The following is a 144,179-nucleotide window of genomic DNA, read 5'->3' as shown; positions in this document are numbered from 1 at the left end:
AAATATATTTTAAGTATACTACGCTATCAAAAATTAAATTTTTATATCCAAACAATGCGATCAAAACTATAGGAAACGTAGCTTAAAACATGTCCCTAGACTATAATTGAAAACTACGTGAAAAAGGAATGTGAACTAATTGAGGAATACACTTCATGAAAAGTTCCAGGTCCATTTAAAAGGACAACACAATTTGGAGACCGCCATATCACGCGGATAATGTTTTTGTGACAGCTGGATGACTGAAACGGGGATCTGAAGAGTGATACACCTAGAATCACCCTAAAAACCATTATAAATCTTATTCTGAAACCGAGTTGCACCCTCAGACACTGTGATGATGATGATAATAATAATCATCATCGTATGGCCCCTGCTTCAGTGAGTGGGCCAATTAGGCTATCTGCGTGTCAATTTGACGTTCCATTTTACTCTACCAGACGAAAAAAACAGATCCCTGTTGGAAGATCAATGGCTGAGTTTTCAATTTATTTTTGTCGGGGAAATACTTGTTACCTGAAGTCTCCGTCTTGCCGACTTTGTGCGACATGTAGTGCCGAATGGGCTTTTTCAAGTCTTCAAGAATCCGCCCTTCTCTGCCAGGTTTGAATAAGTGACAGTGAGATCTGGGGACCTACATTCTACCATTGAACCACAGTGAGAGCTACAAGGTAACAGATGTGATATGATTCATGTCATATTGTACACTAGCGTGCTGAGAATCTGACCCAATCCGAAGATCGAAACGCTGGCTTTTTCTTTCGTAATTTTTCCGAATTTACCTAAGCGTCACATGACTCCACCTAGCCATTACTGCCTTTCTCTGACTGTGTTAAAGTAAATCGGGAGAAACAAATACGAACTAATTAACAATGTTTCATTCGATATGAAATCAAGAATGGGTCAGAAATAGCCTACCGTAAATAAATTTAGTATGATTGGAAAAAGTAACAAAGTGAAATGCTAATTATTTTGAGGGAGGTAAGTAGCTTGCCAGGAGCCTCCGTGGCTCAGGCGGCAGCGTGTCGGCCTCTCACCGCTGGATACTGTGGTTTAAATACCGGTCACTCCGGTGCTGGACAAGCGGAGGCGGGGCAGGTTTTACTCCGGGTACTCCGGATTTCTCTGTCACCTTTCATTCCAGCAACACTCTCCGTTAACATTTCATCTGTCAGTCATTTATCAACGCCCCAGAGGAGTGCGACAGGCTTCGTCAGCCAGCACATTTCCTATCCTCGCCGGTAGAGAGGGGCTTCATTTATTCCATTCCTGACCCGGTCGAATGACTGGAAACATGCTGTGGATGAACATTTTCAAGTAGTTTGTCAATCATGCTGCTAGAAACTTCAAGCTGCAGCTCTCGCCTGATTCTGAGAAAATGGAATATGAATACTTCGAGAGTGCTTCACTAGACCAGCACGTGGCAGATTCCCACAACTAACGCGAATAGCCACGAACAACTTATCTGCTTGTGTGAGCTCGTGGTCAAAGGATCGAGTCCAGCCTTCGTACTCTTTTTGTTTGTTTCTATTTCTCATATGTCTGCTTTTGTATTGACGATTTCAAAACTGCTAGCCGATACAGAAGCACATTTCTCAGTGTGCTAGACGGAATATAAATGACTAACTCTCTTGATTTTATGATAAGTACCATCCTGTCCGGATGGATATCTCAGGCAGTAGAAGCGCTTGGCTTCTGAGCACACAAGTTGGCAGGTTCGATCCGGCTCAGATCGATGGTATTTGAAGGTGAGTCTTGTGTCGCTTGACTTGCTGACAAGTTAAAAAATTCCTGCGGGACAAAATTCCGGCACCTCGGCGTCTCCGAAAACCGCAAAAGTAGTTACTGGGATATGAAAATAATAATAATAATAATAATAATAATAATAATAATAATAATAATAATAATAATAATAATAATAATAATAATAATAATATCAGTACTATCCTGTTTCAAGCAGTAATCTCTAGTCGCAACTCAACACTTACAACGATGTACACCATACTTCAAGTATTAGGCAACAAAATATTGGCAAAGAAGTGCGAAAAGGATTTTGTGAAAGTTTTTGTTACCATCGTTTATCAAATGTAACACACCAAATGTAACACAAGAACGGATACGCTCGTACCATTGTGGCACTCATAATAATCAGTTATAAGTGTGCCTACGTAGTTCTTGGCACGGCCAACGTTTGAATCAAGGTACTCATATTTTGAATATGTAACATCCGATTCTCCACGGAGAAACGCACATTTGTGTACCAGTATTTAAAATACATGTTACTGCACATGTCTTCAATCTGGTTGTAATGCAAGTAACACACAAATTGAACGTTAAAACAAATCCATGAATACGCTATCGAGGCAAGATATGATCACACACTTGTGAAGCGGAGCGCTTGTTGGATTCCTTGTGCGTTTATTGTGATCATTTGTCACGTGAAGGTTTTGTGAAGAACATCCGAAATATTCAAATTCTATTTTCTCAGATTAGGATGGTAGTAGCGCCTTACAATTTGGGCCAGTAGTAGTAGTCGTCGCCATTTTCTGGACTTGTATAAGATGAAATCTGTGCCGACACATTGGTAAGATTAGTAAGTATTAGAAATAATTCATGAACCAACTTCGTGACAAGTATTGTAGCTGTTGCCGTTATAGTTTGGGTCATCAGTCTATAGACTGGTTTGATGCATACCGCCTATTTTATTAATGTTGTTTGGATTCATTCATTTTCATAAGGCACTTCTTCTCCACGATTGTGTCCATAACATCCATCGGTATTTCCAGATCTTATGCAGTATCAGAAAAAATAACAATATCATTGGAAAATCTCCCAGTTTTGATTTTCTTTCCTTGGATTGTGTTTCTCTTTCCAAATCCCTTTTCGATTTATGAATATTAAAAAGGAGAGGGGACAAACTGCAGCCTTGCCTGGTTCCTACCTTGTTTGATACTTCTTTTTAATAGCTCTCGATTCTTATCACTGTGGACTGATTTTTGTACATATTTCAAATAAAAATCATTTCTCGGTATCTGATTACCCTCCCCGTTTCATAGTTTCAAATAGCTTTGTCGAATTAACATTAAAAATTCTTGTTTTTGTGATGTACGAATTATATGCACATCGGCTTGTCCTTCTGAACCCTTTCTAGCCCGGGCCGATGACCTTAGATGTTAGGCCCCTTAAAACACCAAGCATCATCATCATCAACCTTTCTAGTCCAAGCATTGAAGAACATTTTCTGGATAACTTATTACTGTATTCTTAACAAGCATTGCCTAACTAAGTTAAGTTAACTAAGTTAACTAACTAACATTTCAAAATTTGAGGTTGAACCCACATTGCTTTTCCGGGTATGGAACTTAAAAGTCCCGTCCGACATCTAGAAGCAGGTTTTCGCGTGTGAACATAGTTAAAATAATCATCTTGCATTGGACAAATTTGCAGCAAGTTACGCTTTTAATGCCAACGGCCGTAGCCGTGTTGAAACACCGGACCCCGTGAGATCTCCGAAGTTAAGCAACATTGGGCATGGTCAGGAGTCGGATGGGTTGCCACGCGCTGTTGGTGGGGGGTAAGGGAATGGAGGAGCGGAAAGGAACTGGCCACCCTACCGCACGTAAACTCCGGCTCAGGAATACCTCTGCGGAGGTTCGGACCTGCCTTCGGGCGGAATAACCCTTACCTACTATTTTAATAAAAGGACACAGGAGTACAATTAAATCAACAGTTTGTACAACTAAACGTAATGACACACAGATCATATGGTTTATGGGAGAAAAACATATTTTATATGAACATTTTCACTGTCCTTTTATCTGATCTCAGACTAGCATATCGTGGTATGCCACGAAGCAATTCTTCTCACTGAGAAACAGGAATACAATACAATGTGAACGTTTGGAATGGGATCTCCATTCAAATGTTTGGGAGCTGCAAACTTCACATCGCCCCCTACCAGGCAAACATTTTCGGTAGTGGATGTCTGTGTTGCCCGTGTGGAAAAATGAAATGAAATGTCGTATGGCTTTTAGTGCCGGGAGTGCCCAAGGACAAGTTCGGCTCGCCAGATGCAGGTCTTTTGATTTGACTCCCGTAGGCGACCCGCACGTCGTGATGAGGATGAAATGATGATGAAGACGACACATACACCCAGCCCCAGTGCCAGCGGAATTAGCCAATTAAGTTTAAATTCCAGACCCTATCAGATATCGAACCCAGGACTCCTGTGGCCAGAGGCTAGCACGCTAACCATGTAGCCATGGAGACGGTCGCCCGTGTGGACATCGCGTATAACCGGGAAAGCTGTTTACCATCGTTTTATATCTGACTAGCTGATGTATCCATGCTTCGTTACAGAATTCATTTTATACAGAATTGCAGGTCTGTTTCTTTTTTCTTTTCCTTTTCTTTTTTGCTATTGGCTTTACGTCACACTGACACAGACAGCTCTTATGGCAACTATGGGACAGGAAAGGGCTAGGACTAGGAATGGTGTGAACATGGGAAACCACGGAAAACCATCTTTAGTGCTGTCGACAGTGGGGTTCGAACCCACTATCTCCCGAATACTGGATACTGGCCGCACTTAAGCGACTACAGCTATCGAGCTCGGTGAAGGTCTGGTAGTGCGCACATTGTGAGGAAGATTGTATTAAGTTGCACAGCTCTTAAGGTTACCCCAGAAACGCGATGGGAAAGTCAACATAGGCCTACATATTTTCTCATGTGAAGACTAGGTTGAATTTTCATCGTGATTATGGCCCTCTTGTAGTTTTCATTATAATGGGAGGCACTCACTCTCCACTTGTCTTTTGTACATCCTCATAAAGACTGTCTTTGCGGGTTTCAAAATTGAAATCAACATAGGTCATTACAATGACGTCAGTAGGAATGTTGCGATTAAACGCAATGACATCATATGAAATACTCGATCAAATTAAAGACCGCACATTTCCTCACTTTTAACGAACAGTACTACACTGCCGATCTAACTGTCCAAAGTTCCAGAGCTGGAATGACCAGGCCGTAGACAGCCGTGAGCCATCCTATGCCATTATTTCATTAAGTTTGCACACTGCTCATTCCAATCAGTGGCCCAGAGTAGTGATCGAACAGGTGAAATACTATGATGAACCCGTGTGTTACGTACCAACAGTATCAGAAAATGTATAAACCATAAGAATGGCACGCTAAAGAAGAAAGTTTTCTAACTCCCCAGCTATTTCACGCCAATATTCAAGCAGGTTGTTATACTCGGTACGCAGCAGTAACCCCATATATGGGAGATGAATAAAATTGTAGCATAAGATAAAAAGAACATTACAACAAACAATGGTCAATGTAATGTTATTGTTGATCAGTTTTATGAGATTCCTATATTGTAGGCCTTCACATTTACAGTACTTTTCTTCCGACCCTGAAATACCACTCTTATCATAGTCGGTACGGTAAAACTGAATAGATCAGAAATGATCGGAAATTGTATTCTCTATAACTTTTGTTCTGTAGTCATTTTTTGTAGGACCAATAAGATAGATATTTAAAATAAAATTTTTGGCACTTTCCCCTGAACTACCATTTCATTCAAGGCGAATAAACTTATTTATAACCTAGACTGCAATTTCTTATTCCCTGACTCTACATACCAAAATTCATTAAATTCTGCGTACCCATTTTCTCGTGGCTCACCGCTGATATGGACTTAGCAACAGAAATACAATTTAAATGAATATATCTGTTATCATAGCCGATACGATAAAAATGTGTAAGACATAAATGATTGGAAAAGTAATTATATACAACTTAGTTATGTAGTATTTATCGATAGGGCCATAAATAACATAAAGATTTGAGAATTAAATTTGCGGACTTCTCCTAATCTACCATTTCAGTCAGCGTGATGAAAATGATTTATAGCGTAGATTGTAGTGGCTCATTCGCCGACTTTACATACCGGTTTTCATTTAATTCTCTTCAGCCGTTTTCTCGTGATACGTGTACATACATACAGACAGACAGAAATTACAGAAAAGTAAAAAGCGCATTTCCTTGTTACTGTGGACATGACCGATACATATAAATCATCATTTTCAAATTCTGAGCAATGTACAGACAAAACTCGTCCTGTCTGCCTGCCTGTCCAGAATTTCTTTTCTGTCCACGTGATACACCCTTCATTGTCATCATCCCTTGCGCAGTCCGGCTCCATGGGTAAATCTTTAGCGTGCTGGCCTTTGGTCACAGGGGTCCCGGGTTCGATTCCCGGCGGGGTCTGGAAATTCAACCATCATTGGTTAATTTCGCTGGCACGGAGGCTGGGTATATGTGTCGTCTTCATCATCATTTCATCCTCATCACGATGCGCAGGTCGCCTACGGGAGTCAAACATAAAAGACCTGCATCTGACGAGCCGAACTTGTCCTCGGACACTCCCGGCACTAAAAGCCATACCCCATTTCATTTCATCCATTGCGCAACAGAGCTTCTGAAATCTAGCATGGCTAATTTCGTCAATGAGGTCATTATGCAACACGTAGGCAATGACAAATGTAATATCCTGTGCCACAATTCCCTAGACTTGCAGTCCACAGGATAGAAGACACGAGGACTCTCTGCGAGGTCATCACCTCCCATGAACTGGTTATAGTCCAACACTGTCTCTGGACTAGTGTTATGCAAAACACGCCCTTTGCTCGGTTCACATTTGTCGAGTTTGTTCATGACCGAATGTACTTCTCTGAGGCGAAGCGACCTCTGTTCGTTCGCTTGCCCCGTGATGCTCACTCCTTCACTCCCTGTCTTAGTCACAGGTAGACGTGCTCGCGATACCGAGCTCGATAGCTGCAGTCGCTTAAGTGCGGTCAGTATCCAGTATTCGGGAGATAGTAGGTTCGAACCCCACTGTCGGCAGCCCTGAAAATGGTTTTCCGTGGTTTCCCATTTTCACACCAGGCAAATGCTGGGGCTGTACCTTAATTAAGGCCACGGCTGATTCCTTCCCACTCCTAGCCCTTTCCTGTCCCATCGTCGCCATAAGACCTATCTGTGTCGGTGCGACGTAAAGCAACTAGCAAAAAAAAAAAAGAAGTGCTCGCCTCTCTACGTACTTGTTTAGCCATATTCAGTTAGGTTTATCCCGCGTACTCTTATCTCCCGAAACATTACACTTTTGGCACAATGATGGATTCTTGACTGAGCATGAAACTGTATCAGGGAAGCAATGAAAATAGTAATAGTACTGGAGTAGTAGTAGATGAGTTAACCATTAATTTTGACCTGAAGTTCAGCATGCCTTGCGAATCGACGGACAGCGTTGTGGCCAAAATTCAAAGCAGTGAATATAAACTAATCAATAGAGATGGGCTCAGTTCCACCACCAGCTACTACTAATACTACTACTATCATTTTAATTCCGCCGTCTCTCAGGCCAGAAGATTTGTTACGGTAAAGGAGATGTGCGGAGAAGGTGGAGAGGTTTGTTTGACGTGGCATATACTAGAAACTGTTCCGGCATTCGCTTTAGTGCAGGAGAATGTGAAACCACGGAGAACCATTCTCAGGAAAGCCGACGGTGGAGACCAGCCCCTCTACTACTACCTATTTCTACCACGTACTTGCTCCTTCACGCCGAGACCCACTCTACATCTGCCAACTCACAACTCAGCCTCACTCAGCATCACCCTTTTATAACCTTTTATACCTAGGAATCCCGGGACTTTGCTGTGAAAACAAGAGCTTACTCATCTCTGGATGAACCACATTGCTTTCAACGCCAGTAAAGCAAGCAAGGTCATCGTCCCTAGTTAGCAAACTTTGCTTCGAACATGCCTTGTCGAAGGAATTGGAGCAAACTCGGATATTTTAGCGTACAGGCTCCACTCATGCGTGATAGTGGTTGCATATGCAGAAAGGCATATGTTGCTCCGCATTGGTTACCCGTCTCATGTTCGATCAATGCACGACACTACTCTTTCAAACTACGGTTGTTTTCAGCCATCGATCATTGTTTTTTGTACATTGGTGGTTTCAGTTCCATGATAATTCGAGATGAGATGGACAGCTGTATTATCTTTTCTCTTATAAAGTCATATACCCGAATCTGAGAAGCGATAATCACAATCCCCACGAGTCATCTTGTTATCCACCAATTTGTCTGGGAAGCCATGTCTAGTATGGCGAATCGTCCCACAGGCCAAAGTTTCTCCTGATTTCAGTTTTTCTATTAACCTTACGGTCGAGAAAAAAATTGTCGAAAAATACAATCCTTCCCTGTCCCCAAAATTGTCTTGCCAACTGCAGAACAACACGTTCTCCCAAACTGTATTCAGCAAATTCTGCATGTTGTTCCCCCTTGACTTGTTAAACTATGAATGAATATATCCCCTTTGGTCAGCTACAGTCCACAGCTTGTAACCGCGGCGTTTCAATGGTTTCATAGGATTGTACTGTTTTAGCGAGCTTCTGCCTTTGAATAGTATAATAGATTCATCGACACTTAGTTCATGCGTACCATTGTAAACCTCCTTATATCTGACATTTAGGCTGTTGAGCGTTGATTTTAGTTTGTATAGTTTACCCCATTGTTTTGTGGAACTTCATGTGCAAAAAGAGCAAAATATCTTCAAATCTTTTTCTAGGCGTAGTCTCAGCTACCACTGTTACACCCAAACCTGCAGTTTGTAGCCCAATAATGCTTCTTTGACGGTAAACTGTTGTAATCCATCAGAAAGTTTATTCCAATAAAAGAAAGTAATTCATCTTCTTGTAGGTTTAGAATCTTGCCATTCTGAGTAGCATAAAGGTTTTATTGCTATGTTATATCTTTGAATATAGGTTTTACCCATGTCAGAAAGTTATCCGGTGGTGTCGGCCAATCTGAGTGTAAATCATGCACAGCATCTGCAAAAGCAGAAATGCAGTAAATCATTACCAACTCTAATTTACAATCACGGACGGATATGCAACACATTACAGGGTAGTGATGCTAAACAATCATGATTTCTTACTTTCTGGTTGTTTGCTCGGTCGCAATATTTTTGTAGCATTCCTTTTCTTCCAGCGGTGATCAGGTTCCGAATGTCTCTTTGCGGCATTTCTCTCAGCACCTTCTGCAGACAAACTGGGTACAGAACTGGCATCGTTTTCCCTTATATTGTTATCAGGAAATTGATTCTCAGCATTTATAAAACCGTTAATAATGACCACTTCATTTGAACCATCATTTATAAGAGCAAATGTAAATACACAATGTGTGTTATTTTGTGAAGCATTACTAGAATTCAAAACAGTCAATAAAAATTTTTTATCATCATTTTCGCTGTCAATATCAGGGTTTTGAAGGTTATATGGTAAGTCTTCGAGTAATAAGTCAGTTATATCAGTGTTACTTGGCCACAGAATGTACTCTTGATGCCCGACGGGCTTTTCAGTCCAAAGTAGATTTCTACAGTTCAATCACGTTACATTCAAACAACAACAATATATCTGAATTGCTAAATACACACTTCAAAATATTATTACACCAATAGCCACTTCCAGGACGCCTCACTTGTTTCACTCACAACATAAACATAAAACGTCATATTTCACACAACATAAAAGAAAGGCTCATGCCGATTCGAACTGCTCTCTAGCGATAAATGTTTACATTACTGATTCACCAGTTCTTGTGTATATACTGCACGGGGCAAGAGATTCCCGGTAGGCATATAGGGTTCAAAAATACCTACCATACATTTTATATAGCGAAAAATAGAATCGGGACTTAAAAGTCCCGCTAGGCAAAATAGGGTAAGAAATCAGACTTTTAGTCCGAATTGCTTCACGTGTTCCTATATTTCTCCCCAAGCCTAACTGAGCTTCTGCCATCTCAGCTTCCACATTTTTTCCCATTCTTGTGTAAATAATCCAAACCAAACGCCATGGCCCTACAGCTCTGATGGGCCTTGGCCTACCAAGCGACCGCTGCTTAGCCCGAGAGCCTGAAAATTCGAGGTGACGCATGATCAGTGCGGCGAGTCCTCTCGGCCGTTATTGTTGGCTTTCTCGACCGGGGTCGCCATCTCACCGTCATATAGCTCCTCAGTTTTAATCACGTAGGTTGAGCAGACCTCGAACAAACTGTCAGGTCCATTTAAATATTCCTGACCTGGCCCGCAGGCACGCTACCCCCAGACGGCGGGGCCACCTGTTGTAAATAATATCAATCAATCAGCACTGGTCTGCATTTAGGGCAGTCGCCCTGATGGCAGATACCCTATCTAATGTTTACCTAGACTTTTTCTAAATAGTTACAAATATTTCGGAAATGTACTAAACATCTTCCTTGGTAAATTATTCCAATCCCTGACTCCTCTTCCTGTAAACGACTATTTGCCAAAATTTGCCTTCTTGAAGTCCGGCTTCATGGCTAAATGGTTAGCGTGCTGGCCTTTGGTCACAGGGGTTCCGGGTTTGATTCCCTGCAGGTTCGGGATGGCTGGGTTTCTGTGTCGTCGTCTTCATCATCTGTCATCCTCATCACGACACGCAGGTCGCCTACGGGAGTCAAATCAAAACACCTGCATCTGGCGAGCCGAACATGTCCTCGGATACTCCCGGCACTATAACTAAATCCAAATTATCTCCATATTTTGATCCTTCATTCTTTTAGAAAACACCACTCAAATTTATTCATCTTATAATGTCGTTCCACGACATCGCCATCTCTCCCCTGTCAGCTCAGAAGATACCGCTTAGTCGAGAAGCTCGTCTCCTTTCTTCTAAGTCTTCACAGCCCGTGCTTTGCAACATTTTCGTAACGCATCTCTTTTCTCGGAAATCGAACTGATTTTATTCGGAATTTTTCCAGTTCTCGAATCAGCTAATCTTGGTGAGGGTCCCATACATTGGACCCATGCTTAAATTGAGGTCTTCACAGAGCCTTATATGTCCTGTTCATTACATCCTTACTACAATATCCAAATACCTTCAAAACCGCGTGAAGAGGCCTGTAACCTTTATTTACAATCTCAGTAATGTGATTAGCTCCATGAAGATCTATCCTCATATTAACACCTAGAGAATCCCCAGAAAGAACCTTCATCCCATCAACGCAGTAATAAAAACTCATAGGACTTTACCTATTAGTGAAACTCACCACCTGGCTTTTAACCCCGTTTATCAGCATACCATTGCCTGCTGTCCATTTCACAACAAGGTTGATGTATTTTTGCCGTTGCTTACAATAGTGTAAATTATTTATGACTCTATACAGCATAACATCATGCACAAAAATCTTTATCTTTGATTCCAGTTCTTCATTCATATACTTTATATCTATACGAAAATATAAAGTTCCAATAATACTGCCTTGAGGATTTTCCCTCTTAATGATCACAGGATCAGATAATCCTTCACCTACTCCAATTCTCTGAGCTACATTTTCTAAAAGTTTAATCTTTCATTCAAGCACTATTTTTCCTAGACCAATTGCTGTCAAATTTTGCCTCTAGTCTCCCATGATCGACCCTGTCAAACGCCTTAGATACGTCAATCGCGATTTAGTACATTTGACTTTCTGAATCTAATATCTCTCTATATCTTCCTGGAATCCTTCAAGTTCAGCGTTAGAGGTATAACCTTTCCTGTTAACATATTTCAAGCAATTATGCGTTTTTTTCACACTTGTAAATACCTGCTTTCTTTCGAGCATGTATAACAATAGTCGGTCTAATTCGAACAGCAATTCTCCAGTATCATACATCTTACAAAATCAATGAAATAACTTAGCCCTGTCGGTTTCTCCTAAGTTAGTCAGTAATTCTGACGGCATGTTATCAATTATTGCAGCTGCCTTCTTCCTATTTAGGTGTGTCAAAGCTTTCTTTCTTTTTTTTTTTTGCTTTACGTCGCACCGACACAGATAGGTCTTATGGCGACGATGGGACAGGGAAGGGCTAGGAGTGGGAAGGAAGCGGCCGTGGCCTTAATTAAGGTACAGCCTCAGCATTTTCCTGGTGTGAAATTGGGAAACCACGGAAAACCATTTTCAGGGCTGCCGACAGTGGGGTTCGAACCTACTATCTCCCGAATGCTGGATACTGGCCGCACTGTCAAAGCTTTGTCTATTTTCATCTACCTTTCCTCCAAACATACAACCTTCAACATCCTCGCACTTCTCATTCAGCTATTCTTCCTTAGCTATCCTACACTTTCTGTCTACTCTATTCTTTAATCGCCTGTATTCTATCCTGACCTACAAACATTTTGAATTCTCGTATTCTCGCAGTTCGTCAATCAGGTCTTGTATTTCGTAAGTTATCATCTGATTCTTACTTGATCTTACCTCTGAGTTGTGGTCCGAGTCTACTCTCTCTAGTCTAGTATATCCTACTTGATCTTGCCACCGAGTTGTGGTTAGAGTGTACTATCTGTAGTCTAGTATATCCTGAGTTATCCTCTGATTCCTACTGGATCTTGCCTCCGAGTTGTGGTCAGAGTCTGTTTCTGCTCCTGGAATGTCTTGCAAACAAATATGTGGTTTCTGAATATCTGCCTTGTCATAATGAAGTCTCTTGATACCGTCCAGTGTTTCCAGGTCTTACGTATTCAGCTGTCGTTTGTGGTATTTGAACCAAGCATTAGCAAGTACGAAATTATGATTGGTGTAATATTCTACTAGCCGACTTCCTCTTCCATTCCTTTATTACAGCTAGAATTCCTTCTCTTCCTTGGCCTACCGCTGAATTACAGTCTTGCATCACATTTAGATATTCATCTTTTCACATATTGAATCTCTTCGTGAATGTTATTACGATTCCATCATCCGCTTAACTAGTATGGCATAGAGACATGCACTATTGGGATGGGCATTGGCTTGGTGTCTATCCTGACAATGATCCGTTCAAATTGTGGGTAGTTGTAGCTTACCAACTGCCTTGTTTTTTATTTTTTATTAAACCAACTCCTGAATTTTCTCCTGTTTGATTTTGTCCTGATAATTCTATAGTCGCCTGACCAAAAATTATCCTCTTCCTGCCAACGTACTTCACATATACTAACAATTAATACACCGATGTAATCATGAAAATCTTTAATTGTTTCGTGCGATTAAACTGTACAAATGCATATATTTTTCATTCATTTTTAACATTCCAACACCTCTTATATATTCATCAATAAGCTAATTTATTTTTCAATTTGAAATCAGATTGTTTGGAATCTGTTTATGGCATCCAATTGTAATTTCCATTCTCCAACAGTCACACTGAGGCTAAGGACCATATAGGCCTATATATAAACTAGCAGACGAAGATGTTTTAGATGAAAATCCTATCCTACAGACTGGGATATGAAACTCGAACATCACAACGGCAAGCCATCGCCTAAAACGTTTCTGTGATAAGCTACCGTTACCTTCGAATATACTCCGTCTAGTCATTACTTCACTTTCCAGTTGTGTCACTGATTACATTTTTTGACACATTTACGCTAATTCCCTCCAGAGCACTACAAGGTTTCATTAGCTCCTGTAAGTTGGAATACAAATTGAAGAGTCACATTTAACGCATCTCATTTGTTACATGATAATTGGTAAAACAAACTCTCAGGATTGTGCGTTACAGCAGGATAAGAAGTGTAATAATGACAGATATAATAAATGAAGTGACTTAGGTGCCGTTTAGAAGCCTTCAGTGAATGACATTGAAGACCTCCAGTTACGATGTTCAGCTTTCACATGTCATTGAATTAGTGGTCCTTAGTAAGTGCGTTCATGAACATATTATGTTTGTGTGTTCCTGGACATATACTTTTTTTCGGCAGTCAATCCACTCCTTTTGTAGATGCCAAAACCTGTAGATGTTTAGATTCATAAATTCCCTACATTTCCTCACAGGTAATTCATTAACCCATCTGTGACTATAGTTTGAATAACTTAATGTGCCTGTTGTTAGGATGGTGGCGAAGTTCTTGTAATACAGGCCATACGATGAATTTCGCTGACATCTAATATATGTGTTAGTTTTATTATGACGACGATGGGATAAGAAAGGGCTAGGAGTGGGAAAGAAGCGATCGTGGCTTTAATTACGCTACAGCCCCAGCATTTGCCTGGCGTGAAAATGTGGAAACATGGGAAACTATATTCAGGATTGTAGACAGTGTGGTTCGAACCCAATATCTCTAGAATTCAAACTAACAGCTCCGCGACCCTAAAAGCACGGCCAACTCGCTCGGTCTGTGTCTTAGTGTGGTAAAGGGTAGTGTTATTTGTCGTCTGTGACTTGGAGAAATATTGGGAACGGAACGAACATCCAATCCACGAGCCAGAGTAATTACAGTAACTGTTTAAATCCTCGAACCGGCCAGGAATCGAAACCAAGGCCGCGGAGAGAAGACGCTGACCACTCAGCCATTGAAATGCACGATTGCGACTGTAACTTCATTGCTTAATACAAACTGGTTTACGCGTTATGTGTGAAATCTCTTTGAGTTATTTGTGGGCATGTTCTTCCTATTACACCAATTCTACACAAGTGCACTGCTAAAAATTTGTTTAATTTATTATATCAGTCTCAGATACTCAGCATAGAGTAGACAGTTAAGTCAAGAGTTTAAGTTCAATTCTTTAATTAAATCAATGATGTAAACATTGAATAAGGTACAATTTTACACAGATCCTTGAGTCAGATCGGTTTGCAGAATGTGGCACTTAGAATAATAATCCCCAAACCGAATTCCAAACTGATCGTCAATTATTGAAAAGTTCAACCCATTGGAGTAAGTTGTAACAAACGTCAGTTCTCAAAAGTTTTAATATTTTCCTTCCCGACTGAGCAATAAGCCAATCCGAAGTCTACAAATGTGGCAGTCGGTACATGTTTGATATCCAGAGCATTATTAATAATCTCGCTGAGTTTAAAAATGTCTTGACTTGTAGACTTAAGGATTCTAAAACCTGATTGCTCATTTGATATGATCTTGTCAGTTTCAGGTAGCTAGTTAATTTTTCTATTATCCTTTCCATTGTCTTTGAAACTATTCTTGTAAAGGATATCGTTCTGTAGCTACTGGTACCTATATCTTTGCCCTTATCCTTCTCACAGTACGAATTGTTGACTTTCACTGAAATGATGGCAGTGTTCTATTTGCCTTAATGTTTGGAACGATCTTCTGATTGTTGTTCTTATTTCAGTATCCATGTGTTTCAGACATTTCATTAATTTTGTATGCTCCAGGAAACGTTTATTTTCTTAATTGCCAGCTGAAGTTCTGAATAACTGATTGGTGCAGCATATAGTTGTCCATATGATCTGTCGCTTGCATTATCCTCCCCTCGTTTTAAAGCTTTGCCCTTCCTTTTAAATTCCCTTAATCTGTTTCTGGAAAATGTAATCTGCTTTTATTTTTGTTCTAGTACATATGACAGCCTAAAATTGCATAGCACTGTTGTGAATCAGTGAAATATGCATTTTTGATGAAGTGAGAAAGTAATAATTCTGTCTGACTCAAAAGCTGCAATACAGTCTGTAGGTCTGAGTGATAGAACATCAGTAGAACCCTGGGAATGTCAACTCGAAACAGAGGGTATTCCAGTTACTGTAAAGTTGTTGATACCAGGACACTGATGCGCTCGTCTAGAGAGGTACTAAAATTCAGGAATTATGAATAATGAAATATTTTATCAATCATTCAAACTAACCGTCAAAATGTTATTTAAATAATATAAAAATCAAGCTCTAGAAACGAGAACATCTCGAATGGCATTGAAAAACAGAAGCTCCAGCTGCTGTAGAGTTTCGTCTGTAGCCCAACACTTCGAACCACATAGAATGGCTGGACGGACAACCATTTTGTAGATTTTGCCCTTAGGTGAAGAGGAACCTTCCTGCTACACAAAACACCGACAGCTGCCCGCCACTTCAACCAGCTACTGTTGACCTGGTCGGTAATATCTCTGTCGATATCTTCATTATCCTGTATCAATGATCCAAGATATTTGAAGGTATTGGTTTCTGCTACCCCTTCCTTCCCAATTTTAAACATCCTGGTCATCAAGATCAGTCATGCAGAGATTAGAGTGGAGATACTCTGTTTTAGTCCGGCTTATCTTGAACCCATTTCTTGCTAACGTATCCTGTCAAGTGTATGGCCTCTGATGTAGCGTTCCTAAGCTTTCTTCCACAATCAGTACACCATCTGCAAACAGCAGACTCCACGGGGCAATATCCTGAATGTAATTTGGTAGTTCGTCCATGACGATGACAGAAAGGTATGGGTGGCTGAGAGCTGATCCCTGATGAAGGTTCAACAATGCAAATTCTTCTGTAGTTCTACATGAATTTCTTACAGTCATCCGGCTTCTTTGGTATTAAATCAACTTCATATACTGATAAGTGATACACGACTATCGATAGAATAAAACTAAACTAATTAACAACATTTCTCTAAGAGAAGTTTTTAATCTTCCAGAAATTACACACGACCACAAGGATGGAGACAACTACAGTAAGTTTATAAATTAATATCCTACAGCAGTTTAGAATGAAGGAAGTTAAACACACGTCATGTGCAACAGAAAGATATAGCAGCACATAGAGTGTGTTAACATGAGGATGCATGGAGGTGCTGTCTCAGTATCCTGACCTATCCCTTTAATGCTCTGAGGGGAACATTGTGGATTATCGTGGATTCTGTGTCTGCTTCAGTAGTCGACGAAGAATGACGTAAACGTGTCCCTTGCTCTTACAACTTCAAGGACATATTTATGAAGATCGCAAGTTGAATCCTATATATAAATTTTACCCTTGTCGACTTCTACTGGCAGTCTCACATCAGTCTTGAGTCTGATGGTTGGGTCTTTTATTCACTCGTTTTAGGCTTTTTCTTCGAAGATGGTGATGTTTGTTCGACGAATGCTGCCAGTAGTGGAGATGTCGTGAACCCCTTCATGGGACCGTGCCAAAATATTTCAAGTGTTTGGCCGGGAGGAAACGGATTCTGTGGTGTCTTGTCATTAATCATATTTTCGTTGTGCACGCCGTGACCTAAGTCCTGAGAGCACCGCTTCGATCTCGTCGTGACAGTGTCGACAGGGGTTGCCGTCGCAGGTCCTGCCTTGAATAACTCGAACTACTGCTACGTTGCCTTCCATCTCAAGGCCACCACACCATTCGCTGCTAGTGAGTCGTTGGTGGTTTTGAACCCAATTTTTGGCTGGTTGTATTGCTTGAAAAGAACCTCTTTACCATTCTGGAGTAGACGGCACTAGTTTTCATACGGTGTATCTCTCAGAGCATTAAGTACTTTTCTACAGTCCAGAAATACCGGGCAAGTTGGCCTTGCAGTTACGGGCAAACAGCTGTGTACTTGCATCCGGGAGATAGTGGGTTCGAACCCCACTGTCGGCAGCCCTGAAGATGGTTTTCTGTGGTTTCCAATTTTCACACCAGTCAAATGCTGGGGCCGCACCTTAATTAAGGCAACAGCCGCTTCCTTCCTACTCCTAGGCCTTTCCTATCCCATCGTCGCCATAAGACCAATCTGTGTCGGTGCGACGTAAAGCAAATAGCAAAAAAAGGAAAGAGTCGAGAAAGACGTGAGTGCATCTAACAGGTTTCCGCCCCGTTTAGGGAATCAAACTGATCCGCCTCCTCATCAGTCCACAACGAACAATAATTATGGCAATGAAATGTACAGCCTTCTGTATGTTTAATTGCCATTTCCCTAGCAGGCAGGTTCGAATCTGGTATAGAGGATGAGGTTTAACTATTGGATTTCTCGTCCTCTACATTATTAAAATGTTAAGAATTGTACACACTGGTTTGGGTCACTTAGCCATCAGCTTGCATTTGGGAGATAGTGGTTTCTAACCCACTGTCAGCAGCTCTGAAGATTGAATTCCATTGTTTTCCACTTTGAAATCAGAAAAATTCTGGGGCTGTACCTTAATTAAGGTCACGGTCACTTCCTTTCCACTCCTAGCCCTTTCCTGTCCCATCATCTCCGTAAGACTTATCTATGTTGGTACGCCGTAGAGCAAATTATTAAAAAGCAGAGAAGAATTATTTTTCATATACAATCATACAAGTCATAAAAGTGACGTGTGATAACTGATACCGAGTGTATAGAGATTTCCATTGTGTTGTATTTTCAGTTCCTTGAAGCTATGGATTCTTCCTCGTGAAGTCGTCTTGTGTTGGTGATGTAAGGTTTGTTGGCTGTTTGAAAACATTTAGGTGAATTTATTTGTTGTAAGAAGGCTTCCCTTGTAGTTCTGAAAAAAGTATACCTCAAATATAAGTCTTCATCTGTAATATTATAAACACAAATCATTTAAATTAGTGTTTGGTATTTGTATCTTCATTTTTATCCTTGAATGTTATGGCATCTAAGAATGTATGTTTCTCATTACAGGTAAGTTCAAGACAGGGCTAATGAAGGAGCTGACGGATCCTATTGAACTTAGCGGTAAGTCAATGCACTACACTTAGACATTACTAGAGTTGCGACGATGTATAAAACCAGTTAGGTATATTTGGTACAATACGACAAGTTTGGTATTAAACCGTTTAAAAACATGTACAATTGGAGTAATTTGTTGGATTAAGAATTTCAATGCGCGTAAAGACAAATAACATCTAAATACTGCTACAATTCATGTTTTATTTCTTAAGTACTACATCCTCCATAGTACAAATTATAGAAATATTTTTCGATATGAACTCAAAATTCTGTATAAACTTACTTGAATATTAGGAACAGATATTTCATTATAATAAAACATTTTAAAATGTTTACCTCATATAGTCTACCGTATGGAATAGGATAGCAAAGTATAAAGAAATAATTTTCATTTAAAAAGCACAAAAACAAAGATATTATCAATTAATCTCCGGAACAAAGAAAAAGTAACTTCTAGTACTCTATAATCATAATATTAGTCAGATTCGTTTTCACAGGATAACTGGAATGTTCTATTACCTTTGTGTCACTGATGTACCTGAGGTTCCACTGTGTACAAACCAGTTTTCCAGTTGTACCTGGAGACAGTCTGTTTCGTAGTAGAGTGTGAATTCGTCCATGAGCTGACCAATTAGACTCACTTGCTCCTGTGGAAGGTGGTACATTCAAACAATTGATCATTGGGGTTGTTTAGTACATTAGCCTTTCCCCCGTACAGAAGGACATACAAGTATTGCTGCAATCCATAAATCACTCTGTTGGAAAAGTCTTCGACAGCCCAAATTGAGGCTAAATTTCCCAATAATAACACCACTGTCATACCCCAATACTTTACTCATTGTAGCGATGAATTCTAGAGCCTGTGTTTCCTTCTGCTGGCTGGGGGTTTCCCTAAAAAAATGGGGATTCAACGTATTTGCCGCAAATTAATAGATTTAGATGCAAACTTGTGCCTCAGGTTCAAGGCATCTGAAGTGGAATATTTGTCTACTGGAGAAATTGTATGACATTATAAGAGTACAGCGTCTACTTCCCTCGAAATGCTATCACAGAATTCATGTACATCTGAAAGTACACCATTATCGGCTTCAACCTTGCGTATGGCTTCTGACATTGGTCCCTTATCAAATTGCTGCCATGTTTCAGCTGCTGACTCAGAAGTTTTAAGTGTTCTGTCGCACTGCACAGTTGGTCATACAATAGTTTCTAATGCAGCCTCTTTATTCTTAAGTAAACCGTCGAAACAAATCGCAGTATCTGTCCAACGAGTTTATGATGGAAGCTTTAGTGTCACAGAAGTATGACCATATTGCTCTTTCCTCTTGGTTTTCAGTAAAGTATGGGGTACATGGCGATCTTTAAAGAATTTCCCTATATTCTTCGCTGGATGAAAGCACTCTTGCAGCGTTCTCAGTGACATTACGTCCCTTATTAGTATATTAAATATATAATCCTGCACATTCTGTGAGTATATTGCTCCACTATTATTTTCCACGCGAGCATGGATATATTGCGTGTTGTCTGTGAGCACTACTTAGAACCTCTCCGCACCTAGTTCACTATTAACTCCAATTAGATTAGAAGCAATATACTGTGCAGTTTCTCATTCCTCACCAGGTATCATTTAATCGAATGTCGCTTGAGATGTTGTCCGATAAACTTCATGACATTATTCCCTGATACATCAGTCCATCCATCCGAAATCAATGCAAGAGCAGTTGAACAATCCAACTTCCTCGTGACAAATGCCTTCACATGATGATATTTGGCAGACAGCAAATAAGATGTAAAAAGCAGGTGGTGACTAGGAGGCTCATAGCCAGGTCGTATTTTCTGAAATATCCGGCTCGTTGGCTGAATGGTCAGCTTACTGGCCTTCGGTTCAGAGGGTCACGGGTTCGATTCCCGGCTGGTTCGGAGATTTTAACCTTCATTGGTTAATTCCAATGGCTCGGGGACTGGATGTTTGTGCTGACCCCAACATCCCTGCAACTCACACACCACACATAACACTATCCTCCACCACAACAACACGCAGTTACCTACAAATGGCAGATGCCGCCCACCCTCATCGGAGGGTCTGCCTTACAAGGGCTGCACCTGGCTAGAAATAGCCACATTACATTATTATTTTCTGAAATGCTTCCCGCCAATATTTCGAATTCGGCATAGATAGTGTAGCAGCTCAAGGATATATAGCCCTAACAAAAGCGTCGTCAATGTCACTATCTGTTGGTTCAAGTCACTATCAGTTATTATGCCTGTACGAAGAGGGTTGTGGTTGAATCTGTCGGAAGTTGTTCACTGAGAGAAGAACCAGAAGGCATGGATGATGGCATAGGTGAAGACGCTGTCCTTGATACTTCAATCTTCTGCAGGCCATTATTTTCTATTTTTTTCTTTTTACTTGCAGTGCACCATCCGAAGCTACACGTTTAACAGACTGAGGGCAACAATAGTATCTGATAATATGTTCTTTAAATCGTGACACCAGGGCGTTGTGATATTTAGTTTTACAATATTGACATGTTGCCTCTGTCTTACCACAAACTTGTCCTGAATGGATTTCACACCTTTGATCGAGAACGCATTCCACTAAGTAAAGTATGCGGCTTGATTGCGTAAGATAGCTCAACCTCAGCGTAACGTAAACTGAGGTGTGTCAGCACATTACATTATTATTTTCTGAAATGCTTCCCGCCAATATTTCGAATTTCTATATTTATATAGACCAGTGACCTTGTTTGAAGATGTTTCTGGATTCATTCCGTTCATTCTAGTTTTATAGTCCAGATGTTTTTGCAGTACATGCTTCTGTATGGTATAGAAGATTGCGTGAAAACAGGGAAGAAAAAACTCATTCCTACCATTTTTACAGGATTTAAAATGGTTTAAAAGAATACGTTTATCAATCCAACAATATTAAGCCGTGTTCTTAAATCTCTAGTCATTAGTAGTAATTCTTCCCTACCCATAATAATACCCCTATCATCTTTTAATTACTGGTTTATTCTGATCTTTACTGCAGATTAGAACCCTTTAAATGTGATGCATTTAGTACGAATTTTGTTCACAAAGTTTACAAATAGTTCATAGGTTGCCGAATGTCATGTGATCAATTCAGTGAAGACATTGGTTTTGGAAGTTGGAGTATAACAATAGACCCAGGGCTGATGAATTTTGATATTTGCTTCTCTAACATAATTGCAGTATATTCCAAGTGCTAGAATTGATGAGGGTGAACCCAAGAACTATAATTAGTAATGTATTTATCTAAGCAATTGACCATATTTATTTTATAGTATTAAAAACCCTGAGGAGTAATACATCAAACGTGCGAAATACTTGTGCATTATATTTTGACAGTCTGCTCGAATATTCCCATTTCGGGAGACAGTGTGTTCCAACCCCACTGCAGGCAGTCCTGAAGATGGTTTCCCGTGGTTTCCCATTTCCGCAGCATGATAATGCTGGGGCTGTACCATAATTGAGGTCAATGTCGCTTCCCTCCCATTCCTGGCGCTTTCCTGTACTATTATTTAAAGATATACAAGCAGATAGATAATCAGGCACACAGATAGATGTAAGGTGGGCTTAATTTTCAAGCCAAGTGAAATATTATGTGTCCTCTGATTTTCTCCTGTTGTGGATCATTCATAGAACTGTAGGTCTACGAGAGTGTCCGTCACTGGCTGCAGATAATGAAGCCCGTAGGAAATAGTAATTTTCTCCGTCATTTGAAGAGTAAGTGAAATTATGTAATTTCTTTTAAAATTTAAAATGAAGGGACATTTCACACATAGTCTACAGATCCTACAACCAATAGCGCAAGAGAAAATTGAAAAAGAAATGTTCTTGTCTTTATATAAACTTCCATTCTATTATCACCATCATCATCATCATCATAGGTTGTTCTGACAACCGACAGGTCCAATCATGGCTGTGACCTCCATATATCTCGATCTTGTGCCCTTTTCTTCACTTCTGCATAACCTTCCTTTCATTTTTAAATGTTGTATAATAACTGATATCGTCTCCTATCCCTTACTCGTTTTCCTTTTATCATCCCTTCCATTGCTATTCGTAGAAAAGTATTATGTCTTAGCTAATGACCTGTCCAAATTTTCTTCCCTTTTTGGATTACGGTCAGCATGCTGCTCACTTCTCCCACTCTCTGCAGAACTTCCTCATTTGATATTCTACCTTCCAAGCTCCTTCAATTCTTCTCCAAATTCTCATCTCAAATACCTCTATTCTTCTCTGTTCTTCCTTTCTTAATGTCCATGTTTCAGCGCCATACAGAGCTATACTCCATACGTAACACCTTGCAAGTCTCTTCCTCAAATCTGTCTCTAGCGGGCCACAAAGCAGTTTTTTCTTCTTGATGAAGCTTTCCTTGGCTAAGGCAATTGGAGCTTTTATGTGTGTTATAGTTTGAAGTTCTTCAGTCACAACACTATTCAGCGATTTTTAAATGACATGCGCTTCAAAACCTGCTACTGGATGAGTAGACTCTAAATATGAAGTTTGATGGGTAGATAATCAATAGTGTAAGAGAAAAAATGAACCTCTGTTTTTCCTATAAACCCCTCAGTCTGTTCAGTGATTTTTAAATTATATACATATCAAAACCTGCTCCTTGATAAGTAGACTTTGAATGTGAAGTTTGATCCAGGTATAATCACTAGTGTAAAAGGCAATTGAAGAAAACTCTTCCGGTCCTTCTATAAAGCCTCAATCTTTTCAGCAATTATTAAATGATATGCATATCGAAACATGTCGCTGGATGAGTAGACTCTAAATATGAAATCTGGTCGAGATATAATCAATGTTGTTGTTCGAGTCATCAGTCCGTAGACTGGTTTGATGCAGCCCTCCACGCCATCCTATCCTGTGCTAACCTTTTCATTTCTACGTAACTACTGCATCCTACATCTGCTGTAATCTGCTTGTCATATTCATACCTTCGTCTACCCCTACCGTTCTTACCACCTACACTTCCTTCAAAAACCAACTGCACAAGTCCTGGGTGTCTTAAGATGTGTCCTATCATTCTATCACTTCTTCTTGTCAAATTTAGCCAAATCGATCTCCTGTCACCTATTCGATTCAGTATCTCTTCATTCGTGATTCGATCTATCCATCTCACCTTCATACAATGGAAGTTAAACACGGACGATAACTAGCTCAGAAAGAAAGAGAATAGAAGCTTTTGAAATGTGGTGTTACAGAAGAATGCTGAAGGCCATGATTGGACCTGGTTCTTCGTTCTCGGTATCTGATCCCAATCACCTTCAGAATCGTAAATAGCTTGGTCCAATCAACATTACCTAATGCCTTTTCTAGATCTACGAATGCCATGTACGTGGGCTTGTACTTCTTGATTCGATCCTCTAAGATCAGACGTAAAGTCAGGATTGCTTCACGTGTTCCTACATTTCTTCTGAAGCCAAATTGATCTTCTCCCAACTCAGCTTCAACTTGTTTTTCCATTCTTCTGTAAATAATACGTGTTAAAATTTTACAGGCATGAGATAATAAACTAATGGTGCGGTAGCACCGGCTTTCTTGGGAATAGGTATAACAACATTCTGCCGAAAATCGGATGGGACTTCTCCTTTCTCATACATCTTACACATTAAATGGAATAACCTTGCCATGCTGCTTTCTCGTAAGGCAGTCAGTAATTCAGAGGGAATATCATCAATTCCAGGCGCCTTGTTCTTATTTGGGTCTCTCAGAGCTCTGTCAAACTCTGACCTCAAAACTGGGTCTCCCATTTCATCAGCATCAACAGCCTCTTCTTGTTCCAGAACCAAATTATCTACATCTTTACCTTGATACAACTGTTGGATATGTTCTTGCCATCTTTCTGCCTTTTCTCCTTTCCCTACAAGGGGCTTTCCATCTGAGCTCTTGATATTCATACACCTAGATTTCCTTTCTCGAAAGGTTTCCTTGATTTTCCTGTATGCAGCATCTACCTTTCCCAGGACCATACAACCTTCGACATCCTTGCACTTCTCCTTCAGCCATTCTCCTTAGCTACCTTGCACTTTCTATCCACTTGATTTTTTAATCGCCTGTATTCTTTTCTGCCCTCTTCATTTCTAGCATTCTTGTATTTTCGTCGTTCATCAATCAGGTCTAGTATCTCCTGAGTTATCCACTGATTCTTAGTTGATCTTTTCTTCCTTCTATCACATCTCTTCAGCAGCCATACTGACTTCGTTTTTCATGACTATCCACTCTTCCTCTATTGTGTTTCCTTCAGCCTTTTCATTTAGCCCTTGTGAAACATGTTCCTTGAAACAATCCATCACACTCTTTTCTTTCATCTTGTCTACATCCCATCTTTTTGCATTCTTTCCTTTCTTTAATTTATTCAACTTCAGATGGAATTTCATGACCAACAAGTTGTGGTCAGAGTCCACGTCTGCTCCTGGGAAAGTTTAGGAGTCCAACACCTGGTTTCTGAATCTCTGCCTAATCATAATGAAGTCTATTTGATACCTTCCAGTGTCTCTAGGTCTCGTCCACGTATACAGCCGTCGTTTGTAGTGTTTGAACCAAGTATTGGCAAGGACTAAATTATGATCAGTGCAGAATTCAACCAGCCGAGTTCCTCTTTCGTTCCTTTGTCCCAATCCAAATTCTCCTACTGCATTACCTTCTCTTCCTTGGCCTACCACTGCATTCCAGTCTCCCATCACAATTAGATTCTCGTCACCTTTTACATATTGTATTACATTTTCTGTCTCTTCATTTATATTTCCTCTTCATCCGCTGAACTAGTAGGCATATAGACCTGCACTATTGAGGTGGGCATTGGTTTGGTGTCTATCTTGACGACAATAATTCTTTCACTATGCTGGTCGTAGTAGCTTACCCGCTGCCCTATTTGCTTATTCATAATTCGGTAGTCGCCTGACCAAAAATCCTGTTCTTCCTGCCAACGTAGTTCACTTATACCAACTACATCTAACTTTAGTCTATCCATCACCCTTTTCAGATTCTCTAACCTACCACAACGATTCAAACTTCTAACATTCCACGCTCCGACTCGCAGAATGTCAGTATCCATCTTCCTAATGATCGCCCCCTCTCGTGTAGTCCCCACCCGGAGATCCGAATGGGGGACTAGTTTACCTCCGGAATATTTTACCCGGAAGGAAGCCATCATCAGTACATCATTCATACAGAAAGAGCTGCATGTCCTCGGGGGTTAGTTACGGCCGTAGTTTCCCGTTTCCCGTGTAGCAGTATCAACACAGCTAAGCCATGTTGAGTATTATTACAAGGCCATATCAGTCAATCATCCAGACTGCCGCCCTTGCAACTTCCGAAATGCTGCTACCCCACTTTCGATGAACCATTCGTTAGTATGGTCTCTCAACAGATACCCATCCGATATGGTTGCACCTGCGGCTCGGCTATCTGCTTCATTGGAACACGCAAGCCTCCCCATCGCGGCAAGGTCACATGGTTCGCAGGGGAGGATATAATCAATAGTGTAATAAAAAATGAAAATCCATTTTTTGTCTTCGTACAAACCTCAGACTATTAAGTTATTTTTAAATGGCATGCATACCGAAACCAGCTCCTTAATGAGCAAACTTTTATAAATATGAAGTTTGGTCGAGATCTACTGAGCCGTTTACCCGTGATGGTGGAACAAACAAACAACAACTACTGATACGAATAAAAGAGATATATATTTATGCGGAACAAAGAGGAGAGATGCGGGGTACAGTAGGAGAGCGGTTACAGCCTCACAAGGTCGGCCGCTATTGGAATGGTGAGAAAGCTGCACAGTCATCTGGTAGAGATGGTTGGGGGCGTCTTACGGGCCCCACGGATAGGGCCGGTCGTGTCATCATGGGGGGGCGGTCTTTTTCTCACCAGGGATGATGACATGGCCGGACAATCAGTCGTTTATTATTATTTTTTTTTACTTTTTATGCAGCGGGGTCGATGGGCGTGGCATGTAGGGACTGAGGATGACTACTGTGTTGATCCTCCCTAGGGAGTGTCACGTTTCCGGAGTATCGGATGGACCTCATGTCATGCCCTGAGAGTCGCATGTTTTTTTTTGTTCCTTTTTCCTTTTTCCTGATTTTTTAAATTTTTTTTTAATTGTAACATGTATTTGGGGCTGAACGCCGGTAATGTTCAAGAATAAATACAATATAATACAACTACTGATACCATCTTGAACTAACATAAAACGGATAAATATCTAAACATATGGAGAAATAAATGAAAATACAGACAACAGACCCCGTACAATTTTATTTAGGAGGCGATTGGCAACCACGATCATACTTATATGCCGGGCAGAATAGCTCAGAACGGTAGAAGCGCTGCCTTTCTGTGCCCAAATTTGCGAGTTCGAACAGTCCGGTGGTTTTTGAATGTGCTCAAATACGCTTGCCTCGTGTCGCCATCGTTATATTTTCTTCTCATGTGAGACCAAATTCCGGCAAATCAGCATCTCCGAAAGCCGAAACATTAGCTTATGGGGCGTAAAACCAATTGTATTATTATTATTATTATTATTATTATTATTATTATTATTATTATTATTATTATTATTATTATTATATACATGACTAGGGTTAAATGCTACAATATTTTAACTCCATTTTACAGAAGGATTAAGTATATATTCATATGTTGTACATATTGGTAAAATAGGTTTGTAGGCCATAGAGTGAATTCTGACATAGAAAATTTTCTACTTTGTCTTAGAGAAATGAAAACCTAGCAGTACTATGTATATTCAGCCCTTGCCCCGTTTCTCTACGGAGTCGAATATGAAGTGACATGAAACTTCATAGCGACATTTTTCGAACGGATACCCTTCCTGTCATCAACCTCATTAGACGAGTTGATAGTAGGTAGGAAGAGGGTGAAAACCGGTAAGGGCACACTACTTTTAACAGTATACCGTACATTTTTCCATATTTGGAATGGCCTTTACAAAAATGGTTCAACCGAGTGGAAATCTTTCTTACCACCCTAATAATTTTTCAGTGTGAAGCCACGTGAAAATATAACACGGTACCACAGCTAATTAGCCAATAATTTGTCAATATATTAAGTAACTGATGTTTCAACTGCGTGACATTTTAGGTACATTTTATCTCATTAATGATGTATCTCAGGTAATCTCACACTCAGCGACACGCAAGCAAACTGAGCACACATCACACAAAGGTACTAATGCTGCGTCCTCTATACTACTACATGCATCTGGATACATACATCAGAATAGTTATGAGACTTTACGTCACACTGACAATTCATTACCCATTATCAGATAATTTACTCTCTAGTTAGGGAATAATAATAATAATAATAATAATAATAATAATAATAATAATAATAATAATAAGAATAAGAATAATAATATGCTTGGCGGCTAGCTGAAATCATTGATACAAAATGTTTGAGGCGATGCTACCTAACAGCCGTTGATGGATGGCCATGACCGAGAGAGGTGGTGGTGATTATTGTTTTAAGAGGTATTAAATCTAGGCATCCATCGTCTATATAACCCTAATCATAAAAAATGGAAGGGATTCGACACTTCGAAAAATTAAGATATCGGCCAATGAAGGACAAGGGCCGCGAAGGGCGTGAAAATGAGACCCCCTAGGCCTCGAATGCTCTAATACCGTCTAGGTCGGAAATGAATACGAGTTGAACACGGGATATCGGACAAGATAAGTTTAAGTGATCAGCTTGACTCAAGGAACTGGAAGCACTGCCAGAACTCAGCTAAGGATCCCGTGGTCACCAACCAACGCTCCCAAGTTAAGAGTCCCTGTGACCCCTTTTAGTCGCCTCTTACGACAGGCAGGGAATACCGTGGGTGTTATTCTACCGCCTCGACCCACATGGGGTGACCGGGAGACATATAAAACGTATTTTTGTTTGGCTTTCAAATAGGGAAACATACATTTTTATGTTAAGTTTGGTGGGAATATGCTATCCGTAGAATTTCACCTCCTCCCCGCCCCCCCCCCCTCTCCCCCACCCCTAGGTTTAGTCTCAACAACCAACTTATGTTTTTATAATTTGTTCTCTTTTACAATTTGCCTTACGTCGCACAGATTGGTCGTATGGCGATGATCGGTAGGTAATTGCTATCAGTGAGAAAGAGGCGACCGTAGCCTTAAGCAAAGTACAGTTTGGTCTGAAAGTGGAAAACCATATGCTGGGCTACCGACAGTGGGGTTCGAACCTTAATAATAATAATAATAATAATAATAATAATAATAATAATAATAATAATAATAATAATAATATAGTTTGAATTCGAATGACCTTTTAACCCGGTTTACTTCTACTGAATACACCTTTTTCACTGTCTGAGAAAATTTAAATTTCTTAATAAATCAGTTCTGAAACACACAGAATGAGATTAAAAATGTATTGCTTGCTACGTTTCTGAGCCATTTATAATGTTGTCGTCAGTGTTATCTTTATACATAGAATAAATACTAGTAACTTAAATGCCAGTTCCAGCTTAGTAAACGAAAGTGTGTATGTAAGTATATGGCTACCTCTTTCTGATAGGGGTCGGATTTAAGGTGAGCTGAAATTATATGGCATATTTTCACAGAATTTAAGAGCTAATGCAGATTATAGTGAATGGAATTTGGTAAGGAAGGGGAAGAAATCAGCTGTGGCCAATGAAGAGAACCTATCCCGGCATTTCCCTGGAAGTGAAAATGGGAAAAGGGAAGCAGCCGACGGTGGGGTCCGAACCCACTCATCTCCCGATTGTAGAGTTTGGGTCGCTAGCCGTAGCGCGTTAACACATGCAGTGACTTCGCACGGACAAAAGAATAGTGTTACGAATATCTTGCAAACTTTGGACTAGGAAGACTTGAGAGTAAAGAGACGAACAGTTCGCTTATGCTGTATGCACCGAGATGTCGACGGAGATATGTCGTGTAGTGAATGACATAAGCTCATTAGCGCTATAGGTTGCCATATGGCAACGACTTTCGCACCTTTTTCTTCTAGTACTGTTGGCGAAAAGAAAGAATCTGGAAGGCTGTGGTGTTTGAGAAAGGTTTGTAGAATCGAGCAATCACATTTATTTAATTTTAAAATCTGTTGTTGTGACACAAAGTGTGGTGGACTGTTGGTTATTTTCAGATTCCCCGCGAAATGGCTGTAGGCTTTGCGTGAGTGGGATATAAAACTCATAAATGAAGTTGTTTCATTAGATTTTGTTTACAATAGTATTGTGCACACTTCATTACACATGTTGTAAGAATTTGAAATAATATAGGAACACAATGCCGCAGTAGTGCTTGTTGAACCTTTAGTGTTGCCATATGGCAACTCTAGGCGTTTATAGTCAGTAAGGTTGCCGCAGCTTTCAGGTCATATTATTTTATCCGAATTAATACATCATCTTTGTAAGATGGGTTTTTCCCTATCAGAAATACCGGATATGCAACTGAAAATCTCAATGGTGATATTTTTGTGCAAACGCCCGTTCTAAGTGTACTCACTGACGAGAACTGTGATGAAAATGATGGCGAGCTTATTGACAATCTCAGCTCTCGACAGTTATGTGACAGCTTGTAAATAGTGAAAAAATAGGAGTATGTTACCAGAGGAGAAAAAGAATTGACAGTACAATTGATATTTGGACAATTTGTCCAAGTGGTGCAGCACTGTTCTCATATCTGAGCTTTCTTGGATATTCTCCAATGGGACTATGAGGGAAAATAGCAGAGGCGTACGTTCAACATATTCATTACCCCAGCTGCAAAAACGTTTTGGAAATATAAACAATCGTAGCCCCACTACACTCTCTAAAGTCAACATTACCATTTTATAAGGCTGCGTCCTTCTTGGAAAAGTCTACCTGAGAATGACCTTTCAAGAATATTTTCAACCACACACTCGCACATGCTTCCAAACTGATATCCACGGCAGTGACAGCACCATCATAACTTAATCTATAGCAGATTTTAAACAATGTTCTTACAGTTTCACCTGCTGACGCTTCGTGATAGTACAGTCATAGTTTTCACAAAAATACACCGGGACAAACTATTTGCTTTTTATTTTTTATTTATTTTTTACTTAAAAAACTTAATCTAAACTAATCAGCAAAATTTAACTGGTATTTTACCGTCGCCGAAGTTTTATAGTCTCACTCGCATAATGAGTGTACGTGCATCTACGACAAACGAGGGAAGATATTTGTCACTACGTATAACACACGTTATATTCGTGACGATAGCCACAGAACTCGCCAAACCTTCACCTATAATCCAAGAGGAACACTAAAAAGTTCACTATCTACCACCATCACAGACAACCAAATACAAAATTATTTTACTTCGTGCTTAAAACTTTGTTCATGCTGGGCAACCTAAATATTTTTCTGCGGATATCAGAACTCATACTCTACACGGCAATCAATGAATTGCTCGAAAAAACTCTATACCGACCGAAATCGAAGACTAAGATATATTCTTCCATAATACAATTGATTCCATATACTGGCTGTATTTTCATTAGCAAGACCATGTGCAAGTGGCTATACTGTTAAAATGTTGATATTTTTCTTGCAGTCTCTAGTGTGTGGCGCTGAATACTTCGAGTGTCAAGTATTAAAACTAACATTACCTTACCTAATCCAGCTGGCCTGTCGCTGTAAATTGCTTTCGGGGTGCGCTTACAGCTCCGCACCACTCCCAGGATAAGGAATTTTCAAGTGCATACGTCACACAAGCGACCTTAAATTTCGCTGGCAAGGAAACCCAGCTCGGTGGAGAAGCTGAACTGCGGTATTGCGAGCGGTTTGTCGAGACAGCTGTACTTGGCTTGGATGTTCGCAGTTTTTTAAACATTATAAAAAGCGTTCTAATTAATAAATAGAAAATGGTAATACAAAATTCTATGCGCCAGCTGCACTGGGGTAGATGGGGTTCAGTGCACGCCACTGGAGAATAGAATTCCTGAGGAATTCCCAATTTGGACTAGTTTGAATAAAATTGAATACCGATCAAAACTGTAGTGTATAATTACAAGCTACATCATTTTTTGAATCACAAGATGTTTGCCATTATATTATTATTTTATTTTATTTAATCCGTTAACACACTAGGATTGGTTTTCCCCAGACTCACCGAGATATCCCATGTCTACCGCCTCAGAGCAGTGTCCTGGAAAGTGAGACATTGTGTCTGGGATACAACTGGGGAGGAGGACAATCAGTAACTCGAGCAGGCAGCCTCACCTGCTATGCTGAACAGCGACCTTGTTGATAATGAGATTATTGAAAGGGATAGGCGAGGAAAAGAGAAGGAAGCGGCCGTGGCCTTAAGTTAGGTACTACCCCGACAGTAGCCTGCAGAAGCGGGAAACTACAAGAAATCACATCGAGGGTGGCTTACGTGGAAGCTGAACCCTCCCTACTCAGTCCCAAGTGGGCCCTGTTCCAGTCCTCGTACCAATTTTCAAATTTTGTGACGGAGCCTGAAATCGAACCCCGGCCTCCAGGGGTGGCAGCTAATCACACTAACCACTACACCACTGAAGTGGACATAGTAATAATAATAATAAGAAGAAGAATCATAATAATGAAAATCCACAGCCTGTTTCCAGTCATTTGACGGTGTCAGGAATGGAATGAAGGAAGCCCCATCTAGCGGCGAGGATAGGAACTGCGCCGGCTGCCGAAGCCTGTCGCACTCCTACGGGGCAATGATTAATGAAAGAAAGATGAAATGAAATGATACTGGAGAATGTTACTGGAATGAAAGATAACAGGGAAAACCGGAGTATCCGGAGAAAATCCTGCCCCGCTTTCGCTTTGTCCAGCATAAATTTTGAACAACGGAACCCAGAGGCCGGTGCGCGGCCACTTGAGCCACGGAGGCTACAAGAATAACAATTTTTTGATTTGATTTGATTTGATTTGATTTGATTTGATTTGATTTGATTTGATTTGATTTGATTTGATTTGATTTGATTTGATTTGATTTGATTTGATTTGATTTGATTTGATTTGATTTGATTTGATTTGATTTGATTTGATTTGATTTGATTTGATTTGATTTGATTTGATTTGATTTGATTTGATTTGATTTGATTTGATTTGATTTGATTTGATTTGATTTGATTTGATTTGATTTGATTTGATTTGATTTGATTTGATTTGATTTGATTTGATTTGATTTGATTTGATTTGATTTGATTTGATTTGATTTGATTTGATTTGATTTGATTTGATTTGATTTGATTTGATTTGATTTGATTTGATTTGATTTGATTTGATTTGATTTGATTTGATTTGATTTGATTTGATTTGATTTGATTTGATTTGATTTGATTTGATTTGATTTGATTTGATTTGATTTGATTTGATTTGATTTGATTTGATTTGATTTGATTTGATTTGATTTGATTTGATTTGATCACTTATCTGCGATACATTTGAAAGCGTTCAGCAAGGTATTATAATACTAATCTCTGCAATTGTTTACCCCTGCAAAGCACTCACATGCTTACTATCTGCGTCTCACGAGTAGTCGCGGCAGCTTGTAGTAACGGACACTATATTAAGCTACTAATATTAGTCGTGATAAACAGTGCGAGCTCTCTGAAAGAGATGCGAGTTCATTATTAAACTGTTCATTGTGCAGTACTTACAGTAAATGTGTAACTGAAGCGCAAATGCACTACCAATTTGAAACTTCAGAGCAGGATCTTTGTTCACAAGAATCACCGCGGAACGGAAACGATGTTTATTGTCAGGCCCTGAGACTTGAGTCTGGCGCTTGCGCAGCAGCCATGCTTACCCTCCGCACCCCTTACCCCACATGCACCCGACTTCTCGTCAGACGACCATAATACTTGCCGGAGAAGTTGTTGCATATAGTTAGTACATTGTTGCAATTGTTATACATTGTCGCAAATCTTCCTGTTTAAAACATTAGGATTTTAGCATAATAACATTTCTTGAGAAGAACACACTAACACCCGACTGTATGGATTCAAAATGAGCGCCGAGCGCGCAGGCATCATGGGGGACAGCATGCAAGCAGGCGCTGCTACAGAGTGCCAGCCTAGGCCAAGCGACGTCACACCGAAAGTTCTATCACGAACGGAAGGTTAAATCGTAATTTCGAGAACGTCACTTTATAGGCCTGGACAACAAATGCTACTACCCAAAATTTCATTAAAATCGGCGGAAGGATGGCCCAGACATGAATTTTTTTAGAAGCTCATATTTCCAGTCTCGCCGTCCAACCTTGAGCAATAGAAGAGCTTCGCCAGCCTCGAGGAGATCAGAGTGTGTCAGTGTGTCACAGTGTATGTCACAGTACTTCGTTATGAACCAGTCGTCTCGCTGATGTGATACAGTTCGTTACTCTGTCCGGCTAAGGACCGGGGTTTGAAAGTACGTAATACGAGTGTTGAAAGCCTTCTCAGTGGACTCCGCGTGTAATCGAAAGCTTATTCAATGATAATATTGGTCTGTCGAGCCGAGTAACGTTATCTCGTTTTGTGAATTGTGTAATTGTGTAATTGAAGAGACTGTACAGTAATCACTTGATATTTCTAAACTGTGCTTAAAGGACTTAGGGCATAAAGACTGTGCTTCAGTCGTTTCCTCTACAAGAGACCGTGTTAGGCTATTTCATAAAATTGTGCCTTAGTGAAAGTACAATTCTTTTTATGGACAGTGTCAATTTGTTTCATAAAGGACAGTGCAAACCTTCCTTTTAATGAGTGTGTCAATTCACCCCGTGGAAATCAGTGTTGACATTTTCTTTCATAAGACTGTGCCAGCCTTCATTTAAAAAAAAAATTATGTCAATCCATTTCACAGAACTGTGCTAACATTTACTTTCATAAAACTGTGCCGATATTTCCTTTCAAGGACTGTGCTGATTCGTGAAATACGGTACGTTTATTTCTTTTCAAGGGACTATATTAATTCCCCTCATAAAGGACTGTGTCTACATTTATCGCCGAAAGGTTGTATGAAATTACGTGCAAAAATGTGCCTCAGTAGGAAATTTATCTCTGAGAAATTACGTGATTTTTGTTAAGACTGAGTCGCAACAGAACTTGGTTGTTTTTTACGAGACTGTGTCATAAACTAATTCTTTTCTGTCTTCGCAGAAACTTTAGTTTATTTCTACGTGTGTGTGTGCTAGAACATTGCGTGTACTCATTACAAATAGTACAGAGACTGTGTCCGAAGGACTTAATTTATTTTCTTTTGCACTGAGATTAAGTGAGTGGTAAACCATCGTATCTCAGAAAGTTCCAGATTATTTCCATTGCCTATCACTTCAAGTACGATAGTGACTATTGCACGAACAATATTAATCATTCTCACAGAACTGTGATTTTGAATTCATCCCTTTCTTCAAATGTGCGTCCAACACCATTTAGAGTGGAACTTATTCGGTCAGTAAACAGTGTCTCGCCATAATTTGCAGTGCAGTGCGGTAGAGAATTGTCGTATCAGATTCTATTGACATTCTGTGCGAAAGTTTTACATTTCTCTGCTCCTTTCATGGGACTTAGTGGAATACAAAATTCAACAACTATTCCACGCTGCACTATCATCAGACGACCGCAGAACGACGCCTTCTCAACATCTTCTAGGACATTCAAACCATTCGTCTGTAAAAGTTGATATAATTTCCATGCATTTTTCTGAATAACCTGCAAGTTCCACTTTAAATATGAACTCACTTCACTACCCTTCTCTCGTACTCTCTAAAGCAGGCTCGGCCAACTGGCAGGCGTGTGATGTAAGCGAGACCGTGTGACGTCGGAGAGACCACGTGACGTAAGAGCGCATAAGGTGGGGAGCCGCTGTCGTAGACTGGAGACGAAGAGACAGCCTCACTTTGTAGTAAACACGTGAAGTTCCATACATGCTGTTGGCTACGGCTTTTATAGACACTTTTCACAACAAGCCACACAAATCAAAAATGTATCTCTTAGTTCTCTATCACACTGTAAATCTAATAACTCTAACTGTAAGTCTAGATCAACGTTATCTACAACTGAAAATGGCGTGGTTAAAAGTTTGTATCACGCTGCAGATTATGATCAGTATCAAGGCGAGGAAAGGGTACGTGTAATTACAGAACTAAAAGGTAAAATAAATAACCATGTCGAGCATTCGATCAGTGAGTCAGCAGTTCGAATGAGTTATAAAATTTCATATTTAATTACAAAGAAACTTAAACCGTTCAGTGGTGGTGAATTCGTAAAGGAATGTTTAATTCTAGCAGGTGAGGAGTTTTGTCTAAATATCATTCAAGAGTTCGAAGCTACCAGCTTGTCCGTGCACACAGTATCGACAAAAATTCAAGACCTATCTGATGATGTCCACCTACAATTATCAGAACTGACAAATAGTTTCCGGGCATACTCCTTAGCAATTGACGAGGGCACAGATATTTCTGACACGGCCCAGCTAGCCGTTTTCATACGAGGGGTTGACAAAAACTTAACAATTTGGGAGGAAATACTGGATTTAATGCCTATGAAGAATACCACGAAAGGCATCGACATTCTCAACTGCATTGTAAGTATTGTTGAAAATGCTTCTTTGCCATGGAACAAACTAGTTTCAATAGCAACAGAACCTTCTATGGTAGGGCGCAATTCTGCAGTAGTTGGGCTCATAATATTAAAAAGAAAGGTTTCCCCTATTGCATAGGTTTGCAGCGGGAATGTTGAGTATATTAGGTTCCACGTATGCCTGTGAACGAATCTTTTCTATTTTAAATCAACAAAACCAAAATTTTGAAGCCAGTTGTCAGATCACGATTTGAAGAGTGCTCTTAAACTTAGTGTTTCCTCAAACATTAACTCCAAATATTGCAAAACTAATAAACAAAACAAGACTACAAAAATCAAAGAAACCCACGAGTGGCAACTGAGTATCGATATCATGAGATAAAACGTATGTTTCGAGTTTACAGATTACTCTCTGTACTATTTTTGTTGTAAAACTGTGCTGTTTGTTACTATTAGCACTATTTTTTACAGTGGGTGATATTGTAAAACACAGCAATTTTGTGTTTAATATCAGTTCCGAAGATTCACCGGAAAAAGTTAGTTTAGTTTGTATATGTAGAAATAAAGTTGCTTTATAACTTTTATATTAATTCATAACAAAGTTACGTTACAATAAATTATGTGGAGAGAAATATGTACTACACATACCGCATTGTACTACCTGCAGCCCTCGGGCCTCCCTCTACGAATGAAGTTGCATTTCCCCTCGCCCCTCTAGCCTTCACTTCTCAGTTACAGTACTAAGTACTTCGCTTCGCTGCCCGAGCAGAGTGTGTGACGTGTTACCTGACATCACACGTACTCGCAGTTGGCTGACCCTGCTCTAAAGCATGAACCGTACACGCCTTGGCGTTATCTATGTTCTCCAGAAAACTGAAGTACGGGCGTTCCTGTTTCAATATGTTATATTTATAATCATATCTGTACTTGGTAGACTTACAAGTAAGGCGTAGTAGACTGTGTAGGTGACATATTATTCAGTGGATGGCAAATAAATAGATATTTTTCAACCACATGATGAGGTTGTTTTGAGACATACAAGCGGTGGAAGATATAGAATCGGTATAATTCAATCCTGAGGGTAGTCAACGTGTAGAAACTCAAGAATTTCTATGAAATTATTTCTTAAATTTAAGTTGAAATCTGCTCCTTATCTCATATAAACATAACTTAGAGGTACAAGCCATTCTGTAGCGAGTATACCTTCTCGGCTAAGTAAATATCATCTAGTGTGGGTTTTCAGATTTGACACGACGTCATACTACGAAACTAGTGCTCTAGATAAGCTCTTACTTACCATTCTTATTCAAATTAAAATTAAAAACAGAATTATGAATGCGGCTTCGAAAATCAGTGGTATATTTTAACTTCAAACATCTCTTAATGGCTTGAATACCAACAGTTTACTGGTAAGACAGAATATTGATTCTCGTTTTCATTGTGTACACTTATGGTCAGGCTCCTTGTCCGAATGTTAAGCTTAGTGGTATTTGGTTTATAGGGTCCCGGGATCGATTCATAGTGACTTTATCCGTACTTATTTTATTTGTTCTGGCTCAGAGACAGGGTATTTCAACAAAGAAATTATATATACAACTCCGATACACGGAATATTAAATTCATCACTCCAAAAAAGTTTGGCATCAAGAAGTGCATCCAGCCGTAAAACATGATGAAGTCCACGTGTGTGGCACAGTTCACACTCTTAACACCACTAGGGCCTGGATAAAGGGACCGAAAATGATTTTGTGGTCTTATGTATCGTAAGATGCAGATCCATTATGCATTGTCATTGTAGGAAATCTCGTGGATTTTACGTAGTAAGAATGGGCATTAATGAATCCATGATACCCTTATACTTCGGTGACAAACATATCAGCCTCTATCTTACTTAGATACCCTCTGCTCTTCATGCTTGAAATTGCTTGAAATTGTTTAGGAATGTTTTACGGGTTCACGAGAGAATGTTAGTATATTGTATGACAATGAAGTATAATAGAAGTATTTATTTTAATACAGACAAAAATATTGTAGCACTATACAGCACGTATTTTACTAATTTCATGATCATAGGTACATACTCATTAAACACTCTGTGCAAATTTGACAGATTTATAATATCAAATTTAATATATTTACAAAATATTATAGGCTGCATTAATATATAAATGCTACTGAAACTGACATCTTTATTTTCTAAATAAGTAGTATTTCATACTCCTTGGGTAACAAATAATGCACAAATTTGCAATAAATAATTTAATGATACATTGCTTGTTACCAAATGAGGGCCACTTAGACTGCATATAAAATTTGTTTAGTGCAAAACATGAGAAATGCATTCCGTTTGTCTTGAAGGAAAGATATACTTCACACGCAAAAAAATTCTTCAAATGTTTTTAGGTCGTTGAACCCTGTATAATTGTACTGATACGTGAATCACTAAATGCACTGTCTTCTGAAAAGCTGAGGGCAGGTTTTCATTCCCGTGCCAGTAAATTTAGCAATACTTAACTATCACATTCAGGCAAAATTAAAACACACGTAATATACTGATATGATTCAAGGCTAATGACCAGTATATTAGTTGAGCTTCTAAGGTTGGCGATAATAAATGCTAAAAGCGATGCATGTTTTTATAAAATAATGTCCAATGAAAACAAAAGGTTTGATTTCATTTTGATATCTACCCTGATATTCAGAACATAATTTTTCTAAAAATAATTTTTCGAAAATTATTGCCTGTACAGAGGAGTACAATAATAACTTCATTCTCAGTCTCATATAATATGTTGAAAAATTATTTTATTGGCAGGAATATATTAGTGATTCACCACAAACCTACCCGCCTTGGGGTTGAGCGTGAGGCTGCCTCCACCAACTCGTTGTCGGACTGTGGGAATAATAATCTGATGCGCTTCGACTTGGTATTTCATCCGGGTAGAAGTCCGGGTTGTAAAAACTATGATCGTATTTTCCTGTCTTGGGATCAAAGTCACCGTAGCCGCTCTCTGCATTAGGAGAAACTCGCACATTAGGTTTTACACTTACTGAACCAGCAGATACTCGGCTGTCGCCATATGGGTTCCAGGCCACACTTCGTTGAGTTGCTCCCTCTGAGTTACTGTAGTTAGGCTTCCCTCCGTGTTTGTTATATCCAGTGTCGGTCCCTGAGTTGTAGGGAGGTTTGTTATAGTTATAACCAGGCGTGCTGTAATATTCATTCTCGTAGGAAGGCCTATAACCAGGTGTCACAGTGTTGGTGTCATCATCTCCCCCAAAACGATCAGCATAATCCGGAGCCCACTGTTTCTTTATCATGTCGGAAACTCTCTCTCCAATCATAATTGCAGGGGCATTAGTATTTCCCGATACGACAACTGGAATGACAGATGCATCAGCAACTCGTACACCTCTGACACCGCGGACTCTCAGCTGAGGATCCACCACAGCATCAGCATCATCTTCACGTCCCATACGACAGCTTCCAGCCTGATGATTTTCTGGTGAGGTTTCATAACGGATAGCACATTCCCAGTACTGATCAGTGCCGAAGGTTAAATTTTCACATCCTTTAACAGGTGTTCGGTCGAGTTCTAGCCCATAGCGTTCACGCAGAGCTTTAGCATCAGCAAGTCTTAGAGCAATCTTTACTGCAGACACTAACGTCGCTATATCAGAAGGATCATCCAAATAATTGGCGTAAATTAGAGGATATTCCAATGGATTTGAAGAGCGTAGAGTTAAATTGCCTCTTGATTTTGGATGCAGAACCACAGGAACCATGTAGATGTTTCGTTTATTCTCTGGTGCACTCTCGTCCATCAACTGTCTCACTTCTCCTGTCTTCGCACAATTCGCCAGGTATCCAGCAAAGAAGAACTGTAGATCTGGGTGATTTCCAGAAGGATCAGCGTAAGGAGAGTTGAGAATAGCGGTCATTTGTGAGAGCCCTGTGCTAGATAATGGTCCTGTCCTTCTCAGCATGTATTCCGTCGCTGCAGCCCAGTCAAGATCAAAAGTGGCATTCTCCTTGTTAACTGAAAAGGTAAGGGTATAGGCCACATGATTGTGCAAGTTCCTGCCAACACCTTGAAGGTCATGGACTAAAGGTACTCCGACACGAGCCAGTTCTTCCTTGGGTCCTATTCCAGAAAGAAGTAGCAGCTGGGGAGAATTGATAGCACCTCCTGAAACCACAACTTCTTTACCAACTCGGACCGTCTTCTTACGACCCTCATGGAAGAACTCCACCCCTCTCACTTGCTTCGTGTTTGTATCCATCAGTATCTTAGTAGCAGTGGCATTCAGCAGAATATGTAGGTTTTCCCTGTTGGCAGCAGGACGGAGAAACGCTTTGGCGCTGCTTACCCTGCTACCATTCCTGAAACCAAAATAAGAGAATAATTATTATTCATAATAATTTAAAAAAAGAACAAAACACAAAAATAAATCAGCTCAAGAAACAAGCAGGAAAGGCAAGCTTCCAGATCTCCTTCGAGGGAACGGAGTTTACAACGAATATCAAGCCAGCGCTAAAAGCCTAGTGTTGACACAAGGAAAAATCAACCAAGCAGGAACGTGTATAGGTTCCAACGTCTCCGAGAAAGAAGCCTTCTCGTCACGCATAAACAAGATGAAAAAATCGTACCAACCAACTGTGTCTACAATAAAAATTCATTATCCTCTAATGGGAAGCTGAGGCACTACTGAAGAGTCAACTGACCAGAGGTACATAACACGCTGCAGAATGTCTCACGGTGATTGAAAAGGAGGCCAAACAAATAAAATATTTTTGGCCCTGTCAAGGAAAATGGTAAATACAGAAGACGGCACAACCACGAACTATACACCCATATTGAACAAATAACTGACACCATCCGAAAAATAAGGATCAACTTTCATGGGAACGTGACGTAAATGAACCTACCAAGGTTGGCCAATTGGATCATTAACTACTTTCAGGATTATATATAGTAAAATATCATCCTCAAATAGCCTTACTTTTGATTTCAGTTCTTTACTCGTGTCATTTACGTACGCAAGTCAATAAGAATCTGCAATTTGGCTCTATACCATTGTGTGCTCACAATGGTACCGTTGTCTACGTCTGTGGTAGGTTTCAGCGTTATCAGATCAGTACAGCTTGCGCTGCTGCGACGTAAGGATGGCCGCGCCACTCTCTGCTTGCACCAAGGAAGAGCAGCGTTCCGTAATCTTTTTTTTTTCGTTTTTTTTTTTTTTTTTTTTTTTTTTGGTCTGAGGATGTACCAGGAGCGAAAATTCAGAGAAGACTTTCAGCACAGTATGGGGATAATGTATTGTCACAGCGAAGTGTTTACCAGTGGATTAAGCAGTTCAAAAGGGGTCGCACGAGCGTGAAGGATGAGGAAGGATCCAGGCGTCCATCTTCTGCCGTAACTGTTGCCAATATTTAACAAATGCGTGATATAATCCTGAATGAGAGACGAGTGACCTACCACAGATGTAGACAACAGTACCATCTAGCGGCTGGTGAGTACACTACGCCATAGAGCCAACCTAAAAACAATTTGAGCAACATTGCAGATACTTATTGAATTGCCATCGTATATTCATAAGAAAATATAATTTCCTATAATACTGCCTTGAGGACCCTTGAGGATCAGATAAAGCTCCATCCATTCTTGCTCTCTGAGCTCCGTTTTCCAGAAATTCAACCATCCTCTGAATTACTCATTTATCTCGTTCAGTAGCCTCACCTATTATCGGCACACTTTATCTTGGTGCATTTACACCCTAGTGCTGAATCGGTCGACCTCGGCAATTTTCGGGATTCGTACTGGCAACCTTTGAAACACAAACTATGAATCGCTTAAGCATCGTTGTGCGACATCTGGTGTACACTTTACGTACTAGTACTGTTGTTGTTTACACAGCAAAGCCAAACTATAGAATTCATGCTAGGAACAAGATTCGCATCGAGAAATGTTATATAATGTTATATAATGTGTATGCGACATAGTTGTTGGCGTAAGATAATAACGGTTTAGAAACTTCATATCGATCGATCATATTCTCGATTCAATTCAGATTTCATTTTCAATCAGTTGGCAGCACTATCGGAACCGAGACAGCTCCCTCCTTACTCCACACCCCCGTACACCAATGCACCAAGATAAAGTGTGCCGATAATATATCAGTAGTACCCCCCGCCCCCCTCCCCCCCACGTTATCTACCCTATCACGGCCCTGGGTAGATCAATAGCTATACAGCTTGATACAATTGATCCTTGAAAGCAAGATATAATTCAAACAAGGGCGTCGAACATCCAGTTGGCTCGACATCCACGACACGGCAGTGTTAATAGGAGAAGTCCAAAATAGGGAAGTCACTCGATTACGATCTTCGACCTTCTGTAAGGATACAACACCAGCAGCAGCAGCAGCAGCAGCAGCAGCAGAAGAAGAAGAAGAAGAAGAAGAAGATGATGATGATGATGATGATGAGGAGGAGGAGGAGGAGGAATAAGAAAGAAGCAGGAATACATCCATACAGGTTACCAGACAGGCTAAATCCGCCAACAAGAGCTTTCAAATTTGGTACGAGCGGCAGTGAACACAGTTGGCGATGCAATGCAATGTAAGCTTGCATTCGGGAGATAGTGGGTTCGAACAACTTTGGCGACAACCCTGGAAATGGTTTTCCGTGGTTTACCATTTTCACACCAGGTGAGTGCTCTGGATGTATCTTAATTAAGGCGGCGGCCCCTTCCTTCCCACTCCTAGCCCTTTCTTATCCCACCGTCGCCATAAAACCTATGTGTGTCGGTCCGACGTAATGCAGCTCGTAAAAAATGTCTCAGCCAACTCCAGTTCGTTTCTAACACTAATGTGACGTTATAGTGTTTACAGTTCCTAAGAAGTATTTGATTTAATGACTATGATCCTTTCCTTTATTTTGTTGATATCTTCAATTTTTGAAAGGTCGAACCTCTACCTCATACTGATATGTTTAGAGTTATAATAATAATAATAATAATAATAATAATAATAATAATAATAATAATGCTTTTCCCTTCCTCTAACTAATGTTACGGCTTTCGGAGACTCTGGGTTGACAGAATTTCGTGACGCATAAATGCCGTTACGTGCTGGTAAATCCACTGACATGAAGCTGGCGCACTTTAAGCACCTCCTGATAACATCGGACTGAACTGAGATCGAACCCACTAATTTAGGCTCTGAAAGCGAACGCTCTACCGCCTGATCCACTCAGTCCATATATTTATTATCTTGTTGCATTTTACCACCACAGAATGCGCACGTGAAAAGTTGGCTACTCGACGCCATCGGCCATGATATTCAAAGCCCAGTACAAAAAAAATCACAAGTTGCTTTACATCGCACCAACACACAAGTTTTATGGAGGCGGTGGGATAAGAAGGGGCTAGGAGTGGGAAGGAAGTGGCCGTGTCCTTAATTAAGATACATCACTTGGTATCATCCTGAAGACGCACAGTTATTCCACTGTATGGCCCTCGAGTACAAGATGTTTTGCGCCCTTATATATATCCCAAAACATAGACATATACAGCTTACTACATTACGTCATGCTCTTCCGTTAGCATACTTCGTAACGCAGTCTTACAATTATATTATTTATAGTCAGAAGCACAGCAAGATGGACCAACAGTTGCTGAGTCTTGTATGATCGTAAATAATTTTTAATATATAAATACATTTTCAAAGCGATGACGGCATTGGAATATGACTAAAATTGTTTAATGAAGTTCGTTTAAAACTGATAATGATGGAATATTATTTTCTTCCTTGTGGAATACACTTTTAAAATGGATGCGTGCTGTTCTAAATGCTTCTTCAATATCTGGTGGGTGAATATGTTGAAATTTGTCGGCTGATTTGTGAATCAGTTTATCTGAGTTTTGACCGAAATAAGAATCTCGCGGAAAACTCCTTGTAAACAGATATACTCATCGCAACATGAAACTTTCCTCATTCGTATCGTGAAATATCCCTTTCAGAATGGATGCAAAACTTGCTTTAAGGGGATAGTCTGGAGATAAGCAGATATACATATCTACGGTACATAATGTATGGATTTTAGTGAATTTTTCGGAGAATGTCTTCCAAATACTTGGAGAGTTATTCCAAAACCTATTGAAGATGTATTGTTAATTGATCTGTGAAAAGAATGAGTTCAATTGAAACTTTCATTTCTTTTTTCCTTAAGTTGCATTGCAAATTGAATGAAATTTTGGAATAAAATGCACAATATAAATGCATCTCACCATACTCCGACCCAGCATCAAGAAACTGGTTTATTGGGTAGAAGTATAAGCCAAAATCATACAGTGTATTTTTCTGTAGTAATATAACAAGAGCTCTAGAATTTATGAAGAAAGAATCTGAAACGTCAATTGTATTTAATTTGAGTATCTAGCGAAGAACTACAAAATGGAATAAGGAAAGATAATAACCGGGTATAAATGCAAAATAAATCAAATACATAGGTATGCATTATCTATAACAAAACAAAAGTTTCAGTACCGAAATATACCATTTTACTTTTCATGTAAACTGCTTGGCCCAATATTTCTGCTGTCGGCTTCTCCAGAATAAAACAGTTACGTCGGATTGATTGTGTTGTCTGTGCACAAATGTAATATTGAGTATGTTCCCGTGAAGAATTTATATACAAGCAAGTGCACGTAGATGGAATAGAACGAAAGTGATAACACGAAAACGATAACATTTTGGCGATGGACAGCTGTTGATCTCAGAAGTTCCTGATATTCTTATACAGTATACTATTGGTTACTGCAGCCGCGAGTTAAATAGAAACATAACGTAACTCCTGAAGGGAAGAATTCCGGCACCTAGGCTCCTCGAAGAATTATAAAAATGCAATAGGTGGGACTTAAAACCAATAACATGAGCTAAATAGTCTGTATAATAATTTGAATTCATTTGCATTTGATGGTTATCAGCAGCTCTCTTTTCGAGTTTGCTCTCTGCAATATCTGTTCATTGGAGATATGCTCTATCCAGGAAACTTTTAGCATTTTAGTATGAAACCAAATTTCCAGAGCTTCCAGCCCTTTAATGGCAGTTGATTTTAAAGTCCATTCTTCTACTCCATAAAGCTAAATTGACCAAACATAACATTTAAACGCAGTATTACAGATGAAATATAAAATTCGAAATGGAAAAGTGGAAATTTGGGAAAACGCATGACAAATTTAAATGTAGTTTTCTGTGCTAAATCACTAGCTAAAATTTTCCAAAACCATTTATTTCCGGTGAATTCATCCAAATACACACTTTTAACTCCATACTGTTCCCTTAAAAGCATTATGGACACAGTTAATTGATTGCTGTCCCCATGAATTTGCTGCTCTGGTCCCAGGCCCCTTTGGTCCTTACTTCAATACATCCCTCGTTATAGATCATCCAACCATAGCAAGATCTTAGTCGTTATGCCCTCTTATTTTACGTAAACTTCTGTGGAATCACGCAAACTGTCACGTCTAATACTCTTAGTAATGTCCTATCGTTCTGGTGAAGAATCATCTTCAGACATTGGGCACTTAATGCCGGTTACATATTATTTTCTTTTCTGAAAATAAAGGAGGCAATCTGCGAAGATAGACTGTGCACAGTGGCTAAGTTCGGGACGAGAAATTAGAAGCGTGAGAAGAAGATACGGAGAGAGGGCGAAAGTTAAATTAATAGTCAGTCCTTCCCCCTCCCGAATCTTCCAACGGAAGGAACTTGACACAATGGATTCTAAGGAAGTCATTAGTTAAACTGGGGCATAAAGCAGCAGATAGAGTGGAACAGTGTTCTAAGGCTTTGTGAATAGCTTATGAAATGTGTTTCTTTGAAGCACGCAGAACAGAATTCTTGTGTTTCAGAAGATTTTACAATGTTGTCTGGCAGCAATTTTAGAGTCGAAATGGTGAGGAAATAACGGAGGGATTGTATTCAACTTGTTGTGATGTTTTCGTTGTTGTTACTTCAGGAAAGGAGCTTATAAAATCTTAGTCAGTGGCTAAGAAGTTAATTCATGTGACTTTGGGGACGTGTATTCGTTGTCTGTAATATTCTTGCAGTATACACACCATACAATACACATCCCTGCACTGCAATGACACATAGTTTCCGTACCACGATAGATGCCGTTCATCCCCATCGGAGGGCATGTCTTACAGGGACCACACCCGGCCGTAATTGTCACACTATACTACATCACATGGTCTACTACCACAGAAACAGGCCGTGGTTAAATACGTTCTTCATGCATAAGTGGCTTCAGCATCGAGCATCAGGAAGAGCATCCCTGATTATCGGTATGTTCCACCTACCTCCGAGGAGATGGGTGGTTTGTGTCGTACCGATACCGGTGCGCCATTCCGCGCTCCTCTGTCGGTCTGTTATGAGTGCACATCGGTTGCGTGTTATTATGTGTGTTTAAACTAGTTTAGTTTTAAAACAGTTAATGTGCGGGTGGGTGGTCACCCATCCAGGAGCTGACCACGTTACGAAGTTTGCATGGGTTTTAACCGACGTCGTAATGTAGTGACTAATACTTAGTGAACTGAATGTTGACTTTTAGTGTAAGTGTGCAATGTTTATAATATGTACGTAGCATCGTTTATGGGCAGCATATAGCATGTGCACCGCCTCGTCTCCGAGAACCAGTGCTTCATCCTATAGGTGTTAAGCATTTTTAACCCTGACAGTAACACTTCTATAAAGGTTGCTTTACTTACACCACACGTCTCGAAGACGTGCCACTCAAAGCCTATTATTTAAAGTTACCAGACGGAATGAACAAGAAATAGTGGTGGTGGAGGGGATAAATCTCCCCGCCCTTTGAGCACTAGATGGCGTTCAATCGCACGACACGTCAAAAAGTCGTATGGTCTAATTGTCAGGGTTAAGAAGGCAGTATGCAGTTAAGGAAGTGAGAACTTGGAACTAGGTTGGTCTTGATTTCTTGGTGGGGGTTGATGGGGCTGGGGTGGGGTTCCGGTTGTTACTTTGCGCCAAATCCTTAGATGCGAGCAGTGGCGAAAAGTGGGAATTCCCTTTAGGAAAGTTGAACGAAACATATCCTTTCACGAAACAATAAAACAAAATTAAATAATCATAAAAAACGAAACGGCAATATAATAATAATAATAATAATAATAATAATAATAATAATAATAATAATAATAATAATAATAATAATAATAATAATAATAATAATAATAATAGTCAGGTTATTTGGATGAATGGTCAGCGCTAAGAAATTCGGTTCAGAGGGAACCGGATTCGATTCATGGCCTGGTCGAAGTTTTTAACCACATTTGGTTAATTCCCCTTACTCGGGGACTGGGTCTTCGTATATTTGTCCCTACATTCGCCAGTTTACATATACACAATACACCACACTGTCAACCATAAGAGTGACACGCAGTAGGGAGTAATGGCATCAGAAAGGGCATCCGGCAGAAAAACATGGCCAAGTACACGTGTACGACACAGTTCGCAGCCGCGATCCCACCTTAAGGGGGAAAATAATAATAATAATAATAATAATAATAATAATAATAATAATAATAATAATAATAATAATAATAATAATAATAATAATAATAATAATAATAATAATAATCTATTTGTTTTACGTCGGTTCAACGCAGACATGTCTTATGGTCACGATCGGATAAGACAGGGCTAGGAATGGAAAGGAAGTCACCGTGGTTTTATTTAATGTAAAAAGCAAAACCAAAGTCACCTCCGTACAGGCCACGAAGGCCCTTGGAGGAGTGGAAGGTAAAGGCTTCCACCATTGTTAACCTCGGCACGTGATGGGGTAGAGTGGTTAGCTCTACGTCCGGCCGCCTTTGCCCCCAGGAATTAACCTGGTACACATTTTTGGTGTAGGCTGGGTGAACCTCAGGGCCATATGCACCTCCGAAAGTGGAAATGTCGTTTCTTAAATTTTACGACTGACTGACGGAGACTGACGTCCTTCCGGGCAAACCGAGCACGCCTTTACCGCCTCGGCCAGGCATCCCCTTTTATTTAATGTGCAGCGCCAGAATTTGCCTGATGTGAAAATGGCAAATTTTCAAGTCTGCCGACTGTGAGGTTCGAACCCACTATCTCCAGAATTAAAGCTTACAGCCTCGTGACCCAAACCACGTAGCTATCTCCCTGGCTTATACAACCAGATAAATAGGCCAATTTGCAAAAAAAATGTTTGAAAATATTAATATAAAATAATATCCCATGTATATATAAACGTATTGTATCTGTGTTATCGGGAGGCTGTCTACCTAAGGCGATAAAGACGTACTCGGTTCACCCAGAACGATGCAGGTTCGATTCCTCGTCGGAATTCGTCAGCATTGCACTAAGGTTCACTCAGCGTACACCAAAAACGAGTACCAGTTTAATTCCTGGTAGGAAAGGCTACCAAAGAAAGAAGGAATGAAAAATTAATTACCGTATCATACAGCTCGTTTTTCCTCATCATCATCATCTGTTTACCCTCCAGGTTCGGTTTTTCCCTCGGACTTAGCGAGGGATATCACCTCTACCGCCTCAAGGGCAGTGTCCTGGAGCTTCATACTCTTGGTCCGGGGATACAACTGAGGAGTATGACCAGTACCTCGCCCAGGTGGCCTCACCTGCTATGCTGAACAGGGGTCTTGTGGAGGGATGGGAAGATTGGAAGGGATAGGCAAGGAAGAGGGAAGGAAGCGGCCGTGGCCTTAAGTTAGGTACCATCCCGGCATTCGCCTGGAGGAGAAGTGGGAAACCACGGAAAACCACTTCCAGGATGGCTGAGGTGGGAATCGAACCCACCTCTACTCAGTTGACCTCCCGAGGCTGAGTGGACCCCGTTCCAGCCCTCGTACCACTTTTCAAATTTCGTGGCAGAGCCGGGAATCGAACCCGGGCCTCCGGGGGTAGCAGCTAATCACGCTTCGTTTTTCTTTCCTGGTATTTTTCCTAGTTATCTAGGGTGGGCACTAATGTTAAGCCTTGTTTTACAGCCGCATGCCTTTTCTGATGCCTACCATTCACTATCGCGTATTTCTGTGTTAATGGGAAGTGTGACGTGTTGTATATAAATGAATATGTATTAATACGATCAAAAACACCTAGTCCCCAAGCTGTAGGAATAAACTAAACTCAGTTAGAGAAACCGACCCAGCCGGGAATCGAAGGCGGAGGTCCATGAACAGAAGTCCATTGTGCAGATCATCCAGCCAAGGAGCCACACTACTATCATAATAATTGTATGTAAGCTCAGTTACATTACTTTTTTCAGTATTATTACTCTATCAAAAAGCATAGTGACATTATGCTTCATGGCTTCCCACCTAATTCGATCTTCTGAAACATGGATGACATCGCGCATTCTATGCACAATGAGCGACTTTACCATGTATGTCCAAAGATCTGAATACCCTCCGCTTGGACGTTTACCTGTAGCTATTGGTATTTCATTGCATGATTATTTTTCACTGCCTCTTCTGCAAAAGTTAAAACTTTCGTGGAAATAAAACCTACATATCATTGTACAGGCATTTTTCGATAGAAGTTTTAAAATAGATGTATTAGTTCAGTGCTGTATCAACAGTATTCTTAGCACTCACCGAACGAATCCCCATGGCGCCACAGCCCTCACGGGCCCCGGTCATCGGGCGACCGCTGGTCAGCCCGAAGGCCTGCAATACTACGAGGACACGCATGGTCAGTGCCCCGAATTCTCCCGACCGCCACTCTCGGTTTTCCGGACTGGGGTCGCCATCTCAATTGTTATCACGTAGGCTGAGCGGACATCGAGCCAACTATCATGCCAGGGTAAATATCCCTGACCTGGTCGGGAATCGAACGTGGTGCCTTTGAGTCAATTATTAGTCACTACTGATCTGCATTTAGGGCAGTCGCTCAGTTGGCAGATTCCCTATCTGTTGTTTCCCTACTCATTTCTTGAATGATTTCAAAGAAATTGGAAATTTACTGAAAATCTCCCTTGGTAAGTTATCTGAGAAGTCTGAGAAGACTACCGAAGACCACGGGGCCGGCTTAGCCTTCACCTATACCTACATCCATACTTGAAGAATATGATGTGATGTGATGTGATGTGATGTGATGTGATGTGATGTGATGTGATGTGATGTGATGTGATGTGATGTGATGTGATGTGATGTGATGTGATGTGATGTGATGTGATGTGATGTGATGTGATGTGATGTGATGTGATGTGATGTGATGTGATGTGATGTGATGTGATGTGATGTGATGTGATGTGATGTGATGTGATGTGATGTGATGTGATGTGATGTGATGTGATGTGATGTGATGTGATGTGATGTGATGTGATGTGATGTGATGTGATGTGATGTGATGTGATGTGATGTGATGTGATGTGATGTGATGTGATGTCCATAGGTCAGGTTTTTCAGATAAACATGACATTGATAAATATCAGTGGTTTTATTAATTCTGACTTAAATTTGTTGGATTGTATCGGAATCTCTCCACATTCCAGTTAACCTAGTTATTGTTCTATATGGTCCCTTGTTGTCTCTGAATTCCTTATTAATGAACCAAAACCAAAGCAAAAACGTAAGGCGTGACACAACACTTTAAGGGCTTTGGCCAGCTAAAACGACTGTTGCCCACACAGAAGACTAACATATATTTGAATCAGCGTATTGCTTGGCTTTCGTGACTGGGTATCCGTCTTCCGTATCAGACAGTTCCTCAGTTTAGACTCAAAAGGCTGAGTGAACCCCCTTCCTGTCCTCAGTCCAAAATAAAAATCTTTACACAGAACGGGATTCGAACCGAGGTCTCGTGTAAAAGGCATGCATGCTGCCCCTACTCCACGGACTGACTTATTTGTGACCCAAGTTTCATTCTCCAAGACTGGAACCTCTTTGGGCGGAAGCTCAGCTGATTATCATTATAAACTATAATTATTAGCAACACAATTAGAGTTTGTCTTTTTATGGTACGTATGAGTGAAGTCTTACTTTCTCCTTCAATGAAAGATATGCGTAGCGTTAAGGCGATGGATAAATTAAAAATTAAATGCTCAAAATATAGCCATGAGAAGGTGTCAGTTGACCCTGAAGAGGATGACGAGATTACATGCAAAGTGGGAAGAACCCCAAGGACGCCTGCCTCTCCGGCAAACATCAAAAATAAAAATGAATAATGTCAACTGCACGTGAAGATAACTTCGTCTTGCTGTTGGTTATCGCAGAATTGGTCTCTGGTTACTTCAATTTTCTAACCAACGAAAGCACTCGCACAGTTGAAATACTGACAGTCGACAAGAAGGTATGATCAGACTTAATCATTGATCTCACAGTTCGATTAGAAACTCATAAAGGTCAAGCACTGCCTGTTTATCAAGAAAAGAAAAACATTGACGAGCCCACGGTGAAGTAGTTCAAAATTGTGTAATCGTGGTGTAAAGTCAGATTGTAAGTTCCACCAAGTTTCACCAAGCGGTAAAGGCTTCTCACTTTTAATTACTGAGTTGATGGAGTGAAAATTCCTCATCGGGGTCACAGATGTAAGTACCTAAGTAAAGGTAAAGGCCTGCTCGGTTCGCCCAGAAGGACGTGGGTTTGAATCCCCGTCAGGAAGTCGTAAAAATTTAAGAAACGAGATTTCCACTTCCGGAGGTGCATGTGGCCCTGAGATTCACTCAGCCTACACCAAAAATGAGTACCAGGTTAATTCCTGGGAGCAAAGGCGGGCGGGCGTAGAGCTAACCACTCTACCCCACCATGTGCTGAGGCTAACAATGGTGGAGCCCTTTACCTTCCACTCCTCCAAGGGTCTTCATGGCCTCTACAGAGTTGACTTTGCTTTGCTTTGCTTTGCTTTGCTTTGCTTTGCTTTGATTCAGACCCATAGACTGAATCTGTAAGGTAAATCATTTAATATAAATTACAGCTATTATTTATAATTCGTGCTGTACTAATATACAGTTTAACATACAGCTTAAGAAGTTACCAATACTGTATTGCAGGGGTAGCGTATCAGCCTCTTACTCTGAGGCACGGGTTCGATCCAAAGCGCTTACAGGGATATTAAACCTAGACTTATGACTGGAAAGAGGTTCCCTCAGCCTCGTGAGACCAACTCAGAAGCGGTTTCGTATGAGAGCAATGGACTGGTTAAGAAATTAAAGTACTCGTAATATAACTGTGTATGTCATCACACAGACACCCAAACACCAATCTCTACCAACCATCTGGTTTGGCAGCAATTCCTTTCGCAGACTAAGGCCCTTAAGTTACGCTGTGGTTTTCTAATGACAAGTGATGGTGGTACTCTTGGGGATCCAACCAAACTTTGAGCTATGGTCAACCTGCAAAATACTGTTTCTTTTCGGAGCAATGCTATTTTTATCGCAGATTGTTCTTCAGTTTTGGAACGCTCTGCTTATGGTAGAGGTCGCGGTAACCTCATTTAGCTGCAAGGTGAGGCTGATGGTATCAAGTCAGATATAAGCAGAAATGTCATCTGAATCATAAAATAACATGTTGTGTGTCTACAAACAGGATGAGTCAGGACCACATTACCTCAGCATCTGCCCTTGACAGACACGGTATTGGGACTAGCCTATGTGTTAACTCGGATCTGCCTGATTCTTGGACAGAATATTTTTTAATATTAATATTTTGTTAATAATGGATTAATTAACATGGAATGAGAGTTTTTTCTTAAAAACATATAATAATAATAATAATACTAATAATAATAATAATAATAATAATACTGTTATTTGTTTTACGTCCCACTAACTACTCTTTTACAGTTTTCGGAGACGCCGAGGTGCCGGAATTTAGTCCCGCAGGAGTTCTTTTACGTGCCAGTAAATCTACCGACACGAGGCTGACGTATTTGAGCACCTTCAAATACCACCGGACTGAACCAGGATCGAACCTGCCAAGTTGGGGCCAGAAGGCCAGCGCCATAACCGTCTGAGCCACTCTGCCCGGCTTTAAAACATCTATTTTCCTTCTAGGGTGTCGTATCGTACGGAGCCGCTAGGCAGATATGAGTGCAAATTTCTTTAATTTCTAATATGCTTATTTTAGAACTTAATACAAAAATGTACAATTAAAAATGAAACATTCAACTAATATATTTATTACTCCGCCTCTGTGGTGTAGTGGTTAGCGTGATTAGCTTCCACCCTCGGAGGTCCGGGTTCGATTCCCGACTCTGCCACGAAATTTGAAAAGTGGTACGAGGGCTGGAACGGGGTCCACTCAGCCCCGGGAGGTCAACTGAGTAGAGGTGGGTTCGATTCCCACGTCAGCCATCCTGGAAGTGGTTTTGCGTGGATTCCCACTTCTCCTCCAGGCAAATGCCGGGATGGTTCCTAACTTAAGGCCACGGCCGCTTCCTCCCCCCTTCCTTGCCTGTCCCATCCAATCTTCCCATCCCTCCACAAGGCCCCTGTTCAGCATAGCAGGTGAGGCCGCGTGGGCGAGGTACTGGTCATTCTCCCCAGTTGTATCCCCGACCCAAAGTCTGAATCTCCAGGACACTGCCCTTGCGGCGGTAGAGGTGGGATTCCTCGCTGAGTCCGAGGGGAAAACCGAACCTGGAGGGTAACCAGATTAAGAAGAAGAAGAAGATATTAATTACTTTGTACCTTAGTGGCAACACGGTGCAGTACAGTTCCTCACGATTTGTTTTACGTCGCACGGACACAGATATGTTTTATGGCGACGATGGGATAGTAAAGGCCTAGGAGTGGGAAGGAAACGGACCTAGCCTTAATTAAGTTACAGCCCCAGCATTTGCCTGGTAGGAAAATAGTAAACCACAGAAAACCATCTTCAGTGCTGCCGACAGGGGGGTTCGAACCTACTATCTCCTGGATGCAAGAAATTGCTTCTATCATTCTTATAAAAATGCCTGAAGAAAACAAAACCTTTGTCTTTGACATTTAGGCCTACGAACATTTTCTGATTTTGTGTGGAAGCCTGCAAAACAATCGACAAGAGCCCCCAGCTGCCAGTTAAGGGATCGATTTTTACTTTCGTACTATTGACAGTGGAATTCCTCGCCAATTATTGATTGAAATAGTCATGAAATTCTCCGATTTAACTGTGCAAATGACAAAGTGGTCGTTTGGTGCCATCAGAAATATAAATTCAACCAAGTGCACAGTAGTGAGTATACACCTGTAGACGTAAGCAGGCAGCAAATAGTTGTAAAACAGCAGAAAGATAAACAGTGTCATACTCTACAGTATGATATAGGAAACAGGGCTTCCATTTGTGGTAGGAATTTGTTATTCCAACTTGTTATGTTTTGTGGTTGTGGTAATCGTGCCTCAACATTATATTATATCACTCGTGTATATACTATTATAACTTGAAACAGATACCTGTGCACAGTGCAGAAACCAAAAATCATACTCCCACACGAGCAACAAACACAACAGAATTCCCAGTAAACATGTTTTAACCGAACGAGTTGGCAATGTGGTTAGGATCGCGCAAATGTGAGCTTACATTTGGGAGATAGTGGGTTTGAAGCCAACTGTCGACAGCCCTGATGATGGTTGTCCATGGTTTCCCGTTTTCACACCAGGAAAATGCTGGGGCTGTGCCTTAATTAAGGCCATGGCCACTACCTTTCCAATCCTATCCCTTTCGTATCCCGCCGTCGATGAACACTTTGGGTATGTTAGCGCAACGTTAAGCAAGTAGCAAAAAAAAAAAAAAAAAAAAAAAAAGAAGTGTCTTACATGCAAGGTAGGCGGATGTACAGTAGAATCGGCTTCAGTCGTAACGGTGCTGGACCGTGACTCGACAACTCTGCACTGCATTCCGACCGAGCAGAATACGCTTCGGCTTACCAGTGTACACTGCTCTGTGGTGGCTCTACGGCTCTACATTCGGGAAACGGTGCGGAGTTGGTCCCCACCATTGGCTGTTCTGAGAATGGTTTTCCCTGGTTTTCAGTTATCCTACATTAAGGCGACCGAGTTCGATAGCTGCAGTCGCTTAAGTGCGGCCAGTATCCAGTATTCGGGAGATAGTAGGTTCGAACCCCACTATCGACAGCCCTGATAATGTTTTTTTGTGGTTTCCCATTTTCACACCAGGCAAATGCTGGGGCTGTACCTTAATTAAGGTCACGGCCACTTCCTTCCCACTCCTAGCCCTTTCCTGTCCCATCGTCGCCGTAAGATCTATCTGTGTCGGTGCGACGTAAAACAACTAGCAAAGAAAAAACATTAAGGCGAGTTAGTATTGGCCACGGCCGCCAACCCCCTTATATTCTCTAAATACCACCTGCACCACTCCTGATCTCCTTGGCCTGGGAGAAGGCATCAGCTTCTAAGAAGCCCGCACTACCCCTTCATGGTACAGAATGGAAACCTTTTGTAGTAGTCATTGTTGTTGTAATATTTCATTCTCATGCTGCCAGCTGCTCTCCTTGAAGCAATGAGTTTGAGCTCGATCGAGGGCTGACACATCTGACAACCGTGCCAGACAAGGAAGGAATAAAAATGACAAACGAAACTGCAGCAGCGTGAAACATCATTGCCAAATCTCTGCTCATGATCATAACAAGTTTACTCTAACACTGTTCGTAAATTACGCTAACGCTGCGAAGGTCTGCATTATGCTTCAACGACGTGGCAATCTTTTGTCTAGCACCTCCCCTGTTCAGGGAAATATTCACGCATTCAGCTTCGTCATAAACAAAGAATCTCAAATCTCCACTCTCCAGTCGTACGATTTGAATGTTGCGGGCGAGACAGTAGGAATGCTTGTAGGAACCGAAGTAGGAGCGAGTGTGTAATTCCCCTCTCGCGTACAGTGTGACACACTTATTTGGCGTGAGTTCTAGTAATAAGTGTAAATACACAAAATTAAATGATTGAAATATGTATTTTCCTGAGATATTTAGAGTTGTTTTCCACTTTAACACATCACCACATAAATTCAATACAGGGAATAGCTAGAATATTACGTCTGATTTAAGGTAAAGCATTTCAAGTTTTCCAATACTTTATCTTAGAACGATGATATTTAAGGGTTCTTAAATCAGATAGCCCTTCCCAATAGATTTGGGAGCATATGATACAATCATGGTGCAACACCTAAGTGTCCCTTAAACGCTTAACTATATAAATGTGGTCTGTATGATTGTGGATGAAAAATGATTTCCTCAAATATAGCTCTTAGAGAGTTATAACATCTCCATGGCTTAATCAGATCTGTCACCGATCTCCATCTTTCTGCCGTTTATTTTAATGTGGCCGTGTTAATAAACAGCATTCTTGGTTTGCAGCTGGTGACATAGTGTGCCCGATCCTATACTACCTGTATCAGATGATCGAACTCTCGCAATGTTACTCTAGATTTTATAGCACAAATGGAAGAAAAGATAGAAGAAAAGATATCAGCTCTTTTAAATCTTGTAATCTGAGCTCGTCTGTTTGTAAAATTTACAAGTAGAGTCTTCCACATTTGACCTCATGTGTGATAGAGTGTCAAGTTGCGAACATATCAAGGATTTTATGAAATTTCTTACAGACCTTAACAACTATAGAGAGATCTCTCTCCTATCAATGACTTACAAAATCTTCTCCAAAGCATTGCTTAAAAAAAGTGGAGGCACAATTAGACTCCTGCATAGCAGAGTACCAAGCTAGATTTAGGGAGTCAAGGTCATGCAGCGAGCAGATTCTGAACCTCAAAACTGCCTTTACCTATAAAAACCTCAGCGCCTCACACTAGGTAGCAACTTTCGTTGACTTCCAGAAGACCTACGACTCGGTACACAGGCAGTCCCTCTTTGAGACGTTAACTGAACTGGGACTGGATAAGAAGACATTGAATCTTGTGAAGGCTGCTCTAACGAACACCATGTCCAAAGTCAAATTCAGTCGAGTATTATGAAAAATCTTCGAGATCAAAACAGGAGTTAGACAAGGAGATGGTTTCTCCCCATCCTTTTTAACTGTCTGCTGGAGAAGGTCATTCGGGAATGGAAGAATTCACTACTTGACAACTCTGTATTAAAAATCCGCTACAAAAATACAAGTTAACAGTCACTTGCTTAGACTTCGCAGATGGCCGCACACTCTTAAATTCAAGTATGGAAGAAGCTACGTACCGGCTATCTTCTCTCGAACGCATAGCAGCTAAAGTAGGGCTGAAGAACGCTGTCAACAAAACAGAATTTCTGGCCAACTTCAGAGAAGCACCCAACGTCATTTCTCTGGGGGTCAAAATAATACGAAAGGCCAACTAATTCATATATCTTGGAGAACGGATAACCCCAAATATTAATGAGGACCTTGGAATGAAGATTAGATGCACTAAATTAGAAAGAACATATCATATTTGTAATAACATATACAAGTATAAATCCCTCTCCTTGAATCTTAAACTTAGACATTACAACACCGTAGTAAGACCATCTGTACTGTACGCCTCAGAATGCCTACACATGATCCGGAAAGGGCCACTCAGGAAACTGGAACTGAAAGAGCGAATGATCCCCAGAAGAATTATGGGTCCCATTAAAGGACGAGATGGGCACAGAATCAGGCAAAACAAGGAATTATACAGTAAAATAGAGAGCATTACAACAGTTATGAGGAAGAGAAGACTAATGTTCTATGGTCACATAGGATGGACAGCCAGAGACTCACTTCAAGGATCTTCAACACTGTATCTAGAGGGAAAGCAACAAATGCCAAATGGGCGAATTTAGTTCGTAAAGACCTGCAATACCTCCATACTTGATCACACTGACATTTACAACCGAGATAAGTTCAGAAAGTTAATCAAGACATCTGACTCTGTCCAATCACTAACAGCTAAATCACTGCGTCCAGCAGTAGGAGTGAAATGGACTCAAGAATGAAAAGACATCCATAACGCTAGATGAAGGAATACTGGACTAAGAAGAAGAAAAAAGCGCACCAGTGTTAAGAACCACGTGGTCCATCGTACGCCTAAACGAAGAAGAAGAAAATACGGAAAGATTTAAACGTATGAAGGACGGAAGAAAATATAAAAGTCTAATCTAAAATAATTTACTTTAAAATCTCACAGATTCATGCAACTTTTAGTGTTTAAAGCATATGGTTTTATTTCTGTAGCCACATTGTTTTGTTTGCGCTTCTTCTCACCCGACATTTTCCCTTGATAATATAACACAGCAATCAAGTGGAAAACTTTCCTACTGAACGGTTCATTTATCAATGGCAAGTCCAAACTACGGAAAGTTTAAGTGAAAGAAATTAGTGCAGGTACGGCAAGCCATTCATTCTTAACAAAAAATGGAAAAGAATAAAGTGAGTGATGAGTATCTAACGAGAGTTTCCCCATCTACAAAAGCTGCTACCTGAGGACAGGAAGAAATTATACCGTGCGAGTCACTTGTGGCAAGGAACGTTATATATTAGAGTATGTTCAAAAAATTACTGCCCGTAGTGATACTGCTGGACCAGTGTAAGTACAGAAATAAATTAATCGGCCAGAAAATTAATTTAATGATTTATCCGCTTCTGCAGATTTTGGGTTGCCAAGTGTTCACTTTTCAGGACTCTACTGTAATATGATATTTGATAGTTTGTTCTAAACATGTTTTATATTATGCAAGGAGTCTATAATGACATTTAAGACGCGAGTATGCTTTTGTTCGACCATACTTAAATGTCCAGGTTTTGAGTTTTTACAATAATTATATAATACTGTGTGATTTTATTGAAATATATCTGTGTGTACCTTTTCTTCATGCAGAAACCTGAAGGGATTCAGAGGCTACTTGGAGAGTAACGCCCTCTGTCTGGCCAGAAGAAGTGTGGTCATTTGTGGTTCAGTGAAAGACAAAGGAGAAGTGATAGGCCGCGGCACTTTCACTTGCCTGGAAGTGAGAATGGGAAACCACGGAAAGCAATTTCCAGGACAGCCGTCGATGTGGATCGACCCTCCCAAACGCAGAACTGGATTGTTTTGGTTTGCTATTTGTTTAATGACACACTAACACATCGAAGGATGGGAAAGGGCCAGGATTGGGAAGCTAGCCACCGTGGCCTTAATTAAGGTATATTTTCCCGGTGTGAAAATGGGAAAACGCGAAAAATCATCTTCAGGGCTGCCGACGGTGGGATACGATTCTATCACCCGAATGCTAGCTCAAATCTGCAGGGCCAACTCATTCGGTGCGCAGAACTGCTAAAACGTAGCCACTGCGCTCGGTCGTACTTCATTGCTGCTGCTACTACTACAATTACCACTAAACCGTTTTCATTCCATTCCCTGTGGGGTACGGCGTGCCACCTAACGGGTGACGCGTTCTCAGGCAAGATGTGTTGCGGTGATTTGAGATGCAGAGGTGAGAGGGTAGCGGCCATGGCCTATAAAAAGAACTATTCGCCTTAGTGAGGAAGATGGAAAACCATGGAAAACCCATTCTCAGGACAGCTGACGGTAGGGCGCCGGAATATAGAGCCGTCAATTTACGGTAAATCTCTGGCTTATCCTGCTCGAAGTACTTTATATTCTTAAGTTTTTATCCCGTTCCTCACGGGACTGTATTTTATATTGTATCATTATTATTTTTATTCCATTCTGCCTTATGGAAGTGGGTCATCAGCTCAAATTGGAGCTCTTATGACTGAGATACAGAAATTATTTTCTTATTGTACAGTTTTTGGGATGGTGTGCTGTGTCACACGTTTTATGGTTTTTTTACAAACGAAAAATAACTTTTGTACAAGCTTAGTTTCTTATACTTTAAACTAGAATATTTATCATTCTGATATATTAATTTGCCGTTAATACGCTACATAATAAGGAATAAACATTATTCCTAAGAATATACTGTATAACAACATTTCTTCCAGTTAAAATATTTCCAAATCATGTCCGTGTTCATAGCCAGGTTGTTGTAGTTCTTTGATGGTGATTCACCTTCTAATGTTTTAATTTTTCTACAGACGGTGGTGGTATCACTTTATACCTCCACAAAATGTGTAGCTATCACTATTAATGAATTTTACTTTATCGATAATGATAATCCTAAAGTGCAAGACCATGTGTATACGATCTACGAGTAATTTGATAAAATCTTAAAACAAGCAATATTTACAAGAAATACTATGTAATAAAGTGTACATCACTGAATTGAAAGTATTGATATTCAAGAAACACCTTTAACAGTTTAATCACTAATAACTAAATGGTCCAGCACAGTGGAATATAGTTTGAAAAATACCCGGCCTCTACTACTATACAGTATGTAGTTGCCATGAGTGTTCCCCATTGTTCCAAAACATGGCTTGCGCAAAGCACGGCTGTGATAAGGACATTTTAACCTCATAGCAAGACCCATGAATACACAGGATTAATACATGGGAAGATCGGGCCCAGTAATAGCAAGAAATAAAATAGACACGAGTATGTATTTTTTATTAATGAATACGGATGGCAGATGCTTAGATCTTAATTTTCACTACTTGGTAATAGATGTGATAGCCATAGGCGGCATGTGGGATTGCTGATTTCAAAGCTTGAGTACTTTTCCACATACGATATTAATCAATATCGGATGCGATTAATTTTTTAATGAATAGTTGGAATAACAACAGTATTTTAATGAGTGGAAGTACTCTTATGTATGATTATAATACAGTCACGTCACTCGTAACTTGCGAAATACAGTGTGATCGAACAAACAGTAAAAACTGGTTTTGGCTCCTCTTGTTATCCTTTAACGTTAAGCGATCACTGAGACCGGGCGTCCACATTCGTGCTACAAATAAAGTCGCTAGATGCAGAGTGGGTCTCAGCCCTAAGTGGCTGGTCCGTGGTACAACAGCTCTGCACTCTGGCTGGCCCACCGAGCAGAGGAGGGGTGGCTACGACTCTACCGTGGCTCTACGCCTCTGCCTTCGGGAAACGGGACAGGGCTGGACCTCGCGGCTGCCCCCAACCGTCGGCTGTCCTGAGAATGGTTCTCCTGCACTAAGGCGAATGCCGAGCGCACGGCCGCCAACCCTCTTAACCTTCTCCGAGCATCTCATTCACCGTAACAAATCTCCCGGCCTGAGAGACGGCGTCACCGTCTAAGAGGCCCTCCTCCTCCTTCAGGGAACGAATGAAAACATTTTAGTAGTTGTAGCAGTAGTTGTACAAATAATTGTGTACATTTTTTTTTTTTGCTAGGGGCTTTACGTCGCACCGACACAGATAGGTCTTATGGCGACGATGGGATGGGAAAGACCTGGGAGTTGGAAGGAAGCGGCCGTGGCCTTAATTAAGGTACAGCCCCAGCATTTGCCTGGTGTGAAAATGGGAAACCACGGAAAACCATCTTCAGGGCTGCCGATAGTGGGATTCGAACCTACTATCTCCCGGATGCAAGCTCACAGCCGCGCGCCTCTACGCGCACGGCCAACTCGCCCGGTGATTGTGTACATTGTTAAGGGTTAATATTGTAGGCAGGTAATGGGAATACACATCTTTGTCTATTACAGCGAAATCCTAGAAACGTTTTGGAATTATGACTTGAAAATTCAACATAAAAAGTAATATTATCCTCCTTCCACTAATACTAGCAACCTGATCATTATAAAAATTTAACTGTGTTAAATACCGTTTGCCTGACTCTCACAAGGCTTCAAAATTCCTCGTTTCCTGTCATAAGCACAACAATGGAGAGGATGTGCGATAATGATTGAATGGTGCATCTCGCATACTAGAAGGAAATGAACAAAAATGTCATGTAATTGACAGATGATGAAAGTAGTAATAGATTTTGCCTGTAGAGAAACTGTAAGGGGCCGCTGACCTCGGAACCCCAGCACCATCGCCAATCTTGCACAAATAGTCAACAGCTTCCGCCGACCTGTCATGTCCCAATGACATATGTGAAGCTCATATTACAATGTGCTGCGAGGGGACGGCACATGGACTGATATATTGAAGTAGGCCGAATTGATGAAACAGTAACCAAAGTTTTCTGACATAGCTTTGTATAAGGGAATCTGGAAGGAACATCTATGTATCTTCGTTGCACCTGCGAAAACAGCTTTGTGATAATATTTCTGGAGATATACGAACAAGCAGCACGTACATTATGAACAGCGAGAATTCCTTGACAACATTCCCACAATATTGAACCTTAGATGGCAGAACCTAACCGGCCAAACTTCTAAGCTAAAATATTTCACGGAAAACCATTTTCAGGGCTGCCGACAGTGGGGTTCGAACCCAGTTCGGGACATAGTGAGTTCGAACCCCACTGTCGGCAGCCCTGAAGATGGGTTTCCGTGGTTTCCCATTTTCACACCAGGCAAATGCTGGGTATGTATGTTCAGTCCGTCAGCGATGCCGCTGGTGGGATCCTCAACAGCTCTGCCATCAGCTGTCATAGATGGCCTAGGCTTCACTGAAGAGGCGTACTAGGAAAATGGGGAGTGAGGTAGTTTCCCGTTGCTTTCCTCACCGAGCCAGAGTTGCTATTACACATCAGTCTGCCAAGCCCACTGAAATGCATACACCAACCAACCCTATGAGCAACATTTTCACACCATTCATAGCAGGGACTGGCTGCATAAGGATTGGCATTACTAGCATCACTCATACCTCAGTCACTTTCATATTGTCAAAGCCAAGGATAAGACAGAGACAGATCAATGAAAGTAACAAAATTGCTCTAGCCCATACCAGAAGACATAGTGCACTGTAAACATTAGGTCTTGCCAGCAAAGGCGGCAAATGCTGGGGCTGTACCTTAATTAAGGCCACGGCCGCTTCCTTCCTATTCCTAGGCCTTTCCTATCCCATCGTCGCCATAAGACCTATCTGTGTCGGTGCGACGTAAAAAAATAGCAATAAAATTCACATCGCGGTTTTTGCACATACTATTTGATTATTGGGATATTATACTAAACAGGACAACTAAGAGTCTATGTCGGATTCATTTTGATTTTCGTCAGTTAGTCTGTTACAGCATCACCAGAGAATAGATTGGTGGAGTTTCAAGAAAGTTCGTAATAAGTTTAGGCCTACGAAGAGGGCGAGTAGGATCATAGCTATCAATTATCCAAAAATTCAACAGGAGGGAGCTCCAGAAGGGCCTTAGAATTAAAACTCGGTGTATGTTCTCCACGGTTGGTTTACAGGAAAATCGCTCATGGCAAAATTTATTTACAATGTTTTTAATACAATATTGTTGGTATAATTGCAATTTACAATTTTATTTACGTCACACGGACGATAGAATAGGAAAGGGCTAGGAGAGGAAAGGGCGCGGCCGAGGCTCAGCATTTTGTCTTGTGTGAAAATGGGAAACCGCGGAAAACCATCTTCAGGTCTGAGTCAATACACTGTAACCCAAATGCCAGCTAATGGCTACGTGACCCTGACCACTCGGCCACTTGCTTGGTCAGTGTAATTGCACGTACCCGTTATGTGGTTTGGTTTACTATCGGGGTGGATTCCCAGCACTGGCAATCGTTCTATACGTGTTTCAGTGCTCATCTTCTGCTCCGAACGCGCCATGGAGTAATATTTATTGATTTAGGTTAAGTTAAAATCGAAAATGACACTTGCGCCGGGTAAATAACATTATAGTTACATATGTTGCTAACATGAATGCATGAATTTACGGTATTCTTCTACTTCTGCTGCGCTTGTGCAGAAACATAAAGGTTTATGCTGCTTTACAAAATCACTCCTTAATTGCGGCCAGTATCCAGTATTCGGGAGATAGTAGGTTCGAACCCCACTGTCGATAGTCCTGAAAATGGTTTTCCGTGGTTTCCCATTTTCACACCAGGCAAATGCTGGGGCTGTACCTTAATTAAGGCCACGGCCGCTTCCTTCCAACTCCTAGCCCTTCCTTGCCCCATCGTCGCCATAAGACCTATCTGTGTCGGTGCGACGTAAAGCAACTAGCAAAAAAAAAAAAAAAATCACTCCTTTCAGTTTGTGGATTCTACGTATGAGCAAAGAGCTGTTCGCTTATCACCTGTTTTTGAACTTCCAAAATTCATTAAATGAAAAATTTACATTATAACAGACTAGATATGGCGTGTTTTCCTATTATACTATATTTAATAGTAAGAGGACTTCTTCAATTCAGTTGGCACGCCGAACGTATATTTATAACTTTTCATTCATTGCCCTGTCTACAGCAGTGATGTCGATCACCAGCTGTTTCTTTGGTGCCACACTCAGGCGTGATTTACATTGGATGTGGTCGTGTTCATTCAACAAGAAACCTCACACTGCAGCTCTAGTAATTGCTGTCACTCCCAGGGAGTTTCATTTGATTGATAGCACCGCTAGCAGTAGTAGCAATGAAATTTTAACAATCATTACATGTAACTGTAGAAATCTGAGTGGCCGGTACGGAAAACAAAGGCACAAAGGCATTCTGGTTATTAACGGTTTCGGGAATATAATGAACCTAAATTTTTGACAGTATGTGCAGCTATCGACGAGCTCGTAAAGTCAACGATTACTTTATAACTACCTACTTACAACTTTTCATGAGATGAAATCACCTAACATATATTTATTTCACCAGAACATACGGGCTAAGACGTACTCGGTACATCCGAAAGGACTTGGGATAGAAGTTATAATTACTGGAAGCCTTAAACTCCCACTCCACCATGGGAATTTATGGGCTGTACGGCGAGGGATTTGCCTTATCTTATAATATGAATTTCTTGTTAAAGTCAGAACACTAACCAGCTTACATCGAAGGATGAATCATATTTGTATAAAATGTAACTACATTTGGGGACGGTCTGATGATAAAGACCAGTTGGGAGAAAAAATTAAAATGAAATGGCGTATGGCTTTTAGTGCCGGAAGTGTCCGAGGACAAGTTCGGCTCACCAGGTGCAGGTCATTTTATTTGACACTCGTAGGTGACCTGCGCGTCATGATCAGAATGAAATGATGATGAAGACGACACATACAACCAGCCCCCGTGTCAGCGAAATTAACCAATGGTGGTTATAATTCCCGACCCTGCCGGGAATCGAACCCGGGGCCCCTGTGACCAAAGGCCAGCACGCTAACCATTTAGCTATGGAGCCGGACAGTTGGCAGAAGTAACATTGTCTTGGTCATGCATCCCCATACGATTAGATGGCCACGAACTATAGTTGCCTGTTAGAAAGTTGCGGCCAGGAAAAGTGATCAGCATGCAATATTTACTTGTCAGCTCGTTTGCAGACAAACAATATATGTACTGGCACTTATAACTCAGGTATAAACCATTGGTGAGGATGCGGAGGCAGTGGTAGCAATGTTGATGATGATGATAACAATGAAAATACCGAATTATTATTATTATTATTATTATTATTATTATTATTATTATTATTATTATTATTATTTCCTTGTTTATATCATCATCATCATCATCTGTTTACCCTCCAGGTTCGGTTTTTCCCTCGGACTTAGCGAGGGATCCCACCTCTACCGCCTCAAGGGCAGTGTCCTGGAGCTTCAGACTCTTGGTCGGGGGATACAACTGGGGAGTATGACCAGTACCTCGCCCAGGCGGCCTCACCTGCTATGCTGAACAGGGGCCTTGTGGAGGGATGGGAAGATAGGAAGGGATAGGCAAGGAAGAGGGAAGGAAGCGGCCGTGGCCTTAAGTTAGGTACCATTCGGCATTTGCCTGGAGGAGAAGTGGGAAACCACAGAAAACCACTTCCAGGATGGCTGAGGTGGGAATCGAACCCACCTCTACTCAGTTGACCTCTCGAGGCTGAGTGGACCCCGTTCCAGCCCTCGTACCACTTTTCAAATTTCGTGGCAGAGCCGGGAATCGAACCCGGGCCTCCGGGGGTGGCAGCTAATCACGCTAACCACTACACCACAGAGGCGGACCCTTGTTTATATACATATTTATTTATTTACTCATGTCAGGACTCACGAGTCTACCACTGCAATGTACAAAGAAAAGTACATGTGAATAATAATAATAATCATAATAATAATAATAATAATAATAATAATAATAATAATAATAATAATAATAATACCGAAATCGAAGCCTTTCGAACTGGCATTAGCAGCGCAACTTGGAAGGTAATTTCAACGATGCAGTCTGGCTAATTAATCGCATATTTGTAATTTCCTACAAAAAAATGAAATGTCGTATGGCTTTTAGTGCCGGGATATCCCAGGACGGGTTCGGCTCGCCAGGTGCAGGTCTTTCTATTTGACCCCCGTAGGCGACCTACGCGTCATGCTGAGGATGAAATGATGAAGACAACACACACACCTAGCCCCCGTGCCATTGGAATTAACCAATTAAGGTTAACATCCCCGACCCGGCCGGGAATCGAACCCGGGACCCTCTGAACCGAAGGTCGGTACGCTGACCGTTCAGCCAACGAGTCGGACATTTCCTACAAGTAGTCCATGTATCAGAGAAACCGAAATACTTTGAATGCTGGGAGAAGTTCGCTGAATGATCCCCCTCTCCGTTTACCTGGGCTCCTTAAACCATTCACACGAATGAAATAGTATGCTGTGAATTATTTTAAACGGCCACTGATCACTCCTGGGATAGAGTCTGCGATATTGGGTACGGCAAACTAACACACTAACCACTCGGATAACATCAATAATAATAAAAATAATAATAAATATTTAGTTGTTAACCTCGGGTGTGAGGGTTGCAAAACGAAATCACGTGAGGTATGTGAAGAGGCGCGAAATAAGTAAGCAAGTGGGAAGTCATGGGAATTACTCCAGATTCGGAACAAAATGTATAATAACTGGAAATTTCCGAGTTGCTAAGGAGGAATAAGGACAGCCTTAAATAACACTAGAAACGGCAGCTTCCCCAGTACTGAAAATACTATTGGATAAAACTACTGAATCTACTGCGGCGAAATGGGGAACGAGTAACCATGGAAACTAGAGGACATCATCTGAAGCAAATTGGTGAGCCGACGTTAGATAATGCAAGCGACGATAAATTCCATTAACTTCAAATTAATTTTTTTCAGGCTGAAAAGGAACTTTTCCAATTCATCTCATTTGTTTGGTTTAAATAATTTCAGTTAAAATTGTGATTGCATTAATCTCCTTTCTTGTAGCGATACTTAATGGTTAATATTTCATATCCTACCCCTGCGATTTTCAATCTGAGTCTCTATGTTATTAAAAATAAATGTTGAATTACAGTTCCTTTTAAACTGTAAAGCTGGCGCCCAATTATTACATAGAGAAGTGGGAAACCATAGAAGAGTGGTAATTAAGATTCCTACATTGTAGCAATTTGCGGGCGAGCCACAGTTCTTATTTATGTATATACTATATGCACGGTCACATAAATGTCACTCAACGAGGAGCTGTTGAAGGGGGTGTTACAAGGTTTCGGGGTTGAACTCGCATACATACGGAGAAGTTAAGGAAGAAAGTAATACAGTTAAGAAAGTAGAAAAAATAACTGAGGACAGCCGGATAGGACAAATATTTAAATACCAAGTGGATGTATTGGAAAATGAAATGTCCCTCACTAAATTCTGATGATATGAGTTACGGATTACAGAAAGCGGTAACAAAGGAGAAATTTGTCTTCAGGGATTCTTAGGTAAACAGATAAGAAGATGGCTTACGGTGTTATTACTCAAGCCTAAGAGGCAACGCAGAGGCAAGAAATTAAATAAGAAAAGAGAAGTATACTAAAAATTGTAGCAAATGCCAGAAAACACCTTACGGTGTGAAATAATGTGCTACACTCCGCGTTACTGTTGAAATATTAACAGCCATCCTTAGTGCTATTCGAAGATGATTGTAACCTCCAACGGTATTCCGAAAATATCCTGCAGAATGGCAGCTTGACTTTTCTCTTGCCTTCTACTCAACGAACAACCACGACTTTACAGGAATGATGATGAAAATGGCATTACGTTACTTCCCTGCTGGCAAGCAGAGGCGTTACCATGGTAACTGGTAGGTTCGCTGTCGGTCTGGGAGAGTGTCAGTCATTCAACGCAGAGCACGGAATCCTCACAGAATAGTAATTTTCTCCGTCATTTGAAGAGTAAGTGAAATTATGTAGAAAACAACAAATATTTAAAACGGAGGGACGGTTTATACATAGCCTACCGGTTTTACAGAAAGTCAACAGTGTGAAAAAATATCAAATAACTCGTTTGACCTCCCTATAAACCCCCGGTCTGTTCTGCGATTCTTAATTATTTGCAAATCACAACCTGATGCCGGATGAGTATTCTCTAAATATGAAGTTTGGTCGAGATCTATCCAGGCGTTTCGCCGTGATGGTGGAACAGACAAACGGATAGACAAACAGATACGAAAGCTGAAATCCACTGATACGGTCTTGAGTTAACGTAAAACGGATTAATATCTGAAAAATTGAGAAAATAAACGAAATTACATTCAGCGGACCACCTACAACTTTGTTTATATAGATATATAGATAAAGTCATCTTCCTGTCTGTACTTCTTGAATGTTAGCCGGATTCTTGGTTTTTACGGCGTACAGGACAAATGATTGCCTGTGTCAGATTCACTTTAATTTTTGTCTGCCTGTCTGCCCGTTTGTCTATTACAGCATCACGGGAGAATGGATTGAAGGATTTTGATGAGAGTTTATATTTAAAATATGGCGAGTGGGTTCTTAGTTATAATTCCTTAAAAAATATTCAGTAAGAGGGGAGTTTGAGGGAGCCTTTAACATCTCTTTTACGGTTGGTTTTACAGGAAAATTGCTCATGACAAAATGTATTTGGAAATATCACGGAAATATCAGTGCTTATCATGTGAAAGTTGTTCAACGATAGATCAATAAGTCTATGGAGTGTTGCTTTGGCAATGTACATCTGTTTTTAGTTACATTTCTTAATATTAACCTGATTCTTGCTTTTTGTACCAAGAGAAAGGGATTAGATGAAGAGCAGCAATAATCCAAAATGCAATGAGTCAGGAAGCGAGCAGCTTGCGTCACTACAAGCCGTTGATATTCGTACCCTATGTCCACTTATATGCTTCAGAATTTCAGGAGCAACTTTAGGGGTCGACAAAATGTAATCATGCGCATGCTAAATGTTTGTCCCATCAACAAAGGGTACAACATCTAGTATCTGGATAAACAACTTGGACGATAACGCATTCTTCCCAGAATATGAAGAAGAGACGTAAAAGCTAGTGTGTGTGACCGGGCGAGTTGGCCGTGCGCGTAGAGGCGCGCGGCTGTGAGCTTGCATCCGGGAGATAGTAGGTTCGAATCCCACTATCGGCAGCCCTGAAAATGGTTTTCCGTGGTTTCCCATTTTCACACCAGGCAAATGCTGGGGCTGTACCTTAATTAAGGCCACGACCGCTTCCTTCCAACTCCTAGGCCTTTCCTATCCCATCGTCGCCATAAGGCCTATCTGTGTCGGTGCGACGTAAAGCCCCTAGCAAAAAAAAAAAAGCTAGTGTTACAGTACACTTCGTCGACGCTGAGCTGTTTTCACACTGGATCGTAGAGTAGGTCGCTTGTCAAACCTCCAGTCTGTTTGTAGGTCGCTGCGAATACAAAAGGAGTGCTGCTCTAGCTTATGTAGATAACTGTGTAAGCGGATGAGCTAGGAGATTGCGGGAAGGGCCTCGTTAGCTTACGGCCTGCGCCAACGTCCTCTTCTTTAACCTCACCGTATATATGTCCCTAACCAGAACATAAAGCAGCTGTGCAAGGTAAGGTCGTTTACCACCATATTCTCAAGTCAATGTATTTAGGACCTATCTCGCTAGCCAGGCGCTCCAAGCATTTGAAGTTAAATGAATTCAGTTCAGGATAATATGACGTTTGCCAGTAGAAACTAGATATTCCACGGTATGTACCGCGGATCCATATAAACCGCATGGAAGGATTCTCTTAAAACGGTCATCATTATCGATAAAATTCTCACAGAGGCTTGTTACACGTTCGTAGAGATTCATCTGCATACAGCAATACCGGATTTCTCGAGTGGGTTCCCGTTAAATTTGGATCTTGAATTTAACATTAGTGGATTTGGTTCCAACAAGTGTTGGGCCTTTAATTATAGTCATATCGAGTTCTGATACATATTCATAGATAGCAGTGATATTTCTCTATACTTTCGAAAAGATTATGGAATGGAGTGAGTTCAAATTTGTACTCTAATCGACCTATTGCGAAGTTTCCTAGACAGAAACACAACAACAAGAAACTCAGCCATGTTCTATTGAGGACTTCATGGCTGTCAAACGGATCGATGTGAGATTAGATGAAATATTTATCTCAGTGACACATATATTGCTACGAACAGCCAGTAAATATCTACAATTTGGGCGGAATTTTCAAGTTAGTCACAACGTACTACTTTAGTTTTACGCTCCGTATTCTGATAAAAGTGAGAAAGGAAATGTTTATTGTGGAGTGGTGGTGGTGGTGGTGTTGATTATTGTTTTAAGAGGAAGTACAACTGGGCAACCATCCTCTATTAACGCTCATCAGAGTGAAGAAGAAAAGTCCGACACTTCGAAAAATTGAGTTATTAGCCAAACAAAGACAAGGGGCAAAGTCAAGCCTCGACACAAGATACCGTCGAGATCGGAAAGAACAAGAGCTGACCAAAGGAGGTCGGATAAGACAGAAGAAAGTGAGGTGCATGGTACAAGTAAGTGTAAGCGATGCCAGGACTCAACTAAGGGACCCGTGGTCGCCAACCAACCAACCCCCCCTCCCCCCTCCCAAGTTAGTCGCCTCTTATAACAGGCAGGCGTTACCATGGGTGTTACTCTAGAGCCCCCATCTACGGGGAGGGGGACTTTGAAGGGGACACTCGGGCGTTTGTTGAGGAACCAATCCTTGTATTGACCCTTCCACAGTTTGGAAACCAACTCGAGTGTCTGTTAGAAAATGGTTGGAAACCAGGTAACTGATTTGAAAATCAACATCTACCTTTGGCTTGCATCCACGACAATCAAGAAATAATAACTTAATGGTAATGTTGATAAAATACTTCCATCCAGTTCCAATATAGTATTCTTTTATTAGTAGGGAAGTAAGTCCATTTTGTCATCATATTTTTGGTTTACGACAGGATTTAAGGTTAACTTAGCTCCTTAGGTCAGGAAGTGTGTAAGAGAGTTTCACATGTTTAATAGCAATAAACGTATTTCCTAATATAAACCGACGTCCTAGTCAATGATTTCGTAGTCAATGGGCGCAGTATATTCAAGGATTTTGTAAAGTCTAATTTTTGTTACATATAATGTGGAAGTGGAAAAACATATTTTATATTTGTTTAATAGATAAACGGCGTTGACTATGCAGCTCTGAGAATGGAAGTGCAACTACTAGCACTGGCACTAGCACCGATCGGTTTTCTCACGCTCTCTCGGATGAAAACGCGTGTGATTAGCAAATGTTGGCAATAATCCTACGAGTTAGAACAATGTAAAAAATTCACATATCACAGTAGTAGCGATCGAAGACCAACACAGCAGAGTACGAGTTACAGTTTTTTCACGTTTCCTACAAATAAACTGAGAATCTGTTTCGTTTCAAGTTGTATTTAACTTACGTATAAAAGTGCATAATGTTACCGTATCTTCCCCCAACTTTCTGATTTCCCTTTGCTACTTTATAGGCCCTCTCCTGATATAATTCTTTTAATCTGTAACGTAGAGATGAAGTATGCCCTCCGTCAAATTAAGCCAAATAGAATTCCTAATGCATTATTTATCGCTAATTGCCTACCTAAGGACCAAGTTATGTTTCATATACATCTTGGCGTTTATTAAATTTTCCCTTTGAACAAGTAGCTTTCCATTAGCTCGCTGTGTCGAACTCGGCATTCATCCGACCTCTTTGCACCACTTGTCAACGTCACATCTCGGAAAGTTCAAAAAGTCACGATGCATGCTCTGAGGAGGTTTTGTTCTTGGGCGTCTTTTGGTCGTAGGTCCATTTCTTCGAGGTCTTTCTTGACGTTAACGTACCTACCGGAGAAAGTTTCTTCAAGGTCTTTCTTGACATGAACATACCTACCAGAGAAAGTTTCTTCGTGGTCTTTCTTGACGTTAACGTACCTTGCAGAGAACTGTTTTCGGTGTTGAGCCAAATTATTTAAAATGCGATTTGTCCATCGAGAGTCGTCCATCCATCGCAGGTGACCGTACAATTTTTTTTTTTTTTTTTTTTTTTTTTTTTTTTTTTTTTTGCTATTTGCTTTACGTCGCACCGACACAGATAGCTTTTATGGCGACGATGGGATAGGAAGGGCCTAGGAATGGGAAGGAAGCGGCCGTGGCCTTAATTGAGGTACAGCCCAAGCATTTGCCTCGTGTGAAAATGGGAAATCACGGAAAACTATCTTCAGGGCTGCCGACAGCGGGGTTCGAACCCACTATCTCCCGGATGCAAGGTCACAGCCGCGCGCCTCTAACCGCACGGCCAACTCACCCGGTGACCGTAAAATTGAGCTCCGTGTTTGCGTATTGTGTCAGTAATCTTTTCTATCTAAGAGTACATTTCTTATCACTGTATTATTATTTTTCATTATTAGATATTTTTGTGAGTTTTTGCCATTGACAATGAGACAAACTGTCACACTTCTTCAGAAATAAAATACGGCTTCCATGATACTTCTGGGAAATCAGAAGTATTCTTTTCCTTCCAAAATGTATAGTCTGTGACACTTGGTCTATAGTTTGTAAGTCAGTTTTCTTTATATAGGCTGCTTTATTTCATTTTCATTTCCATCTCCATTCGATTTCTTCTATGTCTATATCTGTCTGTTATTCAATGTACATTATATTATTTTTTCATAAAATATTCCCTCTTGTTTGTTAGTATGATTACGTTTTAATTTTTCTACGCAAAAATTTCGGAATGAAGTACTACTAAATAAATAACAGTGCATAGAGAGCCTTGTTCAGCGCGATTAGCCCAGTGGCTTAGCTGCTGGCTTTCCACTTGGATGGCTGAGATGTGATTCCTGATCGATCCCGTGTTGAAATATTTTCCTTGAAATGACCACATGTTGTCAGAAGGGCATCTGGTCTTAGAACTCGGCCAAAACCCAAAATGACCGGGCGAGTTGGTCGTGCGGTTAGAGGCATGCGGCTGTGAGCTTGCATCCGGGAGATAGTGGGTTCGAATTCCACTGTCTTCAGCTCTGAAGATGGTTTTCCGTATTTTCCCATTTCACACCAGGTAAATGCTGGGGCTGTACCTAATTAAGGCCACGGCCGCTTCCTTCCCACTCCTAGCCCCTTCCTATCCCATCGTCGTCATAAGACGTATCTGTGTCGGTGCGACCTAAAGCCATTAGTAAAGAATTCAAAATGGAACAGGTGGCTCCAGTGACGCCACAAATATCTGGGATAAGCTGAAGAAAGAAAAGGAAGAATGATGTAGGAAGAAAGCCATCTATTTGGAGAACCGGTATACCATTCGACCAATAGAACAACGGTGAAAACTTTAATTCAAACCTTTCGGCATGATTAGAACAATCATGATTTATTTCTGAGTAGTAAAGGCACAAATAACAACCTCTAACATATTAATTGCTCAGTATCTGATCAAACAGCCGATATTCTACTGTGATGTACATTTTATATTTTATAATCTTATTTTGTAGAACGTATGGTTTGCCGATAATTGAACTATATAATGTACGTCACTAACCTGGATGTTGTCTGCGCCACAGTGAAGCCCGTGATCTGAGCGCCATTCAGGTCAGGGTTTACAGGATAACCCATCTCCCTCGCAGCTTCTAGGATAGCATCAGCCATAGCTGGCCTGTGGGGAAAGTGGCCGACATCGAGAAGGCCACCCACGCCGTGGAACTCCGTACCCACTTGGTCTATCTCCAGGTTGTTCTCAGACTTCTTGAAGTAGGGCAAGACATCCTGGTAGCTCCAACCTGTGATACCTGCCTCAGCCCACTTGTCGTAGTCCCTTGGATGGCCGCGCATGTACATCATACCGTTCAACACGCTGCAGCCGCCGATAACCTGAAACATGAACCATCTCCTGTGTTATGTTCGCAAATGAGGAAATACGCCCACCACATACGTACATACTTTAACAATAATATTAGAAGTTTCTCGTGGACTGTTGAAGAGTATTTATCATGCACTAATTGAAAGCCACCTGAATTATATGATTCATATCTGGGCATGTTGCAGTAAAGAACAATTTGAAAAGATCAGTATCTTACAGAAAAGAGCACTGAAAATACTCTTCAACTTACCCACCTTAACACCAACCATACAGGTCTACCAGTATTGTAATGTGCTGTCACTAGATGGTCTTCGTAAAAAAGCTTCAGCTATTATGTTGTATAAATTGAAAAATGGACAAACACATTCGAACACACTTTGCAACTTGAATTCTGACATACATTCATACAGTACAAGAGGATCTACTAAAATTCACTGTAAATCATCGAAGTCTACTAAGTATGGCACTAATTCTTTATGGCATTTTTCTGTAAAGTTTTTCAATAGCCTTCCTGAGCATATTCGAGAAGCCGCTAACTTACCCATCTTTAAAACCAAGCTTGTTAATTTTCTAAAAGTAAAAATGCCAAGCCTATAGAGTACTGATTTAGTATACTATATCACTGCTGTTCATATTTGGTTTCTATCACTAGGATACCTTAATATTATTTTTATTATTCTTCATTGTACAGTATATTATACTTTTGTCCTAGAAGCTGATGTTCTGAAATCTCATCTTTGTTGCCAAATGTAATTAATATTATAATTATTCATTGTACAGTATATTATATTTTTGTCCTAGAAGCTGATGTTCTCAAATCTCATCTTTGTTGCCAAATGTAATTATTTGTACTGCACCATTATGAGCCTTGGCTCAGGTGCCTCTTTTGAAATAAATAAAATAAAATAAAATAAATAAATACTTATGGAAATTTCAGAAGAGCATGACAAAAAAGGATGGGTAGTCTTATGTAACTCAGGGCTTATAAATATATCGGGGTTGGAAGTGAGCAAAAGTTGACTCAGGAGGGGCCAGATAAGAAAGATTAAACTGAGAAGCCACGCGTGACTGAAAGTAATTCTAGGCTCAGATACGATCAACGATCCCGAAGTGAGAGTTCACTCCGAACTGGTTCTCATGTAATGTTTTATATACTGTTGCTAGTTAAAATTTCTTGATGAATGTATCTCTAGCAAAATGTAGTTTCCACCGAAGTCTCAGTACCATTTATGATTGCGAGAATATGGAAGCTGCCGTGATATGTGTAGTTCTGAGCAATAACGTTCGGAGCAAAACTAAGTGCATGTGAGTCGGCGGATGCAGAGTAAGGTTCCGCCTACAAGTGGCCCCGGCCGGACCGTGGCCTGACAGCTCTGGACTCCAACTGACCAACCGAACAGACGACCGGTGGCCACGGCTCTACCGAGGCTCTACACCTCTGCATTCGGGAAGAGGAGAGGAGTTAGTTTCCACCGTCGGCTGCCTTGAGAATCGTTTTCTGTGGTTTTCCATTCTCCTGCGCTAAAGCAGATGCTGGGCCAGTTCCTAGTATAGGCCACGGCCGGCAACTCCCTTCCATTCGTCACACATCTCCTTCATCGTTACAAACCTCCTGACTGAGAGAGGGCGTCACCATTAAAGAGGCCCGCCGTACCCTTTCAGGGTACAGAAACAAAACAATTTGAGTACAGTAGTAGTAGTACATCTGAACGTAATGAATGGTGGTTCTCATAGGGCTGGTCACACTGTGATTTACACTTTCTGGCACCTCACTGTGGTACCACAATCGATGTTTTGCATAACCTTTGGTCGTGCATTTGAATGTCTAAGCAACCTGTGCGCTGAAGACCTGGAAGACTAAGAGACGTGGTCTCACCGGTATTGTTCCAAAAATCCTTTGACTGCTTGAGTTTCTTAGGGACCTAGTGGAGGTTCACTCTGTGGAGCTGTGTGATGAGGCCGTTGCGACGGAATTCTTATTTGTAAAAGGAGGACTGTGACGGAACCTGTTTATTTAAGAAAATAGGAAATGAATACTTTTAAATAATACGGGCACTCACAGAGAGATCCCATTCCCGTAGAGGTGTAGCGCTGCCAAATGTAGAATTCCACTGTGCTGTACATAATGAAATATCAGTCCAGGGTGGAAAATGTGGTGAAATGTGTCTGCTCGGTATCAATTTTGCTTATAAGTAAGTAAAAATGCATGAATGTAAATGTTTTTCTGGTTTTCGTGAAGATAAAACCCTTGACAGATAATGCACTTTTCCAAACATTTACCGAGACTCCGGCGCAACGTAAATTTGTTAGAAAATGAAAGGACGAAACACTAGAATGTATAAATTAAATTTCATTCCCAGTCGTCTTATTGAAGACTACAGGACTATAACCGCTTCCTTCCCAATCCTAGCCATATCCCGACCCATAGTGTCTGAAAACCAATGTGGGATAGTGCGACGTGAAACCACTAATAAGGAAAATAAATAACTATGTCAACTGCTTGAATAACTTCGGCGATTATGTCGAAAAATTAAAGAAAGAAAAAATTCTTTATCTTGAACTCTATTTACATGCTCACCTACAAAACGTTAGTAAAGTTTACTTTCAGACACTCATCAATTCGTGGCTATGGAGAACGTTTCATTTCCATGTATTATTATTATTATTATTATTATTATTATTATTATTATTATTATTATTATTATTATTATTATTATTATTATTATTATTATTATTATTATTATTATACATTTTGATATTCCAAAGCGGCTGCTTGGATGAACGTTCAGCCTACTGGCCTCCACTTCAGAGGGCCACGGGTTCGATACCCTTTCGGGCAGGAGATATTAACAATGCATGACTTTTTCTCCCGGCTTAGGGAATGAGTGTTTGTGGTCGTCATAATACACTTCCTTTCATCTACATGCAACACACCACACAGATAACAACCACAGGACTGCGCAGTAGTAAATACAGTACGTCCCTCCACATACAGTTGGCGTCAGGAAGGACTTCCGGCCGTAAAATTGGGCCAAATCCACATCAAATACTGAGCACAACAACAAAGAAAAGGCTAGGTGTAAGAAGATACATTTTGAGGTTCCGATTTCTTAGGCTGTACCTGGCACCTGCTTGATAGTCTGTGTTGATTTCTTTGAGTGTAATTTGATGAGAAGTAAATACCACTGCATTTAAAGAAGGATCGACAATAGGATTATAATGCTCCTTAGTCTAGAATCAAGAGCTAGAGGTCACCAAGATCAACCTTGATTGGACCTGTCTATCCTAGACGATGCTAATTCTAATTCGATCGGTCAATCAGTCTACGTCTGTGAGTTACAAAATAATTCCTATTATCAGGAAACACAAACGAAGTGAAGATATTAAATTGAAGAACCTTTTATCAATTACTTTCAACACAAATAGCAATATATTAACAACATCAACAATGATCATTTTTTTCTTCCTTCGCCACGTACCCCACACCCTGCTGCGTCTCACTTGTGACTTGTCCCTGATTTACGACTGGATTCCGTTCCTAACACCAACGCTATGTGGAGAGATTTATTCACTATTGTGTGTGTGCGTGGTGCTTGGTAGTGTGATATGTTGTTTGCATATTCAGAGGAGTGTATTGAGAGAAACACAAACACTTGGATCCCGAGACAGAGGAATTACCAGATCTAGGTAAAATCACTGACCCGGATAGGAATCGATCCCATGCTTCTCTGATCAGAACCGGAAAATAACAAAAAGTATTGATTTCTCAATCTACCTTAAATAAGAAGCGATAAATTGCAATCGATAACAACGGTTATAAGGAAACCCCAAAAACCAATGGCAGCACCAAAATGAGGCTTACTAGGCAAGATGAGGAGTAAGGTAGTTTGCCATTGCTTTCCTCGCTGGGTCAGAAAGTACTATTGCAGCACGACTGACCCTATGAGCAGCACTTTTCATAACACTCAGATGCACTAGTCGTGTTCTGGATGTCATTACTCAGCACCACCCATACCCCAGCAACTTCCATATTGTCACAGCCATGGATGTTGACTGGGACTTCGGTGGTAGCTACACTTTACTCTGGCCTGTGTCAGGAGATATTTTGCTTATTGTTCTTCCTTTTTGTTATGTCTCCACCGTGACGCTGTGTTTCTGCACTTGCAAAAGGGTCGGAGGCAAATTATATTCTACCGAAGACAAGTAAAAGAACTGAAGTACTGCAGCGTCGACATACATGGGACCTAGCGGGTAAAATTGTTTTGTTTGACTTTTCAATAAAATGTGTACAATAAACGTCCATTTTCTGTAATATAATTTGAATAGGAATTATTCAGATACGTTTAGTATAAATTGCTGTACCATGTAGCTACACCGTAGCTTATAATTGAACGGACTTTGATGGCCCAATTCCGTTCCCAAATGCTAGCAAGGAAGTGGTTGCCCTAGCACTCGAGGGAATTGAATGTTTCTCATAAACGTTTCGATGTACAGTGCATCGTGCCTTCAAGAGCGAGCACACTACTTCTCACGATGAGAGTGGAAACAAGCTTGTATTTCCTAGTTTACACTCACATTTACGCTATGTCATTCCTGATCTCGTAGACTGCCGCAAAATCTAAACGTTTTTCTGTTAAGAACCTATTTTCGTTTCTAATGTGAAGTAATCAAGTTAAGGAAAGGACAAACAACACTAATACGTAGATTAGAAGTATGTAAGTTTCGTGTGAAGTTTGGTGTGATTGCCTAGTAAATATACTATAATCTACGTAATGGAATATTTTGTAAATTCCGTATTTTGTACTCTTTTCTCTTGGTTATCGTGAAGTTTCTTGTAAAAGTAAAATAAAATTTAGTGCAAATACTTCGATTTCATGAAATGTTTGTTATATTCTAATTTCGTTTTGATACTACAGTATTGAAAGATTGCCGCCATGCTATCTTACAGTTGCAATGTATGCGTTAATAATAATACAATGGCAGAGCGTAAGAAGCGCCGGCCTTGTGGTCTAGGGATAGCGAACCTGCCTCTTACCTGAAGGATCCGTGTTCGATTCCGGACCAGGTCAGGGAATTTTACCTGAAACTGAGAGCTGGTTCGAAGTTTACTCAGTCTACTTGATTAAAATCGACGAGTTATCAGACTATGAAATAGCTGTGTCAGTCAAGAAAGCCAAGTAGAAGAAGAAGAAGAATTTTGTGTGGCTATTTCTAGCCGGGTCGGCCCCTTGGTGCAGGGGTAGTGTGCCTGCCTCTTACCCCGAGGTTACGGTTTCGATTCCCGGCCAGGTCAGGGATTTTTCCCTGGACCTGCGGGCTGGTTCGAGATCAACTCAGCCTAAGTGATTAGAATTGAGGAGCTATCTGACGGTGAGATAGCGGCCTCGGTCTAGAAAGCCAAGAATAACGGCCGAGAGGATTCGTCGTGCTGACCACATGACACCTCGTAATCTGCAGGCCTTCCGGCAGAGCAGCGGTCGCTTGGTAGGCCAAGGCCCTTCAATGATTGTAGTGCCATGGGGTTTGGTTTGGTTTTATTTCTAGCCGAGTGCAGCCCTTGTAAGGCAGACCCTCCGATCAGGATGGGTGGCATCTGCCATGTGTAAGTAACTGCGTGTTATTGTAGTGGAGGATAGTCTTATGTGTGGTGTGTGAGTTGCAGAGATGTTTGGGACATCACAAACACCCTGTCCCTGAGCCAAGGGAATTAACCATTTAAAGTTAAAATCTCCTACCCGGCCGGGAATCGAACCCGGGACCTGTGGAACAAAGGCCAGCGCGCCAACCTTTTAACCATGGAGTCGGACAGCCAAAAATAAAAGCCGTGAGTATTCGAAGCACTGACCACGCGTTACCTGGTAACCTGCAGGCCATCGGGCTGAGCGGCATTCGGTTGTAGAATAAGACCCAAAAGAGTTGTAGCATAATGAGAAAAGGAAAGACGAAGAGCGCAAGAAGCAAGTACGGAGACCAAGTAGGCTAGATGTATACGGATCGCATAACCACAAGAATCTTGCATTCGGAAGATGTCGGGCTCGATCCCCACATTTTTGTCAGCACATTTGCTGAGAATTTTACAAACCTCTCCTTGGTTGGATGGGTGACTAAATTTCTAGAAAATAGAACTGAGGGAATTAGAATAGGTTAAGAATTACCTAATTCTCTAACGATTAAGAGGGGCTCTTGCTATGCATTTTTCTTTGTTTTCTGATGTATATAAATTATATGAGTAAGGAAATGATTGCGGGTGATGTTATACTGTATAGAGTTTTATCTAAATTACAGGACAGTAAGCGACTTCAAGAAGTCATCGACAATGTTGTGGGATGAACAGCAAGCAATCTTATGAAGGTAAATGTGATGAAAAGACAGGTTGAATGTTTTACCAAGAGAAGAAGTCCTGTCAGTTTTAATTACTGTGTTGATAGGGTAAATGTACCTCACGGAGATCACCTAAGTACTTAGGTGTTAATATAAGGAAAGATATTCATCGGGGCAATCACATAAATGAGGTTGTGAATAAGTGGTTGCACATTTCTTCATTTGGTTATGGGGAGGGATATTTAGGGGTTGTAGTAAAGACGTAAAGGTGAGGCGATAATACCCGAATTAGAGGATGGTTCCAGAGTATGGTTAGCGTGCTGGCCTTTGGTCACAGGGATCCCGGGTTCGATTCCCGACAGGGTCGAGAATTTTAACCACCATTGATTAATTTTGCTGGCACGGGGCTAGGTGTATGTGTCGTCTTCATCATCATTTCATCCTCATCACGATGCGCAGGTCGCCTACGGTAGTCAAATCAAAAGGCCCGCACCTGGCGACCCGAACTTGTCCTCGGACAATCCCGGCATTAAAAGCCATACGCCATTTCATTTCATTTTCTCCAGAACTACTTGATACTCGAACTGGAAAACAACTGAAGGAAATCAGCAAGATTGGTTCTGGGCGATCTCTGCCAAAGGAATAGTTATGAACATTTTGCAAACCTTGGGGTGGGAATTCTTTGGAGTAAGGAGACAAGCTGTTAGAGGAGATGGTGTGGAATGACCTTAGTAGACGAATAAGCTTCAGTGGAGCTTATAAAGGTAGGAAAGCTCATAATATGAAGATTGGAATTCAAAGGAACAAATTGGAGCAAATATTCAGTTAGAGTACAATGAATTTGGGATTGTAATAATTTATCGGGGGAAATGTACAATAAATTTCCAAGTTCTTCGAAATTAAAGAAAAGGCTAGATAAACAATTGACAGAGAACTGCCACCTGGTCGGCAACCCTAAATACAGATCGAGATGATTGATTGAGAACAAAACCCTGCCACTCCATCCGAAAGCACGCAGAGGGGCGTTAAGTGCATAACAATTCTAAAAACCACGTTTAAGAAATATAACGTCATGCAAAAAAAAAAGGTAACAAAAGAGGGCCAATGATTTTTTTTTTCTCCGTATGTCAAAAAATATGTCAGAAAATGTTATGCCATCGGGTAAGACTCTCAGATGTAATTTCTAACTTACAACGCTTAACGATTAATGCGGAGTTGTTTTTATTCCGTAATTCACGAATATCTATATTCTATGTCAAATAGCTCTCTGACGTCGCGAGACTACTCAGAATTGTCTATCCAAGCGTCTGCTATGTTGTCGTGTTATCCCACCCACTCAACGTGTTCCGCTCCGCAGAAAACTTAACTGTGCCATGTGTCACTTGTACCAGGCCAAAATATATTTACTCAATAAAAATAACTGCAAAGAAACAGTTCCCAATTTGATCCAGATTATATTATACTATGAAATTGCTCCCCTTCATATATCCATAGAAAGACCGGACACTCAAGAGAGTAATTGCCCGCAATGCTGAGATGATAGAGTTTTAAAATACCTTACCTTCCCTCTGATCCACGTGCAGCGTCTCTCCTTATTTCCCAAACAAGCACCACTTTCGGGCTCGGTTAGGTAATTCCAGTCCATGTCGGGGTTTCCGTGGTAATTAATAACCATTGCTGGTACTTGTGAACCAGGAGGCTCATCACCCCCTGCCTCCAACAATAAAACCTTCCACTCTGGCACCTCCGAGAGACGACTTGCAACCACGGCGCCTGCCGACCCACCACCAATCACTACGAAGTCATACGAAATCTCGGGGACATTCTCACGAAGGCCCACCCGACGGCAAGGATCGTCGAGGTCACACTGTGAGCGTAAGAAACTGTCCAGCAAGCTCATGAAAATCATAAACGAACCTGCTCCACACGTTCCCTCCAAGGACGGACCAACGTATGGTGAAGGACAATTGCATGACCCCTACAACAAAAGAGAAACATGGATTTTAATGTCAATCATACAATTAGTCTACATTCAATCAACCAGTCACCACTAATCTAAATTTAAGACTGTTTCCCAGGTGGCAGATTCCCTATCACTCTTTGTTTCTACGATTTTAAAGAAGTTGGAAATTTGTTGAACATCTCACTTGATAAACTACTCAAATGCCTAATTCCTCTTCCAATAAATGAACATTTATCTTAATATTGTGACCTTTCCTAATTTTTAAAATTCCATTGAAGCTTACTCGTCTTCTAATGTAATTCCACGCCATCTCTCCATTGACAGCTTAGAACATACCGTATAGTCGAGCAGCTTGTCTCCTTATTTCGAAGTCTTCTCAGCCCAAAGTTTGCAACATTGTCTTAACACTACTCTTGTCGGAAATCATCCAAAATAAATCGTACTTTCTTTTCGATCTTTTCCATTTCTCGAATCAAGTAATCGTGGTGAGGGTCCAATACACTGGAGCCATAGTCTAAATCCGATCTTGTTAGTGAATTATAGGCCGTCTCCTTTTCTACCTTACTAAAAACCCTGCATATCATTTCTCTGAGTTTTACTTATTTATTTATTTATTTATTTATTTATTTATTTATTTATTTATTTATTTATTTATTTATTTATTTATTTATTTATTTATTTATTTATTTATTTATTTATTTATAGAGCGGCGAAGTTAGGGCTCCTGATCCACGCTGACATAATAACAACATACTATTATTATATTTTTAAAGTATTAATTTAAAATATCATGGTAATCAATTGCAATTCATTAGAGAAAACATGTAAATCAGAAAAGGAGTAACAATAAAACAAATAATTACGATTACTATTAATGGATAAAGTATAAAATAATATACAATAGCAGAAAAATATAAAATTAATAACTAAAGAATGTTTAAGTTAATACTACAGTGTCCCGTAACTAGCTAAAGGAGAATAGTTTTCTATAAGTAATATGAGGCAAAATTAAATGAACTACGGTTAAATATGAGTTCAATAAACACCATGTTACTACGATACTGTGTTACTACGTTATTTATTCTGAGAAACTAATGCATAATCTTAAACGAGACAAGTAAAACGTAAATGGGATAACCTAAGATACATATAAATATAATATATAATTTTTATATCATTTACACATAATTCACTCATACAGTCATTCAAGTCAGCTTTATATACTCTGGAGTAATTTACGATAGGCTGTTTTAATCGTCCTAGAAGAGGTGGACGAGTCTTGGTCTCTGTCGTAGAATAATGAATGTATACTGCAATACTTCAGGAGAAGAACAATAAGAATGATTCAAGACTCATGTCTGAGAAAGGGAGGCTGCACATAAGGACCACTTTTGAGCTCTATCAATTGTACACAGAATTTGGTATTGATAAATTCGTTAAAACTGGCAGCTTATACCAGACTGGTCGCGAGACAGGCCAAGCAAGGGAAGTTCTTATCACACAACCAAGTGGAATGTGGAGGGGAGGCCAAAAGAAGTTGTAATAAGAGGAGGGAATGAGAAGAATACCGCTACCTCGTAGAATTGTGAGCGTGGGGACAGGCTAATATTTTCTTTCAATCCTCCCCGCTGTATTAGAATTAACAGTATGTCGGAGGTGGTGTAGGTTGTTTTGACTGACACCTCCCATCCTCCTGAAAATAAAAGGAAACAGGAAGAGAAGGCTTCAGGGTGTGCAGGACAGTTGTCTAGTACAGAGATGGGGAGGAAAACTCACTCATAAGGTCTACCTTGGGATTTTGCCCCATTGGAAGAGGAAACAGAAGGGAATACTATCAATCAGGTACTAGCTTCCAGTTGTGTAGCATATGCCATTTACTGTGTAAGTCTGTGGCTAGCTGTGGCTAATCAAGGGAGTTATTTTAAAGTGATTTCTTCCGCACCCCTCAAATGAAATATCGTGTGTAAATACTTTCTATCGTGAGGTGACCCCACAAACGTGCGTGCATGCAAATATTTCTAATAAACATTGGGATATCTTTGAAATAAACACTGCAGAAGGGAAAAGTAGTTTAGTGACAAATATTCGTAGACTGTGTAGGGTTTACGTTCTCACACATGCAACGCAGAATAACGTGTTCGGCTGAAACACAGGAACGGCACGTGTGCATGCTGTTGTTGAATGTAATGTGAAATTCTGTGATTATGAGCCACGGAACTTTCAGTATCACGGGAAATTGAAATCATAGAAATGTGACTTCCCATGTAGAGTATTTCGCGGATATTGGCTAAATTTCCAAATGCGGCTGCCTTTTGATAGTTATCGGGGCTGTTACTGAACTGTTGAACCCACTGTCGGCGGTATAAGGAGATTAAAGAACTGCTGTATATTTTTGTTATCAGTATCTGAGCTGACTTGGTTTCGTTCTCCGTTCACTGTCGACTGCCCAGTCCGTGTTCAGCTGTTCATGTCTTCTGCAACCTGCCATAAGCGTTGTACCTAAATATATTACCATGTCATTCCTTTCCATAATTTGTACACATCTCTGCTTTGCTTCATAAGGTAAAACAGCCCTGGGTGCCATCAGAGGATTATTATTATTATTATTATTATTATTATTATTATTATTATTATTATTATTATTATTATTATTATTATTATTATTATTATTATTATTATTATTATTATTATTATTATTATTATTGATATTTGTTTTACGTCGCACTGTCACAGATAGGTCTTATGGCGACGATGGGATAGGGAAAGCCTGGGAGTGGGAAGGAAGCGGCCGTGGCCTTAATTAAGGTACAGCCCCAGTATTTGCCTGGTGTAAAAATGGGAAACCACGGAAAACCGTCTTCAGGGATGCCGACAGTGGGGTTCGAACCCACTACCTGCCGAATGCAAGCTCACAGCTGCGCGCCCCTAACAGCACGGCCAACGGTGGCAACAGTTCAAATCTCTGCCATTGTAGTGGGATTTTTTAAAATGAAAATTCCTGCACCTGTGGTTCAAATTCCATGTCAAACTTTAGGTCCTGCGGCTATGCTCACGATATCAACAGATACGCAAAACTACAGTCGTATTTGCTTTCTGAAAACAATGAAGTTCCCTAAATGTAAGCACTCTTAAATGCCAATTGACTGCGCCAGGTTTCGATTCAGCACCCTGGAGCATAGGCTAGAAGACAAGGACCTCAGCCAACTACTCTACGCAGTGGGTCACAAACACAGAAGATGAACAATCAGAAACGCTACTTAGTCAATTAGCATGAGATTTGTCGTAAAAGTTTACGTTCAATTTCCACAGACAGTTCCCTTCTCCAAGGTAACTACAGAATGTTCATGGTCGTTAACGAAGATATTTCAATCCCTCTCGTAAACATGCAGATTCATTCTTATCAACCTTTCGTATAAAAACTAAAATTCAGTTATAAATCAATTTTATAACCATTGACAATCGGGCTCATGCCCACTCAGCTAGCTAGTTATTTTTATTGAATTGATCATATTTCTTTCGATGCATGGAAGAGGATCACTGTTACAAATTTCTGTCGGTATATAAGACACAACCTAGGGTGGAGTATCCAGAGGCCAAGTGGCAGTTTAGTTATTAATATAAGGCCAGGGTTTTATTTTTTTCGTGTGGCTATTTCTAGCCGAGTGCAGCCCTTGTAAGGCAGACCCTCCGATGAGGATGGGCGGCATCTGTCATGTGTTGGTAACTGCGTGTTATTGTGGTGGAGGATAGTGTTATGTATGGTGTGTGAGTTGCAGGGATGTTGGGGACATCACAAATACCCAGCCCCCGAGCCATTGGAATTAACCAATGAAGGTTAAAATCCCCGATCCGGCCGAGAATCGAACCCGGGACCCTCTGAACCGAAGGCCACTACGCTGACCATTCAGACAACGAGTCGGACAAACTCGTGTCCTCATCCCGAGGCGGTGCAGTTCTTTTCAGGCACAACCCCAATGGAGGTGAGCTGCATGTACCATATCAACCACATACCAACCCTCCTGCCATTCTTACATTTCTGGCAGTACCGGGAATCGAACCCGGACCCCCGAGGACGGAAGCTAATAACACTAGCCGTTACACTACGGAGGCGGACATATAAGTCCGGTGCCTTACCACTTGAACTACGACAGTTGAATAGAATATGCACTGCACTAGGTGGTTCTTTCGGAGGCAGATGAGGCATCCTTCCGAATTTAATTTATCAGGTACATATCGTCATTGCGTCTGTGAAAAGCGCTATGTGGAATATTTCAGTTTGAACCTTTGGCCGATAGGGTTTTGTCTTCTAAGGTTCAATATAATCCGGGTTATCTCTAAGAATTCTCGCTCTAAACAATATGTGCTGTGGGTCTGTATTCCTCTGACATCATCATACAGCGGTTTTCACAGGCGATATACTGAGGGGAATTTTAGTTCAAATTAACATGATATCAGATTTAATGAAGAGAGCTGCCGGTATCCGGAAAGCAAAGGATGTAATTTAGGTACGATACACTAAACACGGTACTATAAGATCTAATGGTAAGAAAACCTAAAAATGCTGTTGTTGTACGCAATTAGCATTATCAGGTTCAAAGGTGACAAGTAAGCTGTGCGAGATTGGTGTTGCGTCGAAAGCGGAGCAGTAGGAAGTTTTCTTCACTCGAGTCAACAAAATCGCTCTTCCCTTAACAGTTCTCTGCATCTAAAGGTTCCAATAAGTGTCCCATAAAATGAATGTCATTGGTTACGTGTTTATTTTTTTATTTTTTTTTTATTTTTTTTTGCTATGGGCTTTACGTCGCACCGACACAGATAGGTCTTATGGCGACGATGGGATAGGAAAGGCCCAGGAGTTGGAAGGAAGCGGCCGTGGCCTTAATTAAGGTACAGCCCCAGCATTTGCCTGGTGTGAAAATGGGAAACCACGGAAAACCATTTTCAGGGCTGCCGATAGTGGGATTCGAACCTACTATCTCCCGGATGCAAGCTCACACGTGTTTATGGAACGTAAATGGTTTTCCTTTCCTGCTACATGCTATACGTACTCTCTTCGTCCATCATCACGTTGTAAAGCTTACCAATCACTGAAATCCCCCGATAGATACTACTACCACCCCTCATAAAAACAAGTCAGAATCTATATAATTTGAGAAGGTAATACCAACATGATGGGACAAATACAATACTGTAGAATCCATACTAGATAATACCAGTGTACCTCTGTACGATATTCTGTACTTGGATCGATTGAACTCAAATAGTATTGCTTCCCTTTTTAATACTCGATCCAACAAGTATTTTTTTTTTTTGCTAGGGGCTTTACGTCGCACCGACACAGATGGGTCTTATGGCGACGATGGGAGGGGAAAGGCCTAGGAGTTGGAAGGAAGCGGCCGTGGCCTTAATTAAGGTACAGCCCCAGCATTTGCCTGGTGTGAAAATGGGAAACCACGGAAAACCATTTTCAGGGCTGCCGATAGTGTGATTCGAACCTACTATCTCCCGGATGCAAGCTCACAGCCGCGCGCCTCTACACGCACGGCCAACTCGCCCGGTAACAAGTATTGTTGGTGTGGAGGTATATAGTATATTAGATGGGACCCAATTAGTTCGCACTCATATCATGTACTGTAGAACACTTTGTCATGTAGAGATATCCAATGGAGAGTTAAAGTTGTCGTGCAGTGTCATTTGAAAGAATGAAATTTTTGTATCCATTTGTCATGTTCCTATTCCTCCTACACTTCCCTGTTACGCATGAGACACATTTAAGTGGTAATATCAGAATATTATTAGTACAACTACTTCCTGACTAAGTGATTGTTAGTGTAATTAGACGGAACACAAGCCCTAATACTTGGAATCAAGGAGAAATCCAGTGAAATTTTGATTCGTTCCACCCTTCACCTGCATTCTTACGGGAAGTAACGGATTAAGAAAGGTCAAGTTTACTATTCTGTTATATTGTATCATGATCGCCGTAGTCTCATCTGGGCAATCAAATGTTGGCTGCACTTGAATATGAGAAGTGATTGTCATTAATAGATGACTGACTGTTTAACTCAGCTGGTTATAAAGTAGCAACCTACAGTTCATTCATGGTTATGGGATCGAAACCTGGAACTGGAAGTCACATATCCATAATAATAATAATAATAATAATAATAATAATAATAATAATAATAATGTCCGCCTCTGTGGTGTAGTGGTTAGCGTGATTAGCTGCCACCCCCGGAGGCCCGGGTTCGATTCCCGGCTCTGCCACGAAAATTTGAAAAGTGGTACGAGGGCTGGAACGGGGTCCACTCAGCCTCGGGAGGTCAACTGAGTAGAGGTGGGTTCGATTCCCACCTCAGTCATCCTGGAAGTGGTTTTCCGTGGTTTCCCACTTCTCCTCCAGGCGAATGCCGGGATGGTACCTAACTTAAGGCTACGGCCGCTTCCTTCCCTCTTCCTTGCCTATCCCTTCCAATCTTCCCATCCCTCCACAAGGCCCCTGTTCAGCATAGCAGGTGAGGCCGCCTGGGCGAGGTACTGGTCATACTCCCCAGTTGTATCCCCCGACCAAGAGTCTGAAGCTCCAGGACACTGCCCTTGCGGCGGTAGGGGTGGGATCCCTCGCTAAGTCCGAGGAAAAACCGAACCTGGAGGGTAAACAGATGATGATGATAATAATAATAATAATAATAATAATAATAATAATAATAATAATAATAATAATAGCATGACGTCAGCCACCATGTGCATGCACTTAATTTGACGCCATATAGTCTACTTAATCTACCAGATGGCGGATGGACCACTGTTGAGTGAATTGTGTATTTTAATTAATTTTGCCGGATAAACACCAGATGTGCAACTAGGTATCGTTTATGTGCCAACATCGTACAGCATGGAGTGTGAAATGGGTTTTTTTCTTCGCACTCCAAAAATCCGACTACTTCCGTCGGGTTTGAACCAGCTGTGACCTTGGAATTCAGAGGTTGACACAACTTCCGATCCACAGACATTTTTTTAATAATTTGTTTTACGTTGCACGGATGCAGATACGTCTTATGGGGACGATGGGATAGGAAAGGCCTAGGAGTGGGAAGGAAGCGGCCGTGGTACAGCCCAAGTATTTACCTGGTATGAAAATGGGAAGCCAGGGAAAACCATCTTGAGGGCTGCCGACAGTGGGGTTCGAACCCACTATCTCCTGGACGCAAGCTCACAGTTGCGTGCCCCTAACCGCACGGCTTACAAGCCCGGTATATCCACATACTTAAAAGCAAACATGTGGAACTAAATGAGGTCACAGCGTTATTTGCAAATAGAGGATCGTGAAGTCCTACTAAGTTCAATTAAGGGGTTAAAAACTGAACGCTACGGGGCATAACAGCTTACAGTGGAGGGATCAATGATAATATTATTATTATTATTATTATTATTATTATTATTATTATTATTATTATTATTATTATTATTATTATTATTATTATTATTATTATAAAAATAATAAAAGTAGAAGAATACCATTCTCATGTTCTCCTTCGGGAAAACTAAGTTCATAAAGAACATCAGCTAGCAGTGGAGCACGGGATAATAAAGCAGGCAAAGCAGTACAAATACCTGGAGGAGTAGATAGAGCCTAACATATTCAAAAGAATCATTTGCGACCAGGATCAAACAGGAAATGTCACATTAACTAACTAATGACATCTACAATAAACGACTAGCGTCTTTCAACGCGAAGCTCACATATTACTGTAATTGTACAGTAATTCGACCGGATGCCCTGTACACAGCAGAATGCCTCGCGATGAAGGAAAGCGGTTTGGTAGAGAAAATAGAAGCGAAGGAAAGGATGATCCTGAGAAAAGTCTTGGGATCGGTGACAGAAAATGGTGAGACACTACCATGGGCTGTATAACTTTTGCAATCACCGGGCGAGTTGGTCGAGCGTTTTCCAATTTTCACACCAGGCAAATGCTAGGGCTGTACCTTAATTAAGGTCGCCACAAGACCTGTCTGTGTCGGTGCGACGTGAAGCCAGTAGCAATATATATATATATTTTACAATCTATTTTAGCGACATAAATAGGTCTAGTGACGACGATGGGATAGGAAGGGCATAGGAGAGGGAAGGATGAGATACAGCCCCAGAAAATAGGGGTTGCCGACAGTGGGGTTCGAGCCCACTACCTCCCGAATGCAAGGTGCTAGCTACGTAACAAAAACCGCACAGCCACTTGCTTGGGCACCACGGGCTGTATTCACATGTGGAAAAGATAATCATCCAAAATAGGCGGAGCACTATCTACGATCATCTGACACGAATAAGTTCAGGCTGACTGTCCAATCAGATCGTTCCGTGCTTTCTGAATACGAAGACTAAAGGAGTCTGGTTCACCGAGGTCCACAATGACACACAGGCCAAAGAAGTGGGAATCATGCGTGATGGTGACATCCTGAAACACGATCTTCTTCGAAGGAAACTTGGAGGTCACCTTGGTTTCCAGAAAAAGCCCAAACTTAACGCAAGAAGTGGACTGAAGAAAGAAGGGAAGCGGCCGTGAGGTAAATAAAGGTACAGCCCCAGCATTTACCTGATGTACAAATGGGGAATCCACGGAAAACCTTACCTATAGCGCTGCCGGCGATGGAGTTGAAACCCACAATGTCTCGAAGCAAACTCACAGGTAATTGACCGCAATCGGGCAGCCGACTCGTTCGGAAGGTAAGAGATGTGGATTTAAATAAGTTCACTGGTAAGTTGTAAATAGAGGATTTGTGAAGCATTTAGTTCATTCTCATATGTTCGCAGACTGAACGCTCTAAAGAATACCAATCTATAATTAACATCATATAAGAAGAAGAAGAAGAAGGAGGAGGAGAAGAAGGAGAAGAAGAAGAAGAAGGAGGAGAAGAAGAAGAAGAATCGAACTTGAATCAAGAGGCTTGCAGACTGAGTGCTATAATGTGTAATTGCCCATAATGAAAATCGGTGTATGTTTGCACGTACCGTACATGTAATAATAATAATAATAATAATAATAATAATAATAATAATAATAATAATAATAATAATAATAATAACGGGGATGGTACATTCCAAGTAAATCTACTCGTGTATATAGTTGATGTACGAAGTGAAAAGCAATCTTGTACTCCTTATTTAGCAGATAAAGGCTCAGGAAATGCCCAACTACTATTTCGTTAAGTAACTACCATCTTCACACGGATATTGCTAGTGATGTGGCCGGATACGGATGAACCATGACCCTGTTGACCTCTAATGAATTTCACAATGTTGAGGCTTCAGGATTTGGTTAAAATGTCAGCTGGGAGGAACCGGATTTAACGTAGAATAAGAATGTGGTTCAAGACTCATCCTCCATTACACAGCTGATACAGAAACTGGTTTAACCTTGCTAGGAGCAACGCAATACCTGGCGTTCGTTTATGCAAGGAGTAGGTCACGGCTTAAACATCTGGCGACCTGTAGAACGTCTTCAAGGCACGTCGGAAAGAAACTGAGTATGTTAGGTTCTCTGAGCCACATTCATATAGCGGTGGTTTAATGACCCGCTAATACAACGAAGGTTCCTGGCGCCTTCATATGGTAAACTCCCTCGAAGTCTCCCATCGTGCTTATACTCGTAAAGGCTGTGATAAATGAGTTATTTCGTCTGTCCGCAACAAGACTGTAGTTCGGTTCCTGGCCAATTCCAATTCATCGCGATTTTACTTCAGTTTCTTGTCACCTATTTAACAAACAAATAATTTTATTCCATACTATGATTATGTAGCCTCCGTAGCTCAGATGGCAGTGCACCGGCCTCTCACCGCTGGGTCTCGTGGTTCAAATCCCGGTCACTCCGTGTGAGATTTGTGCTGGACAAAGCGGAGGCGGGAAAGGTTTTTCTCCGGGTAATCCGGTTTTCGCTGTCAACTTTAATTCCAGAAACACTCTTCACTATCATTTAATTTGATCTGTCATTCATTAATAATTGCCCCAGAAGAGTGTGACAGGCTTCGGCAGCCGGCACAATTTCAATCCCCGCCGCTATATGGGGGCTTCATTCATTCCATTCCTGACCTGGTCGGATGACTGGAAACAGGCTGTGGATTTCTTCACTATGATTGTGTATTGTTGTAGCGATTGTGTTGGGCACATCCACCTCGATCATGCATAATTTGAGTGTCAAAATTTGACTTCTTTTCAAACTCAAAAGTGTACTAAAATTCAATAACTGCTATATTTTATTTATGAAACTGCTTTCCAACGAAAGAATCCCCATATGATTCAGTATAATCACTAAGAGAATTTTATATAACAGCTATAGCGAATCGTACTCTAATATTTGGATTGAGATAGTGATTTGACAAGATTTCTTCAGCACTGTCACTACAATCTCTAAGACAGGAAAGTGATAGTTTTATTTAAAAATTGTTTCTGATCGTTTGAACTCTGGTTCCCTTAACAATACCTTCTCTGATTGGTTCAAATTTCCTCTGAACTTCTCTCCATGTCTCTCATTTGACTGCTCCATCATTATCATTTGTTCATTCACTGTTGTATCGATTGTGTTGGTCACGGCCGGCCCTGATCGTGCATTATTTGTGTGGCGACTGACGTGTCAAAACTATTAGTAATAAAATAAATTTCCCCTAGTACGGAATTAAATATTGTACGCAGCAGCCAATAAAGTAATAAGCTTACGATACTCGTTTCGAAATGTCGTCCTCGCCGCACTCGTAAGTAAAACACTACTTTCCGTGGCTGCTGTGTAAATAAATATTACTGTATGTTTTGTCTGGCTCCATGGCTAAATGGTTAGCGTGCTGGCCTTTGGTCACAGGGGTCCTGGGTTCGATTCCCGGCAGGGTCGGGAATTTTAACCATAATTGGTTCATTTCGCTGGCACGGGGGCTGGGTGTATGTGTCGTTTTCATCACCATTTCATCCTCATCACGACGCACAGGTCGCCTACGGGCGTCAACTCAAAACACTTGCACCTGGCGAGCCAAACATGTCGTCGCACACTCCCAGCACTAAAAGCCTTACGCCATTTTACTGTATGTTTTATTCTATGGAGTGATCTTACATTCTTAATATTGAACACTCCCTTGGAAATGTATCACAGATTGAGCGAATGAAAAGTTTATCTTATTATTTCTAGTGGTAGAGGAAATAAGCGACTATTGTTTTATAGAGAAGTGCAACTATATAACCTCCTCCCCCTCAATCCACTACCCTTGACAGAGTACGGTGATGCTCATGACTATTCTGTCCCGATTTTCTTTCTCCAAGCCCGGCGGTCTGTCGCTATAAGGGTAGCCTTGTGGAAATATTTTCCCACTAGATGCTGCAGCTGGTCCACCCATCTGAGTGGATGTCTTCTTCGCGGTCTCTTGTCATTAATCTTCCCCTCCTATACAAGCTTGCCCAGTGTACCAGTTCCTTTGGCGATGTGTCCGAAGTACCGGAGATAAGCCTGGCTGATCCGCTCGAAAAGCTTGATTTAGGAACCTAGTTCTTCCAGCATGGACGCATTAGTCAGAATGCGTCGGAAAAACCAACATCTGGAAGCTCTCCGTTTTCCGCTTTTCTGCCTGTTTAATTGTTCAGGTCTCAGATGCATAGGTTGTAATGGGGAATATAAGGAAGTGAGCTAGTTGCAGTTTTGTGTTCTTTGCAACTACACGGTCCTTCCATATCCTACTCAACTTTTTGCAGCCTGGGCAAGCGGGCGCACTGTCGAGCATGTGAAAAGATCTTTCAAAGTTGTGCTCATAAACGACAAGATGGAGGAAAAACAGCTCCGCTGGTATGGTCACGTCAGAAGACGAAGTGAATACTATTTTGTACAGAAAGTTATTGCCATCGAAGAGCCAAAGAGAGAAAGAGGGCGTCCTACTGCAACAAGGAAACGAACTGCTGAGGCTGCCTTAAATGAATTTGAAGTGCCATTAGATCTGGTACAAGAACGTCGGGCAAACTCTCTCTGAGCCAGACGAGCCGACCCTGAGTGAGTTCGGGAGTGTTCGCTGTGTGGGTACATATAATTTACGGCCAGGAAAGAAGAAGAAGAAGACCATCGTCTATAAGAAACCATGTACCCCAAGTAGGTAAATTTCTGGATGACCTCAAAACCAACTATCTCCCTACCGGGCGAGTTGGCCGTGCGTGTAGAGGCGCGCGGCTGTGAGCTTGCATCCGGGAGATAGTAGGTTCGAATCCCACTATCGGCAGCCCTGAAAATGGTTTTCCGTGGTTTCCCATTTTCACACCAGGTAAATGCTGGGGCTGTACCTTAATTAAGGCTACGGCCGCTTCCTTCCAACTCCTAGGCCTTTCCTATCCCATCGTCGCCATAAGACCTATCTGTGTCGGTGCGACGTAAAGCCCGTAGCAAAAAAAAAACTATCTCCCTCACACTTGGTTGGTCTGTCGACAATCATCATCTTTGATTTTCTTCTATAAATTTTCAGACCATATTCCCTAACATAGCTATCCCTTCACTATTATCTCTAACTAGGCAACACTATATCACAGCTGTGTGACAAGCCGTGTGTCACTCGACGTGCCACTGAGTTGCTCCTAAGAAAACATGCCCAATCTTTTAACAGAATGACTCCATGTTTATAAAATTTGTCTTGGTGCATTTAATTTGTATTTTAGTCAAATCATGACATTTTTTGTTCCACTTATCAGAATATCAGGGGCTGCCTGGCCAAGGCGGTAAAGGCGTGCTCGGTCCGCCCGGAAGGACATGGGTTCGAATCCCCGTCAGGAAGTCGTAAAATTTAAGAAATGAGATTTCCACTTCCGGAGGTGCATATGGCCCTGAGGTTCACTCAGCCTACACCAAAAATTCCTGGGTGCAAAGGCGGCCGGGTGTAGAGCTAACTACTCCACCCCATCACGTGCCGAGGTTAACAATGGTGGAAGTCTTTACCTTCCACTCCTCCAAAGGGCCTGTTGCTTTGCTTTATCAGAATATCACCGCCGTATAACCATTTTTCTTTAAGATTTTAGCAGCGTAGAAACTTCTTGTTATCTTGGTATATACTACGTACCCCTGTGTATAAAACGTAGAATACATCATGGTATCCCTTGCCTCTTGTAAGTAATACCTTCCAACATGGGAGTGTGGGCTGGTGACCATGGGGCTCTAATCTGTGTCCACCATTTTTCTACAGGCTCCTCACTTTCATTATTCCTACCCAACGTCACTTTATCAACACTAATTCTCTTACGGCGCCGAAGATATTGGAGGCAGTCTCCTATTTTCTTGCCTCTCATGGCAATTCCCTTTCTGTTACCTCTTCGAAGGATGTGTTCACTTCCATTTTCTCTTCTGGTTAGTGTTGAGAACAATAATCACCACCACTGTCAAAATCTCTGCATACAGAATCCAGGTGGGTCGATTTATAGATCTTGTCGTCTGTTAGAAAAAATCGCCAACTTCTCGAAGAAATGCGCTTATACTCCATATTGTATTTATCTTCTTCTTCTTGTTCTTAATCTGTTTATCCTCCAGGGTTGGTTTTTCCCTCGGACTCAGCTAGGGATCCCACCTCTACCGCCTCAAGGACAGTGTCCTGGAGCGTGAGACTTTGGGTCGTGGTATACAACTGGGGAGAATTACCAGTACCTCGCCCTGGCGGCCTCACCTGCTATGCTGAACAGGGGCCTTGCCGGGAGATGGAAAGATTGGAAGGGATAGACAAGGAAGAGGGAAAGAAGCGGCCGTGGCCTTAAGTTAGGTACCATCCCGGCACTTTCCTGGAGAAGTGGGAAACCACAGAAAACCACTTCGAGAATAGCTGTGAGGGGAATCGAACCCCCTCTACTCAGTTGACCTCTCGAGGCTGAGTGGACCCCGTTCCAGCCCTCGTACGACTTGTCAAATTTCGTGGCAGAGCCGGAAATCGAACTCGGGCCTCCAGGGGTGGCAGCTAATCACACTAACCACTACACCACAGAGGTGGACATTGTATTTATATCATTTCATTTTTCCAACCAATTTAATTAATGATACGTGCTTCACGTGTCCTTAGTTGTTATTGGCAGAGTTATAGAATTTTATCCCAAAGATATAGTACATAAGGATATCCATGAATGATTACTGTAATACGACGCACTTGGTTCTAAATTATGCAACTCTCTCCCGTAAGGTATCAGAACATCCTAGTGAATAGCAAGTAGCATATTCCAGCTGCTAATGGAATGAATGAAGGATTGATTGAATGAATGAATGAATGAATGAATGAATTAATTAATTAATTAATTAATTAATTGTATGTGTACGTCGTAAAGGAATGAATAAATATCGTACTGTTCTTTCGCAACTTTCGCAATAAATAAATACATTTACCAGGTATTGTAGTACAATACGATAATCTTCCTTTTTGGTTTGGTTAGCTCTTAGTTAAAAGGTTTGTATTTGCATTTATATTACATTTCATATTGTGTGGTTACATGTAAGAGAGGACGTTGCTGTCCTAATTTCGCCACTAATGAAGATTACTACTACTGCTACTAAATCAAGTACATCATCAGTCTGCTACGAATGGTGCTTATATCGTTAGTATCTTCTTTATCATTCTCAGTAATCTTGTTACGTACAAAACTATGTTTAAGTCTATAAGTCTATATATTTTCAGTTTTTTTAACTACAGATTGAATGTTATAGCCTCTTATATACTATCATCATCACAATCATGTCCGGCTCCATGGCTAAATGGTTAACGTGCTGGCCTTTAGTCACAGGAGTCTGGGGTTCGATTCCCGGTAGGATCGAGAATTTTAACCAAAATTGGTTAATTCCCCTGGCACGTGAACTGGGTGTACTGTATATGCCGTCTTCATCATCATTTCATCCTCATCGCGGCGCGCAAGTCGCCTACTGTAGTCAAATCAAAAGACCTGCACCAGGCCTCTCCGGAGGTCACACGGAATTTCATTTCATCGCAGTCATAATCATCATCTTATGTATTTAAACAGGCTTGTATTCAAAGTGTAGTTAAGTTTAAAGACGGCCGATATCCCAAATTTCGCCACTTGTAAAGGCATAAATAAGGTTTTTTTTTTGCTAGTTGCTTCACGTCGCACCGACACAGATTGGTCTTATGGCGACGATGGGCCAGGAAAGGGCTAGGAGTGGGATGGAAGCGGCCGTAGCCTTAATTAAGGTACAGTCCCAGCATTTGCCTGGTGTGAAAATGGGAAACCACGGAAAACCATTTTCAGGGCTGCCGGCAGTGGGGTTCGAATACTGGATACTGGCCGCACGTAAGCGACATCAGCTATCGAGCTCGGTAAGTAAAGTAATAAATCGAAAAATAAATAAATAAATAAATAAATAAATAAATAAATAAATAAATAAATAAATAAATAAATAAATATTGTGCCAGTAAATTTGCTGACATGAGGACCATAAATCTAAGTGTTTAAGAATCCAACTAATAGAGAAATGACAGGTAAGTGACGACGTCTATAGATGCACTGGAAACAGAGGCACTTACACAGCTCCTCATTATTTCAATATTTTAGAGGTTACTTGGTCTTACATCGGTCCTAAGGTAACCCATGGATTTAAATTTTATTATCATGAATTCCACGTAGAAGCCTTAGCGTGCATGGTTCCATATTGTTAAACGAGGTTCGATTCATTCGAATAGCCTGTTAAAATTTCAGATTGCATGAACCAATATCTAAACAAATGAATCACATCGTGATGTTCTAACGACATGACATCACGATTAACCTATTGAAGCTGACCGTAACGTCACGCGCTCTTTACTGCGTCATGCTGCGGCTTACTTATGTAATCAGAACATGTAAAGAACTGCCATCCATTGCCGCGTATGGCAGATCAGTGCCGAGCACTGTTATGGCCGAAAACAAGGGGCACTGGCCGCGCAAGGTTGCTCTACTCTGCACACGCAGTGTCGTGAGGTCCACGTAACAAGCTTGGCCTTTGAGGACGTCACACCTCCCAAAACATTCTTACACGTAGAAGTGAGTCGGGATCTTGGCGCTTCAACACCACTTCTGCTAGCAAGTGAGGTTATGTATGCAAGTTTAGAGATAAGCCTGCTCTATGCTTCAGTTGGTTGAGGTATTCAGTTTGGCTTCCAATCTCAGGTTTCCATGTTCGATGCTCCCTATCGTAAGTAGAGATGGTACGATGTCCTCCAGCAAAAAAGGAAAAGAAGATAGCGACCTTCAAAAGCAGTCTAAAATATGATACGGACTTCTTTCCTCTCTAAATGGACTCACAGATTCTTCACTCTCAATTATATAAGCAGAACGTGTAAAAATTCTGAGTAGAAAATTGCGAAATATGCAACGCAGATTATTTAGATCAATCAAGTCAATCACATGATATTTAAATTTAACTCCATGATAGGAACGGAAAGTAGAATCTTTTTGAGATTCGAAATGCGTTGTATATACCTTGACTGTACTTCCTCTCCAGTTATTTCCAAGCACTCGTGAGGAAAATGCTGACATTTATGTACAATATGTCACGGCGCACTCATCTCAATCCTGAGGCCCAAATGACATCCTTCTATAATTCATGTTATTTTACAATGTCCACCCACAACAGGACAAGTTATTCCCTCTCTGTAATGGGCCTATGAAAACTCACGTATGTGTGCCTGCGTTCATTCCTCTTTAATCAAACCAAACCCCACGGAACTTAACGCCCTTCAAAGGGCCTTGGCCTGCCCAGTGACCGCTGCTCAGCCCGAAGGCCTGCAGATTACGAAGGGTCGTGTGGTCAGCACGACGCATCCTCTCGGCCGTTATTCTTGGCTTTCGAGACCGAGGCCGCCATCTCACCGTCAGATAGCACCTCAATTCTAATCACGTAGGCTGAGTGGACCACGGACCAGCCCTCAGGTCGAGAGAAAATTCCCTGACCTGGCCGGCAATCGAACCCGGGGTCTCCGGGCGAGGGGCAGGCACGCTACCCCTACACCACGGGGCCGGCTGATTCCTCTTTAATGAGTATCTAAAACAGATTTATTCTAAACGTTCAGATTAATAGTTCATACTATGCCGTATTAATGAAAGTGTCTGGCCTGACACCGTGTAAACATGAACATTTAAAGGAACATTGACTTGGACTTCAATGCCACTCCAGTTCACATGTTTACAATGTCTGCCTACACTGACTGTTCTTCTTGTTTCACAATTTTTTTCATGTTTCAATTACAAAAATCACATCCTTGACATATTTTTATTTTCATCATACACTGACTGACAGAGCAAATGCAACACCAAGAAGGAGTGGTCAGAACTTTATGCCAATTGCAGGGTAGACTGACGTCACTGAGGTATGCTCATGATGTGAAATGCGCCGCTGTGCTGCGCACGTAGCGAACGATAAATGGGACACGGCGTTGGCGAATGGCCCACTTCGTACCGTGATATCTCAGCCGACAGTCATTGTAGAACGTGTTGTCGTGTGCCACAGGACACGTGTATAGCTAAGAATGCCAGGCCGCCGTCAACGGAAGCATTTCCAGCAGACAGACGACTTTACGAGGGGTATGGTGATCGGGCTGAGAAGGGCAGGTTGGTCGCTTCGTCAAATCGCAGCCGATACCCATAGGGATGTGTCCACGGTGCAGCGCCTGTGGCGAAGATGGTTGGCGCAGGGACATGTGGCACGTGCGAGGGGTCCAGGCGCAGCCCGAGTGACGTCAGCACGCGAGGATCGGCGCATCCGCCACCAAGCGGTGGCAGCCCCGCACGCCACGTCAACCGCCATTCTTCAGCATGTGCAAGACACCCTGGCTGTTCCAATATCGACCAGAACAATTTCCCGTCGATTGGTTGAAGGAGGCCTGCACTCCCGGCGTCCGCTCAGAAGACTACCATTGACTCCACAGCATAGACGTGCTCGCCTGGCATGGTGCCGGGCTAGAGCGACTTGGATGAGGGAATGGCGGAACGTCGTGTTCTCCGATGAGTCACGCTTCTGTTCTGTCAGTGATAGTCACCGCAGACGAGTGTGGCGTCGGCGTGGAGAAAGGTCAAATCCGGCAGTAACTGTGGAGCGCCCTACCGCTAGACAACGCGGCATCATGGTTTGGGGCGCTATTGCGTATGATTCCACGTCACCTCTAGTGCGTATTCAAGGCACGTTAAATGCCCACCGCTACGTGCAGCATGTGCTGCGGCCGGTGGCACTCCCGTACCTTCAGGGGCTGCCCAATGCTCTGTTTCAGCAGGATAATGCCCGCCCACACACTGCTCGCATCTCCCAACAGGCTCTACGAGGTGTACAGATGCTTCCGTGGCCAGCGTACTCTCCGGATCTCTCACCAATCGAACACGTGTGGGATCTCATTGGACGCCGTTTGCAAACTCTGCCCCAGCCTCGTACGGATGACCAACTGTGGCAAATGGTTGACAGAGAATGGAGAACCATCCCTCAGGACACCATCCGCACTCTTATTGACTCTGTACCTCGACGTGTTTCTGCGTGCATCGCCGCTCGCGGTGGTCCTACATCCTACTGAGTCGATGCCGTGCGCATTGTGTAACCTGCATATCGGTTTGAAATAAACATCAATTATTCTTCCGTGCCGACTCTGTTTTTTCCCAACTTTCATCCCTTTCGAACCACTCCTCCTTGGTGTTGCATTTGCTCTGTCAGTCAGTGTATTGTTATTCTTCCCAAGTTTCACTGGTGTGGTCTAATTTTCCAGTCACTTTTTTTTCTTTGCACCCTGCTCTCTATTTGCAATTACCGGATCCTTCAAAATATCAAATTTGATTTGAAATAATCTCTACAGTTATAATGTCATATCTTTGAAAAAACATATCCTCCGCCCAAATTTGGGATTTTTTTGCTTCTATGCACACCCAAGATCGTTCTATATAGACAATATCGAGCAGGAGTTTTAATTATTTTCTCAAACATTTGTATTTTAAACCTTAATTAAGTGCCAAATTTATTTCATGGAATATAAACTGTTTCCTATATATGTTAAAGCTTCTAATAACCGGATATAATAACACCAATTACACATTTTGAATATCCATCACGAGCCTCAATTAAAGATCAGTCTTCAAATATCCCACACGGAAACAGGAAAATCAGTTGTGTGCCGTTAGTTATAGAATGAAGACTATAAGAAACAAAATCATAGCCTGTAATCAAATATTTTCTATATAGTAATGATATTTACAGATTTTTAAATACGTAGAAATGAAGAAGTCTTGGAAAAGCTGTGGTCTTCCTACAAGTAACACAACATAACCCACATGTCTTCAACAATTAAACGGTCACTTCAAGTGCAGACTTTAACAAGTTAATTGCAACAGGAAAAATTATAAATCAGCAGTGTTAAGGACTGTTTCAAACTTTTGTAGCGAAAAATACCCAAATCATAAATGTTTCGGTTAATAGGTTAAATCAAGATTTGACAGTCCATTTGCTTATAATTTATCACTTTGATTTCATATTTGATTTTCTGTATATTATAAGTTATTTTACAAGTTTCTTTACGTCGCGCCGACACAAGTAGATCTTACGGCGACGATGGGATAGGAAAGGCCTAGGACTGGGAAGGAAGCGACCGTGGTGTGAAAACTATTTTCATGCCTGCCAACAGCGGGGTTCGGACACACTCTCTACCGAATGCATGCTCACAACTGCGCGCCCTTTACCACATGGCCAACTCGCTCGGTTTGTATATTATAAATTATAAAATTGTTTTTCTTTGAATGCATTCATGACAATGTTATAAAAGGGAGGTAGTTGTAAGATAGCACTAGAGAGGTGGTGGGTTCGAACTCAATCGTAAGCACCCCTAAAGAAATTGTTCAATGTTTAGAATTGTCACCAACACTAAAATCCTTTTTAGTTTTGTCCTGTGCCCGCCAATATTTCAAAGTGTAAAATTTGTTTCGTTATCGGAATGAAAACCAAGAAAGAAATGTTTTCTACAATCTATATAAGAATCAAATTATTTGATATGGCAGAGACACAATTGTCCTGATAAGATTGAGGTGGTGTTGCTGTTTACCATCCCGCCTTTTTATGTATGTAGACTAGACAATAAAGTACAACAAAACACAAATTTTGAAAATAGTAGTTCAACGAGAGGAAATCAAAATTCCATGATTTGTAAATTAGTGTATATTGTTTTTTCTCATGTTGTATATGATGTAAAGAAATTTCTCAGTGGTATGCACACATCATAGAAATAGTGTGGGAAGAAAATAAGCAAGGGAATATAGTCAGGTGATGTGGGAATATCAGAGAAGGAAAATGATTAAATGAAGTAGGAAAGTATTATTACATATTTCATAACAAATTATGGCATAACGAAGGAAGACATCAAATTTAGAATAGCCCAAGGAACGAAGACATTTCTTACTTCGCGTCCAGCATAGATATGCACATTGGGAATATTTTTAGTTTTATTTAGGCAAGAGTGGCACAGAATGGGAGGATAATATGGGATATAACTGGTGTAGCATGAAAATGAATAGAAGCTTTTGAAATGGTGTGCTACAGGAAAATGTTGCAGGTGAGATGTTTGATAGGATCACAAAGATGAACCAAAACAAATTGATGAGAAGATAACGTTTTACGAAATTTAACAAGAAAGATTTACATACATAGGATTCACATGTTTCATTCGTCCGTCGGGAGATATCAAAGAATTGTGAAGAAAGTGGTAACAGACAGAACAAAAAATGAGACAAATAAACTGACTTCTTCTCCCAAACCTATCCAATGGAAATAGATTTTCATCGAGGTATTTGAGACATCCTATTCAGAGAGGATTAGAGAATAATTATACCTAAACATTTTGTATTTACAAAATTAAGTACCAGTATTCAATAAATATTTTCATTTCATTTTCTCGACTTGCTGACAGGAAACTGAACTCGCGACCTTCCGGATGAACCGAGCACGCCTTTACCGCCTCGGATATGTAGTCCTTCAGAACCGATTAGAATAAATATAAAATGCATTAGTTGCGTAGAAAGGAAAAGGCTAAAATGACATAGTGATATGGACTGCTGCATCAAACTGGTCCATGAACTGATGACCAAAACATAAACAAAAACATTATGCTTGTACAATGTGACATCATCACTACTTCCAACAATTTACATAATCTGCTTCATTAAACATGGTTCTACACTTGAATACGAACTAAATTGTTTCCGTTGAACTGCAGAATAAATAAACCTGTCACTGATTCGTCACGAAGCCAATTTACAATGAGAGATGAGAAAGCTGCAAGATGGGAAACAAAAAAACGGTTTGTCTCCCAACAACATAAAATTCTGCGGGGGAGTATAAAAGGAAATTCTTAACTACAGTGAGGATTTGAGATGCTGATGCAACCTTAGAGGTGAAGGTTATCTTCTATCATTACGTAAGCAGTGAATTTGCCGTGCGGTCTAACTAATTCTATACCTTGTACTGCACCGCGCTAGAAGTACCGTGAATTATAGGAGAATGAAGGGAAATCCCCAGCTATGGTATTTATGCCTTGTGTATTATGATATTACACAGGACAAATTCAACCGGACCCAACGAACTCCGAATAACTTTATTTCTTTAAAATGCTAAGGCATACCTGGGCAGTGCGCGAAGGCCCTTGAAAGATCGGTATGTATCACATTTAACCTCAGCACTATACGGGATGGACTGGTTACTCAACACCAATGTGGGGGAAGTACCCCGGTATAAGTGGTTGGATAAGTGAAACCTAGGTTCTTAAGAACAGATTTTATGTCACACTAGCGGCCTCTACACTTTAGTTAATGTATTCATTCCCCCTCAGAGTATGAGAAGTTTGTACGAAATTCGGTGGTTTAACATCGCACGGATTCAGATAGTTTTTCGAAAGTGCTAGGAATGTAAAAGGAAGCAGCCGTCGCCGTGTTTTGGCAGTTCCCCACCCGTAGGCCCTTGCGTATCTGCCACCCACCCAAATTATAATACAACACTAAATATTACCAACGTATGCCCTACATGATTATGGACTCATTTGCGTGTGTTTTGAAGCTTGAACTGTTACTCTTCTCGACGTCTGAGCTGAGATGTCTTCAAAAGACATGCAAGTAAGGAAGGACTGCATGGCGAGAAGAGCTGCATAATTCAGGGTACCCTTGTTCATCAAAGACCGTAGATATATATTAAAAAGGTGTAATGTTGAAAGAGAAATTTCCACACCACATTACGACGATAATAAATTATTACCATTCCAATGGTCCGCGTTAAATACTGTAAGCTGCACTGATTACTAGAGCCCCAGTGGTGTATTACTGTGGTTCGTGGATCGCTAGTATTGTTGTAAACTGAAATATTAAGGCCAGAAGCATTTTTCCACAGGGATTACCAGCAGGAGCCAGTTGCGTAGTCAGCAGACAGTGTTTTAATGAAGAAACGATGGTGATGATGATGATGATGATGATGCTTGTTGTTTTAAAGGGGCCTAACATCGAAGGTCATTGGACCTAATGATGTAACGAAGCCAATGTTATTTTACTGTTGAATCGGGAATTCAAACTGAGTTGTCTTCAATTACATTTTCTAGTGGTTTTATCTTAATATTTCGAAGTAGGTGAACCGGGAAGTTTCAATATTAAAAACATCGCAATTTGTCGCGGGAAGTTATGATTCTAGGAATGCGTGGATTAAACCATAACCATTGCTTCTTGTAATATATTACTGACTCTTAAGGAATATTATCCTATGTTTATATTGCTGCTTTCATGGCCCATAATTATAGACATGGGCTTTTGCCGTGTCAAAAACAATTCTTTACGTTGTTTTATTATTTTATCAATACGGGAAAATCGCAAAAGCATATTATCATGTCTACAATATTTTCCTAGTTACCGTCATTTCCTGGAGAAAACGTAGTGGACGGAATATCAAGTTCAAGGGACTTTACAGTTCAGAAAATTAAGTGTAACAAACAATAGTCAGGTAACTACATTGTCCTCTATTGCTCGTGACAGTTAAACACCTGCAAATCATCTTCCTGTATCTTTAAAACCCTCTCATAGGATATCACACCAAATTGGTTGTTCCTGGTTATAACCGAATGAAAATTTGAAGCTATCGTACATCATCTCTACAGCGCTCGTAACTCACTCGTTATATTCAAATTTTTAATGATGATGCGATGTCATGTTGCCTCGACAGAGGTCTCCTGCACGTCTTTAGAATTGAAGTCCATGAGTAACCTGTGCGTCTACGTGTGTAATGATGATAATGAGGTGGGGATGGGGTTAACCCGGTGTTGGCACATACCTACATGCTCGTGTTGAATTACAGCAAAGGGTCTGATAAAGGCTTAATGTTCCCTTCCGAGGGACGAATAACCATCAAAAGCTTGTTAAGAAGCCATTCTTTTTCATTGTCTCCTCAGTTAATATAAGCTTTTCAGCCTATCGAAACGCTATGTATGACACTTGAAATAATATAACATACCTGTAAATGAACATATTAATAACAGAATGGCATGTTTCGTTCTACAAAAACATCCTCAGATTCTATCAAACCACGTTTAACCATGCGTTTGTATGTAATATTTACGTTGCGTAAACTTGGAAGGTGTTGATATGGACCTTCACAATCATTGATATGTTAACACAAAGTAAATAATATTTTACATGTATGATATGAACCCACAAAAAAATATGTTGTTCCGAAGAAAACCTCTCCAGTACAGTATTACAACTTCACACAAATTACAAGAATATAAGCGTTTCTGGATACTAGTAAATCAAAAGATATCGCTCAGAGCACAGCTACCTCAAACGACTTCAGTCTCAAGGCTATGAAATAACTAGGATAGGGAATCTTCCACCTGGACGACAGCCCTAAATGCAGATCAATGATGATTGATTGAATAAGCCCAAATACCTAGGTATATTCTCTCAGAGCCACTGAGATCATTATCTGAAAGTTCAAACGCTAACCGCGGTGTCAGACTATACAAGTTTGAATCCTCCACGGCCATCGTCATCAGGTGGGCTGTTATGATGATGATTATGATAATGATGATGATGATAATAATAAATGCGTCACGTTAAGAAGTGCTGTATTATAATTCAGGTTATTATGTACATAAATATGAGTTTTGTCTGTGCATTGCTGTAGCCTCCGTGGCTCAGGCGGCAGCGCGCCGGCCTCTCACCGCTGGACTCCATGGTTCAAATCCCGGTCATTCCATGTGACATTTGTGGAGGCGGGACGGGTTTTCTCCGGGTTCTCCGGTTTCACATGTCATAATTCATTCCAGCAACAGTCTCCAATAACATTTCATTTCTTCTATCATTCATTAATCATTGCCCCAGAGGAGTGCGACAGGTTTGAATATTGAATATTCAAATATATCAGATTTTAATGGTTTCGTCGATAAATACTACTTAACAAAAGTTATATATAATACAATTTCTGATCATTTATGTGTTACACAGTTTTACTATATCGAATATGATAACATATATAGTCATGAATTTAGACTTCTGTTGCTTAGTCCATATCAACGCCGAGCCACGAGAAAATGGCTGTACAGGATTTAATATAAAGCAATACGGTATGTAATATCGGGTAATAAGGATCTACAGTCTAAGCTATAAACTGTTGTTTTATTTACACTGATAAAATGATATATTAGTGGTCCAGTTAATAAATATTACATAAGAAAAATTATAGAAAATACAATTTTTGATCATTTACGTCGTATACAGTTTGTGAGGGCACTAACATCACTGAATGAGGTGGGTGAATCAGTGACCCTTTTTCACTCACCACAGTCTAAAATCAGACGTGCCCTAATGACGTCATGAATGTAAGGCCCTATCTGTAAGATATGTAAATATGTAAATGTTACTAGATGTAGTTTAATTATTATTATTTAAGGAGATTTAGTTTTATTTATTTATTTATTTATTTATTTATTTATTTATTTATTTATTTATTTATTTATTTATTTATTTATTTATTTAAGGTGTCGTAAATATGCATATATAAAGGTCTCTAGATTTAGTTTGAACTTGGTTATTATTTTAGGAGTGTTACTTATTTAAGGTGTATTTGTAGTATATTATGTTTTATTGAATCATCTTTAATTGGGAAACAACCTGTTGATGATAAACAATTGTATTCTCTTATGTTCTACTATACTGTCTATGATAACAGAAATATTCATGAATTTAGGCTTATGTTGCCGAGTCCATCTCAACCCCGCGCATCGCTAACATGGAAATATTGCTCCATCGTGTTAACTGTCAATGATGGTCGTTTTTCACGCGATTGCCTTAAGCTGAAAAATAACGTGGGCCCCATCCCATACTGAAATTGTGAAGATGACTATCAAAACGAGAAGGAAATATCGGTCGAAAGTAAAACAAGAGAGAGTCTTGAAAGAAGGATTCCTTTTACACTGGATGCCCTAATATCTCAGGGTCAGGAAAAAACTAGATGAGAAGGCCTACAATATCGAAAGCCCACAAAACTGACAAACAAAAACATTGCATTAGTTATTATTTCTTGTTATATGCTTTGCAACTTCTGTTGTCGCTCATCTCCGATAAATGGCATTGCTGCTGCCTGATCTAATGGAATTACGTACCTGAGTAGGACATCCTGCTTAAATACTGTAAAACAGCAGAGCCGTGTTCACCGCTGTCTGTGGCTCGGTAATTCAAGCTCTAGAACTAGGCATTGTTAGAACGCTAGCGGAGCACTGTTAGTGAAAGTGATAAACTGTGCCGTTTTACATTTGATCGAGCATTTTATATAAGTTTGCTTTTAACAGTGACATTCCAATCGGCTAAATATTGTATCCTTCCAGTTCTTTATTCCGCCCTTCCATCTACTCTTAACAAATTGGGCACCCCCGCTTTAGCCCGTGCACACTTGTTAGAAATACGAGCAAGATTTGATAACCCTCAATGATAATTGGAGAAAGGATAGGGTCATAAACCACTCAAGAATAAACGAAAAACCTAAAGAGTTTGGTCACGGGACATCAAAGTTAACATAACTAAGCAGTAGCAATGCTGGGGCTTATATATTTCAAAAACTTTCACAGTATGTCTTAATTCATAGTTATGAATAGTTTTGAACTGACTGAGAAGAACAGGGAGAATAATTTTGTTTACTGGGTACTCACAAAGCGGCCTTCTTGACTGTTGTGAGAGCCGGCTTCGCATTTGGCTGACTTTGCCGATGCTTTCGAGCTATTTCCTGCCTCTTATCCTCCATTTGTGTGTAGTTTAAACTGGAGGCGGAAGTCATTTGTGGTAGCTGTGCTTTGAGCAATATCGTTTGATTTTACTAGCTGTAAACAGTAACGCTTAAATTCTTGTGAATTTTTTTGAAACTATAATAGTGATGTAGGAAGTTTCTTAGTACAACGTATTATTCTTTAGGATTATTTCCTAAAAATTGTATTACGGATCAAAAATGTGTATAAACCCTAATGAGACTGGATTCTACACAGGAACACAATTCATAAACTTGTACAGAAAGCATAGAATACTCAGCAGACAGGTATAAGTCCAGCGTCCGTTCGAAAACTGAGACCGGATTATTCAGGGATGCATTATATCTGAGGGATAACAACTATAACACTTGAGTACGCTTTAACACTTTCCTTCCCTTCGACCCGCTCACAGCTAGCAAGACGCGGCAAGTAGTTGTGCATCAGTGGTTTCGATAGCCAGTTCAGTCAGTCAGTCAATCAATCAATCAATCAATCAATCAATCAATCAATCAATCAATCAATCAATCAATCAATCAATCAATCAATCAATCAATCAATCAATCAATACTGATCTGCATTTAGGGCAGTCGCCCAAGTGGCAGATTCCCTATCTGTTGTTTTCCTAGCCTTTTCCTAAGTGATTTCAAGGAAATTGGAAATTTATTGAACATCTCCCTTGGTAAGTTATTCCAATTCCTAACTCCCCTTCCTATAAATGAATATTTGCAGCAGTTTGTCCTCTTGAATTTCAACTTTATCTTCATATTGTGATCTTTCCTACTTTTATAAACGCCACTCAAACTTATTCGTCTACTAAAGTCATTCCACGCCATCTCTCCGCTGACAGCTCGGCGAGCCCCATAAGCTCGCACACCGCAATAACATTTACTCGGTATTTACTGTAAATTCTCAATAGTGAAGAAGGTAAGTAACGTTTAATCCTGTTCAAATATCCCAAGGACTTCAAGAGGAGCGTTGTTGAGTGACAAAAAAGAGTAATTAGCCGTAAATTCTACGCCCAAGACTGATAAAAACCCATGTTCCTGATTGGCCTGCAAAAGCGCAAGAAGCAAGATAAATATTTAACATTGAGTAAAAATTAATAGTATATTATTATATAAGTTGCATGCCTTTTCATTCCTTCACTGGATGGCCAAGCTTCGCTGGTGGAAAAGTGGTTAGTCTCCTAGATCCTGTTCAGGATGCAAGACAAATTCAGGTCAAAGTTTGCGTATATTTTGATGATTGATCAAATTAGCTACTTTTCTTATAAATGGATCTTGGTTAATAAAAATGAATGTCATCCAGAGAATCACCAACTCAAGTCTTTAATCCGAATACAGTTGTGTGTTATTTTCGCTGCTATAATCGTGGCTGTAATACTGACTGTTCTGGACTGACCTTTCAAGTGTTCTCACGGTGCGTGCCTAAGCTTACATGCGCGGCTATGGAGGTCGATGTGGACAAACAGTGAAAATAAACAATGAAAAAGAATACAGCATAGAATGACTTGCATTTGTAGTGAAGGTTCACTGTCTACTAATCCTCACGCTTTGTGTATGTACAGTCTCTTTCTAAAACGAATTCACATCCTCTAACATTGATCATAACGTTAAAATGGTCGTGTGATATTACGTTTTTCGGAAGGTTAGTACATAAAACTATTATCAGCATCATTTATAAAACAAACAAATATATTATTATAAAATAAACGCATTTTCTTTTACAGTAGTGAACACTTCCTCCTGTATTTCGAGAGAAGAAGTCGGACAAGGTACAGTTATACATACGTAGAATTTTAAGCAATAGGACCTCGGAACAAGCAACGCAAAGATATGATATTCCTTCGATAAAATATTTCTAATGGCCAGATGTGAAAACTAAAATGAGTGACTATTGGTAGAAAGGTTAATGTCACTGAGCCGTTGCGCTCCTATATGTGGATGATACTAATGTTAATGGCTTCACCTCCTACTAACTACTTTTATGATTTTCGGAGACATAAAGGTGCTGAAATTTTGTCCCGCGGTTCTTTTACGTGCCAGTATATTTACCTCCATCAAACTGCCGTATGAGAACACTTGCAAATACAATCGGATTGAGCCAGAATCGAGCCCACCTACTTAGCATAGTGTCGAACCCAGTACCCTCGGGGTAAACTGAGCACGTGTTTATGGTCACGGCCAGACAGCCCGTATATTGGCTACTTTACATTTGTTCAATCAAAAAAAGCAAGCAATAGTTCTTCAGTAATAAAATGAAATGGCGTATTGCTTTTAGGGCCGGGAGTGTCCTTTGATTTGACACCCGTAGTCAACCTGCGCGTCGTGATGAGGATGAAAAAATTATGATGAAGGTGACACATAAACCCAGTCCCCGTGCCAGCGAAATTAACCAATGATGGTTAAAATTCTAGACCCTGCTGAGAATTGAACCCGGGACCCCTGTGACCAAAGGCCAACACGCTAACAATTTAGCCATGGAGCCGGACAGTTCTTCAGTTACCGAACGGGTTAGCTGTGCAGTTCGATCCAACTGTCAGCTATACTGAAGATGGCCTTCCATGGTTTTCCATTTTCACACCAATCCAATGCTGGGACTGTGCCGTATTTAAGGCTACAGTCGCATATTGTCCAGTTCTAGCCCTGTCGTATCCCATCATTGCCATTAGACTGGTCTGAGTCGATGCGACCAATAACAAACGAAAACCATCTTAACTTTTACGTGTAATCTGTCCCATTGGTACTTGACATTCTTCTTCTTAATCTGTTTACCGTCCAGGGTACTGCCTCAAGGGCAGTGTCCTGGAGCGTGAGACATTGGTTCGGGGGATACAACTGGGGAGGATGACCAGTGCCTCGCCCAGGCAGCTTCACCTGCTATACTGAACAGGGTCCTTGGTGGGGGATGGGAAGATTGGAAGGGATAGAAAAGGAAGAAGGAAGGAAGCAAGCGGTCGTGGCCTTAAGTTAGGTACCATCCCGGCATTTGCCTGGTGAACTGGAAAACCACGGAAAACCACTTGTAGGATGGCTGAGGTGGGAATTGAACGCAACTCTACTCAGTTGACCTCCCGAGGCTGAGTGGATCCCGTTCCAGTCCTCGTACCAGTTTTCAAATTTCGTGACAGAGCCGGGAATTTAACCCGGGCCTCCGGGAGTGGCAGCTAATCGCACTAACTACTACACCACAGAGTCGGACGCTACTTGACATTTCGTTTGTAAAATCAGTCATGCATTCGCCACGACCCATACCAAGGCTGCCTTAATGAAATCTATGCCACTAATCTACCGCAATCACCAGTTCTTTCGAATAAAGTTTAGGCTACGTACTGCACTAGCTGTTGGGTATTTTCTTTCGAGACAGACAGTCCATTACGTGGTCATATATTACACTATACTCATCTATCCTTGGAGAGAATCCAAAGAAAAGAAAAGAAAGAAAAAAAGAAAAGTCTTCTTGATTGCCGACACTTGTTCGTAGTTCCAGCTCTTCTTGTGTGATGTAACATAAAATATTGTAGTTGTATCAGTAATTAGTTCTGAGACCCCAGTACTATTATTGTTCATTACCCGATCTTATTTCCCATGCCCTCGAGCACATTTGATTACATTCAGGGTGTGATCATCCTATAACTTCTTCTAGGTAAGTTCACGGCAACATATTCTGAGCTCACTAACCCACTTACACACTGTACTGGACTCCCAGTTTCCACTTCGCTAATTACCTCTTCCTCGTTATTTCTAATGCACGCTGGAGTCTCCTCATAATAATTTCTATGGGTTTTTTTCTTCTGTGGCTAATCATCTGCGAGTCTCCCTTTGGCAAATGCTCCGTTACTTAGCTTCTTGAAATCGGAATTGACCTCGGAGTATCACATATTATATTCTATGCTTTCTTAATCTAAACCAGCTCCATTATTTCGAATACGCTGCCGCCTGAGCCACGGAGGTTCAAATATTATGAAACAATATTAGTAAATAAATACGACAACAAAACTACAAGAGCCATGACTTGCAATGAATAATGTTAATTGTTAGATCATAACAGCGTTTCCCAGTTGTTAAAAACAGCCGTTTGTTTTACCAACAATATTAGATGATTCTTCATCTGTATTGATTCTGCTGTATGGAAATACAAAACTATATTTGAAATATGAAACCCCAGCATGTCTTTCATGTACATGTCCTTAATTCCTCATTGCAGTAGCTGTAGGCTGTCTGCTACAGCACTTCTCGCGGATCACACTTGTCATTCACTGATGGCAAGTACGTGGATCTCATTATAAACTCCGCAGCATGGGTGTGATTTGTGGGCAATTCCTGACAAGCAACAGTAATACCTAATTCACAATATATGAGTCCGATGAAAAACAGTCATATGTGAAGTAATGGTCTCTTTGTTATTTTATGAACCTACTGCAGTAGTTCAGACACGGAGTGGAAGATATGAGATGAGAATGTGTATCGTCTGGCAATCAGAGATACGAGCCCCAACGTTGGTAACTGTCCTCAGAATAGAGATTTCTGCTCTCACTTAAGGAAGGTAATAGATGATAACCGCTAAATATACGCATGTTAACTCGTTATCAAAAGTTCGACAAAATTATTTTCACTCACTTTATTATTGAAGAATGTGTAATGATAATAATAATAATAATAATAATAATAATAATAATAATAATAATAATAATAATAATAATAATAATAATAATAATAATAATAATAATAATAATAATGTTGTGGTTGTTTGTCTACACCTTAAACCCGTTTCTTGATACGGGGCCGGGAGTGTGGTAAGATTCATTAAATAGCATGTTTTACGGCAGGATGCCCTACCTAACGTCAACCTCAGCTGAGGATGTAATGAAAGTAAATGTTGAATTATATCTGGTAAGGAAGTGATTGAAATATGAGCGGCACTAGTAACGCTATTCGTTATGTGATGAACTGTGTGAAAGTGTCGCTCATAAGGTAGGTACGTGTGTACGTTGGCAGAGTGATATTTAATATCAGCTTCTGGCTTGGTGAGGAAAGCAATAAGGATCTAAATCATTTCCATAGAACACCTCTTCAGTGACTTCTAGGCTATCTATGAGAGGTAATAATCAAGATACTGGAGATCTAACAGGCCTTCGGGCTGAAAACTCTATATACAACATGGTTTAACGACAGTTGTGATATTTTTGTTGTTTCCGAAGACAGTCGTCCTGTTTAGAAGGTGTGTCACAATCGTTTGTAAGGTGACATTAACTGTCATCTGGAGGGGAAATGAAGTCATGAATAGTAAAAGCGGTGTGTTCATTTCCGTTCCTAATGTGAACTGACAAAAGTTTCACGTAAACAAAAGTCAAAAACTTATGAGTAAGACTTCACGGTGTCCCATAGAGCACAATATTACTTCCTTTATTATTCGTTCTATGTATTCATGATTTAGAGAAAATTGTAGCAAATGACGACGTTAGTTTACAATTTAGTAATGCTTCTTTGTTATAGGTAGTAAACAGTGTAGGGTTTTTGAGTAGGAATGGAAGAGATACTCAAGGATTGATTCGGTAATCACATAAAATGAGAGGAAAATCCTAGGAAGAACATCGTGCAATGTTGTACATTTGTCCGTTGCTACCGACGTTCAAATTTTAACCACTCAGGTATAAACTCAGAAATTACATATAGGACATGATTATACAAACGGCTCTGTTGGGCGTAAATTCAGTCTACGTGGGATCACTTTAAAGTCTTGCTGATGTGTGATATTCCATTCCTAGTGAACACATTATTTATGCAAACAGCCGTGTGAAGTGTTCTGGTTGTTGACTCTAGGAAGAACGCATACGGAGCCAACTTAACGAACGTGCACTGGGAAGTAACGAGTGCCGAGTTCAATCTTAGTCATTAATCTCTAGCCAAGGTTTTATATATCATGTCCTATTCATTCGGGAAAGTTTCAGTAGGAATCGCTAAACACATTCTACTACCTATTCTGTAACATCTAATGGTCACAAACAAAGAGTGTAAAACATATTCTGTCTTGTCCACAAAGAGCTAGTTGATCACAATTTTTGCTGCTTCTGTAGGTTATTCATTAGCTAGAAACATTTCAGTCATCATTCCAGTACACTAGTTGGTGTATAAGCTGATGTGGTATGTCTGTGATAATTGATATCCCGTTTATCTGTAATTACAAGGTGTACATTAGACAAATTCCTTAAAAGATCTAGATTTGAAGGTGGGAAAAGACGAGGAGAAAGATACACGGACAGTCCTAGAAAAAGGAAGACAGATTAAACACAATTTTGATGGCCATTCAATAAACCTTGTATTCAAGGCCAATCGCGTGCGGTGCAGACTATGATGTTCTTTCATCCGCACACTTTATCAACAATGAACTAACATGAACAGAAAATTCTATCAGTAAGACAATAGCACAAATGTATTTGTTAGGTATATGGTGCTTATCGAGCAAGATGACTACGCTTTACCAGTTGTTGAGACATTGTTAGTGTTGCTGGTTTCGAGCCATGATATCACTTGCCCCAAAAGTGGTATTAGATTTTTTTTTTTACTTGGGCAGGCTGTGTCTTAATTGACGGAATGGTGGCCACCTTTCCAGACCCAGCCTATTCCTTTCTCATCATTGTCGAATTGACGTGACTTTAAACACTTAACAAAACAAAAATCAGAAAAAATGTATACAAACAGACATGTGCCACCGTCCTTCTTCAAAATAAGAATTGGACACTTTTGAGGGATAATATTGATAGAGGAATATCGACGTTGATGAAACAACATAAGATAACCAATCCTCCACCAACATAGAGGTTCCAAGTTCGGTTGACATATTCGATTGAGCATTCTCGTAAAATCTAGAGGACCGAGCTCGATAGCTGCAGTCGCTTAAGTGCGGCCAGTATCCAGTAATCGGGAGATAGTGGGTTCGAACCCTACTGTCGGCAGCCCTGAAGATGGTTTTCCGTGGTTTCCCATTTTCACACCAGCCAAATGCTCGGGCTGTACCTTAATTAAGGCCACGGCCGCTTCCTTCCCATTCTTAGGCCTTTCCTATCCAATCGTCGCCATAAGACTTATCTGTGTCGGTGCAACAATTAGCAAAAAAAGAAAAAACTAGAGGCTTCTCAGTTCAAAAGTACCACGCTCCATTTGGCTCGTCGGTTTAGAATTGTACTCCATCCCAAATGATGGTAAGTACATCGTAAAATTACTACTTCAAGCTTCACTTCTTTCTGCAATATGGAAGCCTGTATTTTTTATATTGATATTCTCAACAGATGGAAAATAAATATTGCTTTTCTCACGAGAGCTTCATTTTTACATAACTCTTATTATGGTATTCTTCGGGATGTTTTATGCAGGTAGAATGGCAGGAGGTATTATATTTAAAATTATTTGAGAGTATGTGATCAATAGAAGGCCGTGACTTTGAAAGACAGTGAGTCTTTCGATATTGGTATTTTATGTGGGTTTTGTTAGGCTTGTTTGACTTCCCTCCTTGATTTTATTGTGATTGTATAGTGTTTTTATGACGTGTTCCGTAGCTTAATAGTGCATACAGAATCGTAAGGAGGGTTTGATTTATATTTTAGAGTACCAGTATGCATGTTTACATTTAACTATTGTTGTTATGGCCATGCATAGCATTCCTACAGGTTCTGTTTTGATGCATAGTTATCTTCGACTTTTTAACATGTATTTTACTTGATACACACCGGTGTGATCAGTTCATATTCAACTGTATTAATACAACTCGGCAGGACTTCGTTCAGCATCGAAATTAAGAATAGCCGCTACATGTCGAAGTACCCTATTCGATGTGTTCATAGTCTCATGGCGTAAGCTTATATCTTGAAATATTGAGAGACTTGTACTTACTATATAAATGTTCCAAATCACCCAGCACCTCTTGAATATCTTTCGTGTTTTCGTGAGTTACATTAAATGTATTTTCTCATTATCTACTAACATAGGTTATGAATGATGTATGGATCAAGATAGAATACCCAGAGAGAGACAAATCAATGGACGCAGGACGAAAGTCAAAAGGTATATATTCCTTTCGTGAGCGTTGTTTTCTCGGAGAAAGGGGAACTGTTGTACGCGTAAGGTGCGCACATCCCGACCACAGCCCGTTTTCAAGTGCGCACATCATCCCTGTAACCTGTAACTGAGCACTGTCCGATATTGACACCAAACGAATGTGCTGATACACAAACAATCAGGAAAGCTAATTCATATGAAAACAGCATCAGTTAAAAATAGTTCTGGAAGTAAATTGCCGATAGTGTAGATAATTTTCGTGGGTGAGAGGGGTGTATCCATCCACATTAGTCGCTCTCATTTTGACCGACACTGCGAGAGATTGTTTCCCATGGCTGAAGTATATCCAGTTCAGTCACTAGAGAACTAGCAACGACGAGGGGATTTCTGATAATTCAACCCTGAAGTACAGACAAGAAATTCTTGATACAGTAGCAAAGTAAAATTTGAGTAAGTCAACGACGATCGTGACCATAATAAATTGGTTCTGGATTTCTCATCAGTCCTGCTCACGACCATAAAGCTCCTGCCCGGTCTCAAACGCCCAGAAAGTAAATTTTATGAAAATATGAAGTCATGTTACAAGCCTCCGTAGCTCAGGCGGCAGCGCGCCGGCCTCTCACCGCTGGGTTCCGTGGTTCAAATCCCGGTCACTCCATGTGAAATTTGTGCTGGACAAAGAGGCGGGACACGTTTTTCTCCGGGTACTCCGGTTTTCCCTGTCATAATTCATTCCAGCAACACTCTCCAATATCATTTCATTCCATCTGCCATTCATTAATCATTGCCCCAGAGGAGTGCGACAGGCTTCGGCAGCCGCCACAATTTCTATCCTCACCGCTAGATGGGGGCTTCATTCATTCCATTCCTGACCCGATCGAATGACTGGAAACGGGCTGTGGATTTTCATTTTCATGAAGTCATGTCATTTAGACCTTAGTGACAAACACCACAGTCACTCTTCCAATCTACAGAGTGCAGCTAAATGTATCAGCGAAATAACTCAATAGGCCTATCAGTATTACGATCAAAGACGGAAGGCCGTGAGTCGGGTATTGGACAGCAAGTCCGAAACATATAAAATTGATCTTAGAAACACCCTTAGTTTATTTTCCGATACCTTTTTCCTTTTGAAAATAAATATTATCCTTATAAAACCTTTGAAGCGGGATGTGTGTAAAATGATTAAATATTCGTGTTCGTTGTGTCGAAGGAGGAAACTTCTGTTGGCGTCCATCATATTACAGTAGATACCGCACAGGGTCTAGATCGCGTTTTAACTAGTCTCCGAGTACACCGACGAGGATAATAAAGGCTGTTCCACAGAGCACATTTTTAGTTCCTGTATTATTTGTTCTGTTTATTAATGATTGAGATAAAATTGTAGCAAACTACAAACTTAGTTTACAATTTATTCAAATTCTTCCGTGATACGTAGTTAATAGTGTTGTGTTTTGTGCCTTGTTTCATTTACAGTTATATATTTTATAAGAATTTTAGTGAGATTATTGAGTAATTTTAGGTTAGTAAAATAAGCGGTGAAGAATTATTTGTTAAAGGTTACACCGAAGCGTCAACTGCAATGAAATTTGAAGCACCACACACACACACACACACACACACACACACACACACACAGAGAGAGAGAGAGAGAGAGAGAGAGAGAGAGAGAGAGAGAGAGAGAGAGAGAGAGAGAGAGAGAGAGAAACCTGTTCTAAATCAATAAATGAGCACGGGGTTGTGTGAGCCAACATAATTGCATTTCTTTTAAAGAACATGTCGTCAAATGTCAAGTATAACCTTGCTCTGGACAGAGTATAGTCACAACCCATAAGACGTTAAACGAACAGTGTATTTGTGTGATTTCGGACTGTCCAATGTTTCTAAATCACGCTTAAACAAACATGAAAATGTATTGTTGCAGACTTTGTTATCGTATAATGATACTGTTTTCGTTTATATTTTCTTGTAAAGAGTCCTGAATGGTCCCATTACTTAATTAGTTTGCAAACCTCTGTGCTTATGTTGTGCTTATGCTTAATGTTCTTTGTAAATTGGCCTTAAGACTGCTTTTAACATTGTTCAAGGTAGGTCTACTTGTCTTCTACGCTCAGATATGTAGGCGGGTAAAATGAAGTAAAATGTCGTCTCATAGATCCTGTGTGTTCTCTTTTGCATGTTTTATCCCCTTCACTCTCGTATCATCACGTACTCACCGTCTTGGGTCTGTGGCTAGTACCATCGGATATAATATCACGCGCGACCTCACTTCAGTCGTTGCCTATAGTCCATGAAATCATGATGAGATTACTTCACCTGTTCTCAAGACCACTCAAGGTTCAGGAAAAAGAAACGATTATTTCATTTATAATGTGGATCTGTGTTCATTTCAATTCTAAGAGTGCAGTCGAATCGTCAGGAGGTGTTTAGGTGTACATATCTAAACACGAGAGACCTGAGTGTTGTTTAGGAAACTCCTCTGATAAAAGCAAATCTCTACAGACAATTCAGTTTTTGTAGGAGTGGACGGAAATGGATTCCACAATCCCTAACAGCGACACTAAGCGAAGCGAACCATATTTTTTCTACTCCTACCAAACCAGTGGATATTGGGCCATTGAAAGGGAAAAAATTGTCGACTTATTGAATTTTGGGTGTATGTTTGCACATACATAACTGTTCGTTTTTATTTTTTTTGTTTTCTGGCGTTTAGATCACCTCCACCGACGGAGGGTCTGCCCCAAGACAAAACCGCTTCACAACGCACCCACCATAGTGGACCCCGCTAGCACCCCATTTATTGAGCAAAACTGTTTAAAATATTTACGTATTTACTATCATGTACATAGTATGTGTGTACTGTATGTATATTTTTTATTGAGTTTTCTTTTACAATTGTCTTTTGCCACTTCGTCGTCTAATTCGCACACTTATTGATATATACAGATATTATATCATATACACAAGAATTCTTGAACAGACAATATGTAGGCGAGTCTCCATTGTCTCTTCCTTGGCACTGTTATTTGTGTACAATGTGAATTTGGTGAACATTTGGCATTATATTGCAATAATATACGTACATTCTTATACATCATTGACAGTATAATACTTAGTTTCATGCCCGACTGGTGATTATTTATACTGCAGACTGAGTGATCCCCAGAATCATGTGCCTCTCTAGAGGTGAAAATCTAGTTTATAAATTTTCCGTCTTCCTGACGTCATTCCAGAAGAACCGAGAACGTTTGAATCTTGTCTACTAGGCATCCCTTTTTGGTAATTCACCGTAACGCCACAACACTCTAGTAGCTCACTCTGTAGATCAGAGGTATAGTGTCGACCAATAGATCCCAAGACCGTGGTTTTGAACCCGGCAGAGGTAGTCAGAATTTTGAAGGGAGAGAATGAAATCTATTTGATACTCCATGTCGAACTATATCTCCGGTGATACATTTAGTGTTTACCCGATAATATTAATTAAAAATGAGCCACACATAGCCCAATAAGCGTCCAGTGACTGTGCAATCATGTAGAGTAAAGCACAACGTCGAAACTAACGCGTAGGCAGCGTAGAATGGAATCAAATTAAAATTTCCCCACGAAGTAGCAGAGACCACGTGATTATAATAATTTAATCTGACACACTGACATCTCTCGTACAGTGGAGAGGGGTCGAATTTCAAGAATAGATTTTCAATAGGAAAATTATATTCTCCAGATGTAAGGTAAGGGTGTATTCTGCCCGAAGGCAGGTCCGAACCTCAGCAGAGGTGTGCCTGAGTCGGAGTTTAGTACGGTAGAGTGGGCAGTTCCTTTCCGCTCCTCCATTCCCTTACCCCACACCAACAGTGCGTGGCAACCCATCCAAATTTTGACCACGCCGAATGTTGCTTAACTTTGGAGACCTCACGGGATCCGCTGTTTCAACACGGCTACGGCCGTTGGTATATTCTCTAGAAAACCAATGTATAGGTCGGGATTAGAACTCTGGACCACCAAGGATTCCAGTCTTGAGTTCTATTATCTAGCTGGATGATAAAGGTCTCCTTCCAACACCGTCTACTCACTCAGTTCTGTTATTTCGTAGCAGTAAAACGTCATGCTTATTCACTGTCCCCGAGTTACGGAATGCATTTCAAATCTACATCCTCTACCCTCAACTCCGCTGAGACTGATGTAGGTCATGGCTACTTTAGCTTCCTCCGGTTGTTTCCTGGTCTTCCAGTCGTGATTCCGTTCGTTTCTAGCACTTAATAGCTGTGATTTACTAACCCGTAAGCAAAAGCAGTCCGTAAAGGTCATACCGGTAGTTACATTGATTGCTGCATGGATAGAGATGTGATATTTTGCGTCTAATGCTGTGGAAGAAAAAATTTACACCAAGGTGAATAACTTAGTGTACCGGTAATCATCATTCTATTACGGAACCATAGCGTCATATCGACTTATATAATTATTTGCAAAGTCCTTTACTGTATTAACTAATGCAAAATATCAAAGTCATAAGCCACACAATCGGAAGTGCTACCGGTATGTGGAATCTCGTAAGAGGTGACTAAAAGGGGCCCCAAGAGGTCAAACTTGGGAGCGTCGCTTGGCGACCATGGGGCCCTCAGCTGACTCCTATCATTGCTTCCACCGGGCGAGTTGGCCGTGCGCGTAGAGGCGCGCGGCTGTTAGCTTGCATCCGGGAGATAGTAGGTTCGAATCCCACTATCGGCAGCCCTGAAAATGGTTTTCCGTGGTTTCCCATTTTCACACCAGGCAAATGCTGGGGCTGTACCTTAATTAAGGCCACGGCCGCTTCCTTCCAACTCCTAGGCCTTTCCCATCCCATCGTCGCCATAAGACCTATCTGTGTCGGTGCGACGTAAAGCCCCTAGCAAAAAAAAAAAAATAATCATTGCTTCCACTTACCTGTGCCAGGTGCCTCACTTCTATTTATCCTATCCGATCTCCCTTGGTCAACTCTTGTTCTTTTCCGAAATCGATGGTATTAGGTTCGCTGGGCCTTCGAGTCTTTAATTTCGTATTTCGAAGTGTCGGACTTTATATTTCAAAGTTTCGGACCCCTTAAATTTTTCTCTGGCCGATGACCTTCGATGTTAGGACCCTTTAAACAACAAGCAACAACAACAACAACATTTTTTTTTTCTCTGATTAGTGTTAATAGTATATGGCTACACAGTTGTACTTCCTCTTAAAACAATAATCAGCACAACCACTGTGTAGAATCTGCCCGCACAGGAATGTGCCCATTACAGAAATCAGACATGCATTTACCAAGATTCGAACGTCATCTGTCTTCGTGAAAAGCTAGAGAGGTGTAAAATATCGTCTTCCATTCCAGGTAAAGTGAATGGCATTTTGTTATGTGCAAGCGTCAAGAGTGTTCTCTGATCCATTCTGTCCGGCGTTTTTCCTTATTCTTCTCAATGTTGTTATGATTGTTCCTAAGGCTGGTATTCCTATTATCAATATGTTTCTCCTGTTTCCCTTTTTAAACTTTGGTTAAATTAAATACAATTCTAAATTGTATAGACAAGACGACGCTGTTTTATTAGTTATATAATTACATTGCCCGCCTCTGTGGTGTAGTGGTTAGTGTGATTAGCTGCCACCCCTAGAGGTCCAGATTCGATTCCCGGATCTGCGACGAAATTTGAAACATAGTACTAGGACTCGAAGGGGGTCGACTCAGCCTCTGGAGATCAACTGAGTAGAAGGGTTCGATTCCAACCTCAGACATCCTCGAAGTGGTTTTCCGTGGTTTGCCACTTCTCCTCCAGGCAATTGCCGGGACGGTACCTAACTTACGGCCACGGCCGCTTCCCTCTTCCTTGTCTATCCGTTCCAATATTCCCATCCACCGCAAGGCCCCTGTTCAGCATAGCAGGTGAGGCCACCTGGGCGAAGTACTGGTCATCCTCCCCAGTTGTATCCCCCGACCCAGAGTCTGAAGCACCGGGCGAGTTGGACGTGCGGTTAGGAGCGCGCAGCTGTGAGCTCGCATCCGGGAGATAGTGGGTTCGAACCCCACTGTCGGCACACCTGAATATGGTTTTCCGTGGTTTCCCATGTTCACACCAGACAAATGCTGGGGCTGTACCTTAATTAAGGCCACGGCCACTTCCTTCCCATTCCTTCCCACGCCTTTCCTGTCCCATCGTTGCCATAAGACCTATCTGTGTTGGTGCGACGTAAAGCAAAATAGCAACAACAAAACAAGTCTGAAGCTCCAAGACACTGCCCTTGAGGCGGTAGAGATAGGATCCCTCGCTGAGTCCGAGGGAAAAACTGACCCTTGAGAGTAAACAGATAAAGAAGGAGCAGGAGATGAAGAAGCAGAAGAAGAAGAAGTACGCAGTTCACCCAGAAATTAAGTTCCCTCTTTCTTTTGTTGTAAATTAAACGTATTTAGCTGGAAAATATGAGCATGCGCGACAGATCTATGACGAAGCAATCATATACCGGCCGGGTAAGTCCCGCCTGGTTTCGGTAGCGCAACAGCTGTGGTTCGAAATGAAGACTCGTATTCTTTCTCTTGCCGCCTGCGATGTTCGGTCTACCGGGCGAGTTGGCCGTACGGTTAGGAGCGCGCAGCTTTGAGCTTGCATCCGGAAGATAGAGGGTTCGAACCCCACTGTTGGCAGCCCTGAAGTTGGTTTTCCGTGGTTTCTCATTTTCACACCGGGTAAATGCCAGGGCTGTACCTTAATTAAAACCACGGTCTCTTCTATCCCACTTCTAGCTTTTTCCTATCCTATCGTCGCCGTAAGACCTATCTGTGTCGGTGCAACGTAAAGGAAAATTGTAAGCAAAAAGCAAAGTCACCTCCGTACAGGCCATGAAGGCCCTTGGACGAGTGGAAGGTAAAGGCTTCCACCATTGTTAACCTCGGCACGTGATGGGGTAGAGTGGTTAGCTCTACGCCTGGCCGCCTGTGCCCCCAGGAATTAACCTGGTACTCATTTTTGGTGTAGGCTGAGTGAACCTCAGGGCCAGATGCACCTCCGGAAGTGGAAATCTTGTTTCTTAAATTTTACGACATCGTGACGGGGATTCGAACCCACGTCCTTCCGGACGAACCGAGCACGCCTTTACCGCCTCGGCCACGTAGCCCCTAAAGGAAAATTGTAGAAAGAAAAAAAAGTTCGGTCTGTGATAATGATAAAGTAATTAAAAACAAGATGCGTTGAATGCTCAGTGCGGGTGTTGTGCTGATCCATGGCAATGCTCGACCGCATACGGTTCAGCGCTCAGCAACTGTTCTGCAGGAGTTCGCCTGGGAGGTCTTTGAGCATCCACTGTACAGTCCTGATCTTGCTTCCAGTGATCTTCATCTTTTTTTGCACCTCAAGAAATTCCTGTCCTCATACCAGCATTATCGCACGGACGAAGAGCTGAAGACGAATGTCACACGCTAGTTCCATTGACAGGCGGAAGACTTCTACGACACTGGCATACGACAAGTTGACCCCACGATATGTCAAGTGTCTCAATTCTGGTGGTAATTATGTCGAAAAGTAGCTGCGCCATTGCTGTATCGGGTGCCAATAAAGTTTTCATGTAACTATGTTGTCTTCTTTTTATATAGGGAAACTGTTCTGATAAGCCTTGTAATCTCTACGGGCGTATGAAAACGGCGTGACGGTAACCACACTCTCGTTTACCGACACGCGGCATGTAGGAAGAACGGGGACATTTACGAGAATAAGCCGTTATTTCACCCTGTAAGCAATGCTCTAGTCCATCTTGCACGATACCGATGAGGGCTTGAAATTATGGGAGACACATTTCCATTTAAGGATTCATAGTTACGAAATGATTGCAGCCCAGCTTCTTGGCTGAATAGTGAGCGTACTCGCTTTTGGTTCTGAGGGCACTGGGTTCGATTCCCGGCCAGACCGTGTATTTTAACTGCTTATTGTTAATTTATATTACTCAGAGTCTGTGATCATCTTAATACACTTCTTCTTCCCAGTATAAAACTTTTCAAATCTACCAATTACCACAAAAGCACGCAATAGTGAATAGGGTTGCATCGGGAAGGGCATCCGACAGTAAAACGTGCACCAAATACACACCCATTGCCGACCCCAGTAATTTGAAAAACAGACCAGGAAAAGTATTTACGAGAGACCTTTGTAGTAGTCTGTCACGTGTGGCATTGGCTTCCGGTGAAGTGATAGTATTTGAGGCTTCAGCTAGCTTTCGGGTTGTTAAAGCGACAAAGACGTAAATAAACCGTTTGTGAATCAATGTAAACCTGCTGCTGGCTACTATATGAACTGAAAGATAGTGCAGATTTTGATGTTATATCATGTTAATCAGTTGTCCTTCAAGGCAAAATTCTGGCATTTCAATATCTCTTAAGACGGCAGAAAATGAAGGAATGTTAGAAATATAAGAGAGAGATCGATTTTGCTTGGAATGTTGAGCTCAAGGCCTATAGTAATGACAGGTTTACGTGCAATCCGAATCACAAAGGCGTGACTACTGATCACGATCCGAATCACAGCAAAGTTAATGAATCCTGCGACATTCTCCCTGAGGAATCATTAATTATTGTACTTCAGGTGACTTCATAAATGTAATACCTTATCTTATTCCTTCTTACAATATAGCCTATATCGCGCGGTATGTTGCACTGTTCGTGAACTCACGTGCCTAGTTTACTAGTTCACAATTAACGTCCAGTTTTTGATGTATCATGATGACTATAAGTATTCTCAGCAGCTCCAGGAAGGAAGATCATAGCACGTTTATGAGTTAAGCAATCGGTCACGTGTGGCCTTGACTTCCCAGTGAGGTGATAGAAATTGAGCGTTAAGCTAGCCTTCGGACTGTTAAAGCGACCAAGGCATAGATAAACAGCTTGTGAGGCAAACTTGCCACCGGCTACAGCACGAATTCAAAGTCTACATAAATGGAATGGATAGTGTAACTGGGTGCATAGTAGCAGATGATGAGAGAATGACCGACTCACTGCACGTCACTGCAGCCATGCACTAACTCGGTGTACAGTGCAGCAAGTAGGGCAGCATTCAACACACGTGCGTTCATGAAAGAATTCAGCATTCCGTGTCAACATTTTACAGTAATTAGGGTTGCCGTACATCAGCACTTACGCGGACATCTCATAATAAAACTTGCCACCAGCATATATTTTTGGAAGTCCTTTAATTTGTCCGCATTTATTATATTGAATTCTTAGTTTTTATTTTTGTTCCTTAAGTAATACGAGCGATGATCAGCGTTATTTCTGGGTTAAGTGTTCATAACTCCACAAGAAAAAAAAAAAGAAAATGTTCCCTCAGTTTGAAATAGTGTGTTGATGGAGTGAATGTACGTCATGGGGATTGTTTTGAGTACCTAGGTGTTATTATATGGAAAAAATTCATGTTAACAAGGTTGTAAATAAAAGGTACAGATCACTTCGTATGAGTATGAGATTATATAGGGGGTGCGCGGCTCCATGGCTAAATGGTTATCATGCTGGCCTTTGGTCACAGGAGTCCCGGATTCGATTCCCGGCGGGGTCAGGAATTTTAACCATAATTGGTTAATTTCGCTGACACGGGGCTGGGTGTATGTATCGTCTTCATCATCATTTCATCCTCATCACGACGCGCAGGTCGCCTATGGGAGTCAAATCAAAAGACCTGCATCTGGTAAGCCGAACTTGTCCTCGGACACTCCCGGCACTAAAAGCCATACGCCATTTCATTTCATTTCATTTATATAGGGGGTTGTAGTAAGGATATAAATGAGAGGACGAATATATTTCTGGTAAAACCGGAATTATTGTTCTAGAGTATTATGGCTCTCACCAGGATTCGAGAAGTAGAAAAGATACAAAGGAACGCTGTTCGATTTAATCTGAGTTATTTTCAAGAATGTTGTGATGTTACTAATATGTTACAATCTTTGGGTTGGGAAGGCTTCGGAGTAAGGAGACGAGTTGTTTGGCTAAACGGTCTATTATTTTCCAAGCTATCAGTAGAGAGATATGCATGGAATGACGTAGACAAATTAGCTTGACTATTTGATAAACTTCCAACTTCTTTGAAATCCCTTAAGAAAGACTAGGTGAACAACTTACAGAGAATCTGCTATCTGGGCGACAGTCCTAAATGGCGCTCAGTAGTAAAATAAAAAAATAAAAAATCCCTGCTGTAAAGATAAAGTTGGAACTCAGGAGGATGAATTCATTTTGTCGAAAACTCCACGAGAAAAAAAGAAAATGTTCCCTCAGTTTCTGTGTTGATGGAGTGAATGTAAATCGTGGGGATTGTTGTACTTAGGTGTTAATATACGGAAAAAATTTGCAATAATGAAGGAGAATATGCAGAAATGGTGAAGATACTTACATGCCAGTGTTGATAGACTTTATTTATGATACAAGCGCAATTGATCGAGGAAAGGAGCAAAGTTACCGACGAGTCTGTGAAATTTAATTTTACACTGTTTTACATGCAAACGTATCTTTAACATTCATTTAGAGGAAGAGGAATTAGAGACAGGAAATATTTTTCGAACGAGATATTTGTTAAATTTCCAACTTCTTTGAAATCACTTAAGACTAGGTGAAGAACTTACAGGGAATCTGCCACCTGGGCGACATTCCTAAATGGTGACCAGTAGTAAAATAAAAAAATACAAGAATGAAATGCACCCACGTTGTGGATATTTCATTGTTCTCAGTTTCGAGATGTGACACCATACCATCAAGTCAAGAAAAGTGCTGTGAAAAAATTTGCAATAATGAAGGAGAGTATACAGAAATTGTGAAGATACTTACATGCCAGTGTTGACAGACTTTATTTATGATACAAGCACAATAGATCGAGGAAAGGAACAAACTTAACGTCGATTCTGTGAAATTTAATTAGTTAAATTTAATTTTACACTGTTCAAACGTATGTTTGGCTAGTTGCTCAAGGAATTGTTAAAGAATTAGATCTCGTGATAAATATGTTGGAGTTCGAAATATACAAAAATTATAAAGATAAAATATGGAGGTCATCGAGGAAAATAATTTGTCATTATTTATAGATTTTAGAATGCGAGTAACAATCATATCATGTCCATTATAATAATGTTAATGTTTTGTTGCTTGTTCTCGGTCCATATAAGGAGATTGTTACATACTGCAAGACTGAGAACAATAGAACAGTAAGTTATTACGTGTAAAATACGGGACGCCTTTGACCCTTATTCTCCATCACACATGTCTGGCGACACCTCAAAGTAGGAAATTATAAATAAACTGCACGTTACTTCACGTCAGTGCTCCATAAACAACAGAAAATTCCCTGCTACGAACTGCTCGTTTGCCTGCATGGAAGAAATGATTTTCGCATTTACAAACACATATAATTAAAATTGATATATTTCTGGGTGAGTGCTCCTCCAACCCTCAACTAAAGCACTACGTCATTTTGATCTTGAACACTTCTATCTGCGCGTCATCATAAACACAACCGTTGACGATCGCGGTCGGCAGCTAGATAAGTATCCATTGTTACAAAACGAGAAATCATTCTAATTTTATATTGTTCCCCCGTACTTGAATTGTTACGTAGCCCTGTTTTTCAGTCACTGGTATAATAGAATGAAACTACTGAAGAACGTGTAGAAATGATGATAGCACATTGGTAATTTTTTTGTTGTTGTTGTTTGCTATGTTCGCAGTGACATTTCTGCAAATAACACGATATCCTTACGATTTAAAGGTATGTAATAAGGAAATAAAATACGAAAACTGTTGGTCCTTACCGTCCTATATTAGGTCAACATAAGACAAGCTTTCTGGCTATAAACACCGGACACCTGACAATTCTAGGTAACCTGTGTCTGTAAATTGTGTTTAATAGCTAGGGCATAGCGAGAAGATATATACAGTAAATAGACATTATAAACTAATCTCAGTATTTAAAAAAATCGTACAAACCATATGCCACGTGTGTGCGTGTGTGCGTTATGAGGTTGGGGATACTCTTCTCTTACTTCCTGAACAATAAAATACCGAAGAGTATATGTCGCTTCCTGGTGAGAATCTCCCGGATGCAAGCTCACAGATGCGCGCCCCTAACCGCACGGCCATCTCACCCGGTAATCTTCTGAATTTAATAATGTCTTTGTTCTAAATAGTATGCATTGACCTTAGTTAAAATTGTAGAATTTTTGTTTGACCGACTCGCTGTTGTCAAGTCGATGATGAATATGGTTCCTAGTTCCTCAAGCGACACTTAAAATAACATATCTAATCGTATCGGAAAAGTTCACACTTAGGAAAACACGGGAATTGGGCCAAGAACCTTGAAGACTGTATTTTCGCTTCTTGAAACAAGAAGAAGAACTACTTCCACCATAATTACAGTCTGTAAGTAATGCAGAACGTAATGAAATAATGATATTATTCACTCCTGTTACCGATTCTGAGATAGAAAACTTGAAAATATATCTTCTTCCCGTGTTGAATTCAACAAAATAAACTAACGTACACATTCCATCTCGCATAGTTCATTTATGTACAAGTAGAGTTTCACTCCTATGAGTGCCGCAGGTACAGGAAAAATTTCCGACAACATTCAGAGGACACATTCATCTGACGCGGTGAATGTTATTAGTTTTCGTACTAGCATCACTCAGGTTACATTTTATTTTATTTTAGTGTTTGCTCACCTGTTATTTTAACACGACGAGCATTAGGGACTACGCCATCTGGAATGCTTGTAACAATTTATTAGAGACTGGCTATATAACACTGATCGAATGAGATTATTATACCGACTCTAAGTGAATCCTGTTAAATTAAATGTTATTGGTAAGTGGTGAAACAGAGCATTATGTGAAAACGGAGTGGCCAGTTACATCATGAGAGAACCTTACATTTTATTAGATAAAATATTTCAATGTATCGTACACGTGGCGTTTTAGCCAATGAATACTGGTAAGTTATGCCAATAGGAGAAACAAAATTGAAACTATTGTTATCGATTTATTTATTTGTATTCCATTAAAAACGGCAATAAGCCGAACTATAACGATAAAAACAAGCACTTTTGTAGATAGTTTCTATCGTGATTATAGCCAGGATAAGTCCTTTCTTTCCTTTTCTTTTCTTTTCTTCTCTTTTCTTTTCTTGGACTGCCCAGCGACCGCTGCTCAGCCCGAAGGCCTGCAGATTACAAGGGGCCGTGTGGTCAGCACAACGCATCCTCTCGGCCATTATTCTGGGCTTTCGACACCGGGGCCGCCATATCACCGTCAGTTAGCTCCTCAATTCCAATCACGTAGGCTGAGTGGACCTCGAACCAGCTCTCAGGTCGAGAGAAAAATCCCTAAATCGAACCCGAGGCCATCGGGCGAGAGGAAGGCACGCTACCCCTACACCACGGGGCCGGCCAGAAAGTCAAGCACAAGGACGTGACTTTTGATTTAAATCATACATGCATAGCTTGGAATCAAAACCATTGGATTAATATTACTGTATATTGTACCCATCCTGGGGGTGATGAACGGTCACAATATATATAATTAATAGAGTACACTCACAACATAACAACACATGAGCAATACAGGGAATGTACTGATGTATATGGAAGCTGACGGAACAAAGAGAAGAATAGGCAGAAACATATCAAGACTTAAGCTCAAAGAAGCAGGGGGCGTGACAGGAAACAGACCATTGAATTAAGGAAACAGGGAATTTGGAACGTGGAAACAAACCTAGACCAGAAGGAATCTACTGGAAAACAATTACACTAAGCCTGCACATCTATGATGATGCTTGTTGTTTAAATGAGCCTAACGTCTAGGTCATCGGCCCACCTGCACATCTAAATAGGCTATTAACACCCTTGAACAGGAGCCTCAAACAACTAATTTTCTAAGAACGAAAAGAGGTTCTGTTAATAACTGTCAACTGCCAGTATTATGACAAGTGGTACTTAAAGTCGTATTATAAATTATTGGCGACTTCTTGATATGCATTATGTAAAAATTGTGATATAGAAGGCATTGCCTTCTATTAAAATCAAACAAAGAAGTATATTTCCAATGTAAACACCTTTAGAGCAGTATTCTAAGGCGATTTAATCATTTTTTATTGAGATTGCTAGTGAGAGATGATTTTACAATAATTCGATCGAAATCCAAACTCACTCACTTGTCCTCTGCACTGCTCCCTTCTGAGTACCCATTTCTTCTCTCGGGCCTATGCCATCTGATCTGATTCATGTTACAATTTGCTTTACTTCGCACCGACACAGATAGGTCTTACGGCGACAATGGGACAGGAAAAGGCTAAGGGTGGGAAGAAAGCGACCGTGGCCTTGATTAAGGTGCAGAACCAATATTTTCCTGGTGTGAAAATGGGAAACCAAGGAACACTTTCTTCAGGGCTGCCAACAGTAGGGTTCGAAGCCACTATCGCCCGAATGCAAACTGACAGCTACTTGACCAAACCGATCAGCCATTTGCTCGGTGTTGTAATTCTTAAGTAAATAAAGTAGAATAGACATTGAAGTGTATATTCAGTCGAGCTACTTGGCTGGATGGCTAGCGTACTGATCTTCGGTTCAGAAAGCCCCGAATTCGTATCCCGGCTAGGCTGAGAATTTTAACTGCGTATGACTAATTCCTCTAGCTCGAGGACTAGGTATTTATGTTCGCCCTAATGCACTTCCCTTCATATACATACAACATACTAATCTTCCAACAAGCACAGAAACACGCAGTTTTGAATACATCCCTCCACATATGTTTGGCGTTGGGAAGGGCATCTAGCCCTAAAAGTGGGTCAAATCCACACCAAGTGATGACTCCAATAAATTGTGAAATGGTACAAGAAGGAAAGTAAGACTGAAATATATGTTCCCTTAATGCCATTACATCATTACTCTCGTGTACAGTCTCACGATACTAGTCCATATCACGTGCATTAATCTGGGATTATTATAATATAATTAATTCTGAAGAATTGCGACAGTGTGGACTAAAGAGCGCGTAAGACTGTATAATGGTGGGAACACGATTGAATAATCCCTTATTATGCCACTGTAGAAATACTTGCCATGCTCTGCAACAGAACACTTCTGGAGATTGGCTAAGGGCGATGAAGAAACACACTCATACTAGCTCATATTTTAAACACTTCTGTGGCAGATAAATATCGATTTTTGAGATATATTTCAACTCGTCACAGGGAGGATATTTCCAAACATATACAGGCCCTACATCTATTAATGCATATCTTAATTATAAATTGTCATGCCTTTCAGGGTCAGACTGCAAGCCTCTATAGGTTAACTAAAAGCCTCCACAGTCCTGTAACTAGCTCGTTTAGTTCCATAGTCCTTTAAGTCAACAAAAATAAAAACCGAGTCTAACCATCCCGTTGTTCTCCCTCTACTTCTCTTACCCTGCACTGCCGAGTCAATTTCTAGATAATCTACACTCCTCCATTCATCTCACATGAACTTACCACCGAAGCCTGTTTATGCTTGCAGCTGCATCCACAGTTCTTCTCCTCGTTTCGAATATCCTCCTGTCACTGTTCCCGCCTGTTTGCACTAGCAATCATACTCGCTACTTTCGTATCTGTGACTTCTAACCTATGAATGAGATATCCTCAGTCCATCCAGCAATGTGGCCTGAAAACGGACTCTACCATCCCATTTTGTGTTCCCGATCTGTCCATTGTTTGATAATTTTAAAATGAAATATTACTAGGTAATATTCTTTGATTTATGTCATATTGAGTACTTTTACTGTTTTTGGATGCTGCGAGGTGCCAAGAAATTTCCTGTGCTTGGGTTCTTTGTAGTGGTGGTAGATTTAATGCTACGAGGTTATCGTAGTTGAGCATCTTCAAATACCACCGGACTGAAAATATCAAATATATTTATTTATGTCTTCACAAAGCACAAATGAAATGGTGCATGGCTTTTAGTGACGGGAGTGTCCGAGGACATGTTCAGTTCGCCACGTACAGATCGTTTGATTTGACGCTTGTAGGAGTCCTGCGTGTCATGAGGAGGACGAATGATGATGAAGATAACACGTATACCCAGCCCCGTGCCAGCGACATTAAATAGTGATGGTTAAAATTCCCGACCCTGCCAGGAATCAAAACCGGGACACCTGCGACCAAAGGCCATTTAGCCATGGAGCCAGAATCACAAAGCAAACAATTCAACAGACGAATAATTAACGAACATATAATTTGATAATAAAATGTAACAAGCAAATCAAACGAGAAACAAGATCAGGTGTGTATAAATAACAAGTGTTCAGATCGAAAACCGTGCCCGTAAGTCTTCGCAGATGAAATGGTGGCAAACCACTTCACATCAACCCTGGTCTGAAATATGCTTATATTTGATATATCAAGCTCACGCCACTTGTTTGAATAGACTATTGTTAAAGAGGGTTGCAAGACGGATTTGAAAGGATTGTTGGATTGCTGTGAGCTGAGTGTGAGGGACGTGGTGAAGTTTGTGAATTATGAAGAACGTGAAGGGACATGGGGAGAGAACAGTTAAACTAGATATCGCGAGGGCAAATATCCATTTAAAGTCCCGTGGGGGTAACATATTGTAGGTTAGCTCTCTGCCGCCTAATGTACGGCTGTGATACACTTATCGCTCTAATACCTGCTGGATAAAATGATTTCTTAAAATGGGTTTCTGTTCTTTATAAAGGAGGACAGTGCTTTATTTAATTGGTTAATTTTGGAGGGGAGACCGTTGTCCACAACGGAGAGAAGCTGTTTAAGAGGGGTTGATTAATCGTAAGAAAGAAGAAGCGAAGCGCAATTATGCATAACTACAGTGATTGGCTTTTGAGTAGGAAATATACGATTATATTCTCTCTTAAATCTAATGATTGCGATCATGATGATAAAGGGCCGGATGTCAGGCTCCGTGGCTAAATGGTAAGCATGCTGGCCTTTGGACGCAGGGGTCCCGGGTTCGATTCCCGTCAGGGTCCAGAATTTTAACCATGATTGGTTAATTTCTCTGGCACGGGAGCTGGGTGTATGTGTCGTCTTCATCATCATCATCATCATCATCATCACCCGCAGGTCGCCAACGGGTGTCAAATCAAAACAGCTGCACCTGGTGAGCCGGATATGTCCTCGGACATTCCCGGCACTAAAAGGCACACGCCATTTCATTTCAAGGACCCGACGCAAGTAAAATCTGTCTGATGTTTGAAGCATTCGTAATGGCAATAACATCATAAACATCACAAAAACATGAAAGTTATAAAACTAAAATAAACCGATCTCGATAGCTGCAGTCGCTTAAGTGAGGCCAGTGTCCAGTATTCGGGAGATAGTGGGTTCGAACCCCACTGTCGGCAGCCCTGAAAATGGCTTTCCGTGGTTTCCCATTTTCACACCAGGCAAATGCTGGGGATGTACCTTAATTAAGGCCACGGCCGCTTCCTTCCCACTCCTAGCCCTTTCCTGTCCCATCGTCGCCGTAAGACCTATCTGTGTCGGTGCGACGTAAAGCAAAAAAACACAACTAAAATAACTTCTACAGAGTGCGTGCAACGGCGGTGTCCAGTATATAACTTTAAACAGGCAAAAACAATGAAACCCATAACAATTTTCTAATCTCGGTATACCATCATCGGGCGAGGTACTAATAAGGCCGTGCCGCGCGGCTAACAATTAACGCAACACTCAGCTGTATTGAGATAGCACACTGTGTGAGGCCTCGTTTGATTTGTCTTAGTAATTTCTACAAGCATACAGCAAAAAATCAAATAGTTAATATTTGAGAAAGTTGTAGTGGGAAGAAATGTGAAAAATAAAATGTCACGATATAGGCCTATGGAGAATAAATTGTTTCAAAATAATCGAAGTCGGGCAGAGTGGCTCAGGCGGTTGAAGTGCTGACCTTCTGAACCCAACTTGGCAGGTTCGAGTCTGAGCCAGTACGGTGGTATTTGACCGAAGTTGCCAGGCGTGTTAACGCACCACGGCTATGCAGCTACAGTAAACTCTGCATCAGTAGATTTACTGGCACGTAAAATAATTCCTGCAGGACTAAATTCCGGCACCTGGACGTCTCCGAAAACCGCAAATAAGTAGTTGCTGGGACGTACTGTAAAACCAATAACAGTATTAATAAAATGATCGAATATACATTCAAGAGAATAGAACGGTTGTTCAGAATTGTAAAATGTTCAAAATCGTCAATGCCAAGCTGCAAAAGCTTTATCGGAAGCCTGTGAGATGTAAGGCAGCCGAACGTCGTCAGGTGAATTCCTTGCTACTGGAGCCTCAGCCGAGAAATGGAAAATGACAGACCTACTGATTAGACTCTATTTCAACAATACCTACCACGCGGCACATATTCAACGTCAAAATGTGCGGCTTTTCTGCCACGGCCGGTTCGAATTTTATAAATATAATTAGGACATCGCCTGGGCAAAAATCACCTGCAGCGTGTATTATACGAATAATCACGACCTTCATTAAGAAGAAAGACGAGAGAAATACCGAGACGTCATTCCTTAGGTGATCAAGAGTGGAACTTGAACTCATGTCTCTTCGTCGATAACCTAGTGACGTTCAGAGCACTGAGTGGGCGGCGACTCAATAAACCATTTGACTCCTCCACAAAAACTTATGTTGTTCGTGCCATTCGTCTAAGCTATGGCACTTCTGGGAAGGTAAAGTACAATGCTTCCATCTTGAATGTATATCTTACCAATAATGCTCTTTCTTTTAACGTTCATTCAATTACTACACATATGCCTGGGCTAACCCTGGCCAGAGGTGCAGACCGGCCGAAGTTGCCAGGCGTGTTAACGCGCTACGGCTATGCAGCTACAGTAAACTCTGCATCCGGGAGATGCGTGGGTTCATACACAACCATCGGCTGTCCTGAGAATGGTTTCCTGTGCTTTCCCGCATTCATTACCGAGTAAATGCCGGTACAGTTCCTATCCATGGGCCACAACGATTCCTTCCAACACCTTACCTAATTCAATTCACCATCATTCATTTCGTTAGCTCCACAACTGAGGGTGGTGTTAGGAAAGACATCCGGCCTTAAAGAATTGCTATGCAAATTTGTCTCACCTCATCCCCGACCCCGTATCAGGAAACAGGAATAAACATTAATCATGTAAGCTCTTACTTGTAGAAAGAATTAACCTTACGATGGAATAGAATAGAATATATTTATTTCGTCTGGCGAGATTAAGACCTCTCTTCCATATAACGAGAAAATACAATATTTACATTAGGGCCTACAGAACTCGAGTATGTGACCTACCGAGAGTCTTTCCTAAGCAACCATAACTTTGAAGCTAACAAGGTTAAATCATTAGAAGAGTGTGTCTCGACCAATAAAACTATTTATCATTATAATCCAATTACATCACCTATGGTTGTATTACTTACTATCATTCTAAATGTTTTGCAATGAACTCGACCCTCTATAAAGTTTGTGACAACTTAAATCTCAACAGGAGGCATAGCGGAGTGCTGAATGCTGTAAATCCTATTTATTTATGTAGGAAATGAAATAAGAATACAGCCAGTATTCAATTGCAAGAACGGTTCCTTCACTATTCGCTTAAGGTTGTATAAATCTCAAGAACCAGCGCACTATGATAGTACTTCAGCTGCAACACGTAAACCTTGGTAAGAAGAGGAATCTCTTCAGCGATGCTCTGCTTGTTGACCTATGAACTAGAAAGTTGTGGTCTCTCGCCTGTATATCAATTCTGGATGTGTTAACGTTCTTTGTGTTACACTCATTGGCTGAACTTTTGCCCTCCTTTATTGAGTTTGCGTGTGTTTGATTGTAAAAGGGAACTCTAGGTATTGATGTACAGTTATGCAAGATTGCCTGAGCCGAATCGTTGTCTCGGCAAATATATGAGACAACAATGTGTAGATCCTTTCCTGGTATTATTTACAATGCAAATTACAATATTTAAAAAATATCAAATTCTCTCATATCACTGAAGGTGAAGAAATTAATCTTCATTGGATAATCTTCGTCATTCTTCATTAATATGTTATTATTATTATTATTATTATTATTATTATTATTATTATTATTATTATTATTTAGAATTGTCTTTACGTCGCACCGACGCAGATAGGTCTTTTGGTGACGATGGGACACGAAATCCTAGGAATGGGAGTGAAGCGACCCTGGCCTTAATTAAGTACAGTCCCAGCATTTGCCTGCTGTAAAAATGGGAAACCACAGAAAAATATCTTCAGGGCAGCCAACAGTGGGATTCGAACCCACTATCTCCCGGATACAAGCTCACAGCTGCGCACTCCTAACCGCATGGCCATTTCGCTCGGTATCATTATTATTAGGTATTATTATTACTACTACTACTATTATTATTATTATTATGTGCCCCTTGAATGCCATAGGTTTTAAGATGCACTGGGGAGTCTAAATTTTTCAGGAGTTTATCAAAAGGTTTGCTTATTCATAGAGGTGTATCTGTAGGTAAACTGATTTTATTCAGCTTATTGTCCGGCTCCATGGTTAAATGGTTAGCGTGCTGGCCTTTGGTCACAAGGGTTCCGGGTTCAAATTCCGGCAGGGTCGGAAATTTTAAGCATCCCTGGCACGGGGGCTGGGTGTATGTGTTGTCTTCATTACCATTTTATCCTCATCACGACGCGCAGGTTGTCTACGGGCGTCAAATCAAAAGACCTACACCTGGCGAGCCGAACCCGTCCTGTGATTTCCCGGCACTAAAAGCCATACGCCATTTCATTTTCAGTTTATCCAAAATATTTTTTTTTTTTTGGAGTCTTGGGTGACACTCCGGTTCATTTTGGTCTCGGGAAGGGGTTTAAGATAGGATGCCGTTCCTGATACCACATTATTATTCAGGTGAAAAAATTCAAGCGATCTGATTACTAGGAGACTCTCCTGTTAATAATAATAATAATAATAATAATAATAATAATAATAATAATAATAATAATAATAATAATAATAATAATAATGGTGTTATGGAATGGTACAATCAATTAGTAGCTGGCTTATGGTTTCCAGGACAGCGGGATCTATACCGGCTAAAAACAGTTGAATATAAGGCTGTTTCAATGTGATGATTTAGTGTCTTTGGCATGTCTAAGAACGTATGGAGGATGAACTTCCAACAATCAAGCGTCTGTTGAAACCATTAACAATGGAACGGAAGTTGAGAAATTCATATCATCATAGTAATATCCGTTGAGCTCCGTTTATAGCGCAAAACGTCGCACAGCATGCATGGATTTTGTCATACATTGATGTTTTCAATGTGACTATAAATCTATCACTAATAATAATATTAGTTTTACATCCCAGTATACATTTTTGCACTTTTTCGGAGAACCCCTGAAGTGCGGGAATTTTGTCCCCCTGGAGTTACTTTACGTGCCGGGAAATCTACCGACACGAGGCTGACGTATTTGAGCACCTTCAAATACCACCCGGGCTAAGCCGGAATCGAACCCGCCAACTTGAGCTCCAAAGTCCAGCGTATATACCATCTGATCTACTCAGCACAGCAACAAATCTACTCTTTTCTTTCACTGTTATTCAGTATTGATTTTCTGTGGCAACGTTTTCACCCCACAACCAGAGGTAATGGAAGTTTCTTAAATCAGTCTCGTCACGCATCGTTTACTAATACAGTAAGCTGTTGAGCGCGTCGTTGAAATGTTAGTTTTTCCGACAAAACAGTAGTGTTACGAAAATGTTTCAAACTTTCCGCCGTGAAGACTTGGGAGCAAGGAGAAGAGCTGCTCGAATAAGCAGTGTGTTTCGAGCTGTTAGTTAAGTGGTGAAGTGGAATGACATTAGTAGGTGAATAAGATTGAGTGGTGTTTTTAAAAGTGGGAAAGATTATAATATGAAGATAAAATTGGAACTGAAGATGAAAAATTGGAACAAATATTCATTTATAGGAAGAGGAATTAGGGATTGAGCTAACTGATCTAGGGAGATGTTTGATAAATTTCTAGCCTCTTTGAAATCACTTAAGAACTGGTTGGGTAAAGAACTAATAGTAAATCTACCATCTGAGCGATCACCCTAAATGCACATCAAAGTTGATTGATTGATTGATTGATTGGTTGATTGATTGATTGATTGATTGATTGATTGATTGATTGATTGATTGATTGATTTATTGATTGATTGATTGATTGATTGATTGATTGATTGATTGATTGATTGATTGATCAAAGTCAATTGAATTGAATTTGGCACGGTGTTGCCAAGTAGCGGATACGAATGTCATCCGAGAAGAGAGAGCACATGTCGATTAACAATAGTCAGTGTAACGTTACTGTTGATCAGTTTTGTGGGCTAACGACATTCCAGGCCACCGTATTTAAATTTTCTACCGAATGGGTAGAATAAAGTTCATTCGAGATCAAGGGGTCTTCCAGTTCCACCTCCCTTCATAACTTCAAATTCTCGTATTATTTTTCTCCTAGTTTTCTTTCTCATTTCGATGGTTTCTTAATTATCTTGCTAATAAGCATTGGCTAATGATCACGCGGTGTTTGGAATTTAGAAATAATAACGATATCAATAACCACTGTCCAAGTTACCTCGTCGCCATGACGATCGAACGATATTTCTCTGTCTGCGATGTGCAGCATTGATGAATTCTGTTATAGCCTGTGATTTCTATAACTTTTATTGTGTACACACTTTATCCAGATGGAGAAAATAGTTTGGAGATATCTCCGTTTTTACTATTCGTAAGAAAAAGCGCATGAAACATAAAAAACATAAAATACTGCAAATTGTATAACACAACTTTTAAAATGTACAGTTTTCCGATACACCTTCTTTTAAAGGAGAAATTCGATATTTCCTTTCGCAGGCCCCTTAATACTGATACGCCAATGTCTATTAATCGAACAATTTAAAGCCTATTACAGTCTCCGGATATCTCTGAACTTAAATTCGGAGATTTAAGAAATTATGTCAAGCCATTTTCCGGTGATTTTCACAGAAACAACCAAATAGGCATAAAGACTGAAACTGAACTTAACCACTTCGACTTCTATACATCTTATCAGAGATAAAAACTAGGCATGAGGGAGAAATTTGACGGGTACGATAGTTGTAAGTTACCCATTCTCTTCTCTAGCCCTCCCGATGAAGTATTAGTGGTATTAATAACGGTGTACGGCCTTTGAAGAGGCCTGGTACAGGACGGCCTATAGGCGAACTACATGGCTGTAAGAATGTGGCCTTACCTAACATGAATCCTAATGATTAGGACGGCACACACACTCAACCCCCGAGGCAGGCGAATTAGCCTGTCATGATGAAAATAACCGACCTGGCAGGGAATCGAACCCGGGACCTCCTGGACCAGAGACCAGAACGCCAACTATTTAGCCATGGAGCTGGACATATTTGTGGTGAAAACGCTCTTATAAATAACAGGATTTATACTGGCATTTCTCAATCATACTAGGATGACTCAAGTTCTGGACAATTATAGTCTATGGATTGTTTTGAGTTATTTCTTCGTAGGAAATAGATAATATCACTTGACGATCAACATCAGGAAGTATGTGAATATCGTTATCTCCTTTAAGATTTAGTAGCTTTAGGGAAATGCTAATTATACCCCATGTCTGAAACTTGGAAAAATCCTGTTCGGGGCCGATGACCGTAGATGTTAGGTCTTTAAATAACAAACATCATCAAATCCTGTTCAGTGAGTCAGCTTAGAAATTAGATGGTGCAATGTTATGAAGTATATTACAGAAGACAAAGCCATGTCTCTACTTCGACTCGTGGTCACAGTAAGCTGATAATAGTCTTTCTGATTTGGGCTGTAATGACTTGCTGAACGTTGGCGAGAATCGCATATATTCTTCACAGAGGAAAGCAATATACGTGTGTATCAAACAGCTCCCAGCCTGACTCCTACCTGAATGGTCATCACATCATACTTCGGTTTGGAGAGTCCCCGGTTCGATTCCCGTTCTGGTTTGGGATTAATTCCCCTGTCTCGGGGCTGGGGGTTCGTGTTAATACACACCACTTCATGTATACACACACCACTATTAATCACCACGGACAAACACAATAGTGAATATATCCATCAACATCGATTTGGAGTCAGGAAGGGCACCCAGCCATAAAACTGGGACACATCCGCTCATAGTATTGTCATCAAATAATTGGGAAAAGCAAGATATAAGAAGATCAAACAGCTCCCTATTAATCAGAGAAGGATATGATATATATTCTGAAGTGTGCTACCTAACCGAGGCAAAAAAGGCGTGGACGCATGTGCGTCCAATTCGCCGTTAAGTGTCGAAACATGTAGGTTATTATAAGTGAATGCACAACTCTTTGGGAAACTTATAATACACTTTTATAGAAAAGTTTTGATTGGGAATTTATTTACTTCCTGGTACATAATTTCTACGTCGTTTATAAGTAAAATCATTGTAAGATTAAGTGTATAGTGAATTGGAAGCTAAGCTAGTTAAGGTCCTAACTAATTTGAATATTAGTCTTCGATTTCAGGAACAAAAAAATAATTCAATTAACCCCCGTTAACAACTAATGAAATTAAACCCTATTAAATGTCACTAACAGTTTCATTTCAACCATGGCCCCAGGTAATGCAGTAAATAAATGCAAATATAATTCTGCTATAATGTAATGTACCATAACAAATTAATACACACAATAATTAAAATAGGCTGATGCCAACGACATCCTAAAACTAGAAATTCGCATATAAATTTGAGACCATTACCTGGCCCTAAGCTGCAAGCATAGAAAAGAGTGCAATAAAACTCATATAATGATAATAATAATAATAATAATAATAATAATAATAATAATAATAATAATAATAATAATAATAACCAGCCACCTGCGGCCTACCTGCGCACGAGAGAACACAGAACGTACCTGCACAGCCTCCATGGTCGCTGAGAGTCGGACGAGTACTGGCTGTTTCAGCGCGACTCCAGTATATATGCTGGCCTTATGCGAGTCAAGGCCAAGGTAGAGCAATGATCACAAACAAATCCTGACACACGCGTATCGTTGCACATTTTCTCGTTCTGCTTCGCCCATCCACCACCTGTCTGGGCCGAAATAAGGATATGTTGGCCGAGGTTAATTCTGCAACGTCATTCTAACACGGAAATTTGTTTTTCATAGCCGGAAAGATACGATAAATGTATGACGAAGTGGTATCTAACTCAAAATGATTACTAGAAAATTTGTTCATCACAAGGGGATCTTCCAGAAATCTCTAGGTAAGATTCTTTCTATACGATGGAAAGTGTGTTTTATTAAAATTGTACAGCATTTCTGAATCACTGAACATGTCATAGTAGTAGTAGCAATTGTGTTAGTAGTTCGGATGGTGGAGTGCTGGCCTTCTGAGCCCAACTTGGCAGGTTCTATTCTGGCTCAGTCCGGTGGTATTTGAAGGTAGTGAAGTACGTCAGCCTCGTGTCGGTAGATTTACTGGCACGTAAAAATAATTCCTGCAGCACAAAATTCAGGCACCTCCTCCCCGAAAACCATAAAAGTAGTCAGTGGAACGTAAAAAAATTAACGTTATTATTATTATTATTAGTAGTAGTAGTAGTAGTAGTAGTAGTGGTAGTAGTAATGATCTTGGCCCTTCTCTTCTTCGTCCGTTACTTCATTTTTCGAAGTGACTGATACATTTTTTTCCCTTCTTTTTTATCTTTGTCTACCCCCTGTGGGTGGGGCACGCAGACGAAGAATAAACCCACGGTTTCCCCTGCCTGTCGTAAGAAGCGTCTAAAAGGGGCGACCAAGGGATGATCGAATTGGAACCATGAGACTACTTGTAATTAGTACCACCACGCGGGGAACACCATGGGTCGCTTTTACTTGCGCGTAGTACCACTATGTTAGGTACAAAATAGGTTTGTGATTAGTAGTAACAGAGTGCGCTGTGCGCTTTCGGCTTTTACAGTACCTGTGATTAGTACCACTATATGAACGACACCATGGTTCTGGCTTCCCTATGATTAGTACCAACTATATGAGGAACACCACGGGATAGTACAAGTCCCTGTGGTTAGTACACTTATGTGATGAACACCATAGCTTTGCGTTGCTTGTCAATGGCGCCGCAGTATGCGAAACACCATAGGTCTGTGTTATATGTACGAATTTCATTAGCTGTGAGTAATACCGTAATGTGAGGAATACCGCGAGTCTACGCTATTTTTGATTAGTATCGCAACATAACAAATACCATGGTTCTACTTTCTTAGCGATAAGTTCCGTTATGAGGGGCAGATGACTTGGATTATGGACCCCCTTTAGACTACAAGCATCATCGATTCAGTATTGTGTTTGTTTTACGTGAGGTACTGCGGGTCGGATCCATTGATTGTTTTAAATTCATATCCATCCATTCATTCTTCGTCTTCACGTTTTGAATTCTGGTCAGTGTTAGGCCCCGTTAAAACAACAAGCATCATTATTATCAGTAGTAATAAAAGCAATCACGTATCATCACATGATTTTTCATATCGTGATAATAGCCATGGGATATCCAGTCTCGCATGTATTCTTAACGGCAGTGGTGTGACGCTTTATTTTTAGTATCCCACAGGAATTATCAAGATTTGAATCGTTATCACCTTGATAATGATGATGTAATTCAGCTCTCATCCTCCTTAAGAAGAAGAAGAAGAAGAAGAATACGTCCCACATCTTGGCTGAATGGTCGCTTTGATACCTTCGGTTCATAGAGTACCGAGTTCGACTCGTGGCCTGGTCGGATATCTTAATCGCGCCCGATTAATTATTTTGGCTGAGGGAGTGGGTGTTTGTATTTGTCCCAACACTCCCCTCTTCAACCCATGACACTATAAACCAGCACACAAACAAGCAATAGTGATTGCCTCCCTCTACTGTATATAGGGCTAGCGTTAGGAAGGGCATTCGGCCGTACAACAGGGCCAAATCCACACGTGTGGCACGGTTCGATCCCGCGACCCCACATGTGTGGGGAATAGCGGTGGTGGTAGTAGTAAGCCTAGTAGTAGTAGTAGTAGTAGTAGTAGTAGTAGTAGTAGTAGTAGTAGTAGTAGTAGATATAGTGGTAGTAGTCCCGTTGCGTAGGTCTAGAGTGATTGCCCCATACCTGCAGTACTTGGGTTTGATTTCTGGCCAGACCAGGGATTTTAATTCTGGACTAAGGGCTGGAACAGTGCTCACAGAGAAGCTGTTTGATATGAGAGGCAGCGGACGTAGTCACAGAACGTAACAATAGACTGAGGATGTCATCTTACTGACCCCGTTGCTCCATATCATATCAAAAGCGTTCATAAGCTTCCTTAGAACAGTTGATGGATATTTGAAGCTCTTCAGGTGTATGGGCAGGTGTTGCATTGTCATCAGCATATTGAAGTCCCATTATGCAAGTATTATGAGTCAATC

At 40.8% G+C, this 144,179-nt stretch overlaps 1 protein-coding gene across 1 annotated transcript; it reads right to left on the bottom strand.

Moving 5' to 3' along the window:
* Positions 1 to 38,030: 38,030 nt before the first annotated feature.
* LOC136877552 (glucose dehydrogenase [FAD, quinone]) lies at positions 38,031 to 141,698 on the bottom strand. The gene is made up of 4 exons (XM_067151694.2): positions 141,654 to 141,698; positions 81,971 to 82,387; positions 73,771 to 74,099; positions 38,031 to 40,423 (listed from the first exon to the last, which is right to left on the bottom strand). The coding sequence occupies exons 1-4, from the start codon at positions 141,666 to 141,668 to the stop codon at positions 38,881 to 38,883; spliced, it is 2,304 nt and encodes a 767-aa protein (XP_067007795.2). The 5' UTR covers positions 141,669 to 141,698; the 3' UTR covers positions 38,031 to 38,880.
* Between the last annotated feature and the right edge of the window lie 2,481 nt (positions 141,699 to 144,179).

Source organism: Anabrus simplex, chromosome 1, assembly GCF_040414725.1.
Source record: "Anabrus simplex isolate iqAnaSimp1 chromosome 1, ASM4041472v1, whole genome shotgun sequence".
Classification (NCBI taxonomy): domain Eukaryota; kingdom Metazoa; phylum Arthropoda; class Insecta; order Orthoptera; family Tettigoniidae; genus Anabrus; species Anabrus simplex.
Note: the sequence above shows the minus strand (reverse complement) of the source record. Positions and strands in the feature narration are given on the sequence as shown.

Coding starts and splice junctions, on each gene's coding strand:
- LOC136877552 (XM_067151694.2), bottom strand. Junction 74,100..81,970: donor GCACGTGGATCAGAGGGAAG/GTAAGGTATTTT, acceptor TTCATGTTTCAG/GTTATCGGCGGCTGCAGCGT. Junction 40,424..73,770: donor GTGGCGCAGACAACATCCAG/GTTAGTGACGTA, acceptor TTTTGGTTTCAG/GAATGGTAGCAGGGTAAGCA.